Source organism: Podarcis bocagei, assembly GCF_964188305.1.
Source record: "Podarcis bocagei genome assembly, chromosome: 13".
In the NCBI taxonomy this organism is placed as follows: domain Eukaryota; kingdom Metazoa; phylum Chordata; class Lepidosauria; order Squamata; family Lacertidae; genus Podarcis; species Podarcis bocagei.
In genome coordinates this window covers 26,570,386-26,693,101 of record NC_138138.1, presented here as the reverse complement: position 1 = coordinate 26,693,101, position 122,716 = coordinate 26,570,386, and the positions used below count along the sequence as shown (strand labels likewise).

The window sequence follows — 122,716 nt, the reverse complement described above, 5'->3', positions numbered from 1 at the left end:
ACAGCTGACATACTTATTTTAAGATCTAGCACAAGAACCAGCAGTAGAAATGCTTGCTTTGTATGTTGCTAAAAGTTGGAAGTTAATTAAATGGAGCATTGACACTTGCTGTGTCGTTTTCCCCGCCTTTGCATGCCGTATGTAATAAGGCAACTGTTGACACTCCAGTAAAATTACATGCTACAGATGAAGACCTACATAAAGAAGACACTGAACTGGATCCTCAAAGATATCTTGACACTCTGCAGTGCCCTCGAAATCTTAAAAACACACACAACCTAATTTCATCATAAGGTCACAGTTATTGTTTTACTTAAATGCCTCTTCAGGATTAGGGTTTTTTTTTAGCTTTCTAACAACAAAATAGTTTGAAGTCTGCAGTAATGAAAGAAACTTAGCCTTATCTAAGATGCTGTTTTGAGTTTCCATGGCAGTAAGAATACACATGACATACCTCTGCTTCGACAGAAAAATATTATGAATCTCTCGGGTGTCTGCTAGGAATACAGGAGGTTACGGGTTTGAACCATGCCTTTTCCTTCACCTTTTTTTCAAGAAAAGTTATGCTATCCTAGGTAAGTGAAAAAAAAAAGACTGCTCTTTCCTGGTAAATAAGCAAGCATTACGATAAAAAGGGACTATGGCCAGGACCCAAATGCTTATTTTAGGTATGATTAAAGGCCACTATGCACCCAGGAATATTTTTCTTCTCCATCTTTGAACCACAGTCCTCTCATATGTCAGATTTTGAAACTCAGTTTTAAAAGTAGGCATTCTCCGTTAGCTCAAGGAACACTTATCTCTTCAAGGAACACTTGTCTAAAGTCTCCTTAGCTGTGCTATCATTTGGATCCTGGTCTAAGGATAACCATGATCTCTAGGTTCGGGTATTTTGCCATTCTGCTTCATGTAATGTGTAATAGAAATTGGTCTAATGGCGTTCCCATCACTCCCAGCCAGCATGGCCAGTGGTAAAGGGGTGCTGGGAATTATTGTTAGGTAATGCCACACAAACTCCCCACCCTGATTTACATGGAAATGAATGCTTTCACAAGTGAGGTGATGCCAGGAATGGTATTTACAGGGCAACCTTAGACATGTCTACTTAGAAGTAAGCCTCACGGAGTTCATGAAGGTTTGCTCCTCCGTGTGCATGTGTGTAGAATTGTAACCTCAGTCTGGAATATGCCGCTTTGGGAAGTTCATATGACATAAAAAGTGGAAGAAAGCCACCTTGAAATATCCCTCTAAAATTCTGGCCAGTGTAGCTTTTGAAGCAAGACGAGGACACATGGTGGCCCTCTAATGGCTTGTTTATTGTACAGTGGTGCCTCGCAAGACGAAATTAATTCGTTCCGCGAGTTTTTTCGTCTAGCGAATTTTTCGTCTTGCGAAGCACGGTGTCGGAAAAGTTTTGGAAAAGCTTCAAAAATCACCAAAAACCTCAAAAAAGGCTACCACACCGCGTTCTATGAGTTGCTCCTCAAAGTCAAGTCGCAACTGTATTAACGGTGTTAAGAAAAAGGAAACAAACTTGCAAGACGTTTTTGTCTTGCGAAGCAAGCCCATAGGGAAATTCGTCTTGCGAAGCAGCTCAAAAACCGCAAAACCCTTTCGTCTAGCGAGTTTTTCGTCTTGCGAGGCATTCGTCTTGCGGGGCACCACTGTAGTGCGAACCTTTGTAGCCAAGAGCCGAATTCACCAGGCAATACATTTAAAAAGCCGTTAAAATCCATTATCATTCTTTTTTGTTCTTGCTTATAACCTTGTGTGCAGAGCTTCTGCAGCTGAAATGGGATGATGGAGTACCAGGGCCAGGATTCCAGCTTTTTGGATTAACGTCATCATTCATGTGAGATTTGAGCACAAGGTTGGCTTCAAGCTTGTAGCCCTTTTTAGAATCATTTGATTGACTGTGAAGCAGATACTTCCAGTTCTTAATACGATGACGACAGACCACATGGTTTCCAGGCCCAGTTCAAGGTGTGCATATTAGTGTGCAAAGCCCTAAATGTCTCTTTCCCCAAATACCTAGAGACTCCCTTGGGTGCTAAGACTGGCAGAGGCAGCCATCTTGGTATTTCTTCCACCTTCAGATGCTCAGGGGCAGCTGTGACCTAAATTGCGAAACTCCTTGTGTCTGGCACCTTCTTTATACAGCTTCTAGCAAATGCTAGTTGTACCTCTTTGCCCTGGCTTTTGAGATGTTTGTTTTAAGGACTCACCTTATTTCTGCAATGGTTAAATTGTTTGAAACAGTTTTTAATATTGTGTCGTGATGTTGCAACCTGCCCTGGGAGCTTAGGACGAAACACAAGTAATAAATTAAATAAGAATAAGAATAATATAGGCACGTAGACCATAAAGTAACTGTTATACTTAAGATACCTTCATCCCTGCTACTGTAATAACTACAACATAGCAGCTGAAGCCCTGGATGTATTGAAATCAAGAGTTTTGCCACTGGGTTCAAGGAAGTCGTGATTTCACAGAGCTGCAGAATCGCAGAGTTGGAAGGGGCCATGGGGGTCATCTAGTCCAACCCCCTGCAATGAAGGAAGCTTTTGCCCAATGTGGGGCACGAAATCATGATTTCAAGCTATCGAGACAACAAGAAAATATACACCATTCATGAGCTGTCAGGAATTTGCAAAATCGATACAGAAAACATTTTACCTGCATAGCGTCTTTTGGTGCGAAGAAGAAAAGTAATAAAACATGTATGAAATAAATGTCTGGTCTGGAAAAAACCAATAACCCAGTACTGGAACTGTCCATTCCTTTCAAGGAAGTCTTTCACTTGCTAAAATTCCAAGTCACAGTGAAAGGCCAGCAAGAAATGTACTGTACTCAAAAATAATTTATGTGGCCCATGCAATGGATAGCTCAAATAGCTTTCTGATGGCTGTATTCTCATGTTTTCAACAAGAACCTTGCCCATTAGGGTATCTCTCTGGTGGCTTGGGCACACTAGGAAAGACTTGAGCCGATCGGAAGCAAGCCACTTTGGCCAGTAGGGACTGAGCAATGAGAGGCAGCGGTCAGAGGCAGTTTGAACATGTTTCTAGTGGGGAAATTATTATTGCCTCAGTTGCAGCCTCATCTGAGCTTAACCTCACAAAAGTCCATAAGAGTACCAATGCCATTATCGGTGGCAAGGTATGGCTTAAATCAGATTTTAAACTAACTCCAGGAAATATTTTCATGGTTTATCTGTTGGAAGAAATCCAGCTATGGTGCAATATAGAATCTCAGGTAAGTGAAAAATTATCTACCCATTCTGACAGAACAAGGGCAGTGAGTTTCACAGTGAGTGTTAATTGTACTACTTTGGAATTAAATGGCTTGAGGCCTATTTGTCCTCTTGAAGCTTTTGTATTACCAGTTCTTGGGAGGTAACCGTGACTAAGGGGTGTTGGTGAAAATATATAAAATGACGGAGATAAAAATGACTACAGACAAGTTATAATCACTTATAATCCTGTGGCAGAGGAAGTCCTTTCAAATGTAGATGTTTAGTTCTGCAGAGACAAGTCTTTGAACCCATTAAACATTGAACTGATGAAAATTATAAAAATAAATAATTCTTCTCTGGAGGAAAATAAAGGCGGGAGAGGTATTTCATCAGGTGTTTTAACTAACAGGAATTCTGTTTGTCAGGATTCCCGTAACTTCCTCTCATATAGACGCATGAGCCATCTTCAAAATAATTACAGGATTATAGGAATATATATTAGCTGAAAGAATATACTCCTAGTATTGACAGACAGGAGACAATCATGTGGTCCACCTAGGTCCATACTGCCATTTATTTCTGAAACCCATCCATGAATAATATTTGGGTAAGTGTGATGCAGATTTAGGTTTTGATGGATGGGATACTGCAAGACCGCCTCATAACCAATCTCACTTCGATATCAGGCAAGCCTTTCTGTTTAGTCTGTAAACAACCTTCATCTGTGGCTGCCAAGTGGAGATCAAACCGCAAAGAAACTGATTTTTTCCTTAAGCGAGGGTTGTCTTTAAAGAAAGAGCCTTCCCATTCTTTAATCACTTCATCTACTTTCTCTGTCCTGAAACAATAAATTAAACATTATACTGATGAATGAGTGTAGAACAGACCTTCAAGCTAGGATTTCACAAAGTGATGGGAAATGGCATGACCTGACCACACACGGAGTTTTTGTTTAGTCAGCTGAAATATGGGGGCTGGTTTTAAAATCTGTATCCCTCAGGAAACATGATGGCAAGTTGCAACCTTTCTGCAGTTTTTTACTTGTAAAATAAAAGGGGCCCAATTTGCTACACATGAACTTATGCCAAACTGAAGTGCTGCCCTAGAAAAATGATCAACCAGGATTTCATACTATGGAAAGAAAGATACCCATGGAAATCTGCTCTCACAACCTTCTTCAGGACTGAAGGCGGAGAGAAATTCTTTTGAACTAAGCAACACCGATTTAAGGATCTGCACTGAATTTTTAGGCTGCCTTTAGTACCAATGGTTGCTTTTGTTTTGTACTAATTAATGTTCGCTATATGCCTCTGTGAATGCCTTTTAACATTTGGGCTCCAGTCCTATATACAGGACACATCAACACTAAAAATTTAAAGCACATTTAAAACATGTGGTTCCCCCCAAAGAATACTGGGAACTGTAGCTCTAAGGAGGTAAACTACAGTTCCTTGGATTTTGGCGGGGTGTGTGTGTGTGTGATGGGCTTTAAATGTGTTCTGAATTTATGGTATGGTATGGTATGGTATGGTATATGGGACGCGGGTGGCGCTGTGGGTAAAAGCCTCAGCGCCTAGGGCTTGCCGATCGAAAGGTCGGCGGTTCGAATCCCCGCAGCGGGGTGCGCTCCCGCTGCTCGGTCCCAGCGCCTGCCAACCTAGCAGTTCGAAAGCACCCCCGGGTGCAAGTAGATAAATAGGGACCGCTTACCAGCGGGAAGGTAAACGGCGTTCCGTGTGCTGCGCTGGCTCGCCAGATGCAGCTTTGTCACGCTGGCCACGTGACCCGGAAGTGTCTCCGGACAGCGCTGGCCCACGGCCGATAGAGTGAGATGGGCGCACAAACCCCAGAGTCTGTCAAGACTGGCCCCTAACGGGCAGGGGTACCTTTACCTTTACCCATGGTATGGTATGGTATGGTATGGTATGGTATGGTATGGTATGGTATGGTATGGTATGGATGTAGACTGCTATTGAACACAGTGAGACATCTGAATAAATAGTCCATCACTCATTGGCCTAGTTTCTTGGTAAACATCAGGTTAGTTAATGGTTTACTGTGAATCTGCGATTTTCACTTGCCTTGTTCCTTTCCAATAGCTATGGGAGAAACAAACCACTATAACTGGGTTTGGTTGTCATGCAGACTGCGTACTGTGGTTTGCTTCTCAAACAAACCACAACCAATAATCCAAAAACAACCCACAGTGGACCTTAAGCCATCCACACTGGGTACCCCTATGTTGTCTGAAAACAAGATGATACAGAGTGCTTGATCAGAAGCATCCCTACTATGAAGCAAGGTGAGGTTGCTACTTTAACTGGCAAATGTTCCGCATTGCCAATGCCTTGCGCATTTCCCACTCACTGAGTTAAACTTCTGCAGGATATTTTTCTGGCGGATTTTGTCTCTTGTGGATGGAGGTGGTAGTATTAGTTGCCCCCCCCCCCCAAGGTCCTAAGCTCAACCCGCCTCAGAGAACATTTCCTTGTTGCTTGTAAGCGCTCTGCGCTGTTCAGTTTCACTTACTGTATCGTTCCACAAGCCTCTGCGCTCTCTTTTGCGACATTTCCATTTAAGACTGCTTGCTTTGTCAGTATTTCCACTTTTTCAATCTCGTGCGCCTTTAGCTCACTTGCTGTATAAATTAAAACAGAAAAGAAAATGCAATTTTCACTGTTATGCAGGAACAGGCATCAGTAACCATATATGACTTTTTCCGGTCCAATTAGAAAATGAGAAACTGTAATTAGTTGATCATAAGGGGATGTGCGGTGTTCGGAGAAGAGGAGGTTATGTGTTTGTAAGGAATTTCTTGTGTAGTCCAAGGAGCCAAATGAGGGATTAGAAGGGGCAGCCTGAACATGGTTGTAACAAACAAACAAACAAACAAACAAACAAACAAACAAACAAACAAACAAACAAACCACTGTGTGAATTGCTATAGAGTCATACCTTGGAAGTCGAATGGAATCCATTCCGGAGGTCCGTTCGACTTCCAAAACGTTTGGAAACCAAAGCGCAGCTCCTGATTGGCTGCAGGAAGCTCCTGCAGCCAATCGGAAGCTGGGGAAGCCCCGTCGGAGGTTTGGCTTCCAAAAATAGTTCGCAAACCAGAACAGTCACTTCCGAGTTGACGGCGTCTGGGAGCCAAAACGTTCGAGAACTAAGCTGTTCGAAAACCAAGGTATGACTGTATAGCGTGTTAGTTATGCCCTGCATAGCTCACACAAAACGGCTTACGTATCCTGGAAATGCAACACAATTCAAGACAACACCAGGCAATCTAAATAACAGTACAAAGCTACATATTTTTAAATGGCCCATGAAATAGAGCCCCAAATTAGGGGTTGGGGGTTGGGGAGTAGCCTGAAATAAACAGGTTTTTAAAGGTCAACACCATCACTTTGAGATGAGCCTGGGAACCCACCAATAACCAAAACAAATGGTTCAGAATAGGTGCCACACATTGTGATCACCTAGCCCAACCTATTCTGCCCATTTGAAGTTTCCAAAATTACAGAGTTGCCTCTTATTTCCCAGTGGGTTATTTTCTTAAACTCCTACAAGTTCTGATTCACATTCAGCTTTGCCTAAATGGTGAGCTGTCTTTTTATGTTAATTCCAGGTCTTAAGAAAACTCACATGAAGGTAAGATAAACGCTATTTGGCTAGTGGTGCGCTTTTTGTCGCCTTTTCTGTCTTGGCACGCAGAACGATGAAACCTTGAAAGAAAAAGAGGAAGAAAGTGTGAGAATGTAGAATGGGCCTGCTTATGGTTAGAGCCTTCTAAATCGGGGGCTGCCAGACTTCAGGCTTGCTGGATATTTTTTGTTTTGTTGGTGGATATCAGGTTTCGATATCCACCAACCCACCAACTATAATAATAGTTGGGGGGTTGTTGTGCTGACGTACACTTGGAATAAAGGGGCAGAGCACAAATTAAATCCAGGAATCTGCTTTCAGTAACAGAACTGAGCTCAAAAGTCCTTTCATACAAGAGCTTCCTGGTTTCCCCGGTACCCGCAAACATACATTGGATCAACCTGATTTAGGTTTTTAACTGCTGCTGCTTTTGAACAATTCAGAATTGGGAACACTTATCGATTGACTGTGAAATAGCAGCAGATTTTGATCTACCTATTGCCCATCCCTGTATGTGGGTACCTTTTCTCCTCCCTCTCCAGCAGACTGCGGTACGTAGCTATTTCTTGCTCAAGCCTCATCTTAGTGTTTAGTAATATTTCGTGTTGCTGCAGCTGCTTTTCAATCCCTTGCCGCACTTTGTGTAGCTCTCTCTCCAGGCCTTCAATCTCTGCTTCCAGGTGCTTCAGTTGTGTCTGGTACCGTTGTTCTGTGGTGCGCAGAGAATTTTCCAGGCCCTTTTCCTGTTAAATTAGATTACTGGTTTCAATTCCTGAATGCAGTGGCGTAGCATGGGTTGTCAGCACCCGGGGCAAGGCAAGTAATTTGCGCCCCCTAACCCGTGGATTTGCGCCCCCTAACCCGTGGATTTGCGCCCCCTAACCTTAACCCCCAGATGTTGCGCCCGGTGTGGCCAGCTCCCCCTGCACCCCCCATGCTACGCCACTGCCTGAATGTACTTCTAAAAAGCCCAGGACCATTAAAAAAAACAAGGGAGGGGATAAATAACTTTTAAAAAACACACATACACAATCAACTTTACATTTTAAATTAAATTCAAACTAATAAAATCAGTATTTGTCACAAACCTTTATAGTCTGAGCAATATAAAACAGTGGAACCTTGGTTTTCGATCGTCTCGGAAGGCGAAGGTTTCAGTTTTTGAACACTGAAAACCTGGAAGTAACTGTTCTGGTTTTTGAACTATTTTCAGAAGCTGAACGTGCTACGTTTTGAGTTTCCCTATTGTATTGAGGCTTCCGTATTAGTTCAGTGGCGGAGCTTCATGCTCCGGCACTGGGGGTGGAGAGCAGGTGGGGGTGTGGCTGGCGCATGTCCTGGAGGCATGGCATGCCGCCTGAGGGGGCGTGGCACCCAGTATGGGCGGGGGGGTAAGCCGTGATGGCATCCCACCGGGATTGCGCTGCCAGGGGTGGTGCGTTCCCTCCACACTCCTCTTCCTCCGCCAGTGATTGAGTTTTCAGTTTTCGAATGTTTTGGAAGTCAAACGGTCTTCCAGAACGGATTACATTCAAAAACTGAGGTTCCACTGTAGTTAAATTCAATCAGGGTTGATTGCAGATATTTGGCTACAGGGATCAGATCTATTAATGCAGGAATTGCCAACCTTCAGCGACCAGTGGAAACATTTTGAATTTTGAGAAAGTACTGTGGGTGCCAATCACAAAATGGCTGCCCTAGGGGCATGGCACAAGGTCATGCTTGCTGTGGGAAGTCACCCATGTCCTAATGCAGGCATAGGCAAACTCGGCCCTCCAGATGTTTCAAGACTACAACTCCCATCACCCCTGACCACTGGTCCTGTTGGCTAGGGATGATGGGAGTTGTAGTTCCAAAACATCTGGAGGGCCGAGTTTGCCTATGCCTGTCCTAATGGATTTGACTATGGAGATCCCACAATATTGTTTCCCTTTCCCACAATGCTGCTGTTGCTGTCTGATAACAATAGAGGATTATGGGTTCCATTTCCCATTTCTCCATGTGACCTTTCCCTTGCCAATCTCCTCCCAGGCCATCCTTTTCACAATCTAGGTGACAAGAAAATAGAACTTATCACAAGTAGTAGGCACCGTAGACTAAGGAGGCAGCAACAAATCAGGAATAAAAGTCGGAAGAGAGATGCAGCAGCAGACTGAACTATTGGGGTTGCCTGGCAGGAGCACCCTATATGAGTTCCTGATACAGTAAACTATGATCTAGCCATGAAGTAAACTGGTCCTGACTTCTAGCTTAATGTTTGACCCTTTTTGCTGCCTTTGTTCTTCCTGACTCCTGTCTTATTCCAGGCTCACCTCAGACCCAGCCTACAGTGCTGGGAATGGTAGAGATAAAGCCATACCCTCCAAGATTTCTCCAATGAAAATAGGGATGTCCCACTCCATAATGATAATTTTACTATTTATACCCCACACATCTTACTGGGCTGCCCCAGCCACTCTGGGAAGCTTACAACATATATCAAAACATAATAAAACATTAAAAAACACTTCCCTATACAGGATTGCCTTCAGACGGCTCGGAGGTCGGATAACTCCACACCTTCCAACATTTCTCCAATGAAAATAGGGACACCCTAAGGACAAGTGGGACATTCCAGGATCAAATCAGAAACCGACTTCTCTAAATCAGGGATGTCCCTGAAAAATGGGTCTGTAAAGTTACCTTGGATACTGTGAGCCCAAGGGAAAACAGCAAGCAATTTCACCTCCTCTCTGCACAGACAGCCCAGCTGCTCAATCAGACTTACCACAGCATGGAGAGAATCAATTTCCATCTGCATATGGTGCCACTGGCGTCTTGCTTCATTTAGCTCTGCCCTGGCTGCTTTTAGCGCTTCCTCGTCTTTGCTCATTCTTTCACTAGTGGCTTCTTCTAGCTGCAAAGAGGAAGCATTGGCCACATCAGTTCAAGATGCCCCACACTGAAAATTTCAAATTTGGCTGTGTAAATGAATCTTAGGTTCCTGAAACAAAGCACACCCGGTGCACAATTCAAGTCTTCTTCGTTTTATTATACTATCATTGAAACAAGATGGTTCTGAAGGGAGTTGAATGATTTCACAGTGGGAGCAAAAGCAAAAATAAATAAAATGGACGGGGTGGTCATAGGTCTGCCTGAAAAGAAATGGCATATGTTCTAACCCACCTCACCCCACTTTGAGCACAGGACATGGTATCAGAAGGGACTTGCTGCCTACAAACTGAGAACAAAATGCTAGAGCAGAGTTTCCCAAACTTGGGTCTCCGGCTGTTTTTGGACTACAACTCCCATAATCCCTCACTAGCGAGACTGGTGGTCAGGGATGATGGGAACTGTAGTCCAAAAGCAGCTGGAGACCCAAGTCTGGGAAACACTGTTAGATATAACAAGATGGGCTGTAGAGCTCTGTGAGTGTGTGTCGTCTACCTTACATACCAAAACATTAAGATGAATTTATGGATGGCTGCAAAGCGACCCCCACCACTATTCTTTATTGCAGGGATGGGAAACCTGTGTTTCTTCAGGTATTGTTAGGCTACAGCCACCATCATCCTTGATAGATGCAGTGTTTCAGGGTGGTCAGATTGCTGATTGCTCTGGGCCATGGCGTTCCATGTGTTTCTCCTAACTTCAGGCTTAACATTGGGGTGGGAGAGAATGTTCTGCCTGCATACAATCTGCAGCAAGTACTAGGTCGCCAACACATCAGAAAGGCTGATGTTGCTCTTGTATTTAATGGTGGCTCCTGTGGATAGGATTTGAAGAACTCAGCAGCTGCTACAAGGCCAGGTTTCATTCACCACAGGATCTTTAGTACCAGTGCTTAAACCAAGATGCCTTCATGCAGCTCAACCTGATATGTGCCAAGACAGACACACTGAAGCTCAAAGAAGACCCAAGAAGAACTCATTGCACAATTCCCGTTGAGGGACTTGGCATGTTTCAAAGGACACATTGGCACAACTCCAGAGGTTACTCCACTATATTGTTTGCTTATTTATAAAATGTCATCCATATACAGTACAGTGGTACCTCGGGTTAAGAACTTAATTCGTCCTGGAGGTCCGTTCTTAACCTGAAACTGTTCTTAACCTGAGGTATCACTTTAGCTAATGGGGCCTCCTGCTGCTGCCGCGCTGCCACCGTGCGATTTCTGTTCTCATCCTGAAGCAAAGTTCTTAACCTGAGGTACTATTTCTGGGTTAGCGGAGTCTGTAACCTGAAGCGTCTGTAACCTGAAGCGTCTGTAACCAATCACCAGCCCAACTGCTGGAGCGTCAGCCAATCAACACCACCCATTGATGCAGCAACCAATCAAATGTCCACCCTATGCATTACCCATGTCTAAGACGACCCCCCACTTTTAAGTATGATTTTTAAAGAAAGAAAAATAGTCTTATACATGGAAAAGTATGGTATTTTGGCTTTGTTCCAATGGGAATTAGGGGGAAGTTCTAAGGGCTCCCCAGAAAATTCTAGGATGCAGAAATACACTGTTAAGGACTCACTGACTTAAGGAATCAAAGAAGCTTCTTGAGAAAGTTCAAAATACAGTCAAGGTGTCTATGAGTCAGTTGCTTGGATATCACTGAGGGGGGAGGGAAAGGCAAATGGTTTGAATCCCAGAGTGCTCATTAAGACCATAATTCAGAAACACTACTCGGTCAGACAACATGAAGAATCTGCTAACCTGCGTACTATATTTATTCAAATCTCATGCACACCCTAGTTTTCAAAACCTTGAAACCCAAAAAAGTATTTGCTTGCAAATGTAATGTGCATTGGCAAAAAGTGCACTCCCAAGGCCTGTTCAATCTTCTCTCCTGAGAGCCGCCATTTTCTGTCTCAAATACCGTCGCAGCACAAATGGGCTACTGTGCCTGCAGCCAGACTCCTTTTCGCATGACAAGGCCAGTTCCTGCAACATTCACCTTGCTCACCAGTAAGGCCAAGTCCTTGTTCGGCGGGGGGGGGGGGGACCAGGACGGGGCGATCTTGAATCAGCGGCTTGCGTGCTGAGCGGGGCGAGGGGAAAGGCAGTGTGTTTGTACAAGCAAACTCCCGTGATGCTCACTGAGCCCCCGACTCACTTCACCCGGCTCCAGAGGCTTCTGCTGACCCACGTGGCTCTCCCCCTCCTGTGGCAAGGGTGGCAGCGGTGGCAGCGGAGTGGCAAAGAGCGACCGGACCTCCCAGTTAGCAAGAGCTCGTCTTTTTTCATAGTGCCCAAAGGAAAAAAAGCGGACTCAGCAGAACTTGATCACCCCATCCAAGCAAGTTTGCAATCAAATCTAATGCACCGTCAAATCTAATGCACACCCTAATGTTCACGGCAGAATTTGGCCAAAAAAAGTGTGGATTACATTCAAGGAAATACGGTAATTTCAACACCTCACATTTCTTCATCTACCTATTGGAGTTAAGCCAGCGCAGGGAAGTCTTCCAACAACAGAACTGTGAGACATTTGGTGACATCATAGCGGTCCAGATACTATTTACTTTTTTTAAAAAAAAATCATTTGTATACTGCCTTTCTGTCCTTAATAGTACAGTGGTGCCTCGCAAGACGAAAAGAATCCGTTCTGTGATTCTCTTCGTCTAGCGGTTTTTTCGTCTTGCGAAGCAAGCCCATTGAAGGATTAGCGGATTAGCGCTATTAGTGGCTTTTAGTGGCTTTTAGCGGCTTTTAGCGGCTTATCTGCTTAACGGCTTAGAAAAAGGGGGGGGGGAGGAAAAAAAACCCGCAGGAACTCGCAAGACATTTTCGTCTTGCGAAGCAAGCCCATAGGAAATTCGTTTTGCGAAGCACCTCCAAAACGGAAAACTCTTTCATCTAGCGAGTTTTCCGTCTTGCGAGGCATTCGTCTTGCGGTTGCGGGGCACCACTGTACTGGGCATGCACCTACACAGGAGGAATGTGATGCAGTGGGTGTGTTGTTGCAGAGAGGGTCAGTCCTGACAAAATACAGCCCACTGGTCAAGAAATCATATATATATGGGGCCAGGCATGTCCAGAGCTTGTCTGAGGACATGGGAGGCATGGGACATTCTTGGCATGATGGCGTAAGTTCAGCAGGCCCCTAGCGCACACACACCCAGGCCGACTTAGCCCTCTGAGGCTCAGGACAGGTGTACCCGGTTGCCCCACCCTGCATGAGACGCGCCCTTGGTACTATGGGACAATTCTGGAGGCAGCAATTCTGAGGCAGTAGTAGACATAGCTATGATAGCACTACAGAGGCTTTGGGGGATAATAGGTACTTTGCACAATTAACCCCAGATAAGGATGCTTGATGGCTCCACTTCAACAGTGACTAGGCATCATCTGACATTCAGAAAGCTCATGTTGCTTCTTCCCTCCCCAAGGTGCTTCTGGAAAAACTTGTCATTCTGTCTTCATTTTTGTAATTACATTTATTGGCAGGGAATTAAAATAGTCCCCTGGCCAAAAGCCACCCCCCCTATTTGTACTAGAACATGTGAACAATATATAATATTTGAGTCTTTAATGAGAATACATAATATATATGTAGGACAAAAAAGGTTAGCCTTAAAAACAAGAAAGAAAATGATGGTCTGAAAGCCGCAAAATGGATCACAGATTAAATGGGTTTAAAAACAACAACAAAAAACCCCTAATAATAATTTCATGTATTTATTAACCCAGATAAAGCCTGGGCTATATAATTTTACTCAGCCCGATGGATCTGATAACTATTTGAAAATGCGTAAACACTGCTGAAGCATCATATTGGAATTTGACTTCTCATCTGGCTGCTAGAAAATAATCGTCAGCAACTTGTTCAGACATAAGTTGTGGATTTCTACTGACACATACTTCTGAGGTAATATTTTTACAAATACCTAGCTTTGTTCCTTCTGAAGAAATGCATGTACTCTGTCATTACCACATGACAAATTGCCTTTGCTTGACACATCCCCAAATAACAGGGGAGTGACTGTAGGCATGGCGGACGTCATCTAAGGCCTGGTTTGTGCTGTTCATGGTATATGCAGAAGAAATTCATGCTTTAGGATGGTTATTTATGCATTTCCAGAAGAAGAAGAAGAAGAAGAAGAAGAAGAAGAAGAAGAAGAAGAAGAAGGAGAAGCAGCAGCAGCAGCAGCAGCAGCAGCAGCAGCAGCAAGAAGTACATCCTCACAACAGAGGTCAAATATATGCATGGAATTTGCATATGCAGCTAATTAATATGTATACATATAGGTTCACATTTAGAAAAACAAAAATACTTGCAATCCAGGCAGAAACATGAAATATGATATGAGGATGAATGTGACCTGTATGTTTGTTCAGTTTGATGCTGTTGGCGGGCAACTCCAAGCAGCGGCGTAGCATGAGTTGTCAGCACCCGGGGCAACGCAAGTAATTTGCGCCCCCTAACCCGGGGCAAGGCACGTAATTTGCGCCCCCCCCTAATCCCTAACCTGCGAGTTGCCGCTGGCGCTGCCGCCAAACGATGCCGCTTGCCCGGAGGAGGAGGGGGGCAGAGAGGCGAGGAAAATGCAACAGCCCAGCAGCTGCAGCAGCAGCGGCGGAGACGGGGCTGTGAGGAGGGGCTGCCTGGCGCGTCCTCCGCGGCAAGCGCTGAGAGCCGCTGCCTGCCGGGCGCCTTCAGCCCGGACGCGCGCACAGCTCGTCGGTTCCGCGAGACATGCGGCTCTGCTACAGCCTGCGCCCAAGGCTCTTCGGCGACTCCGGAGGCAGCGAGCGCGCCCCCCCAGATGTTGCTCCCGGTGCGGCCTGCCCCCTTGCACCCCCCACGCTACGCCACTGACTCCAAGGCTCCAGTTGCTGTCCCTTCTTACGGTTCTTTACTAGGGGCTACACTTGCCAACCTCCCCCCCCGCCTGCCATTCTCCCCTTTCCATTAATCCCCTTTCCATCTCATGCAACTATTAAGCTCACTTTTCACCTCTCCAGTTCCATTTCTGAAGGCACTTCTCCCCTTTATTCTGTAGCCCTGCTTTGCACCTCTTTTCACCTTCACCTTCACCTTCATGTCCATGCCTCCTCCTGCTCCTTTTTTTGTGCCTCTAACCCTTGCTCACAAACCACCCTCATGGGAAACCCATGCATCTTTCTTCTTCCACACATTGCAATGCCTTAGCACCCTTGCCACCTTCCATCCGATTATGAAGCTACTTTTCCCTCCTGTTCTGCGGACACTTCATGCCCCAGCTTTCATGCTCACCCCCTTCCCATGCCTCCTTCTCCCTCACCCCCCGAAGGTTGATCAAGAGTGAATGTGGCCTCATAGCCTCCAACTGCCCTGAAAATAAATAAAATAAAATAAAATGACAATAAAGATATTCTTATTCTTATTCTTATTCTTATTCTTAAAATGCCGGGACCATCATGAAAACCCTTAAGCCATTGTGGCTTCTCACTTTCTCACACAGAATCCGAAATCCCCATCTTTGTTGAAGTGCACTAATCAGAAATGGCTTCACGCTGGGGGAAGCAGGGATGAGAGAGTTGCCAACTCAGACCTCCTCTTCTGTCACCTCCTTTGCTGCTGTTCCTGGGAGTTGTAGTAGGTGGGTTGGGGGGGGAGGAAGAGTCTTGCACCGGGTTCGAGCGAGGGAGCTAGAGCGGCCAGCCAGCAGAGTATCAGCAGCACAAGTAGCGGGTAGAGAAGGAGAAGGGGGAGTGAGGCAACGGGGACACTGACGTCCCCGTCCCCATTGTGGGAGGCTGCGACTCTCCAACCTGGTGGGGGCTGGAGTTGAGGGGTGTGGGGGCAAGGATGTTATGGGGTCAAGGGTGGGCACTGGAGCTAGCTGGGCTTTGCACGGGGAGGGGTTGTCTGCATCCTGAAAAACTTTAATAAAAAGCTTAACATGCAAAACCAACAATAGCCCCTCCCCAGCAGTGATAGTGATGCAGAATTATGAGGACAGTTGGAGGGTATGAGGCCTGAAGAAAGTTCCTCACCCCTGCCCTATCCTACAGCTTTTCTGTTGACCATTGGTATATAGGTATGGTATATAGGTATTTCAGGACGCGGGTGGTGCTGTGGGTTAAACCACAAAGCCTAGGACTTGCCGATCAGAGGGTCGGTGGTTCGAATCCCTGCGATGGGGTGAGCTTCCATTGCTCGGTCCCTGCTCCTGCCAACCTAGCAGTCCGAAAGCATGTCAAAAGTGCAAGTAGATAAATAGGTACCGCTCCGGTGGGAAGGTAAACGGCATTTCCGTGCACTGCTCTGGTTCGCCAGAAGTGGCTTAGTCATGCTGGCCACATGACCCGGAAGCTGTACGCTGGCTCCCTCGGCCAATAAAGCGAGATGAGCGCTGCAACCCCAGAGTCAGCCACGACTGTACCTAGTGGTCAGGGGTCCCTTGTTTTCAACAACATATGTTGCTATCAGTGGTTCACATACATGTTGCACAGAGCAGCTGGGTGCATTGAGATGTGGGGAACCCAGGTTCAAGTTGCTGCTCTGCCGAGAAACTCTCTGGACAGGCATGTCCAGAGAGCCTCTGGGCCTCTGGGCCTAACCTAGCAGGCTGCTGTGAGGACAAGTTGTTGTAACCCATCCCAGCCTCTTGGGACAGGATTTGAAAGCTGCTGGAACATACAAGTAGTATCATCTTACACCAGAAGCAAGCCTGCCGTGAGGTAATAATAGGACCATACATTCAGAAATAACCATATTTAAAGTGTAGCAGGGTGATAAAATCAGCCTGCAACTAGCTTACATATCTTGGTTTATGATGTGTTGCGGTACTCAGACTAATTGTCCAGCTGTGATTCACAGATGTTTATTTCTGTGTGGATGTCTAATAGTGTCATTGTGACCAGATAACCTTTAATAAATACGAGAGCTGGAACAAGGCAAGGCATTGCAACACTACGGCACTCGTTTTCTGGGGGGACACCGTAAATATTACCCCGAGGGTTAAAGCACAAGCTCCCACAACCTTAAAAGTGGCTAGAAATCTTAACCCACCTTAAAATGGCTCCTATACACAACTGCTAAAGGATGCCTACTTTATCCCCCCCCCCAAACAAAAAAAGAATCATCTCAAAATGAGCCAAGAGTACTATTTCAATTGGGGTGAGGGGGTGGGAATCACAAAAACCTTTGCCATCCTATTTACATAAACAGATAGATGCAAGGTGACACGACTCTTATACCTTCATGTATTTCCCCGCAGTTTTTCGGGCTAGATATACTGCAGTATGAGAGGAGAAAGAACGGAACAACACACACACCGCGATTCCCTTTCCCCAATAAAAGGCTGCATTGGAAAAGAAAATACTGTACCTCACAGAGGCTGAGAGAGGAACTGAGTACACATTGGATTGCCTCCTTATTCGGGTAGGTGCCTTTCTGTATATAATCATTACCTGGGTCCCTGCTGAGAGGATGGTCTCTATCTGACTTCTGGTGATGAGCGTTTCATAGTTTGCCCTGATCTCATTGAGGAGCTGGGACAGTTCCATGCTGCTCCCATCCTCCACCTTGGCTAACTCAACCTTATGGATAGGGCAAGAAGCCTGCAGCAGCAGCAAAGCATTCTCAGCCTGCAGTAAGAGTGAGAACACAGAGGGAGAGGGAGAGAGAGAGGAGGGAGGAAAACACTGATTTTTTTTTTAAAGCAGCAGAGTTCTATTCTCTTAGCAGCATTGAAGAATGGCCATTTGTTTTTGATTTCTTTGATTTATTAGATTTATATATACCACCCTTCATCCTAAGATCGCAGGGCGTTTGACAGAATAAAATACAGGATAAAGGTAAAGGGTAAAGGGACCTCTGACCATTAGGTCCAGTCGTGGCTGACTCTGGGGTTGTGGCGCTCATCTCGCTTTATTGGCCGAGGGAGGCAGCATACACCTTCTGGGTCACGTGGCCAGCATGAATAAGCCGCTTTTGGCGAACCACAGCAGAGCAGCCGTTTACCTTCCCGCCAGAGCGGTACCTATTTATCTACTTGCACTTTGACGTGCTTTCGAACTGCTAGGAAATAGCGAAAGCAAAACAGCAAAGCAATAACACACACACACACCCTTTCTCACAGACACATTCAAAAGGCTGTAGAATCAGCCAAAGGCCTGATTGGTTACATGTTTTATTGTGTTTCTTTGTTTTTTGATGTTTTAAAAATGTTTTAAACAAGTTTTTATTTTATTTTTATTACAGATATGCTTGCCCCTCTGTGGGCTATGCTTGGGAGGGAGGGTGGCATATAGTTAAATTTGATAGACAGATAAATAAATAAATAAATAAATAAACTATATTAATGATTTTAAATGACGCCATTTGTTTATGCCAGATCACTATATTGTGAATTGCTTTATAATTGCCTTGGCTTTCCTGCAGCTAAATGATCTAACACTTTGTGCCCTTAAGGCCTCATGAGGAATGATAAATAAGTTGAATATGGGATGTTGAAACTCGAACATCCTACACACTTTTCTTTGGAAGCCAAGAAAGCTAAATACATAATGCAACATCCTACAAACATTTCTCTGGAAGCAAAGCAACCCACATACCTAACGCAATAGGTTTAAAGAGTTCATTTTCAACATTTTGTTTTGAATCAGCAAATTTCCTCACGCCTCAGTTCAGCTCTGGGATTTTATTGGCACTGGGATTTTATTTATTTATTCAAAATATTTATGAGTTGCTTTTCTTTATCGATATTCAAGGGAACATACCAAAATAATAGGCCTACAATGAAATGATAAAATGTAGCAGAGTGATGAAATAATGGCTTCGATATCTTTTTATTTATTTTCTATATCGAACACGCTCAAAAATTAAGTGTGACCAATAATTTCAGTTTCAATTCAACCTTCCAAACAGTGGAAGTAAAAACATAGAATTACAAAACTTAAGAATTATTAAAAGTCTCCAAGAAAAATGATGCAGGAATTGGTACGTCCCTTAGTTGCCTTACAAGGGCATCATACAAATTGGGGCCAGTACTCCCTCACCCTGGTTGCCATACATTTGATTCCACCTGGTGGGGGCATCTGAATACCATATTTTTCCGTGTACAACATGCCCCCTATTTTTGGAGATTCTATCAGTTGCCCGTCTCCCATATATACTATCCATGTATAAGACGACCCCCAATTTCAAAGTTGAAAAAAATGGGAGAAAATATAGTCTTATACACGGAAAAATATGGAAATTCCTTTTAATGGAGATATTTGGGCTGAAGACAGGCATTCATGTATTCAAGTCCTAACCCATTAGAGCAGGGTTTCCCAAACTTGGGTCGCTCCCCTGTTTTTGGACTACAATTCCCATCGTTCCTGACCACTGGTCCTGCTAGTTAAGGGATGATGGGAGCTGTAGTCAGAAAAACAACTGGAGACCCAACTTTGGAGCATTAGAGCATGATGGAGACCCTGTGACCTTCCAGATGTTGCCATATCCCTCTTGCCCCAGCTGGCAATAGACACAGGTTAAGGATGATGGGAGTTGTAGTCCAGCTACAAGTTCCCACTGGAGCTTTGAAGGTTAAGTTAATCACTCTGATTTATGCTTTGAAAGGCACTGAAATCCAGTGTAGCTATTTTAATGTCAATGTGATCTCGTCAGAATGATGGTTCTAAGCCAGCATTCTGATTGCAGTGTATTGATGCAGCTGAAGTTTCTGAACTGCCTTTAAGTATAGTCTGGTACACAACACGTTGCAAAATCTAGCCTGGATAGAACACAACTTTATCCACAACAGTGGAGGGGCCACATTAATATATCAGAGGAAAATTAAGATCTGCAGAAAAATCTACGTTAATGTTTCCCAAAGAGAATTCACCAGATTAATTTAAGAAGGGAATTTAGGCTCCAACTGGGAGTTATAATCCAGCAACATCTTCCTCACTCCATGTTTGACATGTTAACTAGATTAGAATATTTTTTAATTTTTATTTACACCCCACATTTTGGCTTATTCCAAATCCTCAAGGATGCTCACATTCAAAGCACCATGGAACTGAGCAAAACAGGCTCTTTAAACCACCAATTCTTTGGTCCCCCTAAGCGATCTGTGTGTTTTCATCCATCTCAGCCTAGCAAACTCCTTAATTGACTGCATCTATACTCTTACACTTGAGCTCTGCGTAGATGTACACAGTGCTCTTGTTTCTTCAAGCTGTGACAAGTACCCTTGTGTTTCCTCGGCCCTAGGTACGATTACATACCTCGATGTCACAACAGGATGCTAACGATGGATGCCTCCTATGTGAACTCAGCTGGTCCAGATAAGGATCAGTCAATTTTTGCAGTTCAAAGTTTTGACGCTTTGAAATAGCATCACCCAGGCAAAGATTTATCAAAGCTTCTGCCAAGTGAATGCTGCTGGAAATTGTGCTTGACGTTGATGTGCGTGTTCAAACAAGATAGTATTAAATAAAAATCCAGACACTATATTCCTTTGAATCTAAGCTCAAAAGATACTGGTGCTGTAGACTGAAGCACTCATTCCTAGCTTTGTGCTGATTTTAAACCCTGAAATGCTTAAAAAAAAACAACAGTGGGCAGGGGGGAGTGGAGGTCTACGATCTATGTTCCCATAAGCATCTGGTTGGAAACTGTGAGACCAGGATTATGCACTTAGGCAGCAGATTAAATGGTCCCTGCCACGCCCCCCCCCAGCCAGCAGATTGGCTGGCCGGGCTCTGATGTGGCCAGGATCCCCTGGGCAATGGGGGACTAAGTCCCCCGCCCCCGGTGGGGAGTGGGTGGCCACACAGTTCATTGCAACTCCTCCCCACTGGGAATTGGAGCAGATCTGTGCCCCTCCATAGGTTGTTGGACTCCATTCGCCTAGCCAGCAGAGGCAGATTTAGGGGAGCGTGGCTGGTTCACCTGCACTGGGAGTTGAACCAAAGCTAAATGTTGGAAGATTTGGGGCACATTTAAAAAAGTACTTCTTCATGCAGTGTACGGTTCAACTAGGGAAGTTGCTCCCACAAGGGGCTATGATGGCCATCAACCTAGATGGTTTTAAAAGAGGTTGAACAAATTCATGGAACAGAGGGCTGTCAACGGCTCCTAGCCGTGATGGCTATGCTTCTGCCGCCACAGCTGGAGGCTGTGATACTTCGGAATTCCAGTTGCTGGAAGCTACAGGAGGGGAGAACGTCCTTGTGATCAGGTCCTGTTTGCAGGTCGCCCACAGTGGCCACTGTGAGAATATTGGACTAGATGGCCATTGGCCTGATCCAGCAGGCTCTTATGTTTTTATGCTCAGCTCCTGCTCATGGAAAACCTGCACTGTCTTTTAGGAAGAGACTACAGCAGTCTGCTCTCTTTACGCTTGGTAAAAGGTAAAGGTAAAGGGACCCCTGACCATTAGGTCTAGTCGCGGACGACTCTGGGGTTGCGACGCTCATCTCGCTTTATTGGCCGAGGGAGCCGGTGTACAGCTTCCGGGTCATGTGGCCAGCATGACTAAGCCGCTTTTGGCGAACCAGAGCAGCGCACAGAAGCGCCGTTTACCTTCCTGCCGGAGCAGTACCTATTTATCTACTTGCACTTTGACGTGCTTTCAAACTGCTAGGTTGGCAGAACCAGGGACCAAGCAACGGGAGCTCACCCCGTCACAGGGATTCGAACGGCCAACCTTCTGATCAGAAGGCAAGTCCTAGGCTCTGTGGTTTAACCCACAGCTTGTTACATACTATTTTATATTATATGAGTGCTATATTTGAATTATTCTCTCTCTCTCTCTTTCTCTTGGGTGTGTGTGAGAAACAACCTTAGTAAACAGACATTGGCTCCATTCCAGGCAGAGTATGAATTGACTTGCTAAGCAATCTTGCTAAAGATATTTACTAAGAAACAAATCCCACTGTGTTCAGTTGGGCTTTCTCCCTAGCAAATGTGTTTAGCCAACTTGGTGGCCCCCATATACACTTGGACTCAAGCTCCTATCAGTGGCAGTCAGTATGGCTCACAGTCAGGGATGATGGGAGTTGTCATTCAACAACACCTAGAGAGCCACAGGTCTCCCAGCGTCACATAATGTTTAGAGGAGGGTTTCCCAAACCAGAGTCTCCAACTGTTTTCGAACTACAATTCCCATCATCCCTGACCACTGATCTTGCTATCTAGGGATGATGGGAGTTGTAGTCCAAAAGCAGCTGGAGACCCAAGTTTGAGAAACATTGGATTAGAGTGTTGAACTATGACATGGGTGCCAGGGACACAAAACCCATGGGGTGAACTTGGACCAATCACTGCCTCTGGGCCTAACCTACCTCACAAGGATGTTTTGAGGATAATGAGAAGAGCGTGAGAGATCCATGTGTGCCACCTTGAGCTCCTTGGATGAAATGTAAGATGTAAACACAACAAATAATATAGAAATAGAAAGGACAAGGGGAACATCACCAGGGTTGAAAATATTTCTTGTCAAAGTCAGATATTACTTGCAACAGTAAGAAAGTTTATTGCATTGCGGCAGTAAACAGAATGTAGTTCTCAGTATTTCTAAAAGCATACACCTCCGTAAAGTTTTAAGAAAGCATATTGAGTGGTATTTCCCCCCTCTCTAGAGCCCATATTTGCAAGAAGCTACTAAGCTACGATTGACTCTGGTTCCAGGAGGTTTTCTTCTACTTGGGCATTCCCTTGCTCGCCTGAGTTGAAGGGCTCCCTGCTCTGCTTTTCATGCTGTTCACTTCGTTGCTCTTTCTTCAACTGATTTCACTTGAGAGGAGACCACTTTGCCATCCACCACTTCTTCAACGATGGTCTTCACCACCCTTGTTTTGAGGGGCTCTGATAAAGGAATGAAATGATGATAGAGTTAACCATTGATAATATCGCTAAATAGGTTCACATGGCCTATTTTCCCAACACGTGGGAAACTACTGGAGTTGAGCTGGAGGAGAAGCACCGAGTATTGATTTATTAATTCATTTGCTCTTTCATTCAAGATGTTTATATCTTGCCTTTCCTCCAGTCTGGAGCTCTTGGCAGCTAACAACCAATACATAAGCAACCATACAAAACAACACATCATTTAAACTACAAAGTTGTAACAGCAACAATTCAGCAGTGAGTAATAGCAGCGAAACCACTCCTAAAATTGCTTTACCCCATTATGCAAACACCTGGCCATTAGTATAGAATAGCAACATCCATCGAAACGTCATCCTTTACCTCTTCCTGCCCAGACACATATTGTTTCAAGCAAACAACGGAGGTTTCAATGTGCACTGCTTGTTACATCCCACAGCAATTTAACTAATCGGTAATGCTTTGTGACTGCAGGCCAACAGAAACCTGGCAAGTTTCTCCAGACTTGGGTCAGCTTTTAGTCGCTTTTTCTGCCAGCCAGTTACATCTTACAATGCCATCCAGACAGTGACTGCAGAAAGATCCCTTGTGGGGACAGGACAATAGTCATGTTGAATATGCCACTGAATGAATAAATATGCCATGGTCCTGGCAACATATGTTGGCCACAGGATCTGAAGAAGGTGGACCAGGGGAATGTTTTTGTTGAGACGAATGTTTGGTACTCACACTTTTTACTGCTGGGAACATTGGGGCAGGGCAATCGTTCCCCCCAGACTTTCTTTCTCACGAATGGATACATTTACTTATTGCATTTATATCCCCACCTTGTTCTCCAAGGAGCTTAAGGTATCTTACATCGTTCTCACCCCCCTTTGTTATTTAATCCCCACAGCAACCTTGTGAGAGACAGTGGCCAGTCCAAGACAATCCAGTGAGCTTCATGTTCTAGTGGGGATTTGAAACCTGGTCAGACACTCTGACCACTAAACACACTGGCTCTCTATTTGGGAATTCTATGCACAGCACAAGTATTATTTTGTTCTTCTTCTGTTGACTCTTTATTTGGATTCAGGCACATGATTTTCTGTAAACTCAACAGAATGCAGATTACCAAAGGAATACAATCTAACTGAACGTTCCCTCCCAATGTTTGCTTTTCTCTTCTTCTTTTTTTAATTTCAGGCTTATTCTGCAACGGTGTGCATTTTATCAAACTGAGCTTACTGGGTTTTTTTTTTTATTAAATTCTTTTTCTTTCTTTTTAAATGTGGTGAGTGATAATTAGTTTTCTGCCCACAGGGAGCTGAAGGCCTTTGAAATCCATTCCCACTTCTCTGGTAGCATGTTAATTCTGAACACACTCCTTGAGTTGAAGCTGATGAAGTGAAAGGGACTCATGGCAGAATGGATAAAGGCTAGTGCAAATACTCTTAAGTCAACATTGTTCAATTTGATGCCTTGGGGGGGAGGCTAGGGATGTCTGTCACTTGTCTACTGCCTCTGCTACTTGTGGTTGTTTGCTACAGTTCTCAGAAATGTTGAAGGATTACTCAGCTTGGGGGTGGCAGTGGTGCAAAACCAGGGGGGGTTGCGGTGCAAAAGGGTTTGAGACTATTGCAAAGTTCGGGCACTGCTTTGCAGTGAATTGAACAATGTTGGGTTTGGGGGGGGGGATACCTATGGCCCCTGCTTTGAGCATCTTGGGGTGGTGGTACAAAAAAAGTGCAAAAATTTTGGCACCAGTTTGGAGTGAACCAGACAATGTTGGGTTTTTAGATGTTAACGGCGAGCCCCAGTTTGATGTATCAACTTACCCAGCTTGGGAGGTGGTACAAAATGTGGGGTTCATGGTGCAAAACAGTACAAAACGAGTATGAAACTTTGGCCTCAGTTGGGAGGGGACCCCAAATTTCAGGGTTCATATTTAAGAAGCCTTGAACGGCAGTGGAAGAGCCAAATAGCCAACAGCTCAGGGCAAGGGACTCTAGTCTAGAACATGGAAGCTGCCTTATATTGAGTCAGACCACTGGAATAGCTAGTTCAGTATTGTCTACACTCGCCTGCAGCAGAGCTCCAGGGTTTTAGGTGTGTGTGTGTGGGGGGGAGATATTTCAGTCCTACCTAAAGAGAGTCTTAGGTTCCCTCTGGTTCCACCTTAAAGCTTGTCTCTCTCCCCCCCCCCCCGTTATGGAGAGAAGGGCACAATTTTCAGATTTATACATTGTCCTTTTAAATACAAAACAATATTACTCTGAAACAATAAATTGTAATTACCTCTGATTTGAACTTTTGGTTCGTAAGTGCGGAAACTGTCAAAAAGGAACAAAACGATAACTTGTTAATACTCTTATGAAACTGGCAGATTTTTAAAAAATATTTTTAGGAAGGGGTTGTGGAAGCAGTAATGATTTCAGTACAGTTGCATGGTGTGTCATTCACATTCCTGGAGGATTCTTTCTTGCTGGCACCCACACAGTATTTAAAATGAACCAAAGGATGACCTTTAGCAGGTCAGAATCTTTTATGGTCTCCCCCCCCAATTAAAACTAGAATACTTTGCATCTGTGATCTGTCATTTGTCAATGTGATATGTAGAGAACCAGAGAGATGATTTTGTGTTCAAGTGGGAATGTTGACTTTTTAATGCGGTCTTTTGCGAATTTTATTTTGGAATATTTGGGTTTAAGGGACTAGGAGCAAGCTTCCAAGTCTCTTATACCTCTTCCCCGACCACACAAAAACCAGAAAAAGAAGCAACTGATGCTTAAAGTTTGCTTCCACCGTTTCAAACACGTTGGCTTAAAATAAAAAAAGTGTGAGGAAGGGACCCTTTGAACCCAACATCATGCAACTCCCAGCTTGATTCCCCTTTACTTTCAGATCATTCCCGTACCTCTCGCCATCAAGCAGGCGCCTGTATGTTTCAATTTCCATTTCCAGTCGGGTCTTGATACCCAGCAGTTGTTGGTACTCTGAATTTTGCATCTCTGTCTCAGACCTGATCTGCTGCAGCTGCTCCTCGATGCTGCTTACTTGGTGCTGCAGCTGTGAGAGCTGAGTGCTGTAGTTGACTTCGGTTTCATGCAAGGTGCCTTCCAGAGAAGCTTTCTGTCGGTGGGAGAAATAAAGGAAGGCAGGGCTTGCTTACATGCTAATGAAGGTGAAAATTTTCATTCGCTCAGCATCCAGTGTAAAGTTCAGCTCCCCCAAAACTGAGGTATATCTATTTTGTTTGTCCCTGGAAATTGCTGTACACATGGTTTTTTTGTTTTGTTTTGTTTTGCTTTTGGGCATTTTATCAACCTAGTATCAAACATAAACGCAATCTGTATGATTCCCATTTGAAATGCAATGGCCAGACTTGAATTATGGACAGCAAACAGGGTAGGAGACTCCAGTTTCCCCTAGTAATTCTAAGCTACTCACCATGCTGTTCTAGGTATGTTTACTCAGAAGTACATCTCACTGTGAGCAATGGGGCTTACTCCCCTGTGAGGGTGCATAGGATTGCAACCTAAGATAGTTAGCTACGCTGCAATGGTTAGAGCAATGTTTCCTAAACTTGGGCCTCTAGCTATTTTTTGGGGCTACAACTCCCATCCTCCTTACCTTGCAGGACCAGTGGTCAGGGACAGTGGGAATTGTAGTCCAAAAACAGCTGGCGATTCAAGTTTGGGAAACACTGGGTTATAGCATGGGTGGTCATCATGGTGACCTCTATATGTTGGGATTCTAACGCCCATTCGCCCCAGCCAACATAGCCAATGGTCAGAGATGATGAGGGTTGTAGTCCTGTCCAGCAACATCTGGCAAGTGCCACATTGGCTACCCTTGGACTTCCTAGAAACTACAGACAGGTGTGGGGCTATAGAAGAGAAATCAGTATTTCTGATCCTGATGCAGTGCGTTGGATACTGGCAGCCAAGCATCCTGGGAGAGGCACCCTGCTGTTCTCTGAGCTTCTAGGATTCTGGGGCCTGCATTGATTTTGCTTCGAGGTTTCTACTCTCTATGATTGCAGCCTATAACTCCTCCTTAAACTATGAATCTGGAAGCAGGTTTTTTTTTAATGACATTTATCTCAAAAGCCAAGCCCTCCAAAGAGAACTCAGTCTTCTTTCAATACCCTGCAGTCCAAGGAATGAGATGCAAAACACATACCTTAGCCAGAAGGGATTGTAGCTCTATCTCCAACGCCTGGAATGAGCGTTTCAGCTCAATTAACTCGTTCCTGGCGGAGTTTGCTGCGCCGGCGTCATCGTAGATCTGTTGCTGCAGTGGTTGGCTCTGTGGGAGAAAAATCAATAAGATGTAACTTGGCACAAAATATTTTCCTCTTGTACAGAGGGCAGTCTTCTATTTGAAGGGCTGTCCAGTTCAAGCCCAGTTAAATGATAAAAAAAATAGGAAGGGAGTTCATCAGGGGGCTTTGAAGTTGCTCATCAACAGTTAGCACTTGGTGAGTGGGCCATAGCTGTCAACCTTTCCCTTTTTTTAAGGGAAATTCACTTATTCCGAATAGGATTCCTCGCAAGAAAAGTGAAAAGTTGACAGCAATGGAGTGGGCATGCAGATCACCTGGTCATAGCCGTTACCGCTATGGTGTGATGCATTGTTGCATTTGTGTTTACATTATAGGTATCATTTCTAAATTTACATATAAATTAGCCTATGCTGTTTGACATCAAATATGGGTCTTCTTTTTGCCCATTGTGAGGGAGGCAATGCACAACTGGTCACAACTGTGCTTCTGGCATGTAGGAATTTGATACAGATTCATTCTGTCCAGTATTACTGGTAAGGGGGGGGGGAGAGGAAGGATATGTTAATTCTGGTTCTCTCCCTTTCTCATTTTCCAATCCTAAATTCAGCTCTCCATATTTCTGCAGCAATTTGCAATTTTTAAAAAAATACTCATGAAAATTCATCGGCATTTAATGTGTATTTCTTTGCATGAACAGGTTTTTGCATACATTGTTGAGTAATGTACATGTTTTTGCAAACATTCCGCTAACAGAATACATTTTTATATGTGAGGGTCATCTTGTGCACATTCTTCCCCGCCCTCCCCTATGCATTTGTTGCAAATATTGCTTGATGCAATGCATCAAATAGAATTTGTTTTCAGCAGCCGCCCGCCCATCTTACCATTTTGTGAAACTGTTCTTCCGCCTCTCTGCGATTTTGATCTGCGAGGTCTTCATATTGCGCCCTCATTTCGTTCAGCAGCTTAGTCAAGTCTACTCCTGGAGCCGCGTTCATTTCCACTGTGACGTCACCCGTAGAGCTGCTTCTCAGCAAGTTAATTTCCTGGGGAAGAATATTAGAAGCAGGTTAACTTGAGATGACGAAGCAGTGTAAAGTCAGTAAACAGTGATTCATCAACTTCTTATCTAGAAGGACGTCATCCACAGTAAAATTCATACAAAATGTTCCAAGCATTGTCTTTCTGTTCTTATGGTACCTCTGAGTATCATGTGTGTGGGGGTCCCATATCCTCTGAAGTCAGTGTGTAAACGTGTCTTTATTACACAGGAAATGACCACAACAGCATAGGTTTTATATAGAATTTTTCGTTAAGTGCTCAAAAGGCTTCCTGGATTGAAAGTCTCAGCTGTACCGAGCATAATAGCCTTTTATATTTTTGCAATAGACGGCAGCCATTGTTAGGCAGATGGTCTAAGAAACCCCTTCTCAACCTCATGCTCTTCAGATATTTTGGACTACAACTCCTACCATCCCCAATCATTGTCCATTCTCACCATTGACCAATGGGGTTGATGGATATTGTAGTCCAAAACATCTGCACTGAAGCATTATCTGGTGAAGAGAGTATTCAGAGAAGGACTAGGCAGGTCCTTCAGCCGAGCCAGTGCTCAATCCAATGACCTGATTTCAGTTTACTTGGGCTCTGTCCAGGTACTATGAATAATTGTGAAACCATCTCTCTGAGCATATGCGCAAGGTATCGGGCCGTTCCCCTGTAACCATGTAACTTGTACACCACCATCCTAAGTAGAGACAATGAAACAGCCACCTTAAGCTTTTCATAACAGCCAGTGCCATCATCTTCAGAAGTTGGTAAACCATTATCCTTAATTTTATTTTTCTTGGATTTGTTCCCAGGATAAATACCACAGAGAAAATGATCTGCATCTCATTTACCGAAACTAGCCTTAGGGCCTGGGAAGCTCTGAAGGAAGATCCATTCTCCCTGCCTGGCCCCGGAGCACCCACTAGGCATAAAGGAATCTAAGCAAGGGAAGGGAGTTCCCAAAGAACGGAGGGTTAATTGCAGGAGCGCCTGTCTCCATTCTAGTCTAAATATGCCAGCTTTACCTTACACAGTGAAGGCGTAAAACGATGCTCTGCCTATAGATTTTTTTTTGGGGGGGAGCCCCAGTCTAAGCTACGGGGCCCACAGAGCCCTGTGTATCATAACTTTGTGTAGTAACATTGGACCACACAGGCATAGCGATGAGTAGACATTAGGAGAGAGCACACACTAATCATTAAAGCAATTTATGGCACAATTTGAACTTAATTTAGATAGTCATCTCCTGGTAGTTCAGATGGAGTCTTTGATAAGGGCGTGATTTCTCGTTTGTGCTCAAGAACAATGGTGTGATGTAACAAATGCGGTCAGAGGCTGAAGGTGAGTGATGGAATTTATTCATTCTTTCTGCAAGGTGATGTAACAGGATTTCATATCCGTATGGCATGATATGAACTAACCCAACCAATAAACACGGATGAAAAATCAGGACTCTGTGCTAGTCCCTGCTCACTTTCCCAACAATTTCTGTGGAATTATTTCACAAGTCTTACCTCCTCGCCTTTACAATGACACTTCCGTCCTCATGAAAGCTTTTGAAAGCCCACACCAGGTACTGTAAGAAGGGTTGTCTAAGCTGGTTTTAATACTTATTATTATTATTAAGCTGTTCTTCTTCTATTGACTTCATGCAAGAAGTTGAAATATTTGTGATGTTCCTCATTCTTGGATTTAGGTGGACTATTATAATTGAATTAATTCTGTGGGGTCAGTTAGGCAGAGGTTGACTTGCCCAGGAGGTACTCTAGTAAGCTTTGGGGCTAAGTGAAGAATGAACTTGAGCTTCCTTTTGTCTAAACAAACGTTTTGATCTGCAGCACTGTGCTAGGCACTTGTCCTGCATCCCAAAGACTCACATAGTCCTGCCTTTGGACTGGATTAGGGTGAAAGACTCCTGAAAAGGGGTGATGGTGGTGAAACGAAACTTGGTTACCTCTTCGTGGTTCTTCTTAAGGTATGCTAGTTCCTCTGTGAGGCTTTCAAGCTGTGATTCCAGGTCGGACCTGTTCATGGTCAAGTCGTCTAGCACTCTGCGCAGACCATTGATGTCTCCTTCAACACTCTGGCGAAGGAAGAGCTCGTTCTCAAACCTGAAAGGGGCAAGTGAGCATACAAAGCTATGAGATAGATCGGGAGATGGCTCAGATTAGCCGCTTGTAAAGACAGCAAACAAAACAGCAAGATCGGGATTGAAGGCGCTTGAAACATTGTCATTCTTTATTGTGTTTCTTAACCTGAAGGTCCCACGGTGGGTTATGTAGCTTACACAAACACAATGAATGCAGCACAAAGTCCGATCTTTAGCCCCATAGCCCCAAAGTCCATTACAGTGAGCTTATCCGTTCTTCAATTTTCAATGGCCAGAGTGAGAAGCTTAACTCAAGGAAGCAGAGGTGCCAACTTCCTGGGGTCCTAAGCACCCACAAAATTCCCCATGAAGAGGCCGGGCACCCACAAATTTTGGTGCCAGGGCCATGCATGCTGCATGACACCCACGGCCTCGGGTACCCACAGTCACGGGGCGAAGCTGGCACTCCTGCAAGAAAGTACACAGAAGGAGGGTTTTGCATCCTCTGAAGTCACCCCAAAATCCTTTATGGGAGCTTCCGAACAATGTGGGATGGGGCATGGAAGGCTGCTGGGAGCTGGAGGGGATTAGATAGATGCCCTGGTGAGATCCCTTTGGACTCTAAGATAATTACAACAGATATTTACTAAGAGCCAGCAGATGAGTTGTTAGATCTGCACCTGGGAGACAGGGCTTCAAAACCCAGCTCGTCCCAGCACTGTTTTATTTCACTGGATCGAGACAAAAGTAAACAAACATTTGGGTTGGTAAAAGGTGGACTTGATATCATGTGTATCACTATAGTCTTACTGTCTCTAGCAGAAGAAGTAGCATTATGTATCTCTACTCATTTTTCTACATAGCTGATAATTACCAAATCCACCCAGTTTTAACAGCTGCCCATCACAGACCATAGCATTAGAGGTGGGATTTTGATTTCCAACTTGCATTACATTATTGGTGAATTAAGTAGACCCCAATGACCCAATGCTACTGAAAGGAGTGGGGTGAAGAACTTAAGAACCAACATTTTGCTTTTTTTAAAAAAAGCAGAAAAGTTTTGCATTTTGCTTACTTCAGTCTGAAGTCATCAGCAGCCAGCCTGGCATTGTCAATCTGTAAGACTACATTGGCATTGTCAATGGTCACATTGACGATCTGGAACGAAATATTAAAAGAATAAAACAAGGTTATTTTGTGTGGGGAAAATGCCCACTTCCAGATTAACAGCTAATGCATTTTGTACATAATCAGGGTTGATTTGTAGAGTAGTGCAAATAAAAACTGACTTAAGAAAAATAAATCTCCCCAATGTTTTGAATACGAAGAATAAGAATAGACAATGTTAGCTTTTACAATTATTCAGCTAAAGCACTTGAATTTCATCTGAATTTCCCTTGTTACATGAACTTGATTATCAAACAAACAAACAAACAAACAGACCAAGACTAATTTGGCTTCTATTCCAGTCCTTCAGTTGAATTAATATGTGGACAAGACCTTTATCACTAACAGAAATAGGCACCAGTAATTCAGACTGTTATTGTTCTGAAGAAATGTCATTCATTAGAGTTTTAAATGATTGGGCACCCCATCCTGCTTAAGCAGATTGAGGCTTGTAGCTGAGGATTGTAACCATGTGCTTCACTTGTAAAAAATGTCCCTGAGTTCATTTTCTGGTATCTACAGGTAAGGCTCCTCTCTAAAGCCCGGAGAGCCAAAGCTACTGGCTTGCCTGGACCAATGAAATGACTGGGCATAAAGCAGCTTTCTATGCCTATTCCAGTTTCATCCCATTATAATTTTGCATTTGGGTTCCTAGTGCTGAGAAAGAAAGAAAAACCCTCCATGTTGAACTTTCCCCCTGATTCCACTACATACATATATGAGTGATAAAACAGGTAAAGCATTTTTTTAAAACTTGCCATCTTGGTCTGCTTACTTTGGTATACAGTCATATATGCACATTTTTTGTACATAATTGGCTCCTCCAATGCCACTTTAACAAGCTGTACAGAATTGCAGGGTAGATGTCCAATAGCAAATCCCTCACACAGATTCCATTCGTTTAGGTGTGACTTAGGGGATGCTTCTACCCAGCGTTGGTTTCCTCACCTGGTTGCGCAGATCCTCAATGATCTGGTGATATTTGCTGTAATCGCGGGTCACTCCAGGAGCCCCGGGCCCATTCTTCTCATACCAGTGGCGGATCTTCAGCTCGAGCTCGGCATTCGCCTCCTCCAGAGAGCGCACCTTTTCCAGGTAGTTTGCCAGGCGGCTGTTGAGGTTCTGCATGGTCTCCTTCTCAGCCCCAGCCAGGAAGACGCTGTCGGCCCCTCCATAGCCACCGCCCAAGGACACCGCCGAGCTGGAGCGGTAGCTGGCTCCGTAGCCACCGCCTCCCACAGAGGCGCTACCAAAGCCAGCCCCGCCGCCAAAGCCAGCCCCGCCACCAAAGCCAGACCCCCCGCCGAAGCCAACTCCGCTTGCAAAGCCAGGTCCACCAAACCCACCGCATGCAGGCCCTCCATAGCCACTGCCTAGAGCGACCATGGACCCCCCGCCAAAACCGTACATACTGCCTCCTCCAACGCTGCCCATTTTGGCACCTCCGTCCCCACTGACAAAGGAAGAAATTCTCCTCGAGGAGGTTGATATCCGAGTAGACATGTTAGCTGAGGGATGCCAAAAAGCAGCGAGGAAAAGGCAAAGGAGAGTCAGGAAAGACAGACAGACAGGCAGTGTGCTAACGGGGCGGTTTCCTCTGCCTTTTATATATAGGGTTGTGAGGGTGTTGCTTTTGTAATGCCTCCTACCTGTGGCATTTATTTTTTTCTTGTCAACTCAGCGGATCTCAGTTTCAACAGCTTTTCATCCCTGCCTCCCCCCTCCTAATTCAACACGGTGTCCATTTGCAGTTTGGTGCCTCAAGGGCGTTTGTTATGCTGGGGGGTGGAGTAGGGTGGAACAAAGTTAAAAATTCATTACGATATTGTAATTGCGGATGAGTAATTATTCTCTCCTTCATCTCCTAGACCCCTAGGCATAACGCTCTGTGTTCCCAGAGCGAATCTCTAGGTGACAGGCGCTTGTTTGTATGTCTTGTCATTCACTTAACAGCACTTCTGCCGGACCTCAGAGTTTGCCTTACAGCCACAATTTTTCTCTTTGTGTGGAGGGAATATCTGCTCTAATGGGATCATGTTCTCTTTTGCTTCGTTCAACCTTTTGCTTTGTTCACGCTTACCAGTAGCAACCCCCTGCTGCCGAAGGAATATGGACATGGAAGGCTTCTCATTGTAAAGACTCTTCCACACTTCTGGACTTCTTATAAAGCCTCTCCAAACATCTCTGAGGTGCAAAATATCCTGAACTGAGGGACACAATGGGCTGCATCCAAGTAATTTCTACCAAGTAGACCTGTTGAAATGAACAGACCCAAGCTAGTCATGGCCAACAACTTTCAGCAAATCTGCTCTGAGTAAAAGTTTAACACAACCCAATGTGGAGCATCACCCATTATCATTAAAAATGGCAAATGAATGCCCACTTGCTGTTTCTTATGGGGAGTTTCTGCAAGATGGGGGGCTTCTGTGGCAGAGCTGGGAGTTACAAAATGGTGTTTCACCCACAGCACAGAAAGAGCTGTTTCGCTTCCTTTCTGCATGCCTGTAAAAAGTTATGTGACATAGAAGGTGTAGGAGAGTCATTTTTCAGCTGGAATGTATGTGCTCTCTGCTCAGTGTAGGTATGATGTTTGAAGTGCAGATATGAAAAGTGGGTAAACAGATGTTTGCATCCTGTGCAAAAATGCTCCAAGAGGCATGCCTATGGCCCTCATGGAAAAGAACTGAGACTACACATTAAAATTGTGGTTTTCGTGAAAAGTGCAGCTCTGAGAAATAAGTTCTGTTAACTTCAGTGGGACTTATTCCCAAGTAAAAATTTACAGTCTTAAGTTTAGTTTTCCATATTTTCACATCTGTTTGTGTGTGTGCAATTTTTTTAAAAAAATGCACCAGCTTTTTAGTGCAAACTTCTCATAATATGCATGTTTTTATGTGACTTTCCATAGTATAACATTTATGGAAAATAATTTCCTTCAATATAATGCATTTTTGTATGTTCTTTTCACAAACATGTGCATTTTTATGCACACTATTGCCTCATTTGCATTTTAATACACGTTACTTGGTGAGAGAACTGCATTGCAAAATTCAGAGAAATGTGAATTTCGATAAGACGACTGCAGTTTGGTTCATGTATTTTTTCAGAAAGTGCATGTTTGGTGGGTTCGCCTTAAAATGCAAACGGAAACTACATTTTCTCTCCATCCCTACAGCACAGTCTTATGCATCTTTCCTTGGATTCAAGTCCCAATGAGTTCATTGGGACTTACTCCCAAGTATATGTACACAGAATTGAAGCCCCCCCACCCACCCCAGATTTGCTCCTGGGGCGCATGTTCCATGGGGAGTTAGGGACGACGCTCCTTTGGAACTGGAATATTCTGAAGGCACCCAAGAGCTGTTCACTCCCTAAAAACGATAGGAAAGCTGCAAGCGTCTGATGTTGGTTTCATTGTTTTGTGAGTGCCTCAATGGACATGGGAGTCCATGGTGAATATTTGGAGCAACACAAGGGCAAAACATCGAAGACTAAGCAAACCAGATTAAGGAAGTCCTTTTCAGTGGAGAGGTACGTAGCTGGCAGCAGCTATTGCACTAGATCAGTGGTTCTCAAGCTGTAGGTCCCCAGATGTTGTTGGATTACAACTCCCACCATCCCTGAGCTCTGGCCTTGCTAGCTAGGGGTGATGGGAGTTGTAGTCCAACAACATCTGGGGACCCACAGGTTGAGAAAGGCTGCACTAGATGAACTTTTCTAACTTTACAATTCAATAATTCTATGTTCCTCTTACACTAATGCTCCTCCCTCCACTGTGGGAGACGGCATGCCACGGAATGTTACCTGCTGGGAATCAGAAGGACGGAGAGTAATGTTGCAATTGGGTTCTCCTTGTGGGTTTCATACATGGATCTGGCTCCCCATGGTGAGGACAGGATGCTGAAGTAGACAAGCCTCTTGCCTGAGCCAGCTCGGCATTTCTTATGTCCTTACGAACTGCAAACCTTACCGTACATTAAGTTAAATTAGATTTACCGCTTGAAGATGCGGCACAGCAAGTGAGCTGGCAGCATCAGAAGGACGGCATAAATTCAGATTAATTACTCGTAATGATTCCACATGGAATAACTGGGCAGTGCGTTCTTTTTAGACCTCAACGTTTTCTTTACATACCCCACTTGTTTCAGGGAAGTACAGGAGAGTCACACATTGGTGTGAAAGAGAGTTATGGACTCTTCTTCACTGGAGGTCTTTAAGCAGATGCTGGATGGACATCTGTCATGGATGCTTCATCTGGGATTCCTGCATTGCAGGGGGCTGGACTAGAGGGGCCTTGGGGTCCCTTCCAATTCTACACTTCTATGATTCTCTGATTTTTCTCACAGCAGATTGCCCACTTGGAACTTAACTAGGTGAGATCAAGAGCAAAATCCTCAATGGAGTCGAATTCCCAGTTGCTACAGAATCAAAATAGCTGATGCTCAGGGAAGTGATTGTTTTACTTTTCCGTTTTACTTTCCGCTTGATAGTTGCCCTGGACCCCTTCCTAAGTGGGAAAGTGAGTTTAAAAAATGCTCCAAAAAATTGCCCCTGATGTGGCAGTGAGCATTTTTTAAACTCACTTTTTAAACTCACAAGGATCTGCAGGAACATTGTGTACATTATGTACACTTCCCACAGCTTGGATGCCAGGCCATAACAGCCTTTCTTAATTTATTTGTATTAAAGTGTGACTGAGTTTGATCACACTGGATATTTAAACCCAAGGATTATCAATAGCTTAAATAACAAAACACAGTGGAGTTTCTTTTTCTACAATGGCAGCGCCCATTCTTTAGTAGCAGGAGTAGCGGAGAAATACCTTGCTGTTTTGAATTTACAAATGGATTTCTCAATGTGTCTGCTTTGTCGCTTGTTGCCTACTTCAGAAAGCTTGTCCTCCTCATTTTTCCCTAGCATTTTCTCCTTCACATGTCATTAAATTTAAGTACAAGCCAATCCTGTGCCCGCTTCTATGTGTTCCTAACACTAGCCGTGAAAGAAAACCTCTTAGAAATTAATACAGCGGTACCTTGGTACTCAAACAGCTTGGCTCCTGAACAAATTGGCTTCTGAACGCTGCAAACCCAGAAGTGAGTGTTCCGGTTTGTGAACATTTTTCAGAAGCCGAACATCTGACGCAGCTTCTGCTTGAGTGCAGGAAGCCTTGGTTTTCGAACCATTTTGGGAGTCAAATGGATTAAGTTCGAGAACCAAGGTACCACTGTATTTTAAGCAGTGTGGTGAAGATATAGGCTTCTACAATAGAGTTATGCCCAGTGTTGTGGTATAATTTTAGACTCTGGAGTTAACAGGTTTTGTGAGCAGCTGTGCTGGGTGTGTGTTTTACAGATGATAATGCCTATTGCTTCAATCACTTGACAATGTAGTAAGATAGTCTTGCTGTGTTTGGCTGCTCTTTCTGCTGTGTGGTGCCCTAAACTTTGTCACTGAGCACCCTCAAAATCCCACACTGATGGCACCACTAGTTATATCAATATCCCATGTAGCTCAGAATTCTCAGAGCAACGCTTCAGCTCAGGCTTGAGAATCATAGAATCATAGAGTTGGAAGAGACCACAAGGGCCATCGAGTCCAACCCCCTGCCAAGCAGGAAACACCATCAGAGCACTCCTGACATATGGTTGTCAAGCCTCTGCTTAAAGACCTCCAAAGAAGGAGACTCCAACACACTCCTTGGCAGCAAATTCCACTGTCGAACAGCTCTTACTGTCAGGAAGTTCTTCCTAATGTTTAGGTGGAATCTTCTTTCTTGTAGTTTGAATCCATTGCTCCGTGTCCGCTTCTCTGGAGCAGCAGAAAACAACCTTTCTCCCTCCTCTATGTGACATCCTTTTATACATTTGCCCTGCCAGATGTTACTGAACTACAACTCCCATCAGCTGCAGCAAGCACGGCCAATGGTCAAGGACGGTGGGAGTTCTAGTTCACCATCACAGAATTGAAGAGTTGGAAGTGACCCCGAGGGTCATCTAGCCCAACCCTCTGCAATGTAGGAATTTCAACACACTGTGCCCCATCCAGCTTGAAACCATACCAGACCCTGCTTTGCTTTGCAAATATGCTAGCAGTTTTACAAAGAATCCCCACATCTGCTTTAGCTGGAGCTCCTGTGGGATTGTTATACAGAGTAGGTAGGGATGGAGGAGAAATTCAGATTGGTTCACACTTTATTTTTGTAATTTTCACTTTCTGAAAAATATTTATGCATGAACTGAAACACAGCTACCTTTCAAAATTCATACTTCTCTGAATTTTGAGATGCAGTTCTCCAACTCAGAAATGTGTATATTGGGAAAACCATGCAACATAATACATATATTAGTGAAATTAATGTACAAAAGTGCATTCAGGAAATTTGCTTAAAGAAAGATGCGTGTGTTTGGTAAACTTGCGTACAAAAATGCATATTTTAGAAGCAATGTACACCAAAATGCTGGCACATTTTCATGAAGACTTTTGTTTTGTTTTTTAAAAAAATGCAAACTGATGTAGAAATATGGAAGAACTGGATTTAAGACTGGAAGAACGAGGAACGAAAAGAAATTGATATTGACAGATTTGTTCATCTGTAATACTTTTGCTGGGAAAACAACACAGAGAAGAAAGAGTTTGCACCCTCTCCCTCATACCACATGCCTGATCTGGGTTATTATTGTTATTTTGGGGGGTTTGGACACAGCTTATTTTTGTGTAGGAAAAAGAGGAGACAGTTGTAAGCATGCCCTTTTAAGCATGCACTTAACAAAACTCTTCACTGCATCCTGCTGGTGTTTCAAGTCTACTCATAGTCCGTCTTGCCAAAGTGAATGCTGTCATTCCACCCTGATTAGTTTCTCCGCCCCCATCAAAGGTGGTTACTGACTTGATTGCAAAGTTGTACGATAAGAGCCATGTTCTGACTCAACTGCAGTTGTTATTATAATCAGGTCTCTCCCCCCCACTAGAGATTAAACCGGCCGCTCGGCATCTCGCCAGCGCCGAACTCTTTAATGTGGTTGCCTGTACTGTGAGAAAAAGCCTAGAGCGAAGGAGGGAGAGGATTTTAGCAACAGCATCTCCACCGGTTCACTAGGGAGCAGTATTGGTGCATTAAAGCCAATCCTTTCCTGAAACTGCGAACATTTCCTTGGGTTCTGTGGGCTGACAGATTTGTGCTTATTATAATTTGGCACAGAGATCATTTGAATTAGGCTATCACAACAAATTATGCAAAGCCAGCATTTGCTTATTTTTCAGAAACTTGTTCTGGGTTTTTTTTCTTTTTGTGGGGCAAGGGGTTTCCGATAGATTGCTCTTTCTTGCTTCCTGTTGGGAACATACAAGACCATTCTTGTATTTCGGAAATTAGTTCAACTTGCAGATGGATTTTTGTGTCCTTCTTTCCAATTCACACCAACCCCACTGGTTTTGTTCTTGAGACAGGTATGAGATTTTTTAAAAAAACAACAACCACTGAAGTTTTACTGAACTCTTCTCACAAAAAAACCAAACAACGAAATTGCCTTAGTAACACCAAAAATGGGGCAGACAATGATTCAGCACAGAAAATTCATTAGCATCCTGAAATTGCAGGTCTGGCTGAAACTATTGAGTCCAACCAAAAGGAAAGATGAGACTTTCAGAGGCTGGAGCATCTAATCTTTATTATGAGCATTAAACAATAAATTGAAACCACATCTCAGAGAACTTGCCTTTTGCTTCTTCCTCCCCTTGCTTCCTGGCAGTTTTGAGTCCACTTCTTACTAAGAGGCAGGCCTTTTTGCATACCAAGCATTGAAAGAGAGGTCACAAGACCCTTCATTTGATGTACAATTTCTAATCTAGCCACCAGGAGCAGCTCCAGCATGAGACCTCTGTGGACCAGAGTCTTATTCACCCCTTTCCTAAAGATAGCAAGCAGAGATGGGATGTAGTGTTCTGCAGATCCACAGTCTCCCCAGAAATGGCTGTGGGACACCCTGGCCCTGGCCCTTCCCCACTTGGAGCGCCACTGGTGGTGGATCAGCACTAGCTGCCAAGCTTTCCATGGTTGCCTTGGAGGGCTCTGACCCTGGGCCTTGTCCTCTGTATGCAGACCTCTCTTTCTGCCTGTCGAGAAGGAAACTTGCAGGATCCAACTCTCCCTCAGACATCTTTTCTGAGAACTTTGGCTCGTTATAATTAACAGAAGATGTTAACTATGATAACAGCCTTTTGCTCCTGTTCTGGATCAGGGCCAATAAACACTAATTAACTGTATCCCTTCGACAGGCACATGTTGGTTCACATGATCACAATTATTTCATTTGAAGAATAGAATTGTAGTGTTGGAAGGGGTCCCAAGGGTCATCTTGCCCAACCTTTTAGGAGAAGGAGAGCAAGCTGTGGTCTTGCTCTCTGTTGTTTTCTCATGCCTTAAAAACATGTCCCAGGAAGCCCTTCACCAGACCCTTTTGGGATTGTGTAAAAATATCTTTCTGACACTTTCCCTTTTGCCTTTCTTTTACTCTATTCCAAACTTAAAAATGGAAAGCATAATGCTGGTGGTCAACAAAAGAGGTTAAAAGACTCTCTCAAGGCAAATCTAAAAAAATGTTGTATGAATACCGACAACTGGGAAACACTGGCCTGCGAGCGCTCCAGTTGCAGAACAGCCTTTACCAAAGGTGTGATGGGCTTTGAAGACGCTTGAACTCAGGACGCAAGGGAGAAATGTGCTAAGAGGAAGGCACGCTTGGCAAATCCACACCGTGATCAGCTCCTGCCCAAAAATCCATGTCCCCACTGTGGAAGGACGTGTGGATCCAGACTTGGCCTCCACAGTCACTTACGGACTCACTGTTAAAACCGTGTTTATGGAAGACAATCTTACTCGGCTACAGGTGATCGCCAGAGAGAAAGGGCCACAGTTGGGTGTGACCTGTGTTGTAACAGTGGCTACCGGAAGCCCAGGATTTTTACAGATGACAGAACGGCTGCTTTGGCAATTGCTTTTGAGGAAGATGCTTCATTATAACTAAGCCAATGCATGCGGAATTGAAATGATCACATTTTCTCTTCCTACCCTCCCTTCTTCTGTTGTCTCCCTGGGTCTGTTTCAGATTCCAATCTCCATGTCTCTAGTCTTTGCAGAGTGCCACATAGCTAAGTGACACTTTATTGATACGTAAATGTAAAAGGAACCTGCTAGGTCAGCCCAAAGGCCCACCATTCTCTTCCTACAGATGCCTGTGGGAAACCCACAAGGAAGACCCAAGTACGAGAGCACTCTCTTCTCCTGTGGCAACTGGCATTCAGAAGCAACTGTAGAGGTACATAGAGCATCACCCTCATGACCAGTAGCCATTGATGTGGAGGCATCTATGTGCTGAATATGCTACTAAGCCAAGCAGCAACGTCAGTGCCATTTGGTGAAACGAGTAATATGGAAATTTGCACTACAGGCTTGGCTGCTCAATAGTATTTTGTATTGGAATTATGTCATGGTGGATGGGGTTGCCATGCATATGCTGGCATTTGTCACTGTGAACACCATGCAGTGTGAAGTGTTAGTCTCCATGACTCCCCCGTTGCAGAGACGGCTCTCCCGTTCACTCTTTGCAGCAATTACATGGTGCACAAGTAACAGCTGTAGAGACTCTGCAAAGCTTCCGCTTGGCTTGGAAAGTGTTCGTGATTTAAGTATGCAGTGTTACAGGATGTTTTAGATCAGGGGTCAGCAAACTTTTTAGCAGGGGGCTGGTCCACTGTCCCTCAGACCTTGTGGGGGCCCGGATTATATTTTGGGGAAAAAAATATGAACGAATTCCTATGCCCCACAAATAACCCAGAGATGCATTTTTAATAAAAGCACACATGCTACTCATGTAAAAACACACTGATTCCTGGACCGTCTGGATTTAGAAGGCGATTGGGCCAGATCCGGCCTCCGGGCCTTAGTTTGCCTACCCATGTTTTAGATGTCTGCTTCTACTTTTACTAAAGTGGCCTCTCAACTCCATACCAGTACTGAACATGCTCAAGTGCACAAATGGGCTTGTGGGTGTGCTGCTTGTCAAAATATCTGCCACCTGTTCAGTTCTCCCTGAATTTAAATACTCAATGGATCCTGTGTCTTGGGCCAAACATAGCTAAGGATTTAGAGGAATTAGTAAGTATCTGTTGACACCACAGGACCAAACTACACACTATTTCAATCACATGGTTTGCTCTTAAATGTAATATTTTCCTTATTACCAATACTAGGCATGAGGCTTTAATCCAGATTAGGACTCTGTCATGGGGTTAAGGGGACTTTAATTCTTTGCAACTTCCACTGTGATCTTGATCCTTTGGTGTTACAAGAGAAAGGAAAAACCCTGCACTTAAGGGCTAGCCTCCTGCTTAATGTTAATTACCGTATTTTTCGCTCTATAACACGCACCTGACCATAACACGCACATCGTTTTTAGAGGAGGAAAACAAGGAAAAAAATTCTGAATGAAACAGTGGATGTATCATTTTTGTGCTTCATGCTGTGGCCACAGACATGTGATCTGATGGTGAATTTGGGGTAGCTCAATGCAAAGATCCTGAGGATCCATGTGGATCCATGCTTTTTAACCACATTTTTGCACCATTGCAGCCCCAGGCAACAGTGGGTGTGTGATTTTTGGGGGGCAGGCTGCTATGTGATCTGATGGTGAATTTGGGGTGGCCCAATGCAAAGATCCTGAGGATCCATGTGGATCCATGCTTTTTAACCACGTTTTTGCACCATTGCAGCCCCAGGCAACAGTGGGTGTGTGATTTTTGGGGGGCAGGCTGCTATGTGATCTGATGGTGAATTTGGGGTGGCCCAATGCAAAGATCCTGAGGATCCATGTGGATCCATGCTTTTTAACCACGTTTTTGCACCATTGCAGCCCCAGGCAACAGTGGGTGTGTGATTTTGGGGGGGCAGGCTGCTATGTGATCTGATGGTGAATTTGGGGTGGCCCAATGCAAAGATCCTGAGGATCCATGTGGATCCATGCTTTGTAACTACATTTTAAGTGGGGAGTGAAGGAAAAACACAGAAGGGACAAGAGAGCGTTGTGCAGAGAAGCAGCTGGCTAAGAAAGCAGGAGAGGGATTTTACGGGAGGGAGGAAAGAAAGGCAAAAGTTTCCACAAACCGAAGCCAGCTTTCTCTCTCCTCCTGCATGTTTTCTGGCTGCCTGCGAGGAGCACAGAGAGGAATTACGTACTAGAAGGAAAGACCTCTGCTTTCCCCTCTGCTTGCCTGGAGGGGAGGGGATTTGCCTGCTCTTTGTTCCGTTTGAGCAAACACAACAACGAAACAGAGGAGGGTGGGCAGTAAGACCCTGAGGCAGAATGCAGGAAAGCTGCAACTTCCTCTTTTCAGGTTTCCCTCTCGGACACAACGCATGATTGATTTTTGCTGATTTTTGTTCCTGCGCTCCCCTAATCGGCTCCAGGGACCCCCCCCCCCACATTCGCTCCATAACACGCACAGACATTTCCCCTTCCTTTTTAGAAGAAAAAAATCTGCGTGTAATAGAGAGAAAAATACGGTAGTTTGGTGTTAATAGTGATCAGAGAGAACTATTGCTTGGGCAAGGAGGAAGGGTTGCCTCTCTCATGGTGGCTGTGCAGAGATCATCTCTATGCTTGCATGTGCTTGTTTGTAGATAAAATTAATGCACACTATTAAAACACTGAGCTTCTTACTGCTCTTCATGACTTCAGTAAGAGAATGTTGGAACCGTGTGAAACTAGGTATGGTATGCAAACAGTAAAAAAAGGTTTATTGAACTACCACAGCTAAAAGAAATCAAGATTTCAGAATGCGCTTTGATGACTTGTTTTAAAAAAGAGAGGAAAGAAGTGAGGGACTTCTAGAAAGAGGCTTTTCTAAAGAAGAAATGATTTCTCTTGAAGGCTTCCTTTCTTGCTGCTCTGCCACGACATGGGAAAAAGGGATTCTTGATGGTTATTTAGTCGGCTTCTCTTCGACTGATTTGACCTGGGACGAAACGACTCTGCCATCAACCATTTCTTCCACAATCGTCTTAACCATTCTTGTTTTTGTCGACTCTGGATTTTTTTTTAAAAAAGGAAGAAAGCAAAATTAAAACATAGTGTTTGAACAAGGCTTCATAGCAGGTCCTTGACGTGCTTTGCATGATTGCTTTTCACGCTCCTATTTTTATACAAGCAGATAATCATCAAGCACCCAAGATAGGGCCTGACTTTGCATCCTCAACTGGGAAAACTGGGTTGCTGCCAATTCCCTAGAATGTGGGTTGATGGGAGTGAATTTGAGGTGCAAGACGACCTTCCCTACCCACCCATTTTCTGTTCCCCAAATTGCTTCTCCACAACTGTCTTTCTCCTTGCAGGCTCTTGGTGGGGGGAAGTTGACCTCCTGCCACCAGTGTCACTGCAGCTTACATGGAGGGATGGAGCAGGGTTGGGCTGTGTGGTTGAAGCCACGTGGACACACCTGTAGGAGCACCAGATCAGAACAATGCAGCCCTGAACTAGCTTTTGCACTGCCTGAACCCCATCTAGGTAAGCGGCAGCAACATTGGCGTCAGCAGGGAGGCTCCAAGACTAGGTAACTGATGGACACTGTCACACATCAACAGGGAAGTGGGGTTATGCCTGTGGCCACCTCCCTCCTGCTACACCCAGGTTGCATGGCCCTCCCTGACAGCCACATGTTTTGCCATTGTGGTCTATGGTTACTGCTGACCATAGATGTCCCCCATGTGGCATTGGCTTGGGCTGTGGACACAGAGTTGAAGAAAAGATGGACCCACAAGAAAGGGCTGTAGTTCACCTGCTTTGCTAAGAGCGAACTGGAAAAGCCTTGCATAGTTTGGGGGACTAAGAGAGGCGATGTATTGTTGAAATGTGGGAAAGAGGCAGGCAAGGAAATTTGGGACACAAGGGGGGAAATGGGCGGGGAAAGAGGGAGTGCTTTTATGCATCGGTGAGAAGTTTGCAGTCAGACCTTCAGCTGTGCATTTTTAATGTATATAAAGATATCTGCCATTACCTTTGCCAGAGCCTCCGTAACTCATAGAACTACTGTGGCTCGAAGATCCGTAAGGCCCAAAACCACTGTCAAGGGAAAAAATGCAAGTTTTTTTAGTGGTATACTGTGCATTATTTTTCAGAGAGAATGTAAACATGACCACCAATTTACTACAGTCAGGTAATATAATGTGATGTGATGATAATCAGCTCCAGGGGTGCCAACTTGAATAAAATATTGGGGGGGGGGCAGGAGAGCCCCGTCCTGCATAATCAATCATGATATGTGGGGGGCACACACCATTTGAACGGCAATACCCATCAATTTGGTGGCCCCTCGAATATTTTAGGGGGGTCGTGAAGGGACCTTGACTCCTAGGAGTTGGCTCCTATAATCAGCTCAGATGCATAATGGGGATCATTTCTTTTTATAGCTCTAAGCAGATGAGAATCAGTACGTGGAGGGAGGATTGGAATGGGCTGGCACTGTCTTCAATGCACTGTGTATGTGGGTTCTGTGCAGTCCAGCCCTCCCATTCAACTCATGGAGCTTGAAGGGTGGGGCCAGTAGGTGCGATCCAGACTCCAACCCCGCACATTGATTCTACCAAATATGGAAAGCCGGTGTGCGAATTTTGACCAACGTAGGTCTTCCTCTGCATTTTGCACAGGCAGATATTTAGAATCACCTCCAGCTCTGCAAGCTTTCTAAATACAAGTGCAATCTGGTCTAATTTAACAAATGGCAGGTTTCCCATTCAGTACAGTAGAAGTGAATTCATCCATATTATGCAAATTGCTATTGTGAAGCTACTGTCCTTTGGTCAGATCTACAGGGCCTCATAATTGGTTCTGAGTCAGATCTGGCTATCTGTCATGTCTAACGCTTACCCCCCTTCTCCGTCCAGTAGGCGGCGGTAGGTCTCTATCTCCTTCTCCAGGCGTGTCTTGATGCCTAACAGCTGCTGGTATTCTGCATTCTGGTTCTCCATCTCAGCCCGAATCTGCAGAAGCTGTTCCTCTAAGCCAGCGATCTGACCCTGTAATTGTGCAAGCTGGTTGCAGTAATTTCGTTCTGTTTCCGCCAAAGTGCCTTCCAGGGATTGTTTCTGTTCCGAAGGTGCAGAGGAAGGAAGAAAGAGAAAGACGTAAAAATGCAGCAAAATTAACAGAGATGAAGTTCCAGCAAAGAAAATGATTATTCTAAACACTCCCATGGGTTGAATCCAATAAATACTGTAGCATAATGTTATATCCACCAAAGTCATTGGGGAAGCGGAATGACGTCTGTTTGCGTGGTGGAATTTCTGCTATCTCTTCTCCTGCATTGCCCCCCTGCAAACTCTGCTCTGGAGGGTTGGGGACACCCCCAGAACAGATTGGGAGGATGTGCAGGGTGAAAATATGGGGAGGAAAGGGAGGGGAAGCTCTGTTGTGCAAGCGGAAGTCCTTCCACTCATGCAGTGACTTCCACTTGAAACAGCCCTGTGAGAACTCTGATTCTTTGGAATGATTCAAAAGCCAAGAGAAGAAGAAGAGTTTGGATTTGATATCTCTCTTTATCACTACCCTAAGGAGTCTCAAAGTGGCTAACATTCTCCTTTCCCTTCCTCCCCCACAACAAACACTCTGTGAGGTGAGTGGGGCTGAGAGACGTCAAAGAAGTGTGACTAGCCCAAGGTCACCCAGCAGCTGCATGTGGAGGAGTGGGGAAGCGAACCCAGTTCACCAGATTACAAGTCTACCGCTCTTAAACACTACACCACACTGGTTGCTTTGTGCTTCTGTATCTTTTTAACACAGGCCATCAGATTTATAAGACTAACACAGCAACCCCAGACACATTTGCTCAGAGGTAGATCCCATTAGGTTCAATGGGGCTTACTCTCACATAAATGGGTATAGGATGGAAGTCTAAGTAAACTGCAGACATAACCCAAATTATGTGCCCCCCTTCTTGCGTCTAGATTACATTTCCTGCAGACATTGCGCAAAGCACCCCAAATGCAATGGCAAGAAAACATCTAAGTGGCTTACAAAAAGATGAAATAAAACATTGAAATTCTTGATAAAAACTGCTAAAAAAACCCCAAGTATTTTAAAACTTTTAAAAGTTGTTTGAAACCAACAACAGCTAGACAGAGATAAAACACATGTAACTTCTACATGTCTGGATAGCTTTGCCTAAGCATAGTCACAGAAAGAATACAGAGAAGACACCTGTCTGGCGTCAATAGGCAGGGAGTTCCAAAGTTCCACACTAAAAGATCAATTTCTTACCACTGTGGAATGGGTATTATATGTGGCACCTGTAACCGTGTCAGTTCTGCAGATTGAAGCGACTGAGTGGGCATATATGCTGCTAAGGGCTAAAACCTTGAACTTGGCCTGGTAGCAGATGGACAACCAGTCCAGACCTCTGAGCAGAGGCGTCACTATACAGACAGGGTCTCCCTGCTGAGAGCCAGTGTGGTGTAGTGGTTAAGAGTGGTGGACTCGTAATCTGGTGAGCTGGGTTCGCTTCCCCACTCCTCCACATGCAGCTGCTGGGTGACCTTGGGCTAGTCACACTTCTCTGAAGTCTCTCAGCCTCACTCACCTCACACAGTGTTTGTTGTGGGAGAGGGAAGGGAAAGGAGATTGTTAGCTGTTTTGAGACTCCTTAAAGGGAGTGAAATGCGGGATATTAGGTTCAAACTCTTCTGCTGTTGGCAACTGTGCTGCAGCATTCTGAGCCAGGTGACTCCTCTGACGAACGTTCTCCTTTTCCTCCTACACATGTTGACGTGATGATGGCTCATTATTGCTTTGGGATGGCTCAATATATGGATCAGCTCAGCAGGAGTGCTGAAATACCATTCCAGTATTTGCTGGAAGGCTTGCAAAACAAGCTACGGTGCCAAACGGTGGCGCCTCTCACTACATGGGAATTGGCACACCCGGTTCTAAAGAACACAACACAATATTTCAGAGGTGCGGTGGATGGGGAAAACAGGGGAATGCAGCTTTGGGACTCCCCCCACCCCCAGCAAGAGCGATAATGTCACTCGCTGGAATGCCATGAAAATTTATAGGCTCCACCCCCTTGCAAAGTGATAATGAGAGTCTGGATAATAGTAGCATATAGATGGATGAGGAAAAGAGTCCGACTGCTTCTTCTCTTAGATGGGATTCCGAATTTCCGCAAACGATGACACTTTTTGCAGGATTGCTTGCGTTTCTAACAGAAAGTGAAATCTTGCAGTTCAGTTTTGTTGCACTTCAAGTTGAAATCATTCTTTCGGCATCTATTCTGTGCCTATCAAGCGACTCCAGTAAACTGAGCATTATAATGTACTGCTGTTCTAGGAGGGGGGAGCGTAGGTGCATCCATGGACTCTTTGGGTCCCTTCCAACTCTATGATCCTATGACTTACCTCCTTACCACGGGAGAGATCTTGAAAGCAGCCTAATGTACACAGCTGTAGCACAAACCCCCTGAAAGAACTCCTCCTGCTGCTGTGATCCACTTACCATGGCAAGCTGAGCCTGCAGTTCCAGTTCCAGGCCTTGCAGCGTGCGCCTCAGATCCGTAACTTCACTCTTGCCCGTGCTCAGCTGGTCCACGTTGGCCGATATCTCCTGCCTGAGAGCTCCAACCTGGAGGACCAAGGAGAAGAAGTATGAAGTGGGCTCGATAACCGGGCCATCGCCTAAGGTTTTAGGCGGAGTTCAGAACCACCCTTGCCTGCTTGTTGAACTGCTCTTCTGCCTCTCTCCTGTTCTTGTCCGCGAGCTCCTCATACTGGGATCTCATCTCGTTCAGTAGCTTGGTCAGGTCAATTCCGGGAGCGGCGTCCATTTCGACGTTGACGTCTCCGCTGGTTACCCCTCGGAAGCTCATCAGTTCCTGCAAGAGAAGCCCAGTGGGTTTTTAGCAGCATGTAGCATGAGCCAGACCATGAAAAGGCAACAATCCCTGGTGATGGAATAGTATCCTCCACCACAGTGGAGGCAGCAGGCTAGTTTAGCAGAACAGGTCATGTGCATCCACAGCTCTGCCATCTAACAGAGGTGAATGGCTCAGAGGAACAACGGGGGTAGGGACGCTGCTGCTATTCGCCCCACAAGTTGCCTCACTCTGCCTAACTGTAGGGCTGGCTCTGAAAGTAGGGTTGACATATTCCCAAAAGTTGAGCTTTTGGGGGGAACATGTAAAATTTTTGGATTTTTAAAGCATTTTTCTTAAAAAATCACCCTAGTTGCCATACGTTCGGGTTTTCCTGGATATTTTGCCAATTTGGCAAAAATCCACCCAGACACCATTTTGACAGTCCAATTCCCAGATGTGTCTGGGAAAACCTGGACGCATGGCAGCCATACCCTGAAAGCAAACAAACTTTCCCATATGGTAGCAGTCTGAGACCACTTTTAATGCATTCTGAATTGTCTCTCAGTGTGAGCTCATTTGACCGCTAGGTGGCAGATGCACCTGAGATTTTGGAATTTTCCTTGTCTTAAAAATAAAAATATTAGGAGAGCCTTTCTCCAACTCCCTTTGGTAAATCCGGTCAGCACTGCATATATTTCTAACCACTTCGAAGCAATGCATTTGTTTATTTTAATGTTATTTTGCCATCTTCACTAATAATACAGTGCAGTTTCTCTAAAAGCAAGATTTCAAAATAAGAAGGCATCCTTCTTCCCTTTAGATGAACAGCTTCTTGCTCTGTCTCTCTGTTTTCCTTTCGCCACTGATCTGCCCCACACATCATGCCTGTGTTGAGTGAGATATGCGTTGTCGGCCCTGTTTCTCCCATATGACTTGGTGAGGCTAAAACTATTTGCTTCCAGGGTCGGGGTATTAGAGAATTCCAATGAAAACAGAACTGGGAGTGTAAATGGCCAATGTTCTCTTACTTGTTGGAAATCCATCTATCATATGGAATTGATTACGCCCAATTTGCATAGTTTTTCCTTTGCATTGAAATGAACATGGTGGGATAACACAATGACAATGCAATTTATGTCAATTAATAATCCCGCCATGGTGGATCAGGAGATGAATAATGTAGTTTGGGGTGGAAGATGAACTGCAGCAGAAAGGAAACAGTGCTGTGTGCGACAAATGCAAGGTGGAATTGGGAATGATGCCTTCTTACACCCCTATTCAAGGCTAAAAGTGCATCTCTCCTTCTTGCTACCATGCGGCACAGCAGTTTAAGAGGCATGTTTCTATCTACCTCTTCATGATTCTTCTTGAGGTAGGCAAGCTCCTCATTCAAGCCTTCGATCTGCAACTCGAGGTCGGACCTAGTCATGGTCAAGTCATCCAGGACTCTCCTCAGGCCATTGATGTCACTCTCCACACTCTGGTGCAGGAACAATTCGTTCTCATACCTTCAAAGATAACGTAAGAATGAGATTTCAGAATTGTGGCAATTTATGGTTTCTTGCTTCCTGCTGGCCTTCAAAAAGCTGGGAATGAGGCAGGAGCAAGGTGCACAACAGAGGTGCTGGTCTTTCTGTTTCCTTCCTTTCCCTTGCCCAGAATTTGATGCTTACTTAAGTTTGAAATCATCAGCAGCCAGCCGAGCATTGTCGATTTGCAGAACGACCCCAGCGTTCTCAATGGTGTGTCTCACAATCTGTAAGGAACACATAGGAAAGATAGCTGCAGTACTTTTTAGGGAAAAACAACAGCCAAACATCACCACCATCCCTAGTTCCTCTTCTTGGACACTTTACACCAAGGTCATAGAGTGGAGTGACACAGGCATTTCTTTTGAAACCATTTTTAGAAAGGAAGATTGGGAGGAGAAGGAAGAGGAGTCACAAAAGGCAACCAGAAGAATGCAACAATAATCCTGTGGGATGAGACCAAAGGCTTGTCTAGTTTAGCCTTCTGTTCCTATAGTGGCTATCCAGCTGCCTCTGGAAGCCCCAAAGCAGGACATGAGAGCAACAGCACTCTCCCTACTGATTCCCCAGATACCAGCATACAGAGGCACACAGCCTTTGCGAGTACAGGCAATGACTATAGACCTTTCATGAATATTCGCCATTGATAGCCTTCTTCTCCATGAATTTCTCCAGCCCCTATTTAATACCATCCCTGTTGGCAACACTTGCCACATCTTGCGATAGCAGTGTGTTGTACGAAGGAATTCTTTCTCTGTTCCTGAATCCCTCACCATTCTGCTTCCAGGTCCTGCTATTATAAAAGTGATGATGGTGGAGGGGGAAGTCTTCCTATCCACTTCCAATTCATCATGTGTAATTTGATGCATTCTGCCATGTCCCCCCTTTTTAGGGATGGGGGAAGAAACTGGACTGAGTCCACATTTAAAGGCAAATCCACCAAATCTGCACTTTCCAAGGCAGGGTGCAAACTGAAACACAGCCGTCCTTCAAACTTTGCACTTAATTGAATTTTTCAGTGCGGTGCTCCAGCCACGAAAATGCATACAGTAGGGAAAAGCATGACGAAAAATGCACACATTTGTTAAAATCACATAGAAATGCATTATATCAGGGGAAATCATTTTGTAGGGAAGTGTATATTAGGCAAAATCCGCACAAAGATGCTGATGAATTTTCATGATAATCGGTTACTACTCGCTTAATTTCTTCGCAAATTTAATTACGTGATAGGAGGGGTGTGGACAGTGACGCGTATCCAGAGATTAAGGCTCTGCTGAGAAGGGTATTAAGATCTTGCCAGTAAAGCACATGTAACGTTCAGATGCCTAAGGGGGACAATTCACCAATGAAATATTGCAGACTATGAGGAACATTGCAGACTATACTCCCTCTGAGACTTAATGGGGAGGAGCCGTACCTCAGTGGGTAGAGCAATCTGCTCTGCATGCAGACAGTCCCAGGTTCGAATCCCAGCATCTCCAGGTAGGGCTGGGAATGTCCTCTGGCTAAAAACCTGGAAAGCTGCTGCCAGCCAGTGTAGACAATGCTGAGGTAGATATATCAATGGTTGGAATCATTATAAGGCAGCTTTCTATTTTCCTAAACAGTGGTACCTCAGGTTACAGGCGCTTCAGGTTACAGACTCCGCTAACCCAGAAATAGTACCTCGGTTTAAGAACTTTGCTTCAGGATGAGAACAGAAATTGTGCTCCGGCGGTGCAGCAGCAGCAGGAGGCCCCATTAGCTAAAGTGTTACCTCAGGTTAAGAACATTTTCAGGTTAAGAACAGACCTCTGGAACAAATTAAGTTCTTAACCTGAGGTACCACTGTATATGGAACACAGAAAGTTGTTCTTGGTGGACGAAGCATTGACCCAAGTCAGAAAACTTTGCATAAGTACCCCGATCACTTACTTGGTTCCGAAGATCTTCGATGATGCTAAAATATTTGCTGTAGTCTCGGCTGGTGTCCGGAGTGCTGTACTTTGCGTACCATTCCTTGATCTTGCGCTCCAGCTCTGTGTTGGCCTCCTCCAGAGCGTGGACTTTGCCCAGGTAGTTCGCCAGGCGGTCGTTGAGATTCTGCATGGTCTGCTTCTCATCCCCACTCAGGAGACCCCCATCCCCTCCCCCAAAGCCGCCGCCCATGCTGCTCACAAAGCCACTCGAAAAGCCACCACCGCCACCGCCAAGGCCGCCCCCGAAACCGCTACCCAAGCCCCCTCCATACCCACCACCCAGACCTGCACCCAAGCCCATTCCATACCCTCCACTCAGGCTTCCTCCTCCGTAACCACCTGCTGAGTAACCTCCGGCAAATTTGGAGCCGCCGCTAAACCCTACGCCGCTAGACAGTCTAACAGACCCCCCGCCACCCCCGCCGCCAACACTGTACGAGGAGAGCTGTCGGGAAGAGCCAGTGTGGACAGAGAGAGCCATGGTGTCTGAGCAAGAGGAAGGTTCTGTCCCGTGAAACAAGCAAGGCAAGCGGATTAGAAAGAGTGCGTCGAGTTGGTGGGCTTTTAAGGCTTATATACAGTGTTAGCTGTGTGTTTCCGCCCCGTCCTGGCACGGCGCATCCTTTTGCCAAGTCAATGCCTTCATAATTAGATAACTGTTCTGTCTAATTAAAAAAAAAATGTTACCAGGTCCAACTCTGCAGAAATATGTATCCTTGGGTTATTATATTATGCCAGAATCCCAGATGGAATGGAGCCAAAACATGTTTTGCTTTCCTTTTTATCTTTGAAATTGTGATGAGCAAACCCTTTTTCGGCTTTTTCTCTCCACCTCCTCTTTCTCTTTTAAGTTTGGTTATTATATTGCGTTCTCTTCAACATTTCAAGCCCCCAGGCAAAATCTCTCTCAACTGAAAGAGGACGCCAAGCAAAGCGACATGTATAAACGAAACAAGCACTAAACTCTTTAATTTGGGAGGGTTCTTTTGTATACTGTTTTAATCTAGTAGAAAAACGGATCTCAGATAGCTTGTCATGGTTTGGTTCAAAGTTGCCAATTGCTTGATTTATTAATTGCTTCTTGGATTATTATTTTTGTTTTTTTAAAAAACCCCCACTTTGATCTGAGAACTTAATTTGTTATATAGCCTGTCTTTGCAAGTCCCAGGAGCTGATTGGATTTATAAATTCACACTAGCAAGCTCAAGAATTTCTCTTTAATCTGTGATTAAGAAGAGGGCAAGTCAATTCACATATGGATCACCAGGGTACTAATAATGATTTAGTAGCACTTCTCTGAGAACATCATGCATATAGAAGAACAAAGCAATCAAATTCCCTCTTTTGCATCTCTTTGGCTTTTAAAACGTTCAATCCCAAAGTAAACATTATTCTTTTTGATTCACCCTCTGATCCCAATGCACTTGGAATTGAACCGAACCCTATTGTTATTTTGCAAAACCTTCACTTCAGTGCAGTTTTTCTCCTTCCCCTAACTATATAATGTGGCAAAATGTATTCTCTTGGGCATCGATAAATAATGATCACATTGCTTAGTGGTTTGGGCGGCATTTCCCAGTTGAACAATAATCAAGTGGTTTTCAAGGGTTTGCCGCTATCTGTGGGACTGAGATATTTGTTCGCATTTTGGGGGCCAGAATCTGAGAGCTAGGAATGGCACTTTCTTATCAGCTGCCCCCCTCCATTTGATAATGTGAAAATGGGCTGCACAAGATCTTTGGCAGAAAGTACAACTGAGGGAAAGAAAGATGGCAAACTGAAACACGGCATCCTTTTAAAGTCATACTTCTCCGAATTTTGCGATGCGGATCTCCAGCCAAGTAAATTGCATATAGCTGGGCATAGAAATGCATATATATTAGTGACCCCCACCACAAATGCATTATATTAGGGGAATTTGCTTTGCACAAATGTGTATATTGGGGGGGGAATTCATACAAAGATGCTTAAATTATGATAAGTTGGCACTACAACGCTGACGAATTTTCATGAGGTCTTTTTTAAAAAATGCAAACTGATGTCAAAAATGTAGAGAACTGAATGTAAGATTCCAAAAAAAAAAGAAAAAAAAGAGAAGAAGAGAAAAAAAGAGGAAAAAAGAGGAAAAAAGAGAAAAAACTCTGGGGGTGCGTGCTCATCTTGCTTAAGAGGCCAGGAGCCAGCGCTGTCCGAAGACACTTCCGGGTCACGTGGCCAGCGTGACGAAGCTGCTCTGGCGAGCCAGCACAGCGCACAGAAACGCCATTTACCTTCTCGCTATAAAGCGGTACCTATTAGGGGTGCTTTCGAACTGCTAGGTGGGCAGGAGCTGGGACTGAACGACGGGAGCTCACCCCGCCGCGGGGATTCGAACTGCCGACCATACGCTCGGCAAGTCCTAGGCACTGAGGTTTCACCCACAGCGCCACCTGCGTCCCTAACATATTTGGATTACTTTGCACTAAAATGCTGAAGTGTTTTCCTTGGAAAAAAAACAAGCACAATGATATGGAAAAGTGAAGAACCGTCCTTAAGATTGTAAAAATGAAAAACGGTGAGAAATTGACAGATTGGCCTATTTCTACTGGAGGGTGAGCAAGTGGCAACATCAGCAGGGTGAGTAGAAGCCACAGCAATCTAGTGCCTCTTTCGCTCTGGCCCGTTCCTCTCCCTCTGCTGCAGGGCCGAGGGCCATTGCCCAGGCAACCACAGTGAAAGCAGCTTGCAACATGCCTCTTGAAGCCCAAATTGCAGTGTGGCGAGCCTGTGGCTCAGAACGTTTGCCACGAGTGCCCAGGTGGGCCGTGGCACGTTGAACTGCGATATGCGCTTGCAATGAAGACATCTGGTTTGCCGTAAGCACTGTTCTGTCAAGGGAGCGAACGGATATTTGCGAGCCTGGAAGATAAGATGATTTGCTCTGCTGTGATTTGTGTACACCTCTTGAGTTACGCTGCTGCTGAAGGCTAGCAAGTCGAAACACATCTAGTTATTGAGAAGAGGCTTCTCCCTCCTCCCTTCTTCTGGATAAACATCCTGGAGATGATGAGAGAGCTGTGTGCTGATCAGCGCACCTACATGTGTTTGCAAAACGATAAGCGTGTGTTTGACTCCTTCTGCACCCATAAAGATTTGAGTCGACAGCCTTTAATCTGCTTCAGTCCTAATGACATGTAACAATCGCATCTCGGTGTTTAACAGCTGCTCCTCATTTTAATAGCATGTCGTGAATCTGAATAAAGCTGTTTTCTCCGTTTTTAACAAATTCGCACTGCTCAGTACAAGAAGGGCACCTGCCCACATTTCAGTGTGAATCAGCCCCTGGGCACTTCCGCAGAGATCGTTGATTGCTGGGAAGTGTGTGTGTGTAGGGGGAAGCTCACTTGGATTATGAAAAGCTGCAGTGTGGAAAAGCAATACAGTAGTACCTTGGATCCCGAGCGCCTTGGTAATCGGACATTTGACTCCCGAACACAGCAAACCCAGAAGTGATTGTTCTGGTTTGCAAATGTTCTTTGGAACCCGAACATCTAATGGGGCTTCCGTGGCTTCCGATTGGTTGTAGGAGCTTCCTGCAGCCAATCAGAAGCCACACTTTGGTTTCTGAACGTTTTGGAAGTTGAACAGACTTCTGGAATGGATTACATTCAACTTCCAAGGTATGACTGTACTGATGCAATGGAAGGGGGCAGTGGAGCTCTTGCAGTGAGGCTGGGGCCTGTGCCTCTCTAAATATTCTTCCATCAGTTGCCACTGAGGGTCTGAATTAGCCAATAAATGTGCAATGCTGTAAGCATTATGCTTGATGACAAACTCACCCACAACCCTAAGTTCTGGCACAGAAGCTGTTGCAGCGGACCTGCATCCTGCCTTAGTGTGACTAGTTTCTCCCAGGGAGAGAGAAAAAAATGTTTGCATCCCACAAAATCAAGTTTTGAAATACCTTTATATAAGAAGAAACAAGTAAAAATAGTTGCAGGAAGCTGTAATTAACTTTAGAGAAGAGAACCTTTTTTATTGTAAGAGAATTCTAAAGAGAGCAATGAGAATATCTAAACAGATTGCTAATTAAGGAAAGGAAATATTTCCGTTGGCTTCTCTGTATGTTGGCACATTAATGTGAAAGATGACACTTATTCTTCTTGCACTGCAGCATTTTCAGAAGCAGGAAAGTGTTTCTGGATAAAATCTTGATGTTTATATAACCGTGCTTTCTTTAACAGACTGAACCTTGGAGGAAGTTACTCGCCCATGCTCGTCTAATTCCTCAATGATGGTTTTGATCACTCTCGTTTTCTTTGATTCTGAAGGCGGAAAAGACAAAAGAAAGAACAAGTGACTGAAATGCCCTTGCCAAACGTTCTTTGGGACAGAATTTTTAATAGAATGGTATCTACCTGAATGACAAAGCCCCATCATCTGAGCACTTACCTGCATACATGCATATATACACCATTTAATTTGTATGCTGCCTTTCTGTCGTTCAAAGTTCAAGGCAGTTTACAACTTGAAAAAACTACCGGTACTTAATTGCAACATAGCAAAAGGAGTCATAAAAAATAAACAAATTCACAAGCAAATCGAACAATTTCCACACGAATAATAATATGATATAAAATAAAGATATATAAAATAATATCAATAACAGCAGCAACAACTGTCTTCAATAAAACTCCCTGAGCACCCCCCCCCAGCCCAAGAGTCTGTTCAGCAGCCTCAGCTTTTGTAGCTGGAGTCAGTCCAGGCCCCACCCTCCCAGGCCAGGGGGAAGAAGTCCTGCAAGGCAGGAAGCAGCTCTTCCAGGACTCACAACCAAGAAGGCTCAGCACCTTTCTGGTGCAACATTTAGTACTTATTTGGCATATTTCCCAACTCAATTTCTTTAGCGATTACAAATGTAAGAGTTACGCAGGCATGCATCTGCCCCCTAATTTGGAGAAGTGAAAATTTTGAAAGACAGGTGAATTTCAATTAACATGTTAGGAAAGAGCAAATCAAGTGGGTTCACGTTAGATCTACAATTGAGCTGTAATAACTATTGAAATATTTAAAATATATTAAAATGAGAAATCTTCATCCAACCCAGGAGGAGTCTATCAGCACACCTGGAAGCTTTTGTTATTTCCAGACAGTTGCAGGCAGTGGGGGGTGGGGGGTGGGGGGATGGCACTTCCCTGACCTTCCATCGCCAGCATCTCTACAGCTTTGAAAGGGTGGGGCAAAGGGATGGGGAGGCCAGTGTGGTGCAAACACACTGGCAGAGCCAATCCAGCCCTTTCTGAAAATAGTGAGTCTCTGTAGGCCATGTAACTTGCACCCCAGAATTCTGTTCATAGATGAGGTACATAGATAATAGCTTCTAACCTGAGAATTCTTTGCATTGATGAAATGGAAGGGGGAAGAAAAAACGTACTGAGTGTGGGATGTTAAATTGGTCTTAGTCCCCAACCTATTAATAACATAGAAAGACAACCCCAAAATGATGCTTACCTTTTTCTTTGGATGCAGAATGCGTGTTCCCACCGGCAGTTCCTCTGCCACTGGAGTCTGTGCCAGACCCAGTGCCTCTTGCAGCAGATTCTGAGCCTCTTAATCCTGCAGCTGTTGCAGACCCCACATTTTTTGATCCCAGATCTTTGCTACCTCCGTGTCCAGATGCACTGCAATAGGCAATAGGTTTGTTTGTGTTACCCTTGCTTATTTATTTTATTCAGTTTGTATACCGCTCTGCGTCCAAAGATCACAAGGGCGGTTCACAACATAAAAATACAAAATGAGAACATTAAAAACCCCCAAACAAAAGTAAATAGTAGGTGAATAAAAACTTCTTTTTGGGGGGTATACAGCACAAAGGCCTTTAAAAAAGCAACACATTCAGACATTCAGAACAGAAGACCCAGAGTCAAGTTATGGGTCAGACCAGTGGCTCATCGCCACTGGCAATAGTTTATTTTCTAGCACAGATGTCCTTCCTTCTGTCCATCCCGAATCTTCCACCATTCCGTTTCATTTCTAGTACGTTTAACTATAATGGGGCTTGATGCCTTGACACACCAGGGGCAAGGGAGCCTGTGGACCTGCCATTGTTGTTAAACTGCAGTTCTCAGCATCCCTGAGCATTGTCCATGCTGGCTGGGGATGATGGGAGTTGAAGTCCAGCACTGCCTGGAGGCGGGCCACAGATCCCTCATTCCTTGCTTGCAAAGTAATTCTACGCAATGTGCTTTGCACATTCATGCCAGTTTAAAGAGCATCTGAAGTGCAGCCGATTTCTCCCACAGGAGATAATTTTACACCTTTTTGGATAGTAAGATGCTCCTTATTGTCAGTGGTTTATGGCAAGCCTGGGTTGCAAAGTCGATCCCTTTCTTGCCTGGTGGTTCTTTTTTTGCTCCCTACCTTACTTCTCCATCAATCAGATGCCGGTATGTCTCAATCTCATTCTCAAGGCGGATCTTGATATCCAGCAGCTGCCTGTAGTCTGCATTTTGGCATTCCATGTCCTCCCTGATTTGTTGCACTTGGGTCTCCACGTTGCCAATCAACCCTTGCATCTGGGAGATCTGGGCACAGTAGCGGCCTTCTGTCTCCGCCAAGGTGGCTTCCAGCGATTGCCTCTGAGAGGGAAAAGGGTGCCGTAACACAAACGTAACATATAGGGCGTGTTTTAGGCCATCAGCATTTTGGAAGGTTGCTTCCAGACCCCAGAGTGTCCTGGGAGGATGACAACTGCTAAGGAATTCCAGGCTGTTTCAGACACATGCCCACGTCCCTAAGTCATTCTTATCTTGTGTACCTAATGAAATCTATCCGCCAGATGTACCAATTCCACTAGGTTGCAAGAGCAATATTGCATTTGCATGCACATATCTTTTTTTTTTTTTTAAAAAAAAGAAGCACTTAAGCTCTGCTTGTACGGACCCAGGGATGGTATCGTTTGAGTATCTAGATTTCAGTTACAGTTCCAAAGTGCTATGTTTGGTGTGCTCAAGGGCTTTGAAAAATTTGATCTCTTTCTCTTTGTGCAGCAGACTCCTGTTCCAAAATGCAAACCTATATCTGAAACCAACTCAGCTTCAAAAGTGCTTTGTTTTGTGGCACGATGGGCTGCTGAGAGCAAGTTACATGGCTAAGAAAAAGCAAGCAAGGGCTGCCAATCTGGAATGGACTTACCTAGACCAGTCCCCCTGCCACAGTTATTTGTCCCCAAGGTGCTCCTTGCAGTAGGGGAAGGGGCAGAGCTCATGCTTTACCCGTGGAAAGGATCAGTGTCGATCCCTGCCATTTCTAGGTAGGGCTGGCCGAAACTCTTGTCTGAAAGGGAGCTGTGTAGACAATACTGAGCAAGTTGGACCAATGTTCTGACTCAGTCGAAGGCAGTTTCCTATGTTCCTGTGAGTTTCAGCAATAAAGTGGCACAGGAACAAGTTTTGAATTGAGACCCTGTGGCTTCTTCAGAATAAAAAAACTGGTCAGGTTTTTGGTGTTGCTTTTTTAAGTACAAACGATTTAACGTGTAGGCTGACCCTTTTGTGAATAACTCAAGCCCAAACCTGCAAATTGCACAAAGCTACCTGTGTGGTTCTTTGTATTTTGGCTGCTGTGCTCAAAAGGCCTTTGTTTCTAACACGTTGCCACCTGTCCTGGCCCCTTGAAAAGGAGGAGGCTCAAAATCAAATAAATAATCTATAGGAGTTCGTGCTGTGCTGAAATCTTTCCTCCAAACGGATCTCGTGAGTTTTGCTCTTCTGCAAAAGAGGCTTCTGCTTTAATTCCTCATGCGCTTGGGAATTTCTTTAGAATTTCAGTCTTGAGCTTACCTTCTCCTTGTGAGGTGCCTGAGGATGGTGTATGCTGTTTTCCCCACACAAACATTATTCAAACATTTTTCTAATGATTTGCAGCCTCCCTGGCTACCCATACTTCCTCAACTGACAAAGCCCCATTGTAGGAGTTCCTATGAAACTTTAATGGAAGTCTGGGCACCTGGGGAGGCTGCAGGGTGCAGACCACTGGTTAGACGATTTGTAGAATGAAATAAAAGCTATTCACAAGCATCCTTCAGCCACCTCAAAAGTAAGGTAAGGAGATCAAACTCCCTGACTTCATTCACAAGTCTATTGATTTTTGGTTCCAATTTCTTTTCTCATTAACTGACAGAGGATGGAGGAAAAATTTTCAGCACTGCACTTATAAGACTCCCTGTAACCAGTGAGATGGCATTCAGGTCTTGTCATTCTTGATACAACATGACTAAAATGGAGAGATCGCTAAGATTATTTGCCATTCAGAGAAAGCAAGCTGCTGCAGAATGAGACAACCCAGTGGTCCATCCAATTGCTTATTGTCATAGCTAGCAGCTTGTAATGAAAAGAGAGGCAAATAAAGAATGACTGTTATTTCCAGGGACTCTTGATAACTTCTAACCAACTTAAGCCCTTTTCACCACTTGTGTATGTAAACAAATTATGAAGAGGGTTCAGGGGTTGTGTGTATCATCTGAACCCTAAACAGCGGTCAATCTTAACTAAAGTTAGTGAAAACAAGCCAGTTTCATGAACTATTCTTTGAAGTTGACTTGTTTTCATTAATCACAATGAAGATTACATAAAGGTCTAGGTTTGAATGAAACAGGGATGAAAGCTTCAAAGGACACAAGGGTTTTTTTGGGGTGGGGAACTAGGCTCATTCTCATAATGCTTAATGTGACTTAGCTTTGTTCCTGAACCAGCCTTGTAAGAGGGAGGTGTATATTTCAGGGAGATGTTTGTCTTAATCATTCAAACACGATTATGCTATCTGGCACAGATATCTTCCCCATACCAAAGCAAGTTGAGATGTCAGGTCTATCTCCAAAGCCTGAAGGGTGCGTTTCAAATCTGTGATCTCATTCTTATTGGTGCTGGTCTCCTTGGCACTCACGTTGATCATCACGTTCAGTTCCTTACTCTGCAATAATTCAATAACAGCGTTTGAGCGGTATAGTATTCAAATGACGGAAATGTGGTTGGAGCAATTTTCCAGAAACTTAGCGGCTCTACCCCATTTGTAAAATGAGAGCTCCGGGTATAACGGACCCCAGTAACAGAAAGCATAAGAGTAGGGCACTCTGTACATGTTCAGTGTATCTTATATACCCTCCGACTTCTCCAGGTTTCTTCTGCAGAATTTGGAGTTTTACAGGGAAGAACAAATGCTGCGTTTAAAGGGCAATGGGGGGAATGAGCAGCCAGGGAACCGTGGAGAGACATGCACTTGCGAAACCTGCAGAAGTCTCTTGTTCTGTTATGCCTGGAACCACTGCGCAGTGGTAATCTGCTGGCTTATTTTAATGGGCACGTTTAAACTGTTTCACAAACAAGGAAATGAGATGATTGGACTGACAAATGTGATTTCATTTCTTTTTTTAAAAAAAACAGATTTGCTGGTAGATTGCTGATTTTTAGACACATCCCTGCATTTTTGTTTACCTTTTCGGCGAACCAGGTTTCAGCATCCTTGCGATTTTGCTCTGCCAGAGCCTCATACTCTGCCCTCATCTTGTTCAAGAGGGTAGTTAGGTCAATTCCTGGGGCAGCGTTCATTTCGACGTTGACGTTCCCGGAGGTCGCGCCTTGCAAACTTTTCATTTCCTACATGAAGAAAGAAAGGGAAGGAGGAAAGAGAAAGGGACAAACAAACAAACAAACAAAATGCCTCAGGACCATAACTCAGTTGGTACATTTGCAAACATAAGAAGAATTGCACTGGATCAGAGTCCCAGCCTGTCCATGGAAAGCCCACAAGCAGAACTTCTGCATTTCCCTTCTCTCATATCTACCATATTTTTTGCTCTATAAGACTCACTTTTTCCCTCCTAAAAAGTAAGGGGAAATGTGTGTGCGTCTTATGGAGTGAATGCAGGCTGTGCAGCTATCCCAGAAGCCAGAAGAGCAAGAGGAATCGCTGCTTTTACTGCACAGCGATCCCTCTTGCTCTTCTGGCTTCTGAGATTTAGAATATTTTTTTTCTTGTTTTCCTTCTCCAAAAACTAGGTGTGTCTTGTGGTCTGGTGCGTCTTATAGAGCGAAAAATACGGTACTCCCTACCAACCAGTAATCAGAGGCACAATCTCTTGATCCTGGTTGTAATACATATCCACACTGATTAGTCATTTTCTGCATATTCACAGGGGCAACGCGTTGACTTCATTTACACATGCAGCATTTCCACATCCCTAGAAACATGAATATTCATTGGCCAGTCGTTGCCTCTCTGCCTAACCTACTACTCTCCAGGCTTGTTACAGGGATTAAATGAGGAGGAGGAGAACCACGTACACAACCTTGATCTCCTTGGAAGAAAGAAGGCGGGATATAAATGCAATCAATCCACCAATCAAGATAAGCTCAGCGTTTGGGTTCCTGTAAACTTTCCCCATCCCTGGGAGTAAGTGAATAGGCAGACAGGCAGACAGTGAAAGCCAGCAGGGAGGAGGCATCACAGCCAGAAAAGCACCAGCTCAGAGGGGTAGGAGTAGTGGGGGGCAGGGGGGGCTCAAAAGGAATAGGTTGGGGGCTGCCTTCCCACTTGATCCTCTGCTGCTTGAGGGGGCTCCCTCATTCTGGTTAATGCAGTGGAGAACCTGTAACCCAGGGGTATGGAACTTCTGTCCCAAATCTGAGGAATTTGATCACCCTTCAGTTTTGCTAGCCTTATGCTTTCTCACACCTCCTGTAAGCTGCTGAGCTTTTGCTCAGTGAAGCCCCTCTTGGTATCATTATTGTTATCAGCACGGAACATTCCTTAAATCCAACCATTTTGGATCGCTAACTGATCAAGTTGTACAGGGGAGTTGCTAAATACGAAGAGGATTTGGGGCACTGGGGCAGGAAACAAATTTGCATAGATCAGCATATGCAAACTGTGTATGCCTCTGGGCAACTTAAGATTAGTGGACTGCTGGGATCTTGCTGTGCTTTGAGGTGTGCCCAGCTGACCTTTAATTTAGCAAAGTTCAAAACAAAACAAGTTCACGAAAAGGAACAGGGTGGAACAGGACACCTGGGGCTCAGTGCAAAAGTCCTGGAGCTCAGGACCCCCCTAACAACACCTGGAGTTATGCTGTCAGTTGCTTGAGCAAGATGGCTGCCTTACCTCTTCGTGGTTCTTCTTGAGGTAAGCCAGCTCTTCAGTCAGGGTCTCAATCTGCATTTCTAGGTCGCTCCTGGACAGAGTCAGTTCATCAAGGACTTTGCGCAGACCATTGATGTCTGCCTCAACGCTCTGGCGGAGGAACACCTCGTTTTCATACCTTTGAAGAGGAATTATTATTATTTCTTAAAGTGCTTAGCTTGCTCAGGTACTTAACTTTGGCTATTGCATTGGCTTGGCCAGTTATTTGATTGTCATTGCGTTGAGAAACCTGAGACTCTGCTTATCAGGCTGTTTGTTTTGGTCATATTTACAGTGGTACCTCGCAAGACGAATGCCTCGCAAGATGAAAAACTCGCAAGATGAAAGAGTTTTTCGTTTTTTGAGTTGCTTCGCAAGACGAATTTCCCTATGGGCTTGCTTCGCAAGATGAAAACGTCTTGCAAGTTTGTTTCCTTTTTCTTAAAACCGCATTCCTATGGGAAACCGTGCTTCGCAAGACGAAAAATTCGCAAGACGAAAAAACTCGCAGAACGAATTAATTTCGTCTTGTGAGGCACCACTGTACAAGTAAAATTAGGTATATACAGTCCCCCCCCAAGCTGGAACCAGTGCTTTTTTTCTTAAAAAATGTTTAGGGGTACTCTCATTCTGTCTGAGACTCAGGAAACACCATGACAGGAAATGAGGCCACCATCGGGGGTAGCAACGGAACTGATGATTCACCGTGATAGAGAAGAAACTAATTAAAAAAAATATTTTTAGTTTCTTCTCCCATTAGATTCAAAAAATGTTTAGGGGTATGCGTGCCCCTGCGTCCCCCCAGGAAAAAAGCCGGAACTCTCTGGAGCTCAGTTTTGGCACCTCTCAGGTGGGCGCCATTGCCATGATAAGAGAACAAGGAAGGTTCCATGGTGAGTTCCAGCACCTCTTTTTTAAAAAAGAAAAATAGTACAGATACCCTGATTGGGTTCAAACTTACTTCATTTTGAAGTCATCTGCAGCCAGCCTGGCATTGTCTATCTGCAGGATAATGCTGGCATTTGTGACGCTCGCAGCAATGATCTGCATTGGAGGGGGAGATAGAAAAAGGAAGAGGTGCTGAAGTAAAAAAGCAAATCGTTTATATTATTTACACAAAAAGATTACATCCTTCTTCCCCCCCCCCAGCAAAATCGCTCAAAGCGGCTAGAAAAATTCTAAAACAAACGTAAAGATGAAAAATAAGAGTAAATGCATCATTAAAACACATGAAGGGGCATTGGGCTGAGTTTTACTCAGAGCAGAGCAATCAGAATTAACATGACCAAGGGCACAATCCTAAAGCTGAATTTGTTTTATTTATTACATTCACATCTCACCTTTCCTCTAGGAAGCTTAAGCTGGTTAACAGACTTCACCTCCTCCCCATTTGATCTGCACAATAGCCCTGTGAGGTAGGTTAAGTTGAGAGACTTTGTGTAGCCCAGGGTCACTCAGTGAGCTTCATGGCTGAGGGGGGATTTGAACCCTGGTCTCCCAAGTCCTAGTCTAGCATTCTAACCATTACACCACACTGGCTCTCAATCACCTGGCCAGGCTATGTTGGTTTAACTACCTGATCCTGGCTGAGCCATAGATATGGCCTCTGTATCTCCCATATCCCAGTTTGGCCAGGACCCAGCTGCCTGGGCCGAGCCCAGTAGTCCTTCAGCTGGCCTAAACCCTGAACAAGTGACATCCTGGGGTTGAGGTGAGAGTGAGACAGGAGGGGGACTTAGGCTGGATCCTAAGCAGAGTCACGTGACCTGAGAACCTGGCCTACATTAACCTGGCAAACGGGGATATAAATCCAACTCTCTTCTAAGGGCTTGCTTTCAATAGAGTCAAAGAACTGTAGAGTTGGGAGAGACCACGAGGGTAAAATCTTTTTGCTCCGCATGGGGCTTGAACCCACAACCATAAGATTAAGAGTCCTCATGCTCTATCAACTGAGCTGCTTTACCTGCCAAGTTTAGGGCAGCTAAACTAGCACAGGCCACTCCTGAATGGAGCTTGGATCTGGCAGACATTAACACCTGCTCAACGTAAACCAGCTTAATTTACACTGGCTCCCATCCTTGGGTCCATTCAGTTCAATGGGTCTGCTCTGAGTGGAGAGAAGCTATAAAAAGCAAAGGTAGCCTGTTGATCTGTAAGAGAATACCCTCCCCCTTCATAAATCTCACAGACAGGCAGTAGTAGCTTTAGTAGGACCGATTTGCATAATCACAAAATTATGGCACGCTTGATTGTGATTCAGTTCACATTTAAAGGCAAACCTGCGAATTTGCACTGTCAGAAACAACAAGCGAACTAACATGCAGACATCCTTTGACAACCACACTTCATCAAACATACTGGTGTAAAGTGTGCATAAAACTGCATATGTTTAATTTCCCTTGATAGAAAACATATCCCCCCCCCGTTATTTTCACTAGCATATGCATTTTTGCACACACTTTATCCTAGCATATGCATCAATGAATATACATTAAGTAAAATTACAGAAGAATGTGCCCATCAGGTGAAATTCACTGGTGAATTTAAGACTGGGGAAATAAGAAACTGAGAGAAGCCGAAAGAGACAGATTTGCCCACCTCTGTGGCGCTGTGGGTTAAACCACAGAGCCTAGGACTTGCTGATCAGAAGGTCAGCGGTTCGAATCCCCGCAACGGGGTGAGCTCCCGTTGCTCGGTCTCTGTTCCTGCCAACTTAGCAGTTTGAAAGCACGTCAAAGTGCAAGTAGATAAATAGGTACCACTCTGGTGGGAAGGTAAACAGCGTTTCCGTGCGCTGCTCTGATTCGCCAGAAGCGGTTTAGTCATACTGGCCACATGACCCGGAAGCTGTACACCGGCTCCCTCGGCCAATAAAGCGAGATGAGCGCCGCAACCACAGAGTCGGTCACGACTGGACCTAATAGTCAGGGGTCCCTTTACCTTTACCTCTCTTCCATCTTTAGCCAGCCTCATGCCTCCAAAATCTCCCTTCCCTTCCCAAGTCTTGCTCACCTTATTTCGAAGGTCCTCAATAGTGGTGTGGTATTTGCTGTAGTCGCGGAGGCCTCCGTCGGCGTGCGACGCCGATTTCTCATACCAGCTTTTGATTTTGAGCTCCAGGTCGCTGTTGGCCTCCTCCAGAGCCCGCACCTTGGATAGGTAGGAGGCCAAGCGGTCGTTCAGGTTCTGCATGGTTTCTTTCTCCCCTCCCGAGAGAAGCCCACCATCGCTGCCGGCTGCGCCACAGCTGTAGCTCTGGAAGCAGCCCCCAATCCCACCTCCCAGGCTGCCCCATCCTGACCCCATGCCCCAGGCTGCCCCACCACCAAAACTCCCTGTGCTGAAGGACCCTCCACCCAAGGCATGCGCTCCGCAGCCAGAAAGCTTTATAGACGCCCCGCCACAGCGAGAGGAGGAAACCTGCCGAGATCCCCGGCTAAAGTAAGACATGATCTCAAGGAAGTTTTAAGCAAGCTTGCGGGGAGAAAAGCAGAAGATTCAACCAAGGGGAGTTTTCTTGAGCAGTCAGAAGAGCATCAAGGTTTTATATGCCGACTTTGTTAAGGGTGTGTTCCTTCGTTGGAACGTCATTTCATCGCTGCATTGTTTGTTTGGAAGATTTATCATTTCAAGCCTTCATGACTGATGGATATTAATAACTTGGCCCGGTCTTCCATCGCGTTCATTTGCCCCCTGGGCCATTTGTGAGTCTTCTCCCACCCCACTCCCAAGATGGCGAATGGGTGGATGTCACCTGGCCGAAACATTCATCATCACCACCATCTTTTCAGCAAGGTTGAGTAATTCCTCCCATCCCACCTGCCGTCTCTCTCTCTGTGTTTTCAAAGCCCATCATTATAAACATATTTCTTTGGGTCCCTACCCACTTTTTTTCCACACTTGCACTTGCAACACTCTTTTGTGGCAGAGGGGTGTGCAAACCGCTTTTCAAGGATGGTTCCCTCGCGTTGCGATTTCCTCACTCTGGGTGGTGCAGAGAGAGAACTATGCAGTTTGCATTAGCCCTGCGAAATTGTCTCAGCTGTCTCAGCTGTCTACTTTTCTGACGCGGAAGTTTGATATTCTCATTATTTCTTTAAGCACCGCGTTTTAAGGCTAAACTCACAAGGCGCTGCTTTGATTTCCTGAAGCTTTTTGCTCTCAAATTGTCAAGGATCCAGTGAATGAAACATATTTAAAGAATCTGCTTGATCAAACCGGCTTTGGAACACTTGGGAAATGGAAACTAATGGTTTCGTGAGGAAGTGTAGGACGATTGAGGAGATCGCTTTTGCTGAATCAAGTCAGCTTGAAGACTTAGGCGTTCCTAAGAAAAAATAAAAGATACGTACATCCAGGATAAGGCAGTATGACAAAATCATTATTCTTGTGTGTACTTGTTGCTGGGAATCTCAGATGGGGAGAACCCTGTGACACGCAGGTCCTGCTTGTGGATTGTGAGAACAGGACAGAGGAGGTCATCCCAACGTCTTGTATGGTTTAACTATGCTGTGTGTGATGAATTACCTCCTGTCGCCTCTCCTCAGTCCTCAGCTTCTTTGGATCACCTTGGCTTCTAGGCTGCCTCTGAAGCTGGTTCGGAAACTTCAGCTAATGCAGAATTCAGTAGCCACGTTGCTTACCGGAGCAAGACAGTTTAAGCATATTACACCGATCCCGGTCCAACTGCACTGGCTACCTATTAGTTTCCGGGCCCAATTCAAAGTGCTGGTTTTGCTTTATAAAGCCTTAAACAGCTCAGGACTGCAATACCTCACGGACCGCCTCTTTCCATATGAACCTACCCGGACCCTGAGAACATCTTCTGAGGCCCTTCTTCGTGTGCCTCTTCCTCGAGAGTTCCAGAGGGTAGCAACATGAGAACAGGCCTTCTCTGCAGTGGCACCCCATCTGTGGAATGCTCTCTCCAGGGAAGTTCACCTGGCACCTTCATTATACACCTTTAGGCGCCAGGCAAAAATGTTCCTTTTTAACCAGGCCTTTGGTTGACCTGATCAACATCCCATACCCTTTTAAAATGTAGCTCTTTTTTTGGAGGGTATTATTGGGTTATTGCTTTTGTTTTGATTTTATATATTGCAATCTTTTTTGTGAACCGCCCTGAGACCTCTGGGTATAGGGCGGTATATAAATTCAATTAATAATAATAATAATACAGGGAGGGAAAAGGTCTCTCCATCGACTTTCTCTGCACACAACACAGTATTCTGAATGTGGCTGCACTAGGCATATTTTAGCAATATTAGTTTCAATATTTCCACTGTATACTTGAAGCTTTTCCATTCTATGTGTGCAGACTTGTGAGATCCAGAGCTCACCAACTGGAACCAGGTGCCACATCAGTCCAGAGGGCAGAGAAGGGGCTGAACAGTCGGTGCTCAAATGTCAGGATCAGAATTGCCTCTGAGCTCATGCTCTGTGCAGGAATCTGTTTTCAGTACAACAACTGAGTCCACAGTGCTTTCTTTCAAAATCCACTCATTCCCCACCCAAGCATTTTTCATTACAACCACCTCACTTAGGGGTACCCTCTTGCTTTTTAAAAAATTGATATTGCTAAACAACTGGGAATCAGAAACCCTTGCCATTCTCAGTGTCAGATTTACGTATAAGCTAAACAAGCTATAGCTTAGGGCCCCACTCTCTTGGAGCCCCCCCCCAAAAAAACCACACACCTGGATGTACATTTCCAAAATATAAGTTGAAAAACAAATAAAATAACACCTACACACAGCAACAGTGTTTTGTGTTGTGTAGGCTCCTATGATGTAAGTAATGGGCCCCGCCTGCTAGCCTGCTCCCTACAATATCACTGGTTTGCTCATTTCTATATATAGGGTGCCTACATTCTGCATGGACTGGTTGCATGGCAACGTGTGCAAATGGCTTTAGGTACCTTTTATGTCCATAAGTTACCATATAGCATATATTCAACACAAAAAACAGTGACAATTTGTTGTTGACAAAGGGTAAGGTAAAGGGACCCCTGACCATTAGGTCCAATCGTGACCGACTCTGGGGTTGCGGCGCTCATCTCGCTTTACTGGCCGAGGGAGCCGGCGTACAGCTTCCGGGTCATGTGGCCAGCATGACTAAGCCGCTTCTGGCAAACCAGAGCAGCACACGGAAACACAGTTTACCTTCCCGTCGGAGCGGTACCTATTTATCTACTTGCACTTTGACGTGCTTTCAAACTGCTAGGTTGGCAGGAATGAGGAACGGGAGCTCACACTGTCATGGGGATTTGAACCGCTGACCCTCTGATTGGCAAGTCCTAGGCTTTGTGGTTTAGCCTGACAAAGGGTCCCTGACAAAGGGTAGCTGGACATATAAAGGGCCCCATTACCTTCAGTAGATTAGGGCCTCATCAAACCTAAATCCGGTCCTGGCCATTCTACTGCTATCCACCCAAAGGCCTTGTGCCCAGTAGATCCTGATCTGTCTTCTGTCCACCCCTGAGTGAGAGCAAGCGTAGCCAAATGCCTCAGAGACTTTGACCTCTGAACCCGGAAGCCCCTAATTCAAACTTTTTTTTGGCCATCATTCTGTTAGGTAGTCTTACGGAGCCTGCACTAATGAAGTAAGTAGTTTACTCCCTCTTATCATCAGCTGCACCTATATCTTTGCAAAATGGGGAGAGTAAAAGTCCTGACAAATCTCACCAGGTGTTATAAGGATTACCAAGACAGTGTTTTTGGACATTCTGAAGTGCTGCATAAATACTGTTGTTACAGCGAATTGTAATTCTTGGAGTGATGGGATCAAAACGAATTACGCAACGTCACGGAGGACGGGGCCACCTGAGTGGATCGTAATCTCCGATACTGGATGGGGCATGAGGCAGTGTGCAAGGGAGCTAAATTTTGGGTGGCTTTGTATCTTACTTTACAAAAGAAGAGGCCTTCATCGGAAGAGGTGTCACAGGAAATTCCTCTGTTCGGAGGCCCCTCTGGTCTGGCCCGAGTCCATTTTAAAGATATAACATGCAGGGAACTTGGCGTTTGCTGTGAAGAGTTAGCACCCAGAGAGCAGATTGAGCAGGCGGCAAGCAGGCACTGGCAGAGGAAGATGGGCGGGGGGAGCACACTGCCCCGGCAGCACAATCCCGGTGGGGTGCTGTTGCTGCTGCCCCCCCATCCGCGCTGGGTGCCATGCCCCCGCAGGTGGCACACCATGGTCCCAGGACGTGCACCACACCTCCAGGACGTGTGCCACGCCCCCAGGACACGTGCCACGCCCCTGTGGGTGATGCACCACACCCCCAGGATACGCACTAGCCACGCCCCCGCCTGCTCTCCACCCCCCAGTGCCGGAGCATGAAGATCCGCCACTGCATGCAGGGCACCTGCTCACTCTCTTCTGCATGATGATGGGATAATAATAATAATAATAATAATAATAATAATAATAATAATAATAATATATTATTTATACTCCACCCATCTGGCTGGGTTTCCCCAGCCACTTTGGGAGGCTTCCAACAGAATATTAAAATACAATACAGTGGTACCTCGGGTTAAGTACTTAATTCGTTCCGGAGGTCCGTTCTTAACCTGAAACTGTTCTTAACCTGAAGCACCACTTTAGCTAATGGGGCCTCCTGCTGCTGCTGCGCCTCCGGAGAACGATTTCTGTTCTCATCCTGAAGCAAAGTTCTTAACCTGAAACACTATTTCTGGGTTAGCGGAGTCTGTAACCTGAAGCATATGTAACCTGAAGCGTATGTAACCTGAGGTACCACTGTAGTCTATTAAACATTAAAAGCTTCCCTAAACAGGGCTGCCTTCAGATGTCTTCTAAAAGTCTGGTAGTTGTTCTTCTCTTTGACATCTGGTGGGAGGGCGTTCCACAGGGCGGGTGCCACTACCGAGAAGGCCCTCTGCCTGGTTCCCTGTAACTCGGCTTCTTGAAGCGAGGGAACCTCCAGAAGACCCTTGGAGGTGGACCTCAGTGTCCGGGCAGAACGACGGGGGTGGAGATGCTCCTTCAGGTATACTGGACGGAGATCCATTTCTATTTAAATTATCATGATCCCCCCCCCCCCAAATTTGCACCTATGTGCATACACAGCACATTCAAAAGTTATGCGAATTGATGTCCTCTATTGGGGCAACCAGCTGACCTTGTTTGCCTGCTCAGTCTGCAACCTTAGGCCAGCTGCACACTCTCAATCTAACCTACCACACAGGATTGTTGTTAGAATAAAATGCGGTGTGGCGGGAAAGGCACATGTACGCTGCTGTGCGCTCCTTGGAGGAAGGGTAGGGTAAAATGATATCAATTAACAAATTGTAATAAAGTAAGAGTGACAGGTAGCCAGCCATTGCTATGTTTCCAGAGTGAACAGGCTGCAGTAACACCAATCTTCTCCAGGATACTGTTCCTGCATAAACTCAGCTGTTACGCTCATTGACCTTTTGGGAAACAAGGGGAAGATAATAGGCTAGTAGGCAGCCAGGATGCCATTGTCTTCAAAGGTGCCTACAAAGTGCCTACTACGAGGAACAAGAGCTACAGTTCCCCCTGTGTTTTTTTTTTAATGAAAAGGAGGCAGCCCTTAAGACAAACAAAAGGGTCAACTGTGGTCATTTAGTCTACATGGGTAGGTAAAATGGGCCAACTGGCCTATATAGACAGACTTTGGAATGCACCTGTTTAATTCGGGGACTTTTCCTCATTCTGCAGAATAAGGCAATTTGGTTTATTAATTTGATCAGCACAGCACAGGAATAGAAGGTGACAGAAATTACACCCATCTTGCAGCAGCAAAATTTACAGGCGACAGCTGTTTGCCAAAGGGTGTAGTCTTTGGCTGCTGAAGCTGATGACAGTTTCAGTGAAGCTAGGATTTATTGCTAAGATTTATTTATTTAGTAAATTTAATGTGTGAAGTGCTGTGCCGTTTTCAGTTTGTCTGGACTCCTAGGAACCTTTTGCATCAGATCACTATAATCCCTGTGTTACTTGTTTAAGGCCACCCACCGATAGGGATGGGAGAATCTGCAAATTTTGGGTTTTTTCCATTTCTCATTTCCCCACTCCTATTTCCAGTTGGCCACATCCCCGTCCCTTGCAGTTTGGGTCTGGGCAGGAAACTTGCCGTACCAAACTCCAGGATCCAAGAACAGAGATGAGGACCCTGAGGGCCACATTCCCCTGTAGCAATCTTCCAGGGGCCACAAGTCAGTGCTGGGCAGGGCCAGAGGCAAAAGTGGTTGGAGCAAGTTTTTGAACACATTTTCTGTCCAGGAAATCAAGAGGAATTATTAGAACATATTCCAGACAGGAAAACACAGCCGTCAAGGGTGTGAAACAGGTCGGATGAGGGGTGTAGGTTGGGGAAAGAAGGGGTGGCTAGGGAGGAATTGTGGCCTGGAGTCCCAAGAGGTAAAGGGACCCCTGACCATTAGGTCCAGTCGTGGCCGACTCAAGGGTTGCGGCGCTCATCTTGCTTTATTGGCCGAGAGAGCCCCCGTACAGCTTCTGGGTCATGTGGCCAGCATGACTAAGCCACTTCTGGCAAACCAGAGCAGTGCATGGAAACACCGTTTACCTTCCCGCTGGAGCGGTGCCATTTATCTACTTACACTTTGACGTGCTTTCGAACTGCTAGATTGGCAGGAGCAGGGACCGAGCAACGGGAGCTCACCCCGTCGCGGGGATTCAAACCACCAACCTTCTGATCGGCAAGCTCTAGGCTCTGTGGTTTAACCCACAGCACCACCCACGTCTCTCCCGAAAGGCAGAGAGGCCTAGAGGGCCACATTCAGCCCTTTGGCCTATCCCTGCACCAACATGTGACTGGTGGTCTAATGACAGCTTCTCCACAAGTGCTTCAGGATCACAGGGGTTTTTTTGAATTCACAGCCTGGCCTCACATACATGGAGATGCCCTTCATGATCATTGGGGCTTCTATGTGGAGGATCTTCATGGGGCTGGGCAATTATGATGCACACAGCTGCAGTAGCTTGGAAACAGGGCTGCTGTGATTGTTTTACTGAGGGGAGTCCTCTCTTTTGAAGGACATTCAGAGGGCAGCCCTCTCTTCAATGGTGTCCTCTGTTTGAGGGCTGCCCCATCCATGACTGGTTTGTAGATCTGAAACCAAGAGATCCACGTTCCTTCCTTGTTGTGCTGGTTGGGGCTAATGGTAGTTGTAGTCCGACGCACCTAGAAGCCACCAGTTTGGAGAAGACTGGCACAGGCAGATGTAGACAGTGTTTTAAAATAAAGACACCTGACCACAGTGTTATCATTTACTTGCTACAGAAGGAAAATCTTTATTGCAGGCTGCTAGCCGATAAGATCACGGTTTTCTGTCTTGGTTTGCATAGAAGAAAGGCGCTCAAGAAAGCCGCATTGACAGAAGCAGAGAAAAAAGGCATTGTGGGTTTAAGGCAGAAATCTTCGAGCTTCTGACTCCTTGGCATAGCTTTTTTCATGGCATGCATCTGCTATGGCATGCTTTGAAAGATTCCCCATGAGAATCAGAGATGGCTTATTTAATTGGCTTCTCTTCAACTGACTGGACGTGAGTGGAGACGACTTGATCACCAATTCTATCTTCCACTATTGTCTTGATCACTCTTGTTTTTTGTACATCTGTGCAAGAAAGGAAATGCAGGCATTTAGGAGAGCAGTTATTCTTTTAAACAGGCAGATCAAGGAGCTCTTATGTAAACATGGGGGGATGATTGTATTACTTAAAAACACAGGAAGCTGCCTTAAAGTGAACCAGACCATTGACCCATCTAAGCCAGTATTGTCCATACTGATTGGCAGCAATTATCCAGGTTTTCGGTCTGCTTTCCCAGTTCTAGTTGGAGATGTAGGTGATTGAACCTGGGATGTTCTGTATGTAAGGCAGATGCTCTATCATTGTGCCACACACTCTGTGCCATCAATATCCCATTTGCTCAGAGTCGACCCACAATTCATAGGCCATGCAAATAGCAGCTTGGAGGGACGAGGGCCAATGGGAGCAGCCGCAACCCTTATCAACCATCCCACTGGGCAATTTCTGCACTGGGTGACCATCTGAGGTAAAGTTGTTATTACGCTGGTGGCTCCTTAACGCTGATTCTTTCTTCACCAGTACAAGCCTGCCATATACGCAACTTTCTCAGTTCAATTTTGGTACTCCAATAGGCAATTTATCAGCACTATTTCACCCTCTGAAATTAGTAGCAAAATAAATGTGCATTTTTAACAAAAATAGAAATGTGCATTTTAAACAGAAAAATAAGAGCAACATGTATTACCTCTGCTGCTGCTTCCATATCTTGATCCTGAATCCTGGGAACTTTCACCACTAAATCCTCTGTCTGTAGATCCTGAGCTTCTAGATTGTGAGTCTGCAGACCCAGAGCCTCTGGACTGTGACTGAAAGCTGGAAGTTTCTTGGACCCTGGATCTGGAATCTGAAGAACTGGAAGATCCGAACCCTCTAGATCCTGTGGATCTCGAGTCTCCACTGCCAAAAGCTCTGGATCCAGAGCTGGAAGATGTCTGGTCTCTAGAACTTGAACCTACAGATCCTCTAGATCTAGTTTCTGAAGAGGTTCTTCTGGATCCAGATTCAAAATCACTATAAGAACAGTAAAAAACAAACAAACTTTAGACTTGGTTATAGAAAAAAGAGAGGGCTTCTGTGAATGTACATTTGACAGTACCAAGATCAGTAAAGTCTTTGTTGTAGATATTATGTCCTTCTAAGTCCAGAATGTCTGCATTATCCAATGTGATCAATTATTTTAACCAGCACAAGCAGGCTGCCTCATAATACATTTGCACATTTCTGAACCAGAAATAGAAAGAAAGGGCGTGTTTCTTGGAGACTATGCAAACTGACTGGAGAATGTGCATATTGAGCGAGGGAATTAAGCAATGAGAAACCAAGTGATGTGTGGACCCTTAGGCAAAGGAGAATCAAAGACATTTAGGAATGGCAGACTTCTACCACGTTCCTCCCTTTTCACCTGTCTCCTCCATCCAGCAGACTGCGGTAAGTCTCGATCTCATTCTCCAGGCGGATCTTGATATCCAGGAGCTGTTCATATTCTCTGTTTTGGCTTTCCATGTCTTCCCTGATCTGCACCACTTGTCCCTCCACGTTGCTTATCACTCCTTGTATCTGGGAAAGTTCGCCACAGAATCTGCCTTCTACATCTGCCAGGGTGGCCTCCAGAGATTGTTTCTGATGAAAGGGGGGGAAATGGAACATTGAAAGTTAAATAAAAAGATAATACGAGAACACAGATAATAAAAAACATAAACAAACAAATAGCCCTTCCCACAAACACATTTAAAAGATCATGGTATGTTTAATGGTAGGGCTGGATGCCACAAAGCCATGTGTGCCCTCTGTGTATATTGTCTATCTCTCTTCTTGTTTTAAACTTAAGGAAGGGTTAGAAAGGTATAAAGTAATAAGTAAAGAAAGATGCTAACTGTTAGCCCCAAAATGAAAAGTGAGCGAGGTCCCAACTGAAGAGGACAGGCAACTTAAGTTGACAGAATCTGCAGAACTTGCAGATTTAACACATAGAATAAGAGAGCAAGAAGAACATACATTTAAAGAAGAGTGGAAAACATTTATTAATATGTGGGAAATGACTGTATGCAGCTGAAAACACTGGCAGCCTTAAGATAAATTCAGCAGAGTAAATAATTTTTGACGGATGTAAAAGTGGAAAATTGATTTGAATGGTTATAGTAAAATATGCAGGGATGTATGATACACAAAATGAACCACGGAAAGAGAAGAAGGGAAGTCCCTGGATATTTTAAAGTTTGTAAAATGTTTATTTGCAATTGTAAAATTGTAAAATAAAAATTCTCAAAGAAAAAAAGATGCTAACTGAACGAAAGAAAGAATTCTTATACCATAGACAATTGGGTTTGCAGTTCCATTTCTAGGCTTTGCAGAGTGTGTCTTAGTTCGGTAATCTCACTCTTGTTGGTGCTGGTCTCTTCGACGCTGGTGCTGATCTGCTTATTCAGTTCTTGACTCTGAAATAAAGTGATTAAAAGTGGGAGAGTGAGAGTTATCCAAAGGTTTTTATTCAAACGAATAATTTTGCTTAGGGAAGAGTCCTCCGTGAGGTCAAAAGTGAGCATTTTCTGCAAGACAAAAAGAAGGCACCTTTTATCATATGTGGTGGAATTGTAAAGTGATAAAGGAATTCTGGGAAATGATATATAATGAATTGAAAAAAAATGTTGAAAAGAACCGTTGCTAAAAAAAACCAGAAGCCTTTTCGTTAGGAATTGTAGGTGCAGAGATACTGAAGGAACTGAAAAGATTGTTTATGTATACTACAATAGCTGCAAGGATGCTTGCTTGCCCAGAGCTGGAAAGATGACAAGATGTCTACGGAGGTGGACTGGCAGATGAAATTAATGGACTATGCAGAGATGGCAAGACTGAACGGGAAAATCAGAAATCGGGAGGATCAAAACTTCAACAGAGAATGGGACAAATATAGATTGTATTTAAAAGACTACTGTAAACACTTTAACTCTTTGGCAGGTTTCTAATAACTCTTGCAATGATACATAGACTTTGGATACAATGGAGGATTGTAAATTAGATGGACTTATAATATGCAGTTAAAAAAAGTTACCTTAAAGAACCCACGGAGGGGAGGAGGGAAGTCTTGAGATTCGGAAGAAACTTGTGTGGTTTTTTTATTACTTGTGACTATGAGTGTGAATGAATTTGTAATACCAAATGAAAACTATTTAAATAATAAAAAAGTGAGCATTTCCGCCACCTACCTGTTCATTGAACCAGGCCTCAATGTCTTGCCTGTTCTCCTCAGCGAGGGCTTCATATTCTCCTCTCATCTTATTGAGGAGGGCAGTCAGGTCAACTCCTGGGGCGGCATTCATTTGCACATCAATGCCTCCGGCCGTGGTATCAGTCACAGAGCTCATATCCTGCACCAATAAAAATGTTCTTTCAACACTTGCTGCAAGAGCAGGAAAATAAATCATTTTTTAAAAAATACCAGGAGTACCTCTGAGTAATTGTAATGTTTTCTAGATGACGTTGACTGGTTTCAATAGCTTTGCTTCTACTGCCCAGACTCCAGAGAGGTCTGTATTTGATCCAAAATAGATTGAGCAGGCGTAGGTGTGGGGTCCCTCTTACTCAGGCACCCCCAAACTCGGCCCTCCAGATGTTTTGTGACTACAATTCCCATCATCCCTGACCACTGGTCCTGTTAGCTAGGGATGATGGGAGGTGTAGTCCCAAAACAGCTAGAGGGCCGAGTTTCGGGATACCTGCTCTTACCATTTCATAGAAGCCAACTCCTAGGGGCCATGGGGCCTTGGCTGCCATAATAAAATATTTGTGGGGGCCGGGCCCTCACAGAGTTGATGGGCATTCCCATTCAAATGTTGTGTTGTGCACTGTGTCATGTGATTGATTATGTGGGGTGGGGCTTACCTGGGCCCCCAACAATATTTTATTCAAGTTGGCATCCCTGTACTATTTTGTATTCTGCTCCATCATTTACCTGAAGTTTCTCCTGCGTAGGTAAAGCTTGATTTGGGCTCTGGTCTGTTTATTATCTATGTAAAGGTGAAAAGGCAAAGGACCACTGGACGGTTAAGTCCAGTCAAGGGCGACTGGGATGTGGCACACATCTCACTTTCAAGCCACAGGAGCCAGAGTTTGTCCACAGACAGCTTTCTGGTTCATGTGGCCAGCTTCTGGCACAACGGAACACCGTGATGGAAACCAGAGCGCACAGAAATGCTGTTTACCTTCCTGCCGCAGTGGTACCTATTTATATACTTGCACTGGTGTACTTTTGAACTGCTAGGTTGGCAGAAGCTGGGACAAAGCAACAGGAGCTCACCCCATCATGCGAATTTGAACCGCCGACCTTCTGATCAGCAAGCCCAAGAGGCTCAGTGGTTTAGACCACAGTGCCACCCGCTCCCCTATTATCTATACAGGTAATGCAAACCAATACTATTAACTCCCACTGCAAGCACCCATTGCCCTTAAGATGTGTGTGTATATGTAAAGGTAAATACAGTGGTACCTTGGGATAAGAACTTAATTCGTTCTGGAGGTCCGTTCTTAACCTGAAACTGTTCTTAACCTGAGGTACCACTTTAGCTAATGGGGCCTCCTGCTGCCGCTGTACGATTTCTGTTCTCATCCTGAGGTAAAGTTCTTAACCTGAGGTACTATTTCTGGGTTAGCGGAGTCTGTAACCTCAAGCGTCTGTAATCCGAGGTACCGCTGCATACACAAACACACACATATTGGACTGACTTTAGGCATTACTGAGACCTACATTACCTCTTCATGAGTCTTCTTCATATACTCAAGCTCCTCAGTCAGGCTTTCAATCTGCATTTCAAGATCACCCCTGCTCATGGTTATCTCATCTAGGACCTTACGGAGGCCATTGGTGTCAGCTTCAACACTCTGGCGGAGAGCCACATCATTGTCGTACCTGAAGCAAAATGGATTAAAAAGGTTGTCAGCAGATCATGTGGGAATCATCTGAAGACAGAGAGGGAAACATGTTCCTTCTCTGTGGGTGTTTTCTTCGATGCCTTCATCAGTTTTCTTCATGGCGGCAATGCTTCTGAAGACCAGTTGCTGGAAACCACAGGAGGAGAGAGGTGTCTTGCGCTCAAATCCTGCTTGCAGATTTCCCACAGGCCACTGTGGGAACAGGATGCTGGACTAATTGGCCACTGGCCTGATTCAGCAGCCTCTTCTTAAGTTCCTATATTATTTTAAAGGTAAAGGGACCCCTGACCATTAGGTCCAGTCGTGACCGACTCTGGGGTTGGGGCGCTCATCTCGCTTTATTGGCCGAGGGAGCCGGCGTACAGCTTCCGGGTCATGTGGCCAGCATGACTAAGCCGCTTCTGGCAAACCAGAGCAGCACACGGAAATGCCGTTTACCTTCCCGCCGGAGTGGTACCTATTTATCTACTTGCACTTTAACGTGCTTTAGAACTGCTAGGTTGGCAGGAGCAGGGACTGTGCAACGGGAGCTCACCTCATCGTGGGGATTCAAACCGCTGACCTTCTGATCGGCAAGTCCTAGGCTCTGTGGTTTAACCCACAGCTTTATGTTGGGGCTATGTGCTTGCATATCAGGTTTTAAAGAAGGTGTGGTTATCAGTGGTGTTTTTGTCACACATATGAACCAAACCTGGAATTAGCTAAGCACTCAGCTAAATTTACGATGTGAAATTAGGACTGCAGCCCTATAACCCTTGGGAGTAAGCCCCACTGAACTCCATGGGACGTACTTCTGAGTAGACATGGTTGGGGCTGTGCTGGAGCATACAAATGCAATTCATTGGTTGGTGGCTATGAATTTGTTCCAGCCAAGCATACAGTAAATGTACTGTATTTACACCTCATGGGATATGCATGCTGGAGATCTCACAATAGGCTGGTTTTTCTGCTCTACATGAATGATTCAGCAAACATCTCCACCAGGATGTGGAGCAGATGCCCATTTTGTCCCACTTACTTCAGCTTGAAGTCAGCAGCAGCCAGCCTAGCATTGTCAACCTGCAAAATGAGGCCGCCATTGTCTGTAATTGCAGCAATTATCTGCAAAAGAAAGAATCAATAATTAATATATAATTGAATGTTGGATTCGGACATGTAGTAAGTTCCTCTCCCAACTCATTCACACACATTTAAAGCACTATGATACCACTTTAAATAGTCATGGCTTCCCCCAAAGAAATAAACTACAGCGCTGTTGGAAATTTCTACCCAATTTTAATTTGTACAGTAATTATTATTTAGCACCATTAAGAATAGGACGGATTATGAATTATGTTACATATCTTGTCTCCTTTTGTTGTGGGAAGTCAAGACAAGTCTGCTTAATTAATGAGGGGAATATATAGTATTAAATAGACAGATGAGAGATATATGGGTTTTAAAATGACATTATTTCTTTCTTCTCTTTTATATAGTTAGAATAGATTTTGTCTAAAACTAAGCATCCAATAAGTTTAAGGAGTTTTTTTTTATTAGAATGGAAGAATACTAACAAAAAACCACAGAAAAGTAGGTAAATAAAATTAATATTTCAGCAATAAATGACTGGGGAGCTGTAGCTACTCCTCTATGAGGAAAGGTTACAACATTTCTGTGAACTGCCCTGAGACCTCTCGGTATAGGGCAGTATATAAACTCAATTGATAATAATAATAATGTGAGGGTTGGGGGAATAAAAGTATGCCCTTTGTCAAAATGGATCTCACCTTCCAGGGGTGTCTCTGAGAAAGGGCCGTAACTCAATGATAGAGCATCTGCTTTGCATGCAGATTCAATCCCTGGCATCTCCAGAACAGACTAGGAGAGAAGCCTCTCTGAAATCATGGACAGTCACTATGACTCAGTGTAAACAACACTGACATAGTTGGATGAGTAGCATGGCTAAGTGTAAGGCACCTTCCTATGTTCCGGTGTCTCTAGCTATTTCCTAATTATTAAGGGCCTTTTGCCTGTAATTTCCCTAATAGATGTGTCTGGCAACTTGGCTTGTTGACCATTAAGGGACCTCAGCAGTCCCTCTGGCCCCATTAACTCTCTCCTTCCCCCCTCCACCTGCAAATCCGCACCATAAATTCAGCCGTACCTTGGTTTTTGAACAACTTAGTTCTCGAACATATTGGCTCCCGAACGCCACAAACCCGGAAGTGACCGTTCCGGTTTGCAAACTTCCTGCAGCCAATCAGAAGCTGCGCTTTGGCTTCCGAACGTTTTGGGAGTCAAACAGACTTCCGGAACGGATTCCTTTTGACTTCCAAGGTACGACTGTATAAGCCTTGTGAATCAAACCAATGCAGCAAACAAAGCCCTGCGACATATCTGTGTGGCTTGTTTCTTTCCATACCTGCGCCCTAAGGTCATCGATGACTGCGTAATACTTGCTGTAATCCCGTTGCTCTCCGCCTCTGGTGCTTCCTCCAAACTTCTCGTACCATTCTGCAATCTTCCTCTCCAGGTCACTGTTCGCCTCCTCCAGCGCTTGGACGTTGTTCAGATAGGTTGCCAAGCGGTCGTTGAGATTTTGCATCGTCTGCTTCTCGCCGCCGGAAAGGAGTCCACCCTCGCTGCCCCCGAAGCCGTTAAAGCCCCCGGCCGACCCACCTCCAATGGCGCCCCACCCAGCACTGGAGCCCCAGGACCCACCAGCACCACATGACATGCCACCAGAACTCCATCTCCCTCTGCTCTCAGACATCCCATTCATACCGCACATGCCCCCGCCAGAGCCCCAGGCGCCGCCACCACAGCTGGAGCCTCCACCAATGGTCCTTCTGCTAGATCCACCGCTGAAGCTTGAGCTTCCACCCAAGCCCCTGCCGCTTGATCCACCACTGAAACTGGAGCTTCCACCAAAGGCCCTGCCACTAGATCCACCGCTGAAGCTGCATGCTCCATGGCCAGACATCCTTGCTGGTCCTCGGCTGCTGCTGCTGCTGCGGGAAGAAGCGGCTTGTCTGGAGGACTGGCTAAAGAAACTCATGTTTGCAGCACAACGTACAGAGGACCTTTCCTGTGCAGAAATGCAGTGATGGTGACCTCGGAAGGCAGTTTTTACCTTTTTATACACAAATGTGCAATTGCATCATACTCCTAAGTGTATGGTGTGTGTTTTTTGCCAAATTGCTAGCCTAGCCCATCATTAGCTAATTATAATAATTAATAGCTAATCCCAATATGCATGCTTGGGTTCTTCCCTCTGTTTAATCAGCATGTCAACATGGAGAATAGGTGGAGCTGGGTGGGCCAAACCTTTCATTAGAGTACTTGGAACTCAATTGAGTAATTACTGTACTTTCCTTTTTATAGCTTCGCTGCTTCCTAACACATTATTGCATGCTATTTCTTTAGGTACAGTGGTACCTCGGGTTACAGACGCTTCAGGTTACAGACGCTTCAGGTTACAGACTCCACTAACCCATAAATAGTACCTCGGGTTAAGAAATTTACCTCAGGATGAGAACAGAAATCGTGCAGTGGCAGTGCAGCGGCAGCAGGAGGCCCCATTAGCTAAAGTGGTACCTCAGGTTAAGAACAGTTTCAGGTTAAGAACGGACCTCCGGAACGAATTAAGTTCTTAACCCGAGGTACCACTATATGCTCGTTTTATCCCTGCATTACCGTGCCTCTTTTTTCCTTCTACCTTTTGCACACATCTTGCCGGAATTGCAGCGTTAACTTTCAGGTTAACGCTGATTCTGCAGGTTTTATTCCAGTGTAGACAAAAACGAAGAACTTCTTCACACGGTGTGTGGTTGAACTGAGGAGCTTGTTTCCACAAGAGACAGGGAGAGCCAACAACTTGGATAGCTTTAAAAGAGGACTGGACAAATTCACTCAGGAGAAGGCTGTCGATGCCTACTAACTCTGATGGCTATGTTTGACCTTCACGGTTTGAGGCAATATATCTCTGAACACCAGTTGCTGGAAACCATGGGAGTGGAGAGCGCTGTCATGCTTGAGTCCTGCCTGAGAGCTCCCCATAAACATCTGGTTGACCAATGGGAGAACAGAGTCCTGGACTAGCTGGACTAAAGCACAGGTCCCTGACCTTTTACACCAGGGAGAGATTTTGGACCACAGAGATTCAGGGCGGCAAATCAGATTCTTAGAACCACAGAAGTTCATAACTAGTAGCTGGTGGCTCCTGTTTATCACTGTGCTGAGCTGTCATATAGCTTATAGGCTCCCTTCCCCATTGCTTCTCTTAGGACTGACTTATGTCAGTGTGGTGTAGTGGTTAAGAGCGGTAGTCACGTAATCTGGGAAACCGGGTTCGTGTCTCCGCTCCTCCACATGCAGCTGCTGGGTGACCTTGGGCCAGTCACACTTCTCTGAAGTCTCTCAGCCCCACTCACCTCACAGAGTGTTTGTTGTGGGGGAGGAAGGGAAAGGAGACTGTTAGCTGCTTTGAGACTCCTGAAGGGGAGTGAAAGGCGGGATATCAAATCCAAACTCTTCTTCTTCTTCTTCTTCTTCTTCTTCTTCTTTTCCAGGAATCGGGCTTTCTGGGGGGACTTTTCAAAAAAAAAAAAGCTCAGCTTTGGGGAATATGGCAACCCTAGCTCCACTGCTATTTAGTTTAGAAAGGGAGGAAAGACCATATCTCACAGAGAGATTGATCTAATCTATCAGACCCTTTTCTGCAGAAGAAAACATATTAAATAATAAAAAGATACAAAGATTTTTTTAAAAAAATACCCCAAGACAAACATAAACAGATTTTTAATGCATGCACGCATAAAAATGGCAACAAATGGCAGCAGTCATAATGAAAACAACCACATTGTGGGAAAGCTTGCAGAAAAGCTAATATAGCTTTTGATGCTGACCAACGGGGCATAGGCCTTTTGAAAGGGGGTGTAAAGTTATGCACTTGCAGTAGCAGCACTGAATAATTTCCCCCCTATTGCCAGTATGTCTAGAAGCAGGCTGTCATTTGGTGAATGGGGTTTAAGCTCTGCTTTAAAAGCACACCGGTTTTTGCATTAATGCAATGTGATACAATGCTATATGGTTACACTGGGAGGGAATCCAGTTTATTCAGTTTATTTTTCTTTGTTAATTTCAGAGGATTATTTGATTTGTTGCTTTAAAAATCCAACAGTTTAGGTAAAACAAAGATAATCAGGAAGGTGGTAGGATTTTTATTCTGCTATCTACATAAGAATTTCCTATGAAAGGATCCTTAATGTTTTGTGATCCATCAGCTATTTGACTCCCCTCCCCCCCCCTTTTTAAATGGCAAGTACCTGTAAGTGCCCTGCCTTGAGCAGAGGTCACAGTATATTTTGGATGCAGTTCAAATGCTTGCTTGAAAAGTAATTTTTTAAAAACCATCATCTTAATTCTGTGATTCTATGCTTAATTCTGGATTGAAAATAATTATGCTGTCAATGAATGGTGGCAGGTGAGTCTATGATAGTGCACTTAGCGTATACTGGCTAATTTTCCTCCCGGCTTTCAAAGGGCAGATGAAGTTGTTGTTTTTTATCCCACTAATTACTTAAAGCTTGTCATGACTGCTGACTAGCTAAATCTCCTTTTCAATTAAAATAATGTTAGATACATTGCATCACGCATACCCTTTGCCAAACCCAGAAACATAAATCATCTTTTGAGACCACAGAGGCAAGCTTTTGTTAACCTGTTAGTCATTCTCCATCAACCACGGCCATCACATTGAAGAAAGACATGAGCACCTTTTTGTATCGCTTCTGACCGCGCCAATGAAGGTTCTGCTCCATCTGACTAATACGGGTTCACAAGGGCAAGAGATGACACTGGAGTCAACGCCATAACTTTCACAATCCTGGAGCAAACGCCAGTCCTATCCAGTATCCATAGTGGTGCTTGCCAGATCAATGATCTGCAGCAAAGGTTTCCAACCTTTTGAGCCCATGGCTTACTTAACCAACCACATTCTTTCTGTGGCAACCCTGTGGGGCTCAGGAGCCCAGTTACGTCACCCCTTGCCTTCAGAGCCGGCAGCCCCTCACCCCTTTTTGAACACCCTCCCTTGTGGAGTGTTCCCTCAGCCTTCTCTCCTCTCCCCTCTCCTTGGGAGTCTTCCAGGCAGCTACCGCTACCACCCCAGTCTCTGAGCCACCCCCTGCCCCAAAGAGGGGTGCCTCCTCACAGTGCCCCACAGGGGCCTGGGAAGTGAAGAAGAAGAAGAGTTTGGATTTGATATCCCGTTTTATCACTCCCTTTCAGGAGTCTCAAAGCAGCTAACAATCTCCTTTTCCCTTCCTCCCCCACAACAAACACTCTGTGAGGTGAGCGGGGCTGAGAGACTTCAGAGGAGTGTGACTGGCCCAAGGTCACCCAGCAGCTGCATGTGGAGGAGCAGGGAATCGAAGCCGGTTCACCAGATTACAAGGCTGCTGCTCTTAACCATTATACCAAACTGGCTGGATGCCCCCAGCCACAACAGCCTGACAGAGATTGGCCAAAGGTGAACATGAGGACAGCCCCTTACTCACCTTGGGAGGTAGCAGTGGGCATTGCCAGGCCTGCATTGCAGAATGGCTCCCCTTCGGTGCTGGGCATGCAGCTCCCAGGCAGGCCTTTCACACAGCAAGCACAAGAAAGGCCAGGGCAGTGCCTGCCTGCCTGCCTGCCCAGCCTCCCACTTGTCTGTCCATTCCCAACAGCGAGGGCTGGCTGGCTGGCTGGCTGGCTGGGCTCCCTCACCCACTTGCTTGCCTACTCTGAGGCCACCTCAGGTCCTGGCAACCTGCGCCAGAGGCACCATTTGCCTGGGGCTGTTGCAACAAACAACAAATATATAAAATGAAAGGGTTTAAGGTCAGTAAAAAGGAGGAGGATTGGTTTGAGAAAATATTGAATTATTTGGGCAGGTTTGAACAATTTGGGGCAATTAAAATGTTAAAAGTTAAACAAACCTTGTGGAGGGAGTAGTGTTAAGGCATATAGAATTATACATATGGTTGATTAGAATATGTTATTATTGATTATGTATACCCAATGCAACAGCTGCCTGGGGGTTTTCACTGTTCGTTTTCACTGTTTGTGTTTTGATTGTTGGTAAAAAAAATTAAACACACACACACAACAAACAACCACACAATCCTTTGGGAGGCAGAGATGCAAGAGGGCATCAGAGGAGGGAGGGATGGGAAGAGGGACAGAGGCCAGTGTTGCCCACGGCACCCTTGACCATCATTCAAAGCACCCCAAGATGCCACAGCACACTGGTTGAAAACCTCTGTTCTACAGTCGCAGCAAGCAGTGTAACTATCCAATGGTTTGACTTCACTCCCAAAGGCACACTCCTCCATTGTCTCCCAAGACAGACGTATGTTAAAATCTGATTTTTCGGTCCTATGGCAAATCTGGATAGCCTCATCCTTTTGCATTTTATTTAACAGTGAAGATGACACATGTACCATCCCTTCATGCAGGAAAGTGGACAGACTTGTGTGGTAGGACAGCGAGGGGTCGGGAATCCTCAGCATCTGGATAGCTCAGCTGGTTGCTCCTAGAGGCTAATCTTCACTCGGTAGAATTATGGACCTGGTGTAGGGCACTTAACTATTGGCTTCGCCTAAACTCGAATCCCCCCAGTTTAATATCCCTAATGCTGCAAGATTGTCACAAGAGTGCCTGGACTAAAATTGTCTATCAAAAACTTCACTCTTGCGGTTTATCACCACAACAGCTACACACTTTGGGTTTTAGTAAAGCAAACAGTCTAATTTGTCAGTGCCTAAATGGTATCGAGTGTCAGAACAACTTGGCCACAATAAGGAATTTTTGCCCATGATATGACTATTTTCTAGGTTCCCATTTCAACTCTCTGGCACCCTACCTGCATAGATATCTAGCAATTCTAAAATATAGACACATTTTCACTCTCGCAAGATTGAATGCATTGCCCTCGGCTGTACTGGAGGGACGATTCCAACAGATTCCACACGAAAAACGCTTATGTCCCTGTGGAGATGGAAGTACTGAATCGGTGGCACATGCCCTTCTGGCTTGCACTCTTTATAAAGACTTGAGGAATGAGGTTATCACCCCTCTTTTATTGCCCAACCACTGCCACAGTGTCCTTTCTCTTGGCAGATCAAGATGAGCAGATGACAGCAAAGGCTGCAAGGTTTTTAGCTGGGGCAATCAGAATAAGATCCACCATTTGACTATTGATTCAAAACCCTAAAATGTATTTTATATAACTGAGTTTTTATTTCTATTCTTTGTATATTGTATTGTTGTTTTATTGCTATGGCTGATGGCTGACTCAAATAAAGATTCATTCATTCAGCTCAGTTGGTTAGAGTGTGGTGCTGATAACACCAAGGCTGCAGGTTCGATCCCTGTATGAAACAGCTGCATATTCTGGCATCGCTGGGGGTTGGACTAGATGATCCTCAGGGTCCCTTCCAACTCTATGATTCTATGCAGGGAAATGCCATAAAGGGGGATGGATTTTCTAATTGCGTGCAATGCCCTTATGCTGCCATGTAACTCTGGCAGCCTGTTGGGCAGAACACAGAAGCAAGTCAGCAGTTTCCAGCCTGCCTCTTAAGGGTGTGCATCACCTCTGTGTGAATCCTGAATGACACAGCCAAGCAGAGCAGACTCTCACGTTCCCAAGTCGCATCACCCCATTAACAAGGCATGTCAAGGCGGGTCAGGGAGTCCCCAGCCTTCCAAGCAGCTCTTTCGCCCTGGTTTTTTCTCCAGAAAGTTTAATTCATAACCTCTTTCCCTGCTTTTCTATTCTGAGAAATGAAACTAAATTAACTGAGGAAATGCCCCGTGTTTGAGAGGGGAGGGCTTGGAGAGGAGAAGGGAGATGGAAGAGAAGGAGAAGGAAGAATGTGTGTGTTTTGTTTCGATGCTCTACTTTCTATTCACAGTTTTCCCAGTGGACTCAAAACACAGTGATTTGTGGGGAGAAATAAACAAAGTTGCTACTTATGTGGGTTATTGAGCAGGACATAAGAACACAGCAAGAGGCTGCTGGATCTGGTCAGGGGTCAACCTGATGCCTGGAGGGGGGGCAAATTTGGCCTTGCACAGGGCTCTGTAGTGCCCAAGTCCTCCACTGCTACCCACTGAAATCAATTAAGAAATACAAGATGCTAATGTATCTCAGGTGTGTTCACCCTCCCATATCCAAAATGGGGGATGGGGATAAAATGGAGGAAGAAACTCAAACAGTCCAATAAGTACTGAGCATGCTCAGTGGGAATAGAATGCCCAGTGTTGGGGGGGGGGGAACGACAAGGAAAACTGGGATGGGTAGAAAGGGGATGGAATAGAGTTTGCTGCAGGGCCCCACTTATTCTCTAGTGCCAATCCAAAATGACACCACCCCTATATAAGAATGAGGTATCATGCGACTCGGGAACCTGAAAACCTGTGTTTTCGTGGTTTATCTTTATGCCCACCCACTCTGGGAGACCCAAAAGAGCCCAATGAGAACTGAGCATGCCCAGTGGGCATGGAATGCCAACTGTATGTTGGGCAGGAGGAAACTGCACTGATAATACAGTTCCCAATTTCCACTCCTCCCTATCTTCAACATTTGCTCCATTGGCCCCATCAAGATTTTCACCCCATTGAACTCCAGCCCTGGCTTGCTGTCCCTCAATTCATTACCCCCACTTATGCTTTCATGGTTGCTGAGAGGTCCTGGCAGAAAACAGTTTCAGTTCCGAATCTTTCCTTTACCTTCTGCTTTTTATCCGGCCAAGCAACATTACTGCACCACCCTGATCCACACCCATTGCAACAATCGCTGGAACAATCTCTGGAATTTCTGTATTTGATGCTCTGCTAAGATCTGCCCTCCACCTGCCTGCTCCACATTCTCCAACCTCCCCCCCTTCACTGACTCATCCTTGCCCTCTAGGATCTTGGTTGATCTTGCTCCCCCCCCCTTTTGCCTCCAAATCCCTGGGGTGTGCTGTTCCTTTTCTTGAGCTTCTCTCTTCCAACCTCCATCTTGACCCCTTTCAATCGGACCTCTACTCTCTGTGCTCCACTGAAACGGCCCTTGTTAAAAATCACAGGTGATCTTTTCACCGCCTAAGATCTCTGCTCTACTATTATCTTCCTTGAACTCCTTGACTTTTGCCTTTGTGCTAGGGATTGTGGAGAAATGAGTTCAGTTTGCATTTTTTTACATGAACATACCTCATTTGCTCTCTCCAAACCAATATGTGAACTGAAACATGTCAGTCCTTTGGAATTTGCACTTCTCTGAATTTTGCAATTTCCTGTCATATAATTTTGCAATTTCTGCTAATACATGCCTTTGAATGATCACTTAAAAGTTCATGTACTAGGCTTAAGTGATCATACAAAGGCATATATCAGGCATATATCAGCGGAAATCACAAAATTGATACACATTAATTGGCTGGAGAAGTGTCTTGCAAAACGTGTAGAAGTGTGAATTTCAAAGGAAGTTTCTATTTGTGCAAATTAGGTAGGCTTGCCCTCAAATGTGAACTGAACTGAATTTCTTCCCCATCCCTAGACCTGGGAGAAGAGCACAGCAGCTGCTGCCTTTGCTCTGGGAAGCTACTTTTTGCTTGCTTGCACTAAGCCATGGTTTCACTTTGTGCTGTGTATGAACTGGGCCACTGCATTCTATGAGCAAAGGAAGAACATTCCTTCAGGTGCATGGGGATTAACAGGATTTGAATCTTAATGAAATATAATAGGCCAACCATATTCTTTGTCATAATAAGCATCGCCTTGCCTAGATTGAAACGAATGAAACTAGCCTAACAACTTAGGCAACAGAACCACTGAACCAGGGTGAAATCGTTGTTGGCATCCATCTGTCCCGAGAGACAATGGAGTGCGCCTCCAGGGGTGAAGTCAAACCATGGTGTTAGCAGAACCAAAGTGATCTCCCCAGGGCATCTTGGCCTCACTGATGTGGTCCAAAGGAAAGCAGAGCAATACATTTGGCATTAGCTGGGCTGCAGGAGTTGCCAGAAGGAGGCATACAAGGCACCATCCAAGCGTCTTAGGGACTCCACTCCAGATTTGTGTAGGGTTTACTCCTTCCAAAGATATTCTGTAAGGCAGCAGAGGTTTAGGATGAGACTTTCCCTCCTCTGAGATGAACTGCCTTCCCAGGTTGACAAGCCCCATCTGCCCCTCAGGGTGAAATATGTTTTTGGTTAAAAGTGAATTCTTTTAAATGGTTGCTTTCTGCGTTCCCAGTAGATGGCACTCTGTCCTTCTTAAAACTACTTTGAAATGTGTTGTTTGATTGCGGTGCTGTGTCCCATAGACCTGTGGTCTCTATGCTTGTTTATTTTTCTTGCTCGCTTCCTTTTGTCTCTGTATTTATTTTAAAAACTCATTTATTTACTTAGCGTTCTTCAACAGGGATCCTCCTTTAATTTTGCTTCCATTCCTTCTGTAATCAGATACCCAACATGGTGCCTTCTGGATGTTCATAGAATCGCAGAGCTGGAAGGGATCCCGAGGGACATCTAGTCCATCCCTGCAACGCAGGAATCTCAACTAAATCACCCACAGCTTCCATCATCCTTAACTATCCCAGGAGCTCCCATTTCCCCTGACTGGGATTTCAGTAATAGCTGGAGGGCACCATGTTACTAAATCTTGAGGAAGTCTTGTCTTTTCAAACCTTCGTACCGACAATGTTAATAACATTTCTTTTTCTATTTTAATATACATTTTTCTTAGTTTTTACATATATTTTCCAAACAGAACAGAACATCTCATCTCATCTCATACAACATTTTGGCTATTTTAGCCTGAGACTTCCATCAACCACGTCTAATGATTTTCAAACCTCATCTCTTAATCTGACATTTGATCCTAACTAATAATCCATAGTTTAAAATCCATTCTCGCAAATCTTTTCTGCAATATTTTATATAGTTCTCCTTACAAAACTTCTTGACTACAAGAGTAGTCAGTTGTTAATAACATTTCTTACCCTTTTTGTGTGTTTTCAAATGGAGACAAGTTGCCACAGTATTACTGTATCTTCTGAGTATGGTTATTGCATTTGGGTTCAATTGAGAAAATCACATAGAACTATGAAATATGGCAGTCAGGAACATAGGAAAGCTATTGTATAGTGAGTCAGGCTGTTGGTATTGAGCTCAGTGCTGTCTACAGAGCTTGCCAACAGTTCTCCAGGTTCTCAGGCAGAAGTCCTTTCGAATCCTAGCTGTGGATGACAGGAAATGAACCTGGGCCTTTTTGCCAGCCAAACGCTTGCTCTGCCACTGTTTCATACCTGTGGATTTGAATATATGTACAGGCACTGTACATAGATTGGAAATCTGAAGTGTGAGGCTGTTCCTAAAGCACAGCCAGCTGAGATAAAACATGTGACTGACTTGCACGCAAAAATACCCCCCTCCACCCCAACCAAAAGTCCTGGGAGATTCAAGATACAAGATTTCCTAAAGTATCCTCTGGTCTGATTTTAATGGCTCAGGACTGCAATACCTCACGGACCGCTTCTTTCCATATGAACCTTCCCATACCCTGAGACCATCTTCTGAGGCCCTTCTTCGTGTGCCTCCTCCTGGAGAGGTTTGGAGGGTGGCAACATGAGAACGGGGCCTTCTCTGCAGTGGCTCCCTGTTTGTGGAATGCTCTCCCCAGGGAAGTTCGCCTGGCACCTTCATTACACACCTTTAGGCACCAGGCAAAAAAGTTCATTTTTAACCAGGCCTTTGGTTGATCTGTTTGACATATACCCTTTTAAAATGTGGCTCTTTTATGGGGTGTGTGTGTGTTATTGGGTTGTTGTTTTTATTCTGATTATATATGTTTTGATCTTTTCTGTTTTACTTATTGCATGGCCCAACCACCTGGCTGGGAACGACAGGAGAGGAGGATGCAAGGACAGGGCGGGCATTACTGGGCGTGGGAGGTGGGCACACCTGCTATATTCCTCTTGGAACAATGCCATCCACACTAAGCCACAACCCACCCAGTGGAACCACCTGCGATGGAACCTGGAATGACTTGTAAGATAACCCACCATGCAAGCTGAAACAGAGTTTTTATTGAATCACTCGGCTAGAGAGAAATTTCAAATGCATCTTTGCTTCTGTAACATTTCATGCTTAAGAGAGGAAAGCAGTGATTGGAGAAAAAGTAAACCTAGTAATTGTGCACATTTGCAGAACAAATCATTGAAGCTTTTCTCTTATATCTTCTCTTCAACTTCCTTAACTTGGGATGAAACCACCTTGCCATCCACGACCTCTTCGACGATGGTCTTGATCTTCCTGGTTTTGTTTGGATCTAAGTAAAACAAAACAGAAGTTTCATGAACCGTTTCACTTTCACATGACCCGTTTCACGTTTGCCAAGTGTTCAGTTTAGCTCAGGATACTTTAAATGAAAGTGCTTGCTCTGGCAGAGTCAGTAAATGAATCCAAGAGGCGAAACATGCTTGTGGGTGCCACAGGAGCTTGGAAAGACAAAGGCTTTGTCCTCCAGGTGGCAGTAAGTAAATTGAGAATATGGCGAGGAGATGTTAGTGCAAGGTCGAAGTATTCAAACCAGCGGTTTATGGCATTTTGAAGGGGCGGAGCCAAATCCCCCCCCCCAAGGAACGCTTCAAGGGCCAGTGGTGTTGGTCAGGTCAGAGGCAAAAGTGGACAGAGCAATGAATGCAAATTTTGCCTTTGTACAGTAGAGACAGTACAGTCTTTGTACAGATGAGAAGACATCTGAAGGCAGCCCTGTTTAGGGAAGCTTTTAATGTTCAATAGGTTATTGTATGTTAGTGTTTTGTTGGAAGCTGTCCAGAGTGGCTGGGGAAACCCAGCCAGATGGGTGGGGTATAAATAATATATTATTATTATTATTATTATTATTATTATTATTATTATTATTATTATTATTATCTAGTTCCTGAACACACTGATACCCCCACACTTTTTATCCTCCATCTTGACAAGCAAAAGCAATGATCACAGTTAAGGGATTTGCTCCAGCCAGGCCAAAAACCCACAAGAAGGGCATGAAGCAAGGCTAATGAGGGCCAGACAGCCATAGCTGCCCCCTGGGGCTTGTGGTTTCCTGCTTCTGCTGTATACCATTAGCAAACTCATTTTCTATGTGTGGGTCTTTCATAGCTCCAAACAGCTCCACAAATGGGAGGTAACAATCTCAGTAAGATCGGGGGACAATCCCCAGGCTTGTAGAAGTACAAAATAACCAGTTTGTCTTATTTATTTATTGCGCATAGTCCCAGACTCCTTCTGGAGAAAAGGCGATTCATAAATGAAATAAATAATGATTTTATATAGGGCTGGGTGGAATATCCTACACGAGCCTAGTAAAGACTGAGCAGGTTTAGTGGCAACAGTCTGATGAGGTGACTAAATGCTGAGGAGAAAATGGAAAAGCTGGGGGTGAGAAAGGGGAATGGAATGGAGTATCCCAGGAAAGGGCATGGCATGGCTGGCTGGCTGGAATCCTGAACCCAAGTAATTGTTATGTATTTTTGGCAGGCCCAAGCTGTGCAACTGCAATCCTAATGTTTGCTCACCGCGAGAGGAATCCACCGACTTGACACTTGCCACGGAAGCACTTTCAAATGACCTGTGGAGAGATGGTAGAAATGTCAGGCCACATCCTTTCGTCAGAATCGGGCACAGTAAAGACAGAGCAAGGTCAGGGTGCGCCCACACTGTACCTTGAAAGCACAATTTGAGGCGCATTCTTCCTCTCAAATAATTTTGGATTCTGTAGTTTACCCCTCACAGGTTTACAGTTCCCAGAAACCCTTAAAAACCACAACTCCCATAACCCCTAGAGGGAGGAAAATGTGCTTCCAATGTGCTTTATGTAGGTACATTGTATGCTCAGTCTCAGTGTGAGAGAACTGACCCCGCAGTGAGAGAGGTAAATTTGGCAGCCTTCCTACCCAACTTCGCCATCTAGCAGTCGGCGGTAAGTCTCAATCTCCATCTCGAGACGGGCCTTGATATCCAGGAGATGCTGATATTCCACATTTTGCCGCTCCATGTCTGCTCGGACCTGGAAGAGCTGGGATTCCAGGTTTCCAATTTGAAGCTGCATTTGGGCCAGCTGGGCACAGTAGCCTGCTTCGGTTTCTCCTAGAGTGTCTTCAAGAGATTTTTTCTGTATTGAAAGAAAGAGAGGTGCGTTAGCCCAATACACAAGACATAAAGTGGAAGAATTAGGTTGTATTTTGTCAGATAGTGGGACCCATATGACTCTTGAATGAAAGACACATGGCTCACAACCCTATGTAACTGTGGCCTAGTTGCCTCCTTTGAAGAGAAAAAAGCCAGGTCTAGGAAGGGAGATCAAGAGGGGAGACAAACAGCTGGAAGGAAACGGTCCCAAACCCCCTTCCCTGCCTGTTGCTCTCTTCTGAAAATGCCCACCTCCAAATGCACATGTCTGGAACCCCGCAGAAAGGAAAACTTCTTGAAAAGTTGCATGTAATGTGCTGTTTGGCTCTCAGATAGAGATCGACCACTCTGTCTTCTCTCTCTTCCTTATTTTTCAGATCTTAAGCTCAGTTTGCTACGTTCCCACACCGCATGGCAATTTTGTTTTCCACTCCCCAAAAGCCCTCGTGAAAATTTGTCGGCATTTTGCATGTACTTCCCCCACCCCAATCTATACATTTTTTTTGCATGCAATTTGCACGTTGTTTCCACAAATATATGCGCTTTAATATGCATGTCCTGCAAGAGATACATTTTGTGCACACAGTTGTGAATATTTGCTTATCTTTTCAGGGAATGCATGTTAGGCAGGTTTGTGTTAATAGGCAAACCGAACCATATTTCTCCCTCAGGTAGCTTGAAAAATGGTAGGACTTCTAGCTGTTGATTTTGGTACTTGTCAGGTCCTCACTGGCTCATAGTGATATATCATTCGGTCATGGTCACTCTGCCTGTGACTAAGCAACTTTTGCTCCTCTCTAGTCATGTGTCCTGTGCCCAGGTTTTTGTCATGACTTCCTGTTTCCCTTTGTTTGTTTTTAATTTAAATTTCCCGATTTATACCCGCCTTCTGGTTCAAATCAGCCCCTCCTCACACATGGCCTATGTTCAAGTCCCAATACAGTGGTACCTCGGGTTAAGTACTTAATTCATTCTGGAGGTCCGTTCTTAACATGAAACTGTACTTAACCTGAAGACCACTTTAGCTAATGGGGGCCTCCTGCTGCCGCCACGCCGCCGGAGCACGATTTCTGTTCTCATCCTGAAGCAAAGTTCTTAACCCGAGGTACTATTTCTGGGTTAGCAGAGTCTGTAACCAGAAGCGTATGTAACCTGAAGCATATGTAACCTGAGGTACCACCGTATTCCTCAACCAGACATCATGCCTCACCAAACCCAGTAGCTGGAGCTGATGGGAGTTGTAGTCTAAAAAAAATTAATGAGGGCACCAGATTGGAGAAGGCTGATCTAAGTTTCGACTGGAACAGAGGTGAGAACTATTGCCATAATCTTAACATTAATGCTCTAAGCTAGGCCAGTACCATCATTTTCCCACTCTGCCCGATGGACAGCTTCTGCAGCTACCAACCCCCTTTCCAGCTTGCTAAACCACAGAATCCAGCTCCCCATTGAGACTGGTGCCTGGGTGGATAAAATACTAATCCACCATGCTGTCAGGCTTGAGCCAACACCTCACTTGATGTTTTCCTGCTGGGCCTGGCTTCTGTCTCTGCCAGTGTGAGTCAACTTACCACAAGTTTACTGAATTCACCCATATTTGCAGCCTCTGCCTCCTCTCTCTGCCGTGCCCCATTGTGCTGATTTAAAGGTCACGTTCGCAAAAGGTAAACATAAGAGACATTAAAGGTCCCAGTGGGTGGATTCCCATACCATAGCGAGTTGCGACTGCAGCTCGATCTCCAGGCTTTGCAACGTACGCCTCAGGTCCGTGATTTCGCTCTTCCCCGACTGGAGCTGCTCGGTGTTTGTAGAGATCTCTCTCTTCAGCTCTCCGCTCTGAAACATCAAATGCCGGAATGAGGGGAGAAGGACAGGAAGGGCGCAGTTCACCTTGGAGCACTAGTTTTTGCCATTTGACCTGAGCAAATGGTTTTGTTCCCAAGGCGGTCACCTTTTCGTTGAACCAGGCTTCAGCTTCTTTCCGGTGCTGTTCAGCCACTGCCTCATACTGGGCTCTCATGTCATTCAGGAGTTTGGTCAAGTCAATCCCTGGAGCAGCATCCATCTCCACACTGACTTGCCCACCAACACTGCCCTGGAGTCCTTGGAGCTCCTGCGAAGACCAAATAGAAACAAGCAGTCTTTATTTATTTTTTATTTTTAATGATATTTATTGAAAAAAGAATTTTTTTTTTACAAGCAGTCTTTATTTTATTCATTTGTTCAGCTTAAAAGGTAAAGGGACCCCTGACCATTAGGTCCAGTCGTGGCCAACTCTGGGGTTGCGGTGCTCATCTCGCTTTACTGGCCGAGGGAGCCGATGTACAGCTTCTGGGTCATGTGGCCAGCATGACTAAGCCGCTTCTGGCGAACCAGAGCCACGCACGGAAACGCTGTTTACCTTCCCGCTGGAGCGGTACCTATTTATCTACTTGCACTTTGACGTGCTTTTGAACTGCTAGGTTGTCAGGAGCAGGGACCGAGCAACGGGAGCTCACCCTGTCGCGGGGATACAAACTGCCTCATACTGTTAAACTTACTATACTTTTTTTTAAAAAGCAGTTCACCAGCCCTTTTATTAAAACAAACACAAAAGTAGCTCAAAGCGACTTACAGCAACAAATAAATCAAACACACATCAAAACCAGCATAAAAACAAAACAGGAGAGGGAGCTATAACTCATTATTTCCAAAGGCAGGACTAATCCATCTGACCCACTGAAGGAGGCCACAGATAATCAAAAGCCAAGGGCGTGGCAGAAATGAAAAGATTTTGCCTGACACTCAAAGGTAAGTAATGATGGCAGCAGTTGAGCCTCCCTCTGGAGAGCATTCCATAAGTGGCGAGCCACCACAGAAAGGGCCCCTTCTTGTGTTGCCACCCTCTGGACCCCTCATGCAGGAGACTCGCCAAGAAGAAAATGGTTTGTGCCTGCTCAGATTCTAGAATAATACACCATTCAGAATAAAAAAAAATTCCTTCAAGTAGCACCTTAAAGACCAACTAAGTTAGTTCTTGGTATGAGCTTTCGTGTGCATGCACACTTCTTCAGATACACTGAAACAGAAGTTGCCAGATCCTTCTATATAGTGAGAAGGTGGGGAGGGGTATTACTCAGAAGGGTGGTGGGAATGGGAGATTGGCAGATAGCTGAGATGAGCCTGTTGACGACTCTTAACGACTGCAATAGGTCTTACAGGAAAAGGCAAGGGGTGAGAAGGTGAAAAATGGCTTAGTCATGTATAATGAGATAAGAATCCAATGTCTTTGTTCAGACCAGGTCTCTCCATGGTTTTAAGTTTGGTAATGAGTTGTAATTCAGCAGCTTCTCTTTCCAGTCTATTTCTGAAATTCCTTTGTAGTAAAACAGCTACTTTGAGATCTTGTATAGAATGTCCTGGGAGATTGAAGTGTTCTCCTACTGGTTTCTCTGTTTTGTGATTCTTGATGTCAGAATTCTTGATGTCACTGCCATTCAGGGCAGTGGTTCCTAAACTCCCCCTGCCCTGGACCACTTTTAAATGGTTAAGGGTTTTGGAGGACCAATTCATGATATTTTTGCCTGCCATAGCAGTTAGAATGACTTGTCCTTGATTTTGTATAATTTTTAAATTGAACATTTGAATGTATCTTTTAATATATATATATGTGTGTGTGTGTGTGTGTGTGTGTGTATTACAATAAAAGCAGAAATTAAAAATATAATTAGAACTCAATGTGAGCATTTGATGCAATGGATGTGCCTCTCACTCTGCCTTTCTGGCTGCCAATCCTCTCGGCTCCTTTTAGGTAGCCTTTCCCGGTCACTTCCAGCCCATTCTGCCTCTTAGAATAACAGAGCAGACACTGAGCCTGCCATTCACACTGGCTGCTACTGCCATTCACCCCAGACATGTTGAGGAACACCTGGGTGAAACTTTTGAACTGCTTGTGGTCCATGGACCACAGTTTGGGAATCCGTCATTTGGGGTTTAAGAAGCTTTCTGATAGGAAGAAGCACTTCACATTCCTTGTGGCATCCAAGTATACTAGAGTTCGACTGCATTTGCCCCAACACACACATATTTGACAACGGATCCAACCATTAGCCCTAAAACTGCCTCTAAAGGCAGATCCACAATATATATTTGAAGCATATCCAACACACATTTAAAACATATGGCTCCACCTATAATAATAATTTGTTATTTATACTCCGCCCATCTGGCTGGGTTTCCCCAGCCACTCTGGGCGGCTTCCAACAGAATATTAAAATACAATAGTCTATTAAACATTAAAAGCTTCCCTAAACAGGGCTGCCTTCAGACGTCTTCTAAAAGTCTGGTAGTTGTTTTTCTCTTTGATATCTCTTTGGGAGGGCGTTCCACAGGGCGGGTGCCACTACCGAGAAGACCCTCTGCCTGGTTCCCTGTAACTTGGCTTCTCGCAGCAAGGGAACCACCAGAAGGCCCTCGGCGCTGGACCTGAGTGTCCGGGCAGAATGATGGGGGTGGAGACGCTCCTTCAGGTATACAGGACCGAGGCCATTTAGGGCTTTAAAGATCAGCACCAACACTTTGAATTGTGCTCAGAAACGTACTGGGAGCCAGTGTAGGTCTTTCAAAACCAGTGTTATGTGGTCTCAGTGGCCGCTCCCAGTCACCAGTCTAGCTGCCGCATTCTGGATTAGTTGCAGTTTCCGGGTCACCTTCAAAGGTAGCCCTACATGGAGCGCACTGCAGTAGTCCAAGCGAGAGATAACCAGAGCATGCACCACTCTGGCGAGGCAGTCCGCGGGCAGGTAGGGTCTCAGCCTGCGTACCAGATGGAGCTGGTAGACTGGGAACTGTAGTTCCCCTCTCACAGAGCTACCCTTTCCAGCACCACCAATGAACTGTAGAAGTCTTTGTGGGAAGATCTATGTACATTGAAAATGCTTTAAATTTATGGTTAGGATCTGCCCTAAAGCAAGGGTTGGAGAACAAGATCCAGCAAGCAGACCTGACTCCGGCTTCCCCTTGAAAAATGAAAACAAACAAACAAACAAACAAACAAACAAACAAACAAACTGAAATAATGTAAGTACAACATGGCCTACCTCCTCATGGTTCTTCTTGAGGTATGCCAGCTCCTCGTTCAGAGTCTCTATCTGCATCTCCAAGTCAGCCCTGGTCAAAGTCAGTTCATCCAGGACTCTGCGGAGGCCGTTAATGTCGGCCTCGACACTCTGGCGAAGTGCCACTTCATTCTCAAATCTAAGAAGAAATTAGACACAGAGCTCTTTCTGTTAAACAAACGGCATCGTATCAAATGACTTGATGTAGCTGGATCTTTGTGATCTGCACCTGACCTTACTACTATTTACAAACGCAAAAGAGTAGGTACAGATCACATAGCTAAAGAAGATGATAGATTTGGAGCGGGGAGGTCAATATTTCATAAGGAACGGGCGTCTACTTACTTCAGCCTGAAATCATCAGCTGCCAGCCTTGCATTGTCAATTTGAAGAACAACCCGGGCATTTTCGATCGTTGCGTTGATGATCTGGGAAACAAGAAGAACGTTTCTAGAGAATGCAGCTCTGCCCAGACCATTGCTTGTTCATGAGTACTGACGTTTCACTAGTAATTCTAAAATAAATACATGCAGATAAAACGGCACATGGAAATAAAAACATGCCTGCAAAACCACACACAGCAGCTAACTTGGGATGGCAACCAACTAAGTTTCACTCAGGGTAGACACACTGAAATTAATGAACATGGCATAGGCCCCCCTCTGTCCTATACATCTAAAGCAGTGGTTTTCAACCTGTGGGTCCCCAGATGTTGTTGGACTACAACTCCCATCATCCCTGAGCTCTGGTCTTGCTAGTTAGGAATGATGGGAGCTGTAGTCCAACAACATCTGGGGACCCACAGGTTGAGAAAGGCTGATCTAAAGCATCATCATACCACTTCAAGCAGCCGTGGATTCCCCCAAAGAATCTTGGGAACTGTAGTTAGTTAACTGAGAGAAGTTAGGAGACCTGTCTACCCATTGCGGAGCTACAGTTCCCAGAATGCCTCAACAATCAATGCCACTTCAGAGGGCATCATTGGCGGGGGGAGGGGGAAATTGCTCACCTTGTTCCTGAGATCTTCAATGATAGGGTAGTATCTACTGTAATCTCTGCTGGTCCCTGGGCCACCAGCCCCAGGGCCATTTTTCTCGTACCATTCGCGGATCTTGCGTTCCAGTTCAGTGTTGGCTTCTTCCAGCGAACGCACCCTGTCCAAGTAGGCAGCCAGGCGATCGTTCAGGTTCTGCATGGTTTCCTTTTCAGTACCTGATAGAAGGCTGCTTTCTCCTCCTCCTCCTCCTCCTCCAGCCCCAAAGCCACCTCCAAAGCCAGATCCTAACCCTCCACCGTAGCCCCCTCCTAGCCCTCCACCATAGCCCCCTCCACCATATCCACCACCTAGTCCTCCACCAAACCCACTGCCTCCTCCATATCCTCCTCCTCCTCCATATCCACCTCCACTACTGCTACCAAAGTTGAGCAGAGACCCGCCGCCAAACCCCCCAAAGCTCCCTGCACTGCTGCTGCTAGACAGCCTAAGAGAGCCTCCTCCGTATCCGCTCCGGGAGGAGAACTGGCGAGGCCCCGAGGATGCTCTGATGGAGAGGGCCATGGCGTACTAGAAGGACCTTGCTGGGCAGAACCTGCTGAAGGGCTGGCAGAGCAAAGCAGAACAGCCTTAACGTAGGATTGGGCTTTATATATGGAAACAAAGGGAGTGTTTGATTGCAGAAGTCCACACCTCCTTAGGCAACATACTTTCATCTCTTTGCCCGTTTAATTATCTCCTGGCCAAGCTGGATGATGTGTGCAAACCCAAATTGTCTGCTGGTGTGGAAACGCAGCGCCCTCCAGGTATTTGCTCTGCTAACAGGGGCGGATTTGGGTGGAGTGGAGTCAAAACTCCGAAACAATCCATGTGGTGCAGCGCTGGCCGGAAATATCTTCTAACTTACTAAGCCTCCCTCCAGTTCCTAAAATCATTTACCTTCATTTCTTCAGCATTCTTGAATCTCTATCTATCTATCTATCTATCTATCTATCTATCTATCTATCTATCTATCTATCATCTCTCTCTCTCTCATGGCTCTGGATAATAATAATAATAATAATAATAATAATAATAATAATTATAATGCCCCTCCCATCCTTCTTTTCAATGGAGCCCAGGGAAGCTAACACCAACATGTTAAAAGAATACAATTGAAAATAAAATAAAAGCATATTTAAAGCAATTGAAATCATCTGAAAACATTTTAAAATATAAATCCTATTGGTTTTAAAATATTATTTTAAAAATATAAAGTTTTGGTTTAAAAATAAAAGCTCATTTAAATTGCATTGCCTGTATATCACTAGATATATGCAACACAGTACAAATATGATGAGTGGGTGGATGGTGTAAGTCAAATTCTCTGCTTGCACTAAAGAAACCAACCAATGTGTACTGCAATTTGCTGGTGCTGACAAATCACTATCTTTCTTTTCTTCCCTGTGTAAATGTGACTGTCTTAATAGACCCTTCCTTTCCCCCCAAGTACAACCCATGCAGCAATTGTGTTGTATTTTGAACGTAATGTTTCGTTTCCTTCCCCTAAATAATAGGAATGGGGGAATCAGGATGGGTGGCGTAAGATGAGTGGATTTAATCCCCCGTAATTGTTGCAATGCAATTTCCCTGTCCCCAAGGTGCTATTTGCTACCAATGGGTGTAATAGGGGAGATTTTCATTAGGCCTGCAATGGGGATGAGCCATACAGCCATTACTCAGATACAGGAAACTCAGTGATTGTGTCGGAGATGCCATCTTGAGTTTATCACTTTGCAATGGACCCAAGCCCTGCGGCTTATAGGTGTGGTGCATGTTTGTTTTTGACAGGGATTTCTTATGAATGGTATTGGAGCAAGAAGTCAAGAATCTAAAAGAATTATTTCTCTTTTCTTCTTCTTCTTTTTCATAGAATTGGCTAGTGACTCATGCCTGTGAAACTGAGGAGTGTTTTTTTTGGCTCTTTTGCACGGATCAAGATCATCAAAGCGGGAAGGGTAGTCCCCCCCCCTCTCCAAAGGACGACTTTATATATTTGTATATTATCCTTTGTTGGGAAACAACAACAGAATCTTCCTGTTTTCAGAGGCCTATGTGTTTGCCAAAGGGGATGTGTGTTAGCTGACAGGCAAAGGATTACTTCATGTATCAAAAAGATAAAAAGGAGCTGGGAGGATAATAAGGAAGCAGTGGTATTGTTTGAGGCAGGTGTCAGGGGCAGCTGCCCTGGGTGCAACCTGGACAAGGCAACAGGGGCATCCTATCCCATCCAATTTTGTGTGGTTAGCCGCTGTTAAAATGCTGTCAATTTACCTGTTTGCTTGCTTATAGTGTTTCAATCCTACCTTAGCATGGAAAGAAATGCTCAACGCAGCTGAAAATCAGCAGGTCAGGACCAACAAATAGCATGCATAATAAACGATAATAAGAAGAGGATTTGACGAATCGAAGGAGGAAAATGCTGTTGGCTCCCAGTACGTTTCCCAGCACAATTCAAAGTGTTGGTGCTAACCTTTAAAGCCCTAAATGGCCTCAGTCCTGTAAACCTGAAGGAGCGCCTCCACCCCCATCATCCAGCCTGGACACTGAGGTCCAGCAGCGAGGGTCTTTTGGCGGTTCCCTCACTGAGAGAAATGAAGTTACAGGGAATCAGGCAGAGGGCCTTCTTGGTGGTGGTGCCCACCCTGTGGAACACCTTCCCATCAGATGTCAAGGAAATAATCAAACTGATAATGTTATGTACTGAGTTGAATAGGATCCAAAATGCAGCAGTTTGATTGGTCCTAGTACAATAGGATTCAGAATGCAGCAGTCGGATTGGTCCTAGAACAATGCAGCAGTATGATTGGTCTGCAGGAGCCACCCAATCCAGCTCCAGGTGGAAGTGAATCTGCAGCCTGATTGGCCTACAGGAGAATCCAGGAATTAGCCAATCACGTGCAGCCCATTGTGTAAATAATGTATATAAAGCAGATATTTTGGGAAAACTTTCATTCCTTGCTACTATGAGCTGAATAAAGAGCATGAAATCCACACTCGACTCCGAGTACCGGTATATTTCAGATAATAACAAAACATACAGTTGCAGCCTTTTGTCATAATGAACACAGACTTTTTTTTTTAATTAGAAGAAATAGTCGATCGATTCTTTAGGAATAGCACATTGCTTCCTTTATCATTGAGTTCCCTTTTTAAAACTATAGAGAAGTATCATTTCGTCTTCAGAAAGGCAGGATTTGAAATTAGGTTATTTTTTTTTGGCCTTAACACAAAGAATGTAAAATGCGTGTCGTTCCGCCACCGGCTACATCTTCTGTTCCCTCTCGTCAGTTCTGGATGATACGACTTGCCCATCAACCATCTCTTCAACCACAGTCTTGATCCTCAGGACTTTATTCCTTTCTGGAAAGGGAGATAGAATCATAGAATTATAGAATTGGAAAGAACCGCAAGGGTCATCTAGCGGTGCAAGACTGTTTTGCCCTATGTGGGGTTCAAACCCACGACCTTGAGATTAAGAATCTCATGCTCTACCAAGCTATCCCAGGCCACCCAAAAATATGGATCAGATGCATGCTTAGAATTCATTGGGTGCTTTAAATGATAATATAACATCATCAGTGGGCAAAAATTTTCTTTCTTGCTTGGAAGACCCTCTAATCATTTCGTTTTGGCATTATGGCTAGGGACCAGGAGGTAGAAATTCTGCAAAGCTCATTATCAGTGAGGCCAGTGCCAATGCAAGAATGCGGCCTGACAACAAGACTGGTAAGAACCAGTTCAGGAGGGATCTAATGCTGACTGTTAGAGTGGAAAACAAGACCAGATAAGATGCACAGAGGACTTTGCTTGTACAGCAACAAAGCTTGAATTGTATAAGTGTTTTCAATGACTGGTTGGATGAAGAGATGGGGAGGGATTTTCCTGCTGGCTTTTGCAGCAGGATGACTGTTTGAATTCCTAGTGTGGTAGGGGGAAACTGGGCTCCTGCCACTCACGTCGCTGCAGCTTCTCTAGATGGGGCTAGTTTATTTTAAAAAACCCAAAATAAATAAAATATATAAATAAAATGCTGGGACAGGGCTAGGAAGTGGTAAGGTCAGGGCTATGTGGACCTCACCAGCAGGAGCTTCATCTGTTCACCTGGGCAGCCCTGACCTGGCCACCGTCCTCTCCTGCCCCAGACACAGTCCAGGTAGGTTGCAGTGCTGCTAGTGACATGAGAAGGACTTTGCTGTCTGTGCTGTGGATGTAATCCACTGAGAGCAATCAAGTACAACATTCCTTGTTTTCCTAGAGTGGACATGCAAGGGAATGTTTGATCCAGCCAGTCGAAACTTCCTGTTCCTCCTGGCCTGGAGCATCCTTCCTTGCATGTGACTAGTGGGTGGGCGTGACCTTTCCAGACCTGGTCAAAGGACAAGGCATGCTGCCCTCTCCCTCTTTTCCAACTCCTTTTTGTCCTGCAAACTTCCTGGAATGAACTGCTGGCTGCCAGCCAAGCAGTCCCCCAGGTCATCTTCCTTATGGGGTTAACCTGTTAGTATAAGTTTGTAACTTTAAGCCTGAAGCCTGCCTTCATGGATCATGCTGTGCTCTGCCTGAAAGTTTCATTTTATTGCTTATAAATAAGACTGTGGTGTCTTTATTCTTTTAGGAGGGATTTAAAAGGGGATCTTACCAGGAACATACAATTCAATCCGAGGGAGATTAAATTGCATAATAATAAGGGGTTCTGATGAGCAATGAGCCTGCAACCAGATTTCTGCTGTGTGAGAGAAGGGGAATGTAAACTTTGCTAAGTAAAGGAATTTGCTAGCACAAGTTAGGAAGGATATTAATAAACAATATATCCTCTCCTGCCACCCTGAACATTCCCATATGTGCCACCCCAATAGTCACAGAAAGAGATTGTGATCAGAGTTGACCAATAGGGCCCAAATGCTAAATTAAAGAGGTAATGTACCCGAAACAATGTGAAAAGTGGTTCCGGCCACATGGCAGAACATGCATAAGTCTGTATGGGTGCTGCCTAAAATACTTCTTGTACCACTGACGTACGTGGGACGGATGGGTGGATTGCTGATGCTGGAAGAGACCTGAAAGCCCTTTTCTGTGCAAACCAGTTACCCGCTAAGGGGAAGGGTCATAGCTCAGGGAAGGAGCATTTGCTTTGCAAGCAGAAGCTCCAAGTTTCAATCCCCAGCATCTAAGGGGGTTGAATAGCTGCTGCCAGTCAGTGTAGACAATACTGAGCTCAATAGAACAATGGGACTGACTCGGTATAAGCTTCCTGTGTCCCTAAAACAATGGTGCAACACCCTCCTGCCAGAACGCAATGGATTTCTGAAAACAAAATCCCAACCAGGCCTCTCTGAAATGCTTTTTTCAGGGGAAACCTTCAACAAATGAGAGAGGGTGTTGACGATTCAGACTCATACCTTTTTCAGCTTCCAGTTCTTCAAGAATAGTCCTGGTTTTAAAAAAATGAAATAAAAACTGAATCAGACATAGCGTGTCTTATAAATCAGGAAATCATAGCATCTAAGAGTTGGAAGGGACCCCAAGGGTCATCTAGTCCAACCCCCTGCAATGCAGGGATCTCAGCTAAATCATCCATGACAGATGGCCATCCATCCTCTGCTTAAAGGCCTCCAAGGAAGGAGAGTCCACCCCCAATCGTGGACTGTTCCACTACTGAAGAAAGTTTTTTTCCTGAATGTTTAGTTAGAATCTCCTTTCTTGCAGCTTGAAGCCATTGGTTCAAGTTCTACCCTCCAGAGCAGGAGAAAACAAGCAGACTCCCTTTTCCATGTGACAGCCCTTTAGATATTTGAAGATGGCTATCATTCTCAGCCTCCTCATTCCAGGCTAAACATACCCAGCTCCTTCAAGCACTTCTCATAAGGCTTAGTTTCCAGACCCATGATCATCTTTACTTGATCAGGTTTGCTTTTTTAAAAGAGTTTCATCATTTGCTTATTGCATTTGGGTTCTTCATTTCTGTCAGGGCATCATATCAGTTAGGTCCCATGTCTGCAAGTGTAATGTAACTTCACTTCCCTCCCTCCTCTGCCTGCATCAGCTGAAGATTTGAAACCCCATAGCAGATGGGTTTGTGTGTGAGAGGCATAAGGGAAGGGGAAGTTCTGTTGCATGATTGAAAGCCGTCCCCCTTGCACAATGACTCCACTGAATACAGCCCATTGCTTCCTAGGCAAACGACAAGAGATAGCATCTCTTTAGCAGCCTGACATCTGCGTGGGCAGATTTCCTATACGGCCTCTGCATGCTCAGTGTATTGCTTTGCAGACCAGACATTTTAAAGCTCTCCTCCTCCTCTCTGCTCATTGCTTGTACCATCTCTCCTTTCGGGAAGGTTCTCAGGCAGGGTGGAAGGAGAAAGAACTTGCCGTGTGAAGACCACCTGGTGGAAACCCTTACACATATGCTTTTCAATTGTAAACTATATGCTGATCTCCGCCAGCAATTTCTAGATCAACTCTGTATCCCCAAATGGAAACCAGAGTCAGAGGTCATAAATTTTCTATTACTGGGGAATGATCAGGAGCTCACCAAGTTAGTGGCTAAATATCTCTATTTGGTTTTTTGCCGTCGAAATACACTGCAGACGTCTGATCTCCCTGGAGACCAAGAGATGTGATAATAGACTGCTCTGCCTCCTTTCTTTTAGCAAATGTTTTGTGCCACTGGGGAAGTGGTAATTCTGTATTGATTTGTTTTGGATGTTGTATGTGATGCCAATAAAGGTTTTACGATACGATACGATTATGCCATCTGCTATACCAGAGTCACTCTGCTCTGTTTTCCTCCACCTCCCATAACATGCGGTCTGCTGACTCGCACAACGTAAGCACCTTTGGACCAAATCCCTCACCTGCTGTCTTCCCCTTCCAGCAGGCGGCGATACGTGGCAATCTCTGCCTCTAGCTTGACCTTGATGTCCAAGAGGCTGCTGTACTCCTGGCTCTGGCGCTCCATGTCACTCCGCAGCTGCATCAGCTGGGCCTCGATGTTCCCAATGGAAGCCTGTATCTGGGCCAACATGGCTCCGTAACGTGCTTCGGTTTCTGCCAGCATATTCTCCTGATCTGCTTTCTAGAAGAAGAGACCAGATGTTCAGTTCAAGAGGATGTTCCCTAGCCTAGAATGTCAAGTGACCCAAAGCCTGTGGCGGTGGTCAGCTGATTGCCAGCGTTTGCATAGCTCTGAGGGGCAGGAACCCAAATGGTCATGCAATGAACCAAAAGCAGTAAATGTATTGCTGCACTTGAACTTTACCAAGTTAAGCTGGGATTGGAGTTCAATCTCCGTGGTCTGAAGTGTACGTCTCCGCTCTGTGACCTCATTTCTATGGCCCTCAAGTTGTTGCGTAGTGGTGGTCACCTCTATATTCCATTCCTCAACCTAAAATACAAAGATGGAGAGAGAGAAATCCAATGGCGAGAAATCAAATGTTATTGTTGTTGGGGTGATTAACAGTGTAGCTGAATACGCTAATTAATTTCAACCTTGGATGGAAGCCCAGAGCATATTAGAACAACAATCAGCAGAAAAAGGTGGGGGCTTCGGAGGAGGACTGTGCTTCAAAATATTAAGACTGAGAACAATGAGGGAAAAGCCTCCTGCATGATTATAGAAATACGGAATGGTCAAATAAAACAAGATAGGGAGTTATACCAGTGACTGACTGATTGAGAGAGGAGATTGTCAACATCAGGATTGGAAAACTGTGAAGTAATAAAGAGGATAGCAGAAAGAGAAAGGAGCATTTAGCTCTTAAAATCCAGAACATGGGAAGTTCCATTGAAATTAATTAATTTGGATTATATAATTGGCTATATTGGTTTTTGTTTTTGAATGTGGAAAGATTTGGTTTGATTTGTTATTAATATGAATGTTTTTTAAATTGGAAAATGAATATCTATATCTATCTATCTATCTATCTATCTATCTATAAACAGTGTAGCTGAATAGACTAAAATACACTGCTGAATGACAAAGGATGTGCCCCATAGTTGCAGCATATGTTTTGTTATTTTAAAAAGAATTGCATATATATTTGTGTGTGCATGTATATGTGTATATGTAGCAGGCAGAATATCAAGAGGGGCATTCACTCACACAGAGAGGGAAATGCCTCTTTTAAGATCAAATTTGCTATAATGTGTACATGTACCATTTGAAACCAGCCTTTGCTGGTTTTTGGAAGGCTCTCTTAGCCTGAATTTGCAGAAAGGAACAATTACAGCGCTTGTCTGCTCATAAGTAAATGCTATTGGATTCAGTTCTGGGGATGTAGGAACAGGATTGCAGACTTAACGTCCTATTTCCTCACAGTGTTTCATGAATAAACAAAATGGAGTGTGTCAAGTAGTTTTCACAGGTAAAATGCCATGCGAATGATTATTAGTCATAATAATAAACTTTAGTCATAACAACCATCATTACAAACATCACCTGTTTATCAAAACGGTCTTTAGCCTCTTGACGATTCTTTTCAGCCATGACTTCATACTGCTGGCGCATGTTGTCCATAATCTGGCCCAGATCAATGCCTGGAGCAGCATCCACCTCGACTGACACGGTGCCACCCAGCTGCTTCTGCAATCTTGCCTTTTCCTGCAAAAGACAAGTGATCATGATTATTCCGTGCTAGTTAACGTTGGAACCAGCATCAAATTCAAGGAATAGGGTCCTTTTTGGCTTCCCATATTCTACTTAGGGACGCAGGTGGCGCTGTGGTCTAAACCACTGAGCTTAGGGCTTGGCAATCAGAAGGTTGATGGTTCGAATCCCTGTGATGGGGTGAGCTCCCGTTGCTCGGTGCCAGCTCCTGCCCACCTAGCAGTTTGAAAGCATGCCAGTGCAAGTAGATAAATAGGTACCGCTCTGGTGGGAAGATAAACGGCATTTCTGTGTGCTGCTCTGGTTCACCAGAAGTGGCTTAGTCATGCTGGCCACATGACCCGGAAGCTGTACGCCTGCTCCCTCGGCCTATAGGGCGAGATGAGCGCCGCAACCCAGAGTCGGTCACGACTGGACCTAACGGTCAGCAGTACCTTTACCTTTATTCTACTTAAATGCCCTGATATATGAGTTTTACCAGTCAACCGAATGAGATTGCTCCTCATCTGTGTAGTCACAGGCTTTCAAGATCTGGCTACTGCTTACTAATGCGGTCCGATGGATGTAGGAAGGCATCATTTTCTGTTCTGTATCTGCTGCATGCAGCACTGTTTCCATTACCCTGCAGTTTGGCTTCCACCCAAATCTGTGTTGTTCACTTCGCTGTCTGCTCTGGTGAAATCATGCAACTTAGTAATTTAAGTAATTTGTTCCCATTGTGTCTTCTCTGACATCTCTGCTAGATCCTCCCTCAAACTCTTTGGCCCTACTGGCAGGCCCATCTAAATATATTTTTCTGCCTAAAATGGTTTCCTCCTTGCATTCCATGTCCAAAAGCTTACCAAACTGGAGAATTGAATCTGCTGCACCTGAGCATGGCAGATCAGGTTTGGGTGTGTATGCACAAGAACACCCAGCTCTGCCATCCGACATCTTGCTATCCACCAGCATCTGTCACCTGAGGCAAATGCTTCACTCTGCCTATTGGCAGAGATGGTCCTGTGGACACCTGAAGCTGAGAAAATCCACAACTCTTTGGCTTAATGGGATGTTTTCTTACCTCGTCGTGATTTTTCTTGAGGTAAGCCAGTTCTTCCTTCAGACCTTCGACCTGATGCTCAAGATCAGACTTAGTCAGGGTCAAGTCATCGATGAGCTTGGCTAACCCTGCTGTGTCATTTTCTACACTTTGTCTGAGACCCAGCTCATTCTCGTATCTGTTTGATGTTCAAAAAGACATGTCAGCTTCCTTCTTAGCCAACTGGACCAATTCCCCAGCAGTTGTTAATTTCATTGGCCAATACGACTGCAATGGACCTCTTTATGATAGCTGAATCCTGAATTCTGGGTTTGTTTGTTTTTCAAATGTTCTTGGGTAGATGCTTACAAACAATTGCTACAGTGATTATGGTGATCTCTAGGGTTGTCATATGTCTGTTTTTTCCTGGACATGTCTGAGATTCCAAAGCTGAAGTGACCATCCAGGGGAAATTTTCAATAATCGGCAAAATATCCAGGTTTTACTTATGGGTGATTCCCCCCCCCCCAAATCAGCAACTTTTCGGGCATTTTTCCAAAAAGAAAAACTCAACACCCTTTTGTGCCCCGGATTTTTACTTCTTGAAATATGGCAATCCTATCTCAGCCTAGTCTACCACACAGGGTTTTTGAGATTAAATGAGGAAGGGGAAAACCATGTACTGCACCTTCAGTTACTTAGAGGAAAAGGTGGCATATAAATGCAAGCAATGAATGAATGAATAAATGAATGAATGAATGAATGAATGAATGAATGAATGAATGAATGAAAGTAGACTGCATAAAATCTTCACAGATTTTACAATTTCCACTCCTGCCACCTGTGGAACTGGAAAGACATTCCCATAGTTCCTGCTTTTCCTTTGAGAAGCCCACAGCAGTGTGTGTAAGATAATTGGTAATGAAATATTACTGTGCAGGTTAATGAATTGCCATGATGTATTCATTGGTTTTTAACCTACGTACTTCACACGGAAATCATCGGCTGCCAGCTTGGTATTGTCAATCGCCAATACAGTCTGGGTGTTGGCCAATCGTTCTGCGATAATCTGGGGGGGACAACAGAAAGTGAGGGGTTAGTCATGCAGCAAACCAACTCAGAAACTTAAAAGAGTTACCACCTCCAGGCAACGGAAGTTAGAACTGAAGGTCAGTGAAAGACAAGAGACAGCAATATAATGAGAAACAAAGGCCCAAAGAAGATAAGTGGAGAAGGATGTTCGAAAAGGATGTTCTAATGAAGAACATGGGCCCTACCACTAGGCAGAGAGATAGCTAGCATGACTCAGCATGGACTGTTCTACTCTATCGCCTGATTCTGCTTTCCTTTCATTAGGGTAATTGATGTGGCTCAGTGTTTAAGGTAAAAGGTAAGGTGAAGGACCCCTGGACGGTTAAGTCCAGTCAAAGGCGAATATGGGGTTGTGGCGCTCATCTTGCTTTCAGGCTGAGGGAGCCGGTGTTTGTCTACAGACAGCTTTCCGGGTCATGTGGCCAGCATGACTAAACTGCTTCTAGCACAACAGGACACCGTGAAAGAAACGAGAGCGCACGGAAACACCATTGACCTTCCCGCCGCAGCGGTACCTATTTATCTACTTGCACTGGCGTGCTTTCAAACTGCTAGGTTGCCAGAAGCTGGGACAGAGTGACGGGAGCTCACTCCATTGCGGGGATTCGAACTGCCGACCTACTGATCAGCAAGCCCAAGAGGCTCAGTGGTTTAGACCACAGCGCCACCTGTATCCCTAAGGCTCAACGGTAGAGCACATGCTTAACATGCCAAAATCTGCAGGTTCAATACCCAGCATCTCAAGGTAGGGCTAGGAGACCCTGGAGTGCTTCTACCAGTCAGCTGCTGTTTCCAATAGTCTGACTTAATATAAGGCAGCTTCCCAGTGCTATTTTTCTAGAAAAATACCTCTCATCATGAACACCTCTCTAATCTCTTAGAATGGCAATGGCGCCTACCTGAGAGGTGCCGGAACTGAGTTCCTGTGAGTTTCCTCCTGAAAAAGAGCCCTGCAGCTTCCTAAATTCCTACATTCCCCCCTGGGTGGATTAGCTGCAGTTCTGAAGCAAATTTGGTCTTACATTTCCCAGTAATCGTGAAAAGAATTCCCAGCCTGCTCAAATGGGAGCACGCAACGTTGGGGGCAGCTTCTCATGGAAATCTTCCCAAAATTCCAAGTGCCCGCATGTAAGTTTTGCTTGGTCGCAGTGTTTGTTTGCTCTTGAAAACCACACAGTGAGAATTATCACGAATCTAGAAGCTACGACCTTATCATGGACTCTACCCCTTCTCCCTACTTCCATACATGGCACCTCCCAAGTCTCAATCGACCACATATTTACTTTTCTGTGGGTGCAACTTTATGGTAGAGATTAGATTAGGTACAAAACGGTGAGGAAAGAGGGTGGGGTGAATGATTTAAATGGCACACTCGTAAGGCCATTCTCATCAGCATTTGGGATTTTATAACAGGTTTTAATTGACTCATGGTAGGGTGTGGGAAGAGTAAATAGGGAAGTGCACTCCCCCCCCGACATGGGAGTAGTAGTAGTAGTAGTAGTAGTAGTAGTAAGTTTAGTGAATAACATGGAGAAAACAGAGGATTCCTTCTCAAGAAGCTTTGATATTTTCTGACAGGCAGACATTTTAATCTAATCATGGGACAGATCTGCTTTTTCACTAGAGTCTCTTAACACGGCCAAGGTGCTTTCCCAATGAAATAAAAATGGTGGGTTGAATTAATCTAAGGCAGACCCAGAGCAGACCCACTAAAATCAGCAGACATGACTAATGTAAGTTCATTGATTTCCGTCGGTCTGCTTTGACTACGACTTGGCTAGATACAAAGTTGTGGTTCCATGCCCCAGACAATACAGTGCTATTTGATCCCAGTTGTGCTCATTGCTCAAACAATTTTTTTTAAAAAAATTTTATTTTTACCACCCACTAAAACACAAAGAGTGAAACCCCCCAGGCGGCTGACACATTGGGTATACAATATTCAGTAATATACATATTCAATAATATTCAATAATAACATATTCAAATCAACCATATGTATACTTCTATACACCTTAACACTCCTCCCTCCACAAGGTTTATTTAACTTTTAACATTTTAATTGCTCCACATTGTTCAAACCTACCCAAATAATTCAATATCTTCTCAAACCAATCCTCCTCTTTCTCACTGACCTTAATTGCTCAAACAATTGTTTAAAAACAAAAGTCAAATATGCCTCTGCAGAAGGACTGTTCTATTTTGGTGTTCCGCTTAGTTGTATACATAAAAAAGAAGCATTGCATTGTTGGGGAGCCTCCTAAGTTATTCACTGTGCGGGGAAATGTGCAGGGCATGACTGAAGGGCACTTTGCAACACCTCCAGGCTGATGGGCAGCTACCATGGATGGATGGCCTTTGGATGTGATGACTGATAACATGAGTCCATAGAGATCATAGATCATAGAATCATAGAGTTGGATGGGACCCTGAGGATCATCTAGTCCAACCCCCTGCAATGCAGGGATATGCAACTGTCCCATACAGGGATCGAACCCGCAGTCTTGGCGTTATCAGCACCACGCTCTAACCAAGTGTGCTATCTAGTTCACATTGCGTAATGAAGTCATAGCTCACCCACTTGGTCAGGGCCAGGCCAGCACATATCCTCAAGCAGTGCACTGCCAGCAAAAGGTGATTCAGGAGAGCCATAATTGTGAGAAAATCAGCACGAGCTGCTCTGAGTTAAAATAACTTTTTGGCTTGATTAATATACACATGTAAGGAGATGGCACACTGTCTACCCTTCACAGGCTCATACCGTTACCCAGTCAATGGCTTAGAATTTGAACAACTTCTTGAAAAAGGTGCTTAAATGTACTTGCCCTAAGAAACCAGAGGCCTTTCTCTTGGGCATTGTCGGCCAATTGGTGCCAAAGAAAGATAGAACTTTTTTTATGTACGCCACCACAGCAGCAAGAGTACTCATCGCAAAGCATTGGAAGACTCAAGATCTACCCACTCTGGAAGAATGGCAGATGAAGGTGATAGACTATATGGGACTGGCTGAAATGACTGGCAGAATCCGTGACCAGGGGAAAGAGACGGCGGAAGAAGACTGGAAGAAATTTAAAATCTATCTTAAGAAACATTGTAAAATTAATGAAAGCTAAAATGTCGAGGTTTTAGGAAAAAAGGGGTTTACAGCTGTAAAAGATTAAGTAAAAGAAAAGAATAAGGGAAAAATTTGATAAAACTAAAAGCTAGGATTTGCTGAAATAAGTTTGGAAATTGGGATGTAGAAAGGGGAGGTATGGGGAAGTCGGCGAAGTAAGGTTTAAGAAAAAGGGATATGAAATTATACATGTTTGTTTGTGTACTTGTTTGTTTGTAGTGTGTACTGTTTGTGTTTTTAAAAACTGTGAAAAACCAATAAAATTTTTATAAAAAAATAAATAGAATTTGAACAACTTCTTACCTTGTTCTGGAGGTCTTCAATAGTTTTGAAATACATGCTGTAGTCTTGCTTAGCAACAGGGGAGCACTTCTCATACCACTCACGGATCTGCATTTCAAGCTGAGCATTGCTTTTTTCCAAGGAGCGCACCTTTTCCAGATACACAGCCAAGCGGTCGTTCAAATTCTGCATTGTCGCCTTCCCACTGCCGGCAAGCAGCAGGTCACCGGTGGAAGCACCAAGCTGAAAGCCACCACCCAAACCACCATAGCTGGTGCCGGTGGAGATTCGGGTGCCGTACCCACCAGCTCCTCCATGGACACTGGGTGCTCGGTATGTCTTGACGGACGATGATTTGTAGATTGAGCCAGCTAGGCTTGGTCGAGAAGACTGAACAGAGGAAAAGCCAGAGAAAGCCATTTCTTCTTCTTCTTCTTCTTCTTCTTCTTCTTCTTCTTCTTCTTCTTCTTCTTCTTCTTCTTCTTCTTCTTCTTTAGCTAAGGAACTACCAGCTTCCGAGACTCTATTGTAGGAAATGATCAGTGGGGCAAACTTGTTAGACCTTTATACTTGGTGTAAAAGAAAGAGGCTTGACCGTGTCAAACTCCACCTCTGCTGATAAGCCTGTTAAGGTGGCATTGACATTCTCAACATTTTGCCCCAACCCATCGTTGGGCAATAAAAGAGACATGTACCACTAACAATCCAATGTTTAATCAACAATTCACCTATGCTTCAGTCCAAAGTCTGCACGGGATCCGGGTTTCTTTGTGATTATGTTGGAGCAGAGATACACCCTTCTGAATGATTTATTGCACCATCTCACTCTATAGGCAGCCATAGCCCTGTAAAATATGCTCCTTTCCCTCTGGATAAACTAACAAAAGGGAAGCGTCAATGTGTGGGAGGGCTGGAAGCTACTCTCTATGGAGGGAAAAGGTAGCTGGAACATGATGAATTCCTGCCTGAATCCACCCTTGCTTTGTGGGTCAGTGCTTCTGGCTGCTAACCAGAAGGTTGGTGGTTTGAACCCACCCAGGGACGGCTGTGGGCAGGATTCCTGCATTTGCAGGGGGTTGGACTAGATGACCCTCAAGATCCCTTCGGACTCTATGATTCTATGTTTTCACAGGAATAAGCAAATTCCTCTGCTCTATTTGCAGGGATGTGACGCGGGTGGTGCTGTGGGTTAAACCACAGAGCCTAGTACTTGCCGATCAGAAGATCAGCGGTTTGAATCCCCGCGACGGAGTGAGCTCCCGTTGCTCGGTCCCTGCTCCTGCCAGCCTAGCAGTTTGAAAGCACGTCAAAGTGCAAGTAGATAACTAGGTAAACGGCGTTTCCGTGCGCTGCTCTGGTTTGCCAGAAGCGGCTTAGTCATGCTGGCCACATGACCCGGAAGCTGTACGCCGGCTCCTTCGGCCAATAAAGCGAGATGAGCGCCGCGACCCCAGAGTCGTCCGTGACTGGACCTAACGGTTAGGGGTCCCTTTACCTTTACCTATTTGCAGGGAAGGAAGGCAGGCAGGCAGGCAGGCAGGCAGGCAGGCACACAGGGTGTAAATATTATCAACAAGCAGAATTCGACCTCACTGTGGTTTTAGCAATGGGCATGTTCATGAGGGTGAAACCCAGTTTCTTGTTTCCCACATGCATCTGCTTGACCACGGTGAGAACAGGATGCTGGACTAGATGTGCCACTGGCCGGATCCAGCAGCGCTCCTCTTACTTTCTCAGTGGATCATGACTCCACCAAATATGAAACTGAGCAGTGGTTATTTTTATGGTAGGCCAGCCTTGTAATTAAGCACTCGCCTGGTAGCCAAAGGTGACAAGGAATTCCATGCAGGCAAGTGAGTAATGCAGAAAGGGAGGAGCACTCTGTCCCAACATAGAAACCAAGTCGGCTGCCGGAGATGGGAAGCCTCGTCTTCCTCTGTACTCATCATGTAAATGCAGCAGGTCACTAGTGGTGGAGATAGAGCTCTCTGCCAGCCCCCAGCAGGTTAGCCAGGTTTTAAGTGCTCCCCCGGCTTATAATCTTTGCAAGTTTATTGTTTGCAATGCTAATATAATCCCCAGTTTGTCTTGCAGTCTGTGGCCTGCCTCAGTGCTTCTGTCCTCTGGAGGCATTGGCAGGTTTGCACTTTAATCCTCTATTTCAGGGTTCACCAGCATGGTGTCTGCTGGTGCCAGTTTGCCCACCAGTACTTCCTGTGGTGTTGGTGAAAGGTCTCAGTAAAAGTTACTTCAGAAATCCACAGTGCATGAAAACCTCGCTTGTACTACATCCTCTTAAACGTATTTTATTGGGAGCCTTCTTTTATTGCCTTCCTTCTGTTCTGAACTGAGGAGAGGTGCAAAGAGCTTCTCTCTGTGAATGCATTGGTGGCTAATATGAGGGATAGGACAGCACGGCTGCACTATTTTGTGGTCCCCTGTCTCTTTCTGCTCCGTTAGATGCAGCAGCAGCCATTTTGTGTCGTGCCACATTCCCGAGGCAGCCATTTTGTGAATGGTGCCAATGGAGCAGTCTCAAAATTCCAAAAAGATTCAAGACCCCTGCTCTAGTTTCTGCTTGGATTTGGATTCGGCCCACCATGGTCCTTTAGACTATGCTGCTGGCCTGCCATCCTTTGCCCCTAACCCCACAACCATGTGCAATATTGCCTCTATATTCATCTGTGAAATATTGGACATCAGTGGAGGCAGAAGTGCCGTCTTCTGAAGCACATTGTTCTAACATTGCTCTGAGCCCCGCTCCAGCAATTCAAGGCCTCAAAAAGACTGAGAGGGCCCACAGTGCCTTAGCCCCCGGAGAAAGCAACTATGGGTGATGTTCCCCCCACTGCCACCGCCCCATTCTGAGAGTCTAGTCATCCTAGTGACACATCACAAATGCAAAACATGATAATGGAAAGCTAGGGCAGACATGGCTTTGATCAAAGCATGGATGGCAGATGTGTAATCTATAGACTTTATAGCTGAAGGTGCTTCAGGGCATTGCAATTACATTAACTGGCTGCATCTTTAAGCTGCACCTGTCATTCATTCAACAATGCTCAGAGAGTCTGTTGTAGGTCGCAGCATCTGGTGCCCAAAGCCTGGGGTATGGAATTGTTAAGGCCTTGCTATTCAGAGAGTCTTACTGCTCTTTTCTCTTGCTTGTGCTCTTTCTTTTTGAACACCTGGTTTAGGGTGGAAATAAATGCATATTCATCACGGGAGAACGAATTGCAAAGAGATGCTGTAAATGCAGGGCTGCACCCAACTTTCTCTGTCTGCTACCGCAAGTGCCCTTTGCACTAGCAGGTTGGTGAGTTTTAATCTTGGGCAACAGGGTATTCCCGTGTGGCTGTTGATGCAGCAGAAGTTCACCATGCAATGGGCTTTTTTGCGTTCTCTTCCGCAACAATGTCCCACAATGGTGGAAAGAAATTCGCCAGTGTCACAACAATACTGCTAAGTTACTGGTGGTTGTTGCCCAGGGCTGGATTTAGATGAAGAGAGGCCCTAGGCTACTCCACTTGTGAGGCCCCTCCCCATCCCCCACCCTCACAGCTAGAAGAAAATGGAAGAGTGTTATAAATAAAACTGAGTGAAGCCAAGGATGATGACGGGTATATAAAATTCTGCAATTCATAGAATCATAGAATCATAGAATTATAGAGTTGGAAGAGACCACAAGGGCCATCGAGTCCAACCCCCTGCCAAGCAGGAAACACCATCAGAGCACTCCTGACATATGGTTGTCAAGCCTCTGCTTAAAGACCTCCAAAGTAGGAGACTCCACCACACTCCTTGGCAGCAAATTCCACTGTCGAACAGCTCTTACTGTCAGGAAGTTCTTCCTAATGTTTAGGTGGAATCTTCTTTCTTGTAGTTTGGATCCATTGCTCCGTGTCCGCTTCTCTGGAGCAGCAGAAAACAACCTTTCTCCCTCCTCTATGTGACATCCTTTTATATATTTGAACATGGCTATCATATCACCCCTTAACCTCCTCTTCTCCAGGCTAAACATGCCCAGCTCCCTTAGCCGTTCCTCATAAGGCATCGTTTCCAGGCCTTTGACCATTTTGGTTGCCCTCCTCTGGACACGTTCCACTTTGTCAGTGTCCTTCTTGAATTGTGGTGCCCAGAACTGGACACAGTACTCCAGGTGAGGTCTGACCAGAGCAGAATACAGTGGCACTATTACTTCCCTTGATCTAGATGCTATACTCCTATTGATGCAGCCCAGAATTGCATTGGCTTTTTTAGCTGCCGTGTCACACTGTTGGCTCATGTCAAGTTTGTGGTCAACCAAGACTCCTAGATCTTTTTCACATGTACTGCTCTCAAGCCAGGTGTCCCCCATCTTGTATTTGTGCCTCTCATTTTTTTTGCCCAAGTGCAATACTTTACATTTCTCCCTGTTAAAATTCATCTTGTTTGTTTTTGCCCAGTTCTCTAATTTGTCAAGGTCGTTTTGAAGTGTGATCCTGTCCTCTGGGGTGTTAGCCACCCCTCCCAGTTTGGTGTCATCTGCAAATTTGATCAGGATGCCCTTGAGTCCATCATCCAAGTCGTTGATAAAGATGTTGAATAAGACCGGGCCCAAGACAGAACCCTGTGGCACCCCACTAGTCACTCTTCTCCAGGATGAAGAGGAACCATTGATGAGCACCCTTTGGGTTCGGTCAGTCAGCCAGTTACAAATCCACTGAGTGGTAGCATAGTCAAGACCGCATTTTACCAGCTTCTTTACAAGAATATCATGGGGCACCTTGTCAAATGCCTTGCTGAAATCAAGGTAGGCTACATCCACTGCGTTCCCTTCATCTACCAGGCTTGTAATTCTGTCAAAAAACGAGATCAGGTTAGTCTGACATGACTTATTTTTCAGAAATCCATGCTGACTATTGGTGATCACAGCATTCCTTTCTAGGTGCTCACAGACTGTTTGCTTAATGATCTGCTCCAGAATCTTCCCTGGTATTGATGTCAGACTGACTGGGCGATAATTATTTGGGTCCTCTCTTTTCCCCTTTTTGAAAATAGGGACAACATTTGCCCTCCTCCAGTCTGCCGGGACTTCGCCTGTTCTCCAGGAATTCACAATTTCTCCTCTAAAGGACATAAGATATTATTGTTAAATACAATGATGATTTTAAAAAATGCTGCAATTCACAATTTCTCCTCTAAAGGACATAAGATATTATTGTTAAATACCATGGCGATTTTAAAAATGCATAAAATTAACACTGAAAAACTTTTGCAATAGCTGAACTTTGTAAATCTTTTGTGGTACAGTGGTACCTTGGGTTAAGTACTTAATTCGTTCCGGAGGTCAGTTCTTAACCTGAAACTATTCTTAACCAGAAGCACCACTTTACCTAATGGGGCCTCCTGCTGCCGCAGTGCCGCCGGAGCACGATTTCTGTTCTTATCCTGAAGCAAAGTTCTTAACCTGAAGCACTATTTCTGGATTAGCGGAGTCTGTAACCTGAAGCGTATGTAACCCGAGGTACCACTGTATAAGAATTATTTTTTAGGAAAATGAAGTTGGAATGTTATTCTTAAAAAAAAATGCGGGCCTGGCCAGGGCAAAGGCAGTCATCCTCTTATATACCTGCTGGGATTGACAAGGCATCTGACCCTCACCTGAATCTCATAACTCTCCTGACAGGTGATTTGGTTGGCAGCCACAGTGTGGAAATAAAGGATGAGATTGCCCACCAGATACCAGGCACTCTACTATTCCAATTAGGTCCCAGTGTTTTTCTTACAATCCCCTTCTCAATGAAGTAATCAATTCTAATCTAGAATTTAAATTCTCAAAACTTTCTTATTTTTTAATTCGAGCAAGTAAACTACTGCTCTCACTTCATTACAAACAGTATTTCTACCTGCAACACACTTGAGCAAACCTGCTCCTTTTCCTTTCACAGATATTTTGTTGCCATTTGCAACTGTAGCTGCCTCTGATTAGTTATCATTTAACTCTTGGGGGAAATGATTGGCATCACACACCATGTGCATGGAAGTTGCCAAACCAATTAACCAACTAGAAGGATTACTGTTAATAGCACCAGTTTTCCTATAACTTGATATCGCTGGATAGTTTTGATGAACTGCAAAAGCATTTTTAGTTACTTTATGTTGCCACCCTGGAACTTTTCTTTATTAGTGCCACTTTGTTTTGTATGATTCCTTGCAAATGAAGGAAAACAACTTTTCTACTTGTATATGTTGATAATATAATTTTGGTTACTGAGGACAAACAAGATTGTACAAAACCAAGATTGGGTGCAGGCCTGGCCAGGACATAGGCGTCCTGACTGTGACAAAAGTGACCTGTGTGCTTGCTTGCTTGCTTGCTTAACAGCTGTTGGGAACTTCAAGGTCCCTGCTCTCCCTTCTTATGGTCTTTGTACTGGACCTGGAAACTTCAATAGATAGCATTCAATGTCAAGAAGGAGGGCAAGTGGGCACTCAATCAAATGACAGGGCAGGAGTTACATGGAGCAGGGCCTTTTCACTGGTGGTGCCCATTGTATGCCTCACTCTTCCCAGTCCTGTTCACTTTTGGCCTTTATTTTAGAACTTTATAATTTAGGAAGACTTTGGAAGAACTGGTTGACAAGTCTTATCAGTCGCTGACGTATGAGCGGATTTTATTTGCTGCTATTCTGGGCTTGTGGTGCACCAGGATTTATACCAGCATAATGGAGTTGGCCAGGATGCCAGAAGGAATACAATTTATGAGCTTTCTCCATTATCTGCACAGCAGGGGGTGTTCAGTCAACTGTGCAAAGGCTGAGCTGAAGCATTCCCTGCTGGTTACCTGCTTTCAGCAATAGGGATAACTGTTTGGTAGTACCCAATTGGTTAGCTGTCATTGGTTAGCAATTGGTTAGCTCCCTATTGGTGGCTCTTAGGTAATTCACAAAATACAGAGTCCATTCATAAAACACAGTGTTCATTCATAAAGCAGTAACATAAATCTCCATTGCTACATTTTGGGTGTATATTTCAGCAGGTGAATGTACAGGTTTATGGCTATGCTGTAGTGTAGTGCTTATGCAACTGTGAATAAAAGGTGGCTGGGCTCATTGTCTTGGGGTTTGGTGGGGGGAAGAGGTGACAAAACTGATTTCCAATAAGTGCCCCCCCTTTATTTCCGTAACAAGTCCTTGAGTCTGTACTCTGAATAGTGACACCAGGGACCTAGAAGGTGCAGGGCTTGTCAGTCCAACCCCTGCACAGTCTCATCAGGGCTGACCTTAAGGCAATTGCAGCAATTTTGCCGAATTGGGCCCCACACGCTGCTCCTAAGGGGGCCCCTGCACCAGGGCAATCTAGATGGATTTTATTTATAATAATAATAATAATAATTTATTATTTGTACCCCGCCCATCTGGCTGGGTTTCCCCAGCCACTCTGGGCGGCTTCCACAGAAACCAAAAAACACTAAAATATCATACATTAAAAGCTTCCCTGAATAGGGCCGCCTTAAGATGTCTTCTGAATGTCAGGTAGTTGTCCATCACCTTGACATCCAATGGGAGGGCATTCCACAGGGCGGGCGCCACCACCGAAAAGGCCCTCTGCCTGGTTCCCTGTAGCTTCGCTTCTCGTAATGAGGGAACCGCCAGAAGGCCCTCGGCGCTGGACCTCAGTGTCCGGGCAGAACGATGGGGGTGGAGACGCTCCTTCAGGTATACTGGGCCGAAGCCATTTAGGGCTTTAAAGGTCAACACCAGCACTTTGAATTGTGCTCGGAAACGTACTGGGAGCCAATGTAGGTCTTTCAAGACCGGTGTTATGTGGTCTCGGCGGCCGCCCCCAGTCACCAGTCTAGCTGCCGCATTCTGGATTAGCTGTAGTTTCCTAGTCACCTTCAAAGGTAGCCCCACGTAGAGCGCATTGCAGTAGTCCAAGCGGGAGATAACTAGAGCATGCACCACTCTGGCCAGACAGTCCGCGGGCAGGTAGGGTCTCAGCCTGCGTACCAGGTGGAGTTGGTAGACAGCTGCCCTGGATACAGAGTTGACCTGCGCCTCCATGGACAGCTGTGAGTCCAAAATGACTCCCAGGCTACGCACCTGGTCCTTCAGGGGCACAGTTACCCTATTCAGGACCAGGGAGTCCTCCACACCAGCCCGCCCCCTGTCCCCCAAAAACAGTACTTCTGTCTTGTCAGGATTCAACTTCAATCTTATATATTTATATATATAAGATTTTGCAGACTTTGGCTGTGAACTGGAGCCTTACAAAAAAAGAAATTCAAGTTGCGCCTCACTGCTGCAAATTGCAATTTTGCAAATTTTGAAATTTTGGGAGAGGGGAGACTGTGGCACTGGGGAGAGGGCAGGCTGGCGAGGCCCCCTAGATTTAGAGGCCCTAGGCTTCAGCCTACTTAGCCTATACATAAATCTGGCACTGCTGATGCCCATTGGGACTGGTGGCGCGAATGGCAGGGAGCCCAAACAGTAGGTGGAGCCAATGACACATGGAACTAAATAATTCTAGGTTTCTCCCCATCCTCCTCCCAGCTGAACCCTACAGGAAGAGAAGGAGGAAGGTGACAACCCGAAAGTAAAGTTGCTGTAACAATGGAAGCAGTTTGCAGGGGGCGGAGGTATTATAAATCATTGAAGGTATGTAAAATAATGGCTGGAGTTGTTTGATTCCCGAAGCCATAGGTTTTGGGTTTGGTATGGGTGCAGCTGCTTAGCGTAAATGTAAATAAGGCAATTCACGAGAGCAGAAGTTCAGGGTTTGCTAGTCAAATCTCTTAGATAAGAACCTTAGAAAACTGAGCAATGTCTCTTTTATTTGCTTATTAATAAATAGACAAGTGTTCATCTGTGCTGGTCTGCGGCCGAAATAAAGTTTGATGCGTACTGATACAAGTGTTTGTGTATGGGCAGGAGGAGAAGGGGAAATAGGCAAGGTCTTTTCATTTAGATCA

General features: G+C 44.9%; 6 protein-coding genes and 1 long non-coding RNA gene across 9 annotated transcripts; 1 reads left to right on the top strand and 6 right to left on the bottom strand.

Moving 5' to 3' along the window:
- Positions 1 to 1,663: 1,663 nt before the first annotated feature.
- KRT222 (keratin 222) lies at positions 1,664 to 17,426 on the bottom strand. Of its 3 annotated transcripts, none has more exons than XM_081166833.1 (6): positions 17,256 to 17,426; positions 9,648 to 9,776; positions 7,403 to 7,623; positions 6,881 to 6,960; positions 5,765 to 5,873; positions 1,664 to 4,073 (listed from the first exon to the last, which is right to left on the bottom strand). In XM_081166833.1, exons 1-6 carry the CDS (start codon positions 17,349 to 17,351, stop codon positions 3,860 to 3,862), a joined length of 849 nt encoding a protein of 282 aa, XP_081022959.1. In that variant the 5' UTR covers positions 17,352 to 17,426; the 3' UTR covers positions 1,664 to 3,859. The 3 variants fall into 3 exon arrangements, with proteins under 3 accessions (XP_081022959.1, XP_081022960.1, XP_081022961.1); XM_081166834.1 differs by having other exon boundaries at positions 6,929 to 6,960; XM_081166835.1 differs by lacking the exon at positions 17,256 to 17,426 and adding an exon at positions 15,290 to 15,424.
- Positions 12,801 to 20,373, top strand: LOC308571422. The gene is made up of 3 exons (XR_014001413.1): positions 12,801 to 13,725; positions 17,063 to 17,226; positions 20,047 to 20,373. It is a non-coding gene; the product is annotated as an uncharacterized lncRNA (long non-coding RNA).
- Positions 20,374 to 22,288: 1,915 nt separating this feature from the next.
- LOC308571145 (keratin, type I cytoskeletal 12-like) lies at positions 22,289 to 32,830 on the bottom strand. Its single transcript, XM_081166591.1, has 8 exons — positions 32,187 to 32,830; positions 31,147 to 31,229; positions 29,937 to 30,093; positions 27,817 to 27,978; positions 26,830 to 26,955; positions 25,562 to 25,776; positions 24,943 to 24,977; positions 22,289 to 22,644 (listed from the first exon to the last, which is right to left on the bottom strand). Exons 1-8 carry the CDS (start codon positions 32,739 to 32,741, stop codon positions 22,541 to 22,543), a joined length of 1,437 nt encoding a protein of 478 aa, XP_081022717.1. The 5' UTR covers positions 32,742 to 32,830; the 3' UTR covers positions 22,289 to 22,540.
- A 10,173-nt stretch (positions 32,831 to 43,003) lies between these two features.
- Positions 43,004 to 52,183, bottom strand: LOC308571370 (keratin, type I cytoskeletal 12-like). The gene is made up of 8 exons (XM_081167023.1): positions 51,581 to 52,183; positions 49,808 to 49,890; positions 49,486 to 49,642; positions 47,991 to 48,152; positions 47,777 to 47,902; positions 45,155 to 45,372; positions 44,286 to 44,350; positions 43,004 to 43,318 (listed from the first exon to the last, which is right to left on the bottom strand). Exons 1-8 carry the CDS (start codon positions 52,103 to 52,105, stop codon positions 43,215 to 43,217), a joined length of 1,440 nt encoding a protein of 479 aa, XP_081023149.1. The 5' UTR covers positions 52,106 to 52,183; the 3' UTR covers positions 43,004 to 43,214.
- Positions 52,184 to 55,551: 3,368 nt separating this feature from the next.
- Positions 55,552 to 67,069, bottom strand: LOC308571137 (keratin, type I cytoskeletal 12-like). The gene is made up of 8 exons (XM_081166561.1): positions 65,791 to 67,069; positions 63,740 to 63,822; positions 62,761 to 62,917; positions 61,095 to 61,256; positions 60,448 to 60,573; positions 58,024 to 58,241; positions 57,115 to 57,284; positions 55,552 to 55,928 (listed from the first exon to the last, which is right to left on the bottom strand). The coding sequence occupies exons 1-8, from the start codon at positions 66,226 to 66,228 to the stop codon at positions 55,822 to 55,824; spliced, it is 1,461 nt and encodes a 486-aa protein (XP_081022687.1). The 5' UTR covers positions 66,229 to 67,069; the 3' UTR covers positions 55,552 to 55,821.
- A 4,082-nt stretch (positions 67,070 to 71,151) lies between these two features.
- LOC308571665 (uncharacterized protein) lies at positions 71,152 to 100,430 on the bottom strand. Its single transcript, XM_081167311.1, has 16 exons — positions 99,620 to 100,430; positions 98,956 to 99,038; positions 98,593 to 98,749; positions 95,466 to 95,627; positions 95,225 to 95,350; positions 93,280 to 93,497; positions 92,902 to 92,954; positions 91,550 to 91,646; positions 80,704 to 81,292; positions 79,321 to 79,403; positions 78,123 to 78,279; positions 76,580 to 76,741; positions 75,686 to 75,811; positions 74,779 to 74,996; positions 74,062 to 74,387; positions 71,152 to 73,402 (listed from the first exon to the last, which is right to left on the bottom strand). Exons 1-16 carry the CDS (start codon positions 100,166 to 100,168, stop codon positions 73,299 to 73,301), a joined length of 3,210 nt encoding a protein of 1,069 aa, XP_081023437.1. The 5' UTR covers positions 100,169 to 100,430; the 3' UTR covers positions 71,152 to 73,298.
- A 2,264-nt stretch (positions 100,431 to 102,694) lies between these two features.
- Positions 102,695 to 114,287, bottom strand: LOC308571168 (keratin, type I cytoskeletal 19-like). The gene is made up of 8 exons (XM_081166657.1): positions 113,782 to 114,287; positions 110,258 to 110,340; positions 109,314 to 109,470; positions 108,086 to 108,247; positions 106,907 to 107,032; positions 106,503 to 106,723; positions 105,046 to 105,077; positions 102,695 to 103,006 (listed from the first exon to the last, which is right to left on the bottom strand). The coding sequence occupies exons 1-8, from the start codon at positions 114,178 to 114,180 to the stop codon at positions 102,909 to 102,911; spliced, it is 1,278 nt and encodes a 425-aa protein (XP_081022783.1). The 5' UTR covers positions 114,181 to 114,287; the 3' UTR covers positions 102,695 to 102,908.
- Positions 114,288 to 122,716: the final 8,429 nt, after the last annotated feature.

Coding starts and splice junctions, on each gene's coding strand:
- KRT222 (XM_081166833.1), bottom strand. CDS start 17,351: ATGGAACTGTCCCAGCTCCTCAATGAGATCAGGGCAAACTATGAAACG. Junction 6,961..7,402: donor CTGGAGAGGGAGGAGAAAAG/GTACCCACATAC, acceptor TTTTCTTTCAAG/GTTTCATCGTTCTGCGTGCC. Junction 5,874..6,880: donor AGCGTTTATCTTACCTTCAT/GTGAGTTTTCTT, acceptor TAATTTATACAG/CAAGTGAGCTAAAGGCGCAC.
- LOC308571145 (XM_081166591.1), bottom strand. CDS start 32,741: ATGTCTACTCGGATATCAACCTCCTCGAGGAGAATTTCTTCCTTTGTC. Junction 27,979..29,936: donor TTAAGAAGAACCACGAAGAG/GTAACCAAGTTT, acceptor ATTCTTCCCCAG/GAAATTAACTTGCTGAGAAG. Junction 26,956..27,816: donor AAGAACAGTTTCACAAAATG/GTAAGATGGGCG, acceptor TTTCTCCCACAG/AGCCAACCACTGCAGCAACA.
- LOC308571370 (XM_081167023.1), bottom strand. CDS start 52,105: ATGGCTCTCTCTGTCCACACTGGCTCTTCCCGACAGCTCTCCTCGTAC. Junction 48,153..49,485: donor TCAAGAAGAATCATGAAGAG/GTAGATAGAAAC, acceptor CTTCTCTTGCAG/GAACTGATGAGCTTCCGAGG. Junction 43,319..44,285: donor TTACGGAGGCTCTGGCAAAG/GTAATGGCAGAT, acceptor AAAAAAATCCAG/AGTCGACAAAAACAAGAATG.
- LOC308571137 (XM_081166561.1), bottom strand. CDS start 66,228: ATGTCTTACTTTAGCCGGGGATCTCGGCAGGTTTCCTCCTCTCGCTGT. Junction 63,823..65,790: donor TTGAGGACCTTCGAAATAAG/GTGAGCAAGACT, acceptor CCTCCAATGCAG/ATCATTGCTGCGAGCGTCAC. Junction 58,242..60,447: donor TGACATCTCAACTTGCTTTG/GTATGGGGAAGA, acceptor TTTCCCTCTCAG/AGGCAATCGCTGGAAGCCAC.
- LOC308571665 (XM_081167311.1), bottom strand. CDS start 100,168: ATGGCCCTCTCCATCAGAGCATCCTCGGGGCCTCGCCAGTTCTCCTCC. Junction 95,628..98,592: donor TCAAGAAGAACCATGAGGAG/GTAGGCCATGTT, acceptor TGGTCTTCGCAG/GAGCTCCAAGGACTCCAGGG. Junction 73,403..74,061: donor ATATGGAAGCAGCAGCAGAG/GTAATACATGTT, acceptor TTTCTTGCACAG/ATGTACAAAAAACAAGAGTG.
- LOC308571168 (XM_081166657.1), bottom strand. CDS start 114,180: ATGGCTTTCTCTGGCTTTTCCTCTGTTCAGTCTTCTCGACCAAGCCTA. Junction 107,033..108,085: donor AAGACCGTTTTGATAAACAG/GTGATGTTTGTA, acceptor TTTGTATTTTAG/GTTGAGGAATGGAATATAGA. Junction 105,078..106,502: donor CTGGAAGGGGAAGACAGCAG/GTGAGGGATTTG, acceptor TTTTAAAACCAG/GACTATTCTTGAAGAACTGG.